The 144,179-nt window shown below is 43.2% G+C and overlaps 4 protein-coding genes across 4 annotated transcripts; all 4 read right to left on the bottom strand.

The window, feature by feature from the left end:
• Nucleotides 1-30,732: 30,732 nt before the first annotated feature.
• Nucleotides 30,733-45,953, bottom strand: RRAGC (Ras related GTP binding C). The gene is made up of 7 exons (XM_030325782.1): nt 45,657-45,953; nt 43,491-43,694; nt 42,297-42,496; nt 39,623-39,737; nt 38,488-38,630; nt 36,647-36,795; nt 30,733-32,267 (listed from the first exon to the last, which is right to left on the bottom strand). The coding sequence occupies exons 1-7, from the start codon at nt 45,891-45,893 to the stop codon at nt 32,116-32,118; spliced, it is 1,200 nt and encodes a 399-aa protein (XP_030181642.1). The 5' UTR covers nt 45,894-45,953; the 3' UTR covers nt 30,733-32,115.
• Nucleotides 45,954-48,111: 2,158 nt separating this feature from the next.
• LOC115520431 (MYC binding protein) lies at nt 48,112-56,992 on the bottom strand. Its single transcript, XM_030324768.1, has 5 exons — nt 56,903-56,992; nt 56,638-56,710; nt 51,981-52,029; nt 51,607-51,736; nt 48,112-50,363 (listed from the first exon to the last, which is right to left on the bottom strand). The coding sequence occupies exons 1-5, from the start codon at nt 56,984-56,986 to the stop codon at nt 50,319-50,321; spliced, it is 381 nt and encodes a 126-aa protein (XP_030180628.1). The 5' UTR covers nt 56,987-56,992; the 3' UTR covers nt 48,112-50,318.
• A 766-nt stretch (nt 56,993-57,758) lies between these two features.
• Nucleotides 57,759-59,795, bottom strand: GJA9 (gap junction protein alpha 9). The gene has a single exon (XM_032594262.1). It carries the CDS (start codon nt 59,773-59,775, stop codon nt 58,237-58,239), a length of 1,539 nt encoding a protein of 512 aa, XP_032450153.1. The 5' UTR covers nt 59,776-59,795; the 3' UTR covers nt 57,759-58,236.
• Nucleotides 59,796-65,855: 6,060 nt separating this feature from the next.
• Nucleotides 65,856-118,659, bottom strand: RHBDL2 (rhomboid like 2). Its single transcript, XM_030324767.2, has 9 exons — nt 118,553-118,659; nt 114,322-114,415; nt 94,934-95,200; nt 91,142-91,290; nt 87,719-87,831; nt 74,148-74,248; nt 71,381-71,441; nt 67,374-67,435; nt 65,856-66,415 (listed from the first exon to the last, which is right to left on the bottom strand). The coding sequence occupies exons 3-9, from the start codon at nt 95,177-95,179 to the stop codon at nt 66,236-66,238; spliced, it is 912 nt and encodes a 303-aa protein (XP_030180627.1). The 5' UTR covers nt 95,180-95,200; nt 114,322-114,415; nt 118,553-118,659; the 3' UTR covers nt 65,856-66,235.
• Between the last annotated feature and the right edge of the window lie 25,520 nt (nt 118,660-144,179).

Genomic DNA, 144,179 nt, shown 5'->3' on the forward strand with positions numbered 1-144,179 from the left:
AAGATTAGTGGTCACCAGGAGTTGGGGAGAGGGCATGCGCTCAGATGGGGACAAGAACAGATAACAGGAAGTAACTGGTAATAGGTGCAAACTTTCTTTGGGGGAGTTGAGGGGGGGTGGTGGTGAAAATGTCCTGGAATTAGACAGTGGGGACAGTTCCACAACCTTGTAAATATATAAAAACTACTAAATGGTAGGCTTTAAAAGGGTGAGTTTTATGGTATGTGAATTATATCTAAATAAAACTATTTTTGAAAAGAGGAGGGATTCGAGCATTACTTGTGCCAGTACAAATCATTTTCAAAGTTAGGCAGGTTGGGGGACAAGGAGGAAGTGAGTTCCAGGCACAGGGAACGGCACGTGTGGATCCAAGATCTGACGGCAAGAGAAGAGCCACACGGTGGAGGGGGGGACATGGAGGAAGTCGGAAGGGCTGGAGAATAGCGGGAGAGGGGGACAGAGGCACGCACTCGCACAGACCCGGACTCACACCCTCCCGTACCTTCTACCGTCTGCAGCTGCCCGTAACCTGGTCTCCCTCAGATCCCTCAACACACTACCCTCTCCTACCTCTACACGTGCTTTTCCTTCTGCCGGGACCTCCCATCATCCTTTCATCCACCTGGCTGATACCTTCCTGTGCCGCCACAGCCTCTGGAAACCAGCCCTCCAACCTCCCCGCTGCCCCACCCACCCCCGGCCTGTTCCATCCTCCTCCAACCTAGGACATCTCCACCTCTGTCCTCCCAGAGCCCCAGAGCCATCGAGTCCCAGGGGCCATCGATGCCTGCCTGGCTTCCCTCTGGGGGCCGTGTGGCTAAGGTGGAGTGTGGCGGATACTCAGTGCAATCTTCAAACTCGAGTGTCCAAGGAGTATATGTCTTTTCTTTAAATAAGTTTAAGCCCAGCTCTGAAGGCCCAGTCCTCTAAGCCATGGGCGATGTTATCACTCACTTTTGGGGTTCTCCTTGCCCCAGGGTTGCTCCGGGGTCTTGGGGTCTTGGGCCTCAGAGAGGCCCCCCAGTCACCAGCAGTCACCTGCCCTACTTGTTCCCAAGGACACGCCGGGGAGGCCCAACCTCACAGCCCCACCAGCTCTGCTATCTCCAGGCCACACAGCCGGCCTTCTGAGGTCATGTTATCTCTCTTGGAAATGGGGCCCTGCAATTCTCTTGGAGGGACCCCCTGCTCTCTCCCTTTCTAGCTCCATGAAGTCTCCATCTTCTCTTGATGATTTCTAATGCAATCCCCACTCTGTGAGACACCATTTATTCAAGGAGCCTTGGCTTTTATTCTTGCTTTGCCCTGTGCAAGAATCCATGAGGCAGAGGAATTCGAAGGGCCAGGCTACTGGAGCACAGAGATCGGGGAATAGAAAAAAAAAAAATAAGCAAGATGCACTCATATGTCAAAAATAGATCATGCCACAAGCATGCACCAAAAAGCCTTAATGGGTTGTGAAGGGCCAAGCCTTGGGTAGAAGTTGGGTACAATGCCAAGGCCAGCCTGTGTGGGGCTTCGCCTACCTCCACGTGCAGATATCACTCGGGAAGTTTCCGCCAAAGCAGGCCATTGACCAATAATAATTTGTGGAATGGATGAACGAACAGAAAGGTCTGACTTCTTCAGTCCCAAACAGCCAGCTTTCCTGATCGGCCAGTGAGCAGGGCTGACAAAATCCAGTATTGGATGCTTAATACCCACCATTGGCTTCTGGCCCTGTCTGGTTTCTGTGTTGTTCTAGATCAAGGGCAGGATCTGCAGCATGGATGTCAGTGCTGACCACCCCCAGTGGGGCTGCTACTGAAGTGAAAACACCTGGTTGAGCCATCTTGGGAACACCCGTGGTAGTACTCGCGTTGAGCGAGTGCTTCCTGAAGCCAGGAACCCCTCCTTGCGTCCACACTGTATTGCATTCAATCTGCACCTGAGTCCTGCTGCATTCTTCCTTTTGCACTGAGACAGCTATAGCACCGAGAGGTGGGTCCAACCTACACCTGTCTGTCTCCAACGTCTGTGCTCCTAACCACCCTTCCACCGACTGCCTCCAGTTGTTTTAAAAAAAGGTCTGGAAATTTACCCATGATGGAAGGAGCAAACTCAGTAGCTTTGCAGGGAGACAATTACTGGCTTCCAGCAGTTTGAGGGAAGGGCCCGCCCCGTCTGCCCGGCATAGGCCCACAGCCAAAACCAGCAGGGCCCTTGAGTAGGTGCCACTGCCCTTGACACCATCCTCACGTCTAAGACTGCCCTGTGGTTCTGGGGCTCAGTATACAAGGTCAAAATGCCCAAGACAGTCCTAACCACATCATCCCTCTGCCAAAACACCTTCAGTGCTCTCCCATCACCCCCATAACAAGACCCTCCACCTTTCCCAACTCCCGTGGAATAAGCACCAGCCTAGAGGCTGGAGACCTGGCTTGGTTTTCCTCCTGGGTCCTCGGCTTCCCCAATGAGAGTCGCATCTCTCAGCCCTTGCTGCTCAGATGGCTTGACTCCGGGCACATCTCTGCAGCCTTATCTCGCATTGAGTGCCCTCATACTCCACCCAAACTGCTTTCCTTCCTTTCCTCCTGCCCTCTCTCCCCTGGGTCTCTGTTCTCATTGTCCCTTCCCATAAAACCTCTTCCCTCTTATCTCTGCCCACCCACATTCTCCTCCCCCTCCCAGCTGTAGCCCAAACATCACTTTCCCCAAGAAGCCTGCTCTGATCCCAAGAGGAGTCATCTCATCCCGTCTGAGCCCTCCCAGCCCAATGTCCACCACCATCCTGAGGAACACAGCTCCCCTACCTTCTTTTTATGGGGCTTTATGCCCATATGAGGCAGGATGTTGTTTGGGTTAAGGGCGAGATTTGGAGTCAAACAAACCTAGGTTCAAGTCCTAGTTCCCTCAAGTGCGATGATCTTGGGCAAGTGACTTAATGGTCCTGAACTTCACTTACCTCATGTGTAACATAGGAATAAAACAGTACCTCCCTTAGAGGGTCGTAGAGAAGGTTAAGTAAGACAATGCGTGTAAGAACTCAGGAAGTAGCTGGTAATACTATCGTCTGGTCTTTCTTTTTCTGCAAGCTCCTTGAGGGCAGACATACCATCTTTCTCATCTCCTTACGGAAGCTGAGCACAGGAGCTTCCTGAACATGGTTAAACATTTTTAGAATAAATGAAACAATCAGAAATAGTTTCAGGCTCTACACCTCTGTTCATAGCAGCATTATTCACAACAACCAAAAGGTGGGAGTAACCCAAGTGTCCATCAGTGAATGAGTAGAAAAACAAAATGTGTCATAGTTATAAAACAGAATAGTAGGCAGCCTTAAAAAGGAAGGAAATTCTGACAGATGGATGGATGAACCCCGAGGACATTATGCTAAGTGAAATAAGCCAGTCACCTAAAAAAAAAAAAAAATATGACTCCACTTATATGAGGTACCTTGAGTAGCCAAATTCATAGACATGAGAAGTGGAATGGTGGTTTCTTTTTTTTTTTTAATATGAAATTCATTGTCAAATTGGTTTCCATGCAACACCCAGTGCTCATCCCAACAGGTGCCCCTCCCCCGCCCCAGTGCCCATCACCTGGGAAAGGGAGGTATGGGGAGCTGTTTAATGAGTACAGAGTTTCAGTTTTGCAAGATGAAAAGCATTCTGGCGATTGGTGGCACCCTGTGAATGTACTCACTGTTGACTGTACACTTACAAATCAGTAAGCGGCATTGGAGGGGGGCACCTGGGTGGCTCAGTCAGTGAAGCATCTGACTTTGGCTTAGGTCATGATCTCACAGCTTGTGAGTTCGAGCCCCGCATTGGGCTCTGTGCTGACAGCTCAGAGCCTAGAGCCTGCTTGGGATTCTGTGTCTCCCTCTCTCTCTGCCCCTCTCCTACTCTCTCTCTCTCTCTCAAAAACAAATAAACATTAAAAAAAATTTTAATGTTTGAGTATAAATATTGTTTTAATATCTGTGAGCCACCCATCTATAGATACGCTCAAAACGAGCTCATTTTTCTTCTCCATTCTGCTCCGAAAGGTGACATAGAGATCATCAGCACATGAGGGACCTGAGCGACCTCCTGATTACAGGATAATATTCATACAATGAGGTTAAAAGCACTGGCTGAAAAGTTCTTTCATAAAACCTGCTTCATGAGAAGAGAAAATAATTTATGAGAACATGAACAATTAGCACTTTGTAAAAAAGAAATAATGCACTTAACTTGATCCCTATATTTAACATCAATTAAAGATTATCCTCATGAATGAAACTCGACCTGGAAATTAACAAGGGATTTAAATTGCATTATGCAAGCGACAGAGAGAGGCGGGTGGGGGGGGGGCGGTACACCAGTTCAGGGTTTCCAATATTCGGCTAAAATGGTATCTACACAATGAGGCCCTGGCCACTTCCCTGCATTTCTGCCAGCTGGAAGATATTGTTGCAACATACAGGAACATTTGTTTCAGCTCCCAAATCCCGTGATAAAAATCCCTAGGTAGCTGCAAGCAAAAGGTTGGCATCCTTCATTTTTAAAAATAACTTCTGGGTCATTTTTTTTTTTTTTAACCGATAAAACTAACCAAGAGATTCCCTTAAAAAAGCATGTCTGCACTGGTCCTAGATTTGAATCTGGATCATTTCCATAGAGCTATCCAAGCGAGTCTATAGGGCAAGGGTAGATCAGAAATTATATTCTGGGTCGCCTGGTTCCAAGTCACAGAGCACTTTATTCCCTAAAATGAGCAGCTCAAAGGGTGTGAAATGGGTCTTAGAAAACAAGTGTGGACTATATTTATGTGTGTGTGTTTTTTTTTAAATAGTTACCATGTATTGAGCCAGACTCCATGCTAAGCAACCCAAAACCCATGAGGCCAGTCCTATTACCTCCATTTTACAATGAGAAGCCTGGGAGGCTCACATGGGCAGACGTGAAACTGAGACCTGGGCGCCTCTGTTTCCAGAGCTGTCTGTTACGGTGGAGGGCAGATAGGGTGACAGAAGCACAGACCTTCAGAGGACAAGCACAGGACCCCTTCCCCAAATGCTCCAGAGCCTGTATCTAGAACCAGAGACTGACTGAGCTCTCTCAGTCACAAAGCATCCTGCTACTTCCCAGGGTTAGGGTTAGGGTGACATGTCAGGACCACAGCTCTGATGCTGATTGCTAAGAATTGCCCCACTGGGACGAAGCAGAGAACTTCTTGCCATCTTCCAGACCCCCTGGAAGAAAGTCTTTTTCACAGCCCAGGAAGTGCCCCTGAGAGATTTGGCTTTGGTTTTGTTTTGGGTTACTGGGGTGTGTGTGTGTGTGTGTGTGTGTGTGTGTGTGTGTGTCCTATCACTGTCACTCTTGCCACATCCAAGTTTTCTGGTTATTGTTTCCAGTGTTGGATCTGGGGACAATTTACCTCTTTGCTGAGAAGGAGAGAGGGAAACTCAGCTCTCACAATCCTGGCTTAGTGTGTGTGCATGCAGAGCACAGGTTTCCCCCATTGTTATCTTGGGAAGAGAAAGCAGATGTTAACCACTACCCCTTGAGAATTCACCTTGCTACGCTGTAAAATTCTGCATTATTAACATTCCAAAATCCTTCCACTCTTGTACGCATCTTAGATGGGAGTGAATTTTTGAGAATTCAAAAATGTGGAAAGAATGGAGGTGGCAAGAGTTTATTAAATTGGCCCAGGGCAGTTTTGAAATTTGAAAGTTTCTCACTCTCCGTGGCTCTGGGCCAACTCTGCTGAGCAGTCCGTGCAGAGCCTCCTCATGGGGTAGCCCTCTGCGTCCTCACAGAAGGTGAAAGGCAGGTACAATGTGGTACCAAGGGAGAAGAGATTTGTCCGGGATCCTGGGGCACGCCAGGAAGAGAGGACGGTGGAAAAGGAAGACACTCCAGGTGACTTCACAGTAAGTGCACTAAGTATTAGTTACATGAACGCATCATTTCTTAAGACAAATACTTCTAGGGCAACTTCTCTTTTATGTAAGCCAGCAGTGAAATGCAGCGGTTTCTTTCTCTAACCTGGCTGACCCATTGGAGAGTGACAGAATGGTTTTGGGTTTGCTTTTCAAACAAAGAGAGAAGCAGCAAAGCCAAATATCCACTCGTTGCAAAACCGTAAAATAATTTTGAAGGGTATTTCCCAACATACAAATGTGCTTTGCAGCAAGATGACTCCAAGTTTCTGCAATAATAGAGGAGAGTAATTAAGTCCAAGGCTTTGAAGTCAGAACTTAGGCGGAGTTCTGCCTCTGTCCCTTTCCAGCTGTGTCACTTGAGGCAAGTTAATTAACCTCTCTGAGCTTCAGTTTCCTCCTCGACCAAGTGGGAAGAATGATAGCACCTACGTGCAAGGGTCTGCTCTGAAGATTAAGGAAGATAATGGAGATTAAATGCACAGTATCTGACACATACTAGGTGCCCAAGAAATGCTGGCTGCCCTGCATTATTATTTGCATCATCGTTGCTGTTAATGCATTTTTTAAAGCACTTTGGGCCCCAGGTGCAGTAGCATCTACCCATCCTGCCCTCAAGCCCCAGCTGGGGTTTGGTTTTGCATCATGAACTGGACCCAAGGATCCCCTGAATGAAGCAAACTGCAAAATAAAGGCCCCTTCCCACAGGAGAGGCTTCTCCCCAATCTACCCCTAAATCCAATCTACCCAAACTCCCCTCCCCACCCCAGGGTTTGATTTCAGAAGTCCCAACTACAGAAGATATACAAAGAACATTTGAGGGAGGGAGAGGAGAAAGACAAAATCGAATCGAAGTCCTACAATTAACTGATTAGCCACAGCCTCCGATTGATGGACTTTTTCGTGTACTCTCTTCTAAAGAAGAGAGGGACAAAAAGCCAGCCTCTGTGATCTGTCTCCCAGGAGGTAAGTTGTTCCCTAACCCAAGCACAAAATGCCACCCAGAGAAAACTCGGCGGAGTCCCGCCACCTCCTCCACGTCGGAGACGTGAGGAAGGAAAACCCACTGTGGGTCTGTTGTAAAAGGTTAGGCCCGAAACCCCGGAGCCCGGAAGACGGGATGGACGTTTGTGCAAGATTGCCACGGATTCGGATGGAACCAAAGACGGGTCTCATTAACGCACAACCACCGACCTGGGTAAGGGACCCCGGGCCCGGCCTCCGCGAGCGTTTGGGGCCGGGAGCCTGCGGCAGCCGCAGCGCCGGGGGTGGGAGGCCGAGCGCGGCTCCCTGCAGAGGAAGCTGTGCAGGCGCTCCCCCGCCTGAGTAGACAGCCATCCATCACTCCAGGAGAGGCAGCGGTGGGGACGTGAACTCGGTCACCTCCTCCCCCTCCCCCTCCCCTGCAGGCGCGGAGCGGCAGAGGCGGTGGCGGCCGCGCGGGGAACGGAACGCGCTGCAAACCGCTTGGCTACCCCCCTTTGCAAGACTGACGCCGCCGCCGACACAAGTTTTGCCATCCCCCCCCCACCCCCCACAGCCTCTCCCGCTGCCAGTAAGGACGGCCGCTCTAGGTGCTTGCGCGCGGTCAAAGGGGGCCCTGCCCGGCGGCCCCGGAGAGGCCCCTCTCCGCCCGAGCGCGCCCCGGGGCCTCGGGGACACTCGCCTTCCCCCCCTCCGTGGCTGGCGGGCTCGCCGCGACCCCGCCGATTGCACGGCTGTGCGGAATAATTACCGAGTAATTTGACGGCGGGCCTGACAGGTGCCAGATCCGAGTCCCCTTCGAAATCGAAATTGGCCGCCTTCTGCGTCCTTGGTACGCAAGGCACGGTTAACGCCTGGGATCCCCTTGGAGTCGCGGGGCTCTCGGTGGCGGGAGTGCTCTGAACCATTGCGGCCTGAGCCGACTTGACAGCCTCCATTAGAGAGCGTCTCCTTCATGGAAATTGTAATCTTAACAGAGGGGCAAGTGGTGGGTACTCCCTCCACCGCCAGGAAGGCCACCTTCCCCGGTGACAGGATCAGTGGACGTTCACACCACCATTCCCTAACTCCGCGGCCGGCCCTCCCTCATCAGACCTGGCCTGCAGGGCCCCACTGGGCCAGCCGTGGCCTAGAGGCCCACAGGAGAGAGGACGCCCATTCAATGCCTGACCCCGCTCCTAGGCCCTAATGGTCTGTTCGCTCTGGGACAAAGACTCCATGCTTCTCAAAATCAATGCAAACTGCAGAACTTGGAGAGGACTAAATAGAAAAGCCTTCTGAGCAAGACTTGCTGGCAGCAAGAATCCCAGACTGAAACACCTGGTTGCCCTGGAGTGACCTTGACAGAGGTGTTCCCCCTCTGGGCCTCAGTGTCCCCATGTCCAAGCCCCAAGGCAAGGCCCCGTGTCCCAGAACCGGAAGCCGTGTCACCGACAGATGCATAAGAACAGCCACTAGGCCAAAACAAGTTCGGGTTGAGCCCCCTTCCTTCCTAGAAAGCACAAAAGTTACCTCCAGAGGAAGAATTTCCCTGGAGAAGGGAGGTGGGAGGTGTTTGCAGACCTCACCTGCCCAGGAGGCAGCTCCCAGCAGAGTAATGGAGGATCCTGGAAGGCAGACACCCTAAGAATTGGAGCCTGAAAGAAAAGGGGCAATAAAATCAATCCATACTTCCTATCATACTCTCTAGGGACAACAGGACTGACCCCAGCCCCCTGGGCCCCACCTTCTCTCTACTCTGGGAAAGGCAGCGTTTGCCCCACTGTCACCACCACCAGCACCAAGGCTGCCTCCTCTGCACAAACGGCCGCCTCTCTCCAGTGGCTGGACCGTGGGGAGGGGCAGGTATGACTCCACCTGCCATTGTGGCTCTTGGGTGGGAGGACTGTCGCTGTGGCTAAGAGGCCCGCCGGTGACTAACCCCAGGTCGCTGCGCAGCTAGTGCGAGACTCCTCACAACCAAGTCTGGGGGAGAGAGCAGGGGGCAGGCTTAACCCCAGGCCACGTCTAAAGGGCCCGATCGGGTTAGGCCAGGTGACCTCCGGCCGCCGATTTCACCCCGCTTGGCCTCGAGGGCCGGCCCAACCAGGCCCTGGACTCGCGTCCCGCATTGCCCAGGGGGTTGCCCCGGGGCTGGAAGCGCCCGCCGCCCCGCAGCGCTCCCAGAGCCCTCGGACCCCGCGCCGGGAAAGCCTGGAACAAGCCCTCGCTCCAGCCCAGGCAGGGGATCCTGGACTGCTTTCCAGCAACTCTCTTCCTTTGGTCGCATGGACCCTGCAACCCCGGGCCTGGGTGCCAACTGAGGCGCCTCCCTTGGAGCAGCCCGCGAAGCCAACCCGTCCGGAGCGTGGCGGCGGCGCCCGCTGAGTCCCCTCGCGGCCCGCGCTGCGCGGCGGAGACCAAGGCTGCCATCTAGCGGGCGCCACGGGCCGGCGCCGCGGGGGGACTGGAGCCAGGCTGGGGTGGAGAGGGCTCGCGGCGTCTGCGGCAGCGAGGCTGGGCTTGGAGGCCAAGGACTCGGCTGCAAATTCAGCACGAGTTGTGTGACCTTGGACAAGTCTCCGGCCGTCTTGGAATCAAACCTCCTTTCCCGGTGATAAGGGAGAGGATAGGGCTTCTCCGCTCGGGGTCGTCGGGAAACGCGAGACCCCCAAAGTGGCACACCTCGAGGCCACCCCCTCGGTGCGTCGGCTCCACACCCCACGCCGGTCCAAAATGAGCCTTGAGCTATACCGCCTTCCCCCAAAGACGAGAGAGGAAGGAGGCGCTGCGGGAAGGCAGCAAAGCAGGAATCCGCACTGAACAGCAGGATCCTTTTCTAGGAATTGTAAACCTAGAATTGTAAATAAAATGCTAATGATTTATTCGTGCTCAAACTCCGGGGGCTGCGTCGCAGCTTTTGAAGACAATTCCAAGAGAGGCTTTCCAGGAAGGCGGGCCTCCCCGCGACGCCTTCCAGGGCTCTCGGGGGCTCCGGGCCGGTGGTTATCTTCTGAGAGCTCTGAGCCTTCCTTCACTGAGGCCTGGATGGGGTCAGAGGAGGACCCATCCTTCTCCTTCAATCCACAACTGAACCAAACCCCTCAACACTCACCCATCATTCATTCAACAAATATTTACCCATCACCAAGTACCTATTAAGCCCTTCGCTGAATACTGGTGATCAAAACAGACCTGAGATTCACATCTGGTGGGGAAGGTTGATTTAGTGAACAATCGCACAAATAAATACATGCAAATCACAGTCAGTGCCTCAAAAAAAAAAAAAAGTACAGATTTTTTTCTAACTTCCAGGATGGATACCGTGAAAGTTCTGAGAGCTTCCATGGGCCCTAAGGATGGCATAGGCATGATCCTGCAATAAGCCTTTAGTGTCCTAAATATTTTAAGGCATTTATTTAAATAATGAGCTTTTAAAAACAAAAATAATTCAAACAATATGCATATGTATCTGCAGCTGCCATGATGTCTGACCTGGCTGGGTAAAGCAGGCTCACTGAGCACCAGCTGGTGGGGATGTAAAGCAAAGAGAAACGAAGAGAAAGGGCAGACCATGCTCCAGCCAGCCCAACCCACCAAAGCAGCAGAGATGGCCTCACTTCCAGCTTCCTCTGCGGACTAAGCAGGAGGTGTGCAAGACCCTCCTAGAGGCTCAGAGCCACCCAGAGAAGCTTCACAGTGGCCACAAATCCTACCCTTCAGAAGGGGAGACCCAGAGGAGCCTCACCCAGCCGTCCAGCAGTAACCTGCAAATGCACATTACATACTGTTTTTAATGAGTATCTCTTCCCACACTCTCTTTCACGTGACTTCTTGAAAACTGGTGAATCTCTGGTCAACGCTGACCTTCTTAAGGTCCTTTTGAATGTAAGACACAAATGTACTAAGGATGATCAGGATTCCTGCCTACACCACTAAGCTGGCTTCTTGCATTTGGGGGATCTCTGTAAGTGCAACAAAATAGTTCCTTGGTCACTGGTCACCCAAGACCATGTTGTTGAGGAAATTCAGCCATCCTGCGAAGGGCCATTCTGAATGACGTTCATTCTTTCGTTATTGGACAAATATTTATTGATCTCCTGCTAGGGACTGACTCTTTACTGGTCTTTGGGGATATAAGAAGGATCAAAGAGCCCCTGCCCCCAGGGGGCTCACAGTCTAAGTGAAGCACCTCAATTTGCAAAGTAAGGAATTCTGGGGTTCCCTCCCCTGCCCAGCAGTGGATCCCAGAACAATCCTGTGAAGCTGAAATTAGTGTATGTTTTGAGGGAATTTATAAAACAAGTCCCGAAAGCTATAAAAAGAGATCGGTATTTGGTCAGGGCAACCAGAACCAAAATATAAATTAAAAAAATCGACCAACCAACCAACCAATCTCCTTGGGGTACCCTTGTCCCAAAACCCACCCCAAAGACTGAACTATATCAAAAATCACACTTTATTTCACAGGGCAGAGTTCCAGTGGTTTCTTTAAAATAATTTTCATGTAAAAAAAATTACTAGTAAAAAAAATGAATAAAATCCAGCTATGGGCAATAACACGGGCAAATGTCATAATGTTAAATCAAAGAAACAAGACAAAAGACCACACACATCACAGGTGGTTCCATTTATATAAAGTTTTAAACTTTTTTTTTTTTTAATTTTTTTTTCAACGTTTATTTATTTTTGGGACAGAGAGAGACAGAGCATGAACGGGGGAGGGGCAGAGAGAGAGGGAGACCAAGAATCGGAAACAGGCTCCAGGCTCCGAGCCATCAGCCCAGAGCCTGACGCGGGGCTCAAACTCACGGACCGCGAGATCGTGACCTGACTGAAGTCGGACGCTTAACCGACTGCGCCACCCAGGCGCCCCTAAACTTTGCTTTTAAAGCAGGAGCTAGCAAGAAACTATTTGGGTTGAAAATTTATGAAGAAAAGCTAGTCAGTGGTCCTCATAGTAGTCAAGATAAGGATTACTTCTACGAAAGAGGGGCTTTGAGATAAAGGAGGGGCACACAGTGGGCTGGGGGTGGGGAGCTCTGAGAATACTCTATTTCTTGAACTGCATGGCGTTTGCAAAGGTATTTCCTCTATAAATGATTTGCCGGATTGTATCTGTGTCTTATAGACTTTTCTATGTCTGTGTGATATAAAAACATAAAAATACATATTAGAAAGCATAGTCACAAGAAAAACATATTCAAGGAAAAGGAAGAAAAGGACTACCTGGCGTAGCTTTTAAATATATTATAATTTTTTCGAACTGAATTCTTCAGTTTGGGTGTCTATACCCTGCCTGAATTCTCTATAACCACTTGTATCAACGCTTTTCAGTCTTTCATGCAGCTGCGACAGATTCCTGACTCAGTCCTACAGACAGAGGGAAGGCAAAGAGCTTGGCCCAGGAGACTTGAATTCTAGTTCTGCAGTGTTTCCAATTCGCTGTGCGACCTTGGGCAAGTCCCTTTCCTCCCAGGGCCTGTTTCTTCTACTGCACAGCGAGGAGGTCCGAGATGATTCCCCAGGCCTGTAATTATGTGAGAGGTGCCCAGTATGTTGGGTGAGGTTTTCTCTGTTCTAGAACCCTCTTCCCACCTCCTGCAGGACCCACCCCCGGAGCCCAGAAAATCCTGCAGGGAGATCACACTGCAGAGCAAGCAAGCATCCCAAAAGCCAGGCCGTCAAACAAACATCCAAGGTGGCAATCTGAAACTGCCTCAAAGGCTGTTCCCAGGGGGTGGGCACCCCACCTCTCACCACCTCCTAGAACCCGTACACAGAATCAGTTCCATCGCTTCGTTCCTCCCCTCTGCAGAGCCAAGAGCTGTCTTTGGGCCTGATGTCCCTTGGGGACGTGAGCGCCGCTAAAATCCCATTGATTAATCGGGTCCCACCCTTGGATCAATGGCTGGCATTAGGCAAGCTTAGCGCTGTTTTATTAGTCTGGCTGCCCTCTTGCAGCTGTTATAGATGAAGAAATAAAATGAGGAGGAGAGGGAAAAAGGACAAAATCATTAGTCTGAAAGGAGCAAAAGAGCATCTTCTCTGTTTTGTATTCAGATTCAGAGCTGCGCTGGGAGCACACACAACAATCCATTTTTATGCTGTTTCCAGAAGTTCAGCTCAGCCTCCCAATTTCCCATTTTGCCAGATATCTGAGATCCCAGGAGCATTCTGTCCGAAGCAGCTACCAGCCCGGCCTCTGAAGCCATTTTCCAGGACCCCAAAAACACCTGAGGTTCCACTCATTGATTCATCTGTTTCTCACAAGGGCAGGAGGCTTCTGCCTGATGCAGGGCAACAGGCCGGACTATCCCCCAGATAATCCGTCTCTCAAGTGTCATATTTGCTCTAAAGGGACTGGCCCTTCACAGGCCCTGCAGAGAAGCCTGCCACACGGTCCCCACCCTGCCAAAGCTTTGGTTCCAACCGAGGAAACCCACAGCCTCTGCTCACTGAGGCTCTCCAGAGAGGCGCTTTGAATTAAGACCAGAAATGCTTTTAAAAGACTTGGGTCTCTGGCCTTCTAATGATGACCTCTTCCTTAATTTTGTGATGGCTTCATCTGCCTCCTTCAATCATCTAGGTAGCTATAAAAAGCTAAACACCTCCTACTAACCCCATTAGGATGAAAGCGGAGGGTTTTATTATTCATTTTTAACAGGAAGAAACTCAAACCCCCCAGGAAGTGTAAAAGGTAGGGTTTTGATGTATCTGGAATGGAGAGGTTGCGACAAAGCGGACCCCCGGACAATGGGAAAGACTAGGGTGACCGGTCTCTGCAGAAGGGAAATGATCTCGGGCAGCCCCGACCCACTCCTCCAAGGCGCCTGAGCTCCGCGGCGTGCACCGATTTCAGACCCTGCCTGGGAATCCAGGAATAACCCAAATCCCCTAGAACACCGTCTCCCGACAATTATCTGTTAAACATTTGCAACTCGCACACAAAGGTAACTAAACGGAATGGTTCCCTCCAGGACCGCACCGTTCGTAACAGTAATAAAGCCCCTGCCACAGACAGCGTCATTATCCAAACGCCATTAACATCAATATTCGTATCAAATGCCATCTGGCAAAAGAGCTTTTGCAGGCCTAAGCTCCTCCTACTTCGGGACTTGAAGTCTGGTGGGTGGGGAGAGGAGGGCAGGGGGCCCCACTCAGCCTGTGCTCAGGGCCTGGCCCGCAGGCTGGTTCCCGGAGGGCACCAAGGTGTATGAGGGGGAGGGGGGCGGACAAGGAGGGCGACAAAACTCCAAGCCTAATTTATTCACTGTCATTGACTTTTCTTCAAGTCTTAATTATGAGGATGCAACCAAGCGCTCCTTCCCATTGTCATAATAGGAAACTGATTGAGTATTTATATAAAACCTCGGAGAGATCATTGTTTTGAAGAGAAACGGAACTTAACCTCCCGCCGGTCCTCAGAGCTGCCTGGCAGACAGCGTCACACACAGAACCCTATACTTAAGTTGAAAGAGATTTCTGCGGGGAGTAATTACCTGACCCCAGAACACTGGTTCTTCCTGGAGAGAGAGGCTGGGGGGCGCGGGGCACAGCTGAGCTCCTCCTCTGGGCCGGATCCTGCTGCCCCAGCCACTGAATCCGTGCCTCCCAGGTGGCCTCCTGAGAACCAGAGGCCGCCTAGCCATGTAGCCCGGCGTCCCTGAGCCTCAGTGTGTGCGAGAGAGAAGACAGAAGCCTTCTAGGGTTGGGGTTTCACAAAGCGGTGCTGGCCACAGGCAGGAAGAAATACAGGAACAGGCTCCAGGGAGATCCTAACAAACAGTGAGCCTTGTCTTGCCCTGTCAGTTTCAGCTGTTACACTTATGAATATCTATAAATAAATATGTGCTGCATGGGGTTATGGTGAGATTCAGATGAAATAATAGTAACGATAGTAACAATAATAATAGCAGCTATCCATTTATTGGGTTCAGGGCACGCCAGGTATGAGCCTGAGGGCTTTGCGTTGTATCTTGTGGAATCCTCCCCACGACCATGTGAAGTTAAAAAGTATTTATCCCCTTTTCATACCAGATGAAACAGAGTTTCAGAGAAGTTAGGTAATCTACCCAAGCCAAGTAAACTAGTAAATGGAAGCTGGAGTTTGAGCCCAAATCTACCCAACCCGGGAGCCCAAGCTCTTGACCACCATCCTGCCCCACTACCAAAAGCATTTTGTAAGTTCTGATCAGCTGAGCACAGGATCTGGAGGTAGAAGGCCAGGGTTCTAGTCCTGGCTCCACTGCCTCCTAGCTGTGTGACCTTAGGTTAGTCACTTTGCCTCTCTGGGTCTCTGTTTATCTGGCTGCCTCCCAGAGAGGCAGTGATGCTCTTATGAGAGGAGGGCTGAGCCTGACTGCTCTTCCTAATGGGTAAAGGCCTGCTCCGATGAAACGAGCTTCCCTGTCAGGAGCAGAGTGGATCAGCCACAAACAGCAGGGAAGTGGCAGCAGCAGAGAGGAGCGGCTTTGGAGAAACCCCAGGGAAGGAGGCTCTGCACAAGCCCAGGGTCTGGGGCAGCCAAAGATCAGAGTGACCATCTCCAGGCACTGGGGCTCTTTATTTTTTTTTTTTTAATTTTTTTTTTTGACGTTTTATTTATTTTTGAGACAGAGAGAGACAGAGCATGAATGGGGGAGGGGCAGAGAGAGAGGGAGACACAGAATCGGAAGCAGGCTCCAGGCTCTGAGCCATCAGCCCAGAGCCCGATGCGGGGCTCGAACTCACGGACCGCGAGATCGTGACCTGAGCCGAAGTCGGACGCTTAACCGACTGAGTCACCCAGGCGCCCCACACTGGGGCTCTTTAGACAGATGCTGCTTGGGCCGGGGGCTAAGGACACGCCTCTGGCCCCACACAAGCCCACTTGGGGGCAACCACACCCTTGGTCAGAACCAGGGACCCGGGCAGTGGTAACAGGATACAATTGCCCTTCACAGCAGCTGCAGTATCTTGCATCCTGAGACGTGATGGGCCACCAGCAGCACTTAGCTACTCTGATTTGCACCCTCTCGGTGAACGTGAGGATGTTAGGAGGCAAGAAGGTCTCTCTACCCTGACTTTAAATCCTGCCAGAAAGGATAAATTCAAAAATTCAATAAATTCAAAAGAAAAATTTTAAGAGAGTTTCCTGGGGCGCCTGGGTGGCTCAGGCAGTTGAGCGTCCAACTTCAGCTCAGGTCATGATCCCGCAGTTCGTGAGTTCGAGCCCCATGTCAGGCTCTGTGCTGACAGCTCGGAGCCTGGAGCCTGCTTTGGATTCTGTATCTCCCTCTCTCTTTGCCCCTCCCCTGCTCGTGCTCTGTCTGTCTCTCTCTGTCTAAGACAAATTAAACATTAAAAAAAAAATTTTTTTTAAGTGAGCTTCCCAACACTGGATGCATCCACACACCCGGCCAGGGATGTCCCAGGGAGGAATTCCAACATCAGGAGGGAGGCCTTCAGTCTTAGGACTTTGGTCCTAGAGCGGCTCTTTGTACTCACCCAGCACAAAGCCTCCTTACAGGAGATGGAGACCTGCTTGGAGAGGGAACAATGCTTTTCTCTGGGAAAATGGAAGTCTTAGACTCCGGTGCAGTACTGTTCACACTCTGTCCCCTATGATAATGTCAAACAGTCCCACACCCCATCCCCCTCCCTGCAGGCCCCCTGGGGCTGACATGGTGGATGGACCCTTGCCAAGGAGCCAGAACAGAGTAGATCCAGAGGTCAGGACAGAGCTGGGGTTCCCTGGTGTGGGAAAGCAGAAGGAAGGCAGAGTCAGAACACAGCTCAAAGAGTCCAGAGCAAGGAGTTGAGTCCAGCAAGGCAGTCCAGGATCTAATGGGAGGTCCGAATGCTTGCATCAAATGGCAGCAGCATTTAGAACTCGCCTTGATGGCCAGTGAGGACATGACTCAGGGCTTGGTCTGCCTTGTTCAAAACACCCCGGGGAGGGTGGGTGCTTGGAGTGACTAAGAGCGGCTCTGGCCACCAAGTACCCTCGACTGCCCACAGAACCCTCTGTAAACCTCGGGCACATCTTCTCTGACTCCCGTCTACTAATAGCACAACCTTGGCAGAGGGAACTTTTTCCTTTTCTACTTTTCCCTAATGCATTCAGGCAAAAGAGCCATTAATACTTAACAAAGACGGAAAAATCAAAGGAGGGAGACAATTTTTTACTGTATTTTTTAAACATTTGGGTAAGAAAAGTCAGATGTCAAAAAAAATCCCCATTTACATCTTTTAAAATGTGAGCAATTAATATTTTCCATGGAGGTTCATGCTCCCTCTCTTCATTCTGTTTGCAGGGTATTGTTAAGCCATGCTTTGTAATTTGTTGCATGTTTAAATATTCAGTCTGTATTTCATTTGGGCTACACGTTTAATTCAGCCAACATGTTCATTTTAAGATCAATACTGTCATAACTATGTTGAAAAATTAAATTATTGTAACTTTATTTACATTTCTTAAAAGTACTGTGAAAATTATTCTTAACCAGGACCTAATCAATGTTAGAGTCTAAAAATATGCCACTCTGCATGAAGCTATAAAAAGATTAATGTACATTTTTTTACAAGAAATTAGTAGCTTAATGAAGTGGATAAAAACGCTGTCACAATTTTTATTGGATCTAAATTGCATAGTAGTGGAGGTACAGTAAGTGCCTTCCACATAATGACATAATGAGTCATGACTGGTGCTGGAAGGCTAATTTGCCCTTAACTGACACAAAACCAGAGAATTAACATCCCAGTCGCTCTACGCCAATAGCAGATGCATTATTTCATTGCACAGCAGGGTTTTTAACTAAACTCTTAACTGTAGAAATATTGATCTATTCTTCTGTGAAATGATGAAATTGAAATTTTTTAAAAGGACGTCTTAAATTATGGCTGCGGCAGTGACATTTGCTTTCAGAGTGCCATGCCTGTCGACAGATGCAACAAGAGAAACTTGGTGAGGCTCATACCTGTGCTTTAGAGGCTTTGATCAGAGCAGAGAGGAAGGGGGAGTTTTGTATCAGAGCAAATGCTGGCATTTGAGAGACTGACCGATCATCTGCAGGTGCCCAGGTTCTGGAGTGAATGCTCTTGGACATTGTCCTAGCCCCTAAATTGGTTTGCTTGGAAGACAAGATTTAGTGCTTGCAAGTTGTTTTGAGTAACACACTCACCAGAACGGTGATACTCAACTCAAGTTCCAAGTAACAATTTCGTGGTGAAGAACAGAATAGGAAGTAGCTGGAGGAGCTAGAAACCCTTCTAAGAGACAAGTCTGAAGTTAAAGACGCTGTACTGCCCTGGTTTCCATTTTGTCATTTACCCATCCATCCATTCATTCATTCATCTTGTATTTATTGGGCACCTACCAAGTGCCAGAGATGGACAGAGTAACCCCCCTTTGGTGACTGCTGATACTATCAAATAGTGCCGTGCAGCTTCTCTGTTTAACCAAATGAATCAAAATTCATCTTGCTTTGAAATTTTCACAGTAAACCTGGGACTAACTGCAGGTGCTTTGAGCTATTACCACCCGGGAATTTAGAATTTAAAAAAATGGTGTACTAACAGATAGACATCTTACACCTCTTGAGTGTCTCTGTTTGACCCCTTGGATTAGCATTAAAAAAGAGAGAGGGAGGGGCACCTGGGTGGCTCAGCCGGTTGAGTGTTCTGACTCTTGGTTTCCACTGGAGTCGTGATCTCGTGGTTTGTGAGTTTGAGCCCCACATCAGGCTCTGCACAGACGGTGTGGAGCCTGCCTGGGATTCTCTCTCTCCCTCTCTCTCTCTCTGCTCCTCCCCACTGTCTCTCTCTTTCTCAAAATAAATCACTAAACATTTTTTTAAAAAGAGAGAGGGAGTTGGGGCGCCTGGGTGGCGCAGTCGGTTAAGCGTCCGACTTCAGCCAGGTCACGATCTCGCGGTCCGGGAGCTCGAGCCCCGCGTCGGGCTCTGGGCTGATGGCTCAGAGCCCGGAGCCTGTTTCCGATTCTGTGTCTCCCTCTCTCTCTGCCCCTCCCCCGTTCATGCTCTGTCTCTCTCTGTCCCAAAAATAAATAAACGTTGAAAAAAAAAATTAAAAAAAAAAAAAAAAGAGAGAGGGAGAAGCAGCAAAATCAGAATTCTTTATGCTGGAGGACCAAGGAAACCAGATCTATTTAACTCCATGCAACAAGCCTGTATCATATCACATGACCTAGGCCCGGGGACACAAACTAGATGTAGTTGGGTCCAGCCTATAGGCCAGTGGTTGGGTCCAGCCTGTAGGCCGGTGGTTCTCAACAATACTAATTAACATTAAATCACCGACAGCCTTATTTAACTGGTTTGGAATGGACCTGGTATCACTATTTCTCAGAATCATTCCAAGTGATTCTGGAGTGTGGCTGGGGTTGAGAACCACCTCGCAGGAAGAGAGCCACAGACTGGGCCAAATGAGGATGCATAAAAGAAGGGCAATTGGTTACATTGGAAACTGCAGACGATAAATTTGCTCCCCTGCTCTGAGGCTAGGACCATGCTCTACTAAGAAACCAATAAAATCTCCTCCTCACCTTCTCTTCAATATTTATAGGATTTTTTAAAATGCATGTATGTATATTGTTAATTATAGAAAAGGATACATATTCATTGTAGAAAAAAATTGGAAAACACTGTTAAAAAGGTAGGGGGAAAAGGGGGCTTTTCAAATCCCTGTTCTTTTAAAGAGGTATAAAAATCAATCAGTTTGAGGGGCTCCTGGGTGGCTCTTGGGCGTCCGACTTCGGCTCAGGTCATGATCTCGCGGTCCATGAGTTCGCAGTCTGTGAGTCTGAGCCCCACGCAGGGCTCTGTGCTGACGGCTCGGAGCCTGGTGCCTGCTTCAGATTCTGTGTCTCCCTCTCTCTCTGCTCCTCCCCTGCTCATGTTCTGTCTCTCTCACTCTCAAAAATGAATTAATTTAAAAAAAAATCAATCGGTTTGAAACACCCTAAATTTGATTCTTACAGCAGGAACGAAAGGTCCTCTTCTTGTACCCCCATCAACATTGAGTATCACCACTTAGAGAAATGTCCATTTGATAAAGAGAAAGGGAAGCCCGTTGCTATTTTAATTTGCATTTCTTCTCGTCCTTGTGGGGTTTTATCATTTTTCATATTTTTGGCTTCTTTGTACATACATGTCACACACTAATATCTTTTCCTTACTTTCTTTTGGAATGTGTTTCTTACTGATTTGTAAAACTGTATTAAAAACGTTAACTTTGGGGCACCAGGGAGGCTCAGTTGGTTAAGCCTCCGACTTCGGCTCAGGTCATGATCTGAGTTCAAGCCTGGAATCTGGCTCCTTGCTGACTATGTGGAGCCTACTTGGGATTCATTCTCTCTCTCTCTCTCTCTCTCTCTCTCTGTCTCTCTCTCCCCCCCTCCCCCACAGTCACACGCATGAGCTCTCACACTCTCTCTCTCAAAATAAATAAATAAACTTAAAAAAAAATGTAACTTTGCGGATGTCTGGCTTATTCGGTTGGAAGAGCACACATGACTCTTAATCTCGGGATCGTGAGTTCAAGCCCCAGGTTGGGTGTAGAGATTACTTAAATAAGTACATAAATAAATAAACTTTAAAAAAAAAAAAGAATGTTGACTTTGTGTATTACACCTCAGCAAACAGGTTTGCCTAGTTTCTCCTGTTTTGTTTATAGTAGTCTATTTTGACATTAAAGAGTTTTCATTCTTTTTTTTTTTTTTTAATGAGTCGAAAAGAATCTTGGATGATTAACTGACTGAGCCACCCAGGCGCCCCAAGAAGTTTTTCATTCTTATGTTAAAAAAAAAAAAAGGAACAATAAACAGAACTCTTCATTAAATTGCCTCTACTATCTTTCCTTTCTCTCTTCCCTACCCTCCTTAAGTGCTGACAAGCCCCTGGGACTTGGAGTCAGAAGATCAAGGTTCACTCTCCTGCTGTGTGATTTAGGGCACGCCCTTCACTTCCGGAGCCTCTCCTTTGCCCACCTGCATGCTAACTTTTGTCAGGATGAAATTCACCACTCTAATGGCGAGAACTTTGCTAGCTTATTCACTGATATATCCCCAGAACCTAGAACAGAGCCTTGCACCCATAGGCACTCAATATTTGTTGAATGAATAAGCATCTGGCTTGGACCCTAGCCCAGAGCAGGCAGGCAGGCAGGCAGTAAATATCGGTCACCAACAGCAATCCCGGACTGCGCTGTTCCCAAGAGGTCCTCAAGGATCGGAAGCTGTATCTCCCAGTCCTGCTGCTTGTACTTTTCCTATGATGCCCCGCCACAGTGAAGTATGGACTGAGTGTGGAGTGCAAGGCCAGGCCTCTCCTGAGCACCCCTGATGGATACAAAAGAGGGCTAACACACAGACCTGGCTCTTCAGCTTGGCAATGGCCCTTGCGGGATTTCATTGTACATATAGAACAATTAAACAAGGGGAGGAGATGGGCCAGGAGATCAAGAAGGGAAAAGCTGGGGCACCTGGGTGGCTCAGTCGGTGAAGCATCCGACTCTTGATTTCGGCTCAGGTCTTCATGATCTCATGATTCGTGAGGTCAGGCTCCAAGCTGACAGTATGGAGCCTGCTCAGGATTCTCTTTCTCTCTCCCTCTGTCTCTCTCTGCCCCTCCCCTACTCGTGCACAAGTACTCGCTCAAAACAAACAAACAAACAAACAAACATAAATAAATAAATAAATAAATAGGCTTAAAAAAAAAGGAAGGGAAAAGTAGGATCAGGGAAGGCGTGTTACAGAAGGAGGTGCCCACCAGGGGATTTGAAGGGCGAAGACCCACAGGGGTCCCCCCTTATCCACGGTTTCTCTTTCCGAAGTTTCGCTTTCTGCAGCGTCCAGTTACAAGGTGTTAGGGGGGAGGGGAGGGATGGGAGGGGAGTGGCGATTGTCAGCCATGGTCCCAAAGCAGATGATCCTCCTTTCCACGAATCCTCGGGTCAATAGTAGCCTATGTCACAACACCTACATCATTTCACCCCTCTTCATCTCCTCACACAGGGATTTTATCATCTCACATCATCACAAGAAGGGTGAGTGTGGAACAGTAAGATATTTTGAGATCTCTACACCACATTCACACTACTTTTATTACACTGTATTTTTATAGTTGTTCTATTTTATCATTAGTTATTGTTACTCTCCTGCTGTGCCTCGTTCGTAAATTAAACTTTCTTATAGGTATGTACAGATAGGAAAAAACATAGTAAGTGTAGAGGTGGGTATTATCTGTAGTTTCAGGCATCCACTGAGAGTCTCCTGTGGATAAGAAAAGCTATTGCTATAGGAGAGAGGAAGCTGGTAGGCCAGATGGTAAACCATGACCTAGGCTTACTTTTATTCCTTCTTGACCACAAGGCAATTATGTTTTATACTCATAATTTCCCTCATCCGGACGATTTAACTTGCTCATTGACACCTGTACCATATGCTAATGTATTGGGTTTAAGAAAATCTCTCCTTTTATACTTTTACATATACCAGGGGGAGAAATGGAAAACCCAGGAAAACGTGTGAAATCCAGAACATTCAGCCAAGTTGGGTTTTTAATTTCTGTTCTAAATAAGACTCCTAAGTGGTTTGTGTTCAGCTTACAACTGGTTCTTCACTGTTTTGAGTGCAGACCGCTTGGGGAATGAGGGGAAGGCCAGTTTCCCTTAGTTGGTACATGTGATTTTGCACACAAATTCAGGACTCTCCAAACACTTCCACTGACTCCCACGGTCATGCAATGAGCTTCCTGCATTAGAAGTTTGCCTTGGGGGCTCCTCCTGGGTGGCTCAGTAGGTTAAACGTCTAATTTTGGCTCAGGTCATGATTTTGCAGTTCGTGGGTTTGAGTCCCACGTCAGGCTCTGTGTTGATAGCTCAGAGCCTGGAGCCTGCTTCGGATTCTGTGTCTCCCTCTCTCTCTGCCGGTTCCCACTTGCACTCTGTCTCTGTCTCTGTCTCTCTCAAAAATAAACACTAAAAAACTTTTTTTTTAAAAAAAGAAGTTTGCCTTGAAGAATATCTAGCAAACCCCAGACTTCAAATTCTGTAATCATTATAATTTCCATGGCCTGAAAAACATTATTCTTTTGGCATTTCACAACTGGCTACAAAAACTGGATCTTTTTTTTTTTTTAAGTTTATTTATTTTTTTGAGAGAGAGAAAATGTGAGCTGGAGGGGGCAGAGAAATAAAAAGAGAGAATCCTAAGCAGGCTTCTCACTGTCAGCACAAAGCCCTATGCAGGGCTTGAACTCACAAACCATGAGATCATGACCTGAGCCAAAACCAGGAGTCAGATGCTTAACCAACTGAGCCACCCAGGAGCCCTGAGACTGGATCTTTCTAGTTCACTTCCTTCCAGACATTATTTGCCTTCTCACTCACTACCAAACTGAGCCCCCGGCCAAGAATCATGACCTACGTAATGCATCGGTGTATATACATCAGGACAACACCAGCGGCTATAACAAACAAAGCTCATAATCCCAAGACCTCACATCAGAGACGTTTATTCACTGCTTATGTAACATCTCCATGCAAGTGCTTCTGGTCATCAGATGGCCCTTCCCAAGAGGGTGATCCAGGGATCCAGGTTCCTTCCGTGTCGAGGCTCTGCATTTGTGACAGCGTTGTACTCATCGGCAGCAATCCGGCGGAAGGAGAAAGCATCGTGTGCGGAGACTCATGCCTGAGAGGATTTTGATGGGCTAGGCCCGGAAGCGGACGTCACTTCCGCTTGCATTGTGTTGGCCAGAGCTTGGCCACCTGACCCTCCCTAGTTGCAAGGGAGGCTGGAAATGTTTAACCGGGGCCCAAGGAGAAGAGACAGCCTGTTTGTTGAACAGGTGTCCTCCCTCTGCCACAAAGGGTGCCTACAGCTACTCTGAAAGAGCTCTGGGGAAAGCTGTTGAGAGTCCTCAAGTAGACGTTTTCCTTCCTCCTTTTGTAGACTCAGCCTCTAAGATGCTCTGCTACTACTAAGAAGGCAGACCTTTGCTCTGGCGTCAGACAGATGGGACTTCAAGCCCAAGCTCTACCGGTAACTAACAATATGTCCCTACAAGTTCCTTAGCCTCCCTGTGCCTCAGTTTTCTCACCTGTGAAACGGACGACAATAGCTCTAACTTCGGGACATCGGGTAGATTATATGAGAAGGCATAAGTAAAGCTCTTAGTACAACGGCTGGTGAGTTGTAAGCACTCAAATATTACAGTGCCAATGCTACTGCTAATAATTATAACAAAAAGAGTACTCTCATTCTTACAGGCTTTGAAAATGAAGAAAAAAATCTGAGAGACAAACACAGATTCCTGTAAGAATTGAGATACAATGTGGCAAGGGTCTGGCCTGGGGTAAAATTAAAAAAAAAAAAAAAAGAAGAAGAATACCAATTAAGCACTTTTATAACCATTCTCTTGAATCTGAAAGAAATCAAGAATAAATAATTTAAGGATCCAATAACACATTGCGAGAGGAGAGTCGAGGACCTACAAAAGCATAAAGTGGCCCAGATCTCCAGTTTGGAGGTTTTTCAAAGTCACCAATACCCCTAAGCAAAATTAAGGTCTCTTTATTCCCATCCTCAGGTATCTGCGCTGCATTTCGCATTTCACAGTCTACCTGGTTTTTTCTTGCTGCAAGGATTATTCTGACTTCTTTCCCAGCCATCCTCCTCCTGCTGATTGACCATGGCTTTCCCCAGGTTCTGCCCCCGCCCCCTCAGTATGCCAGCTCAGTCTTCATTCGGCTCAGCCTTCTTCCCCTCCATCCAGCTCCAGAGAACACTTGCCCTGAGATCCTGGGCCCCCTGACACCTGAATGAGTTCCTTTTTGCCAAATAGCTTGCCTTTCTCAATTACGCCATTTCCATCAATAGACGGCCACTGGGGTCACATAGTGAGGAAACAGAGCCCAAAGAACCTTCGGTCTTAGACACCTAACCAGAAGGAGGTACAGTGCAGCACAAAAGCACCCTCCAAGCACAGAAATGGCAAACAGTTCCATTTCCAAAATCAAGACAGGTGTTAGGGAAATAGCCAGTGGGGCTGTAAGCTTACTTCTCAGTTCATCTTCCAAAGCTGTAAAGCCAATGCCTTTTCTGGGACAAAGCCCCAGAACAGAGAGTTCCAGCACAGCTCTTCAGAATAAGATAAGCCCAGTCTGCTCAAAACAATTAACACTCCCTTCTCAGCTGACTCGTTACCTGGAACACAAAGCTTGCTTGCCTATTTAAATAGAGAGAGGAGAAAGGACATGGAAGGAAAGGGAGGACAATTACCAAAGTGAATGTACCAGCACTTGTCTTTAAAAATAACAAAGAACAGGGGCGCCTGGGTAGTTCAGTCGGTTGGGCGTCAGATTTCGGCTCAGGTCATGATCTCACGGTCCGTGAGTTGGAGCCCCACGTCGGGCTCTGTGCTGACAGCTCAGAGCCTGGAGCCTGTTTCAGATTCTGTGTCTCCCTCTCTCTGACCCTCCCCTGTTCATGCTCTGTCTCTCCCTGTCTCAAAAATAAAAACGTTAAAAATTTTTTTTTAAATAAATAAACCAAATTAATTGTCTGCCGTGTGCCTTCTGATGTTTGGTCACTTTAGCTCAAAAGATGCTTTTCAAAGTGTAAGGGTCTTGGGGCACCTGGGTGGCTCAGTCGGTTGAGCGTCCGACTCTTGATTTCAGCTCAGGTCATGATCCCAGATCAGGGGATGGAGCCCCGAGTCAGGCTCCATGCTGAGTGAGAGCCTGCTTGCGATTTTCCCCCTCCCTCTCTCCCTCTGCCCCTTTCCTCCCACTCACACACACACACACTCTCTCTCTCTCTCAAACAAATAAAAAACAAAGTGTAAATGTCTTAAAGTGGAAGTTATAACACTTGTGTAACAACATATTGGGAGTAACAGGCACTTTGAAGTGGGGTCTGGTGGGGGGGTGGTTTCCTTCCACTATTTTCCTTCAGTTCAGTTCCTCATTATAACTGTCCTTTTGCAATTTTCACAATTATATTCTAAACAGTTCTGAAGATAAATTGATGTATCTAGTTCTTTTTACATTAAAATCTGTCTTTGCAGGGGCGCCTGGGTGGCTCGGTCGGTTAAAGCATCTGACTTTTTGGCTCAGGTCATGACCTCACGGTCCGTGGGTTCAAGCTCTGCGTCGGGCTCTGTGCTGACGGCTCAGAGCCTGGAGCCTGCTTGGGATTCTGTGTCTCCCTCTCTCTCTGCCCCCAACCCCACTTGTGCTCTATCTCTCTCTCAAAAATAAACATTTTTAAAAAGTTTTTTTTTTTTTAATCTGTCTTTGCAGAACAGGGTCACACCTGGGGATCGTAGAGAGATGCTATGGCCCCAGAAGAAAGAAAAACAACGGCTGTGGAAGAATAATGTATTACAGCCTTTTCCCTTGCAGTGTTTTAGCTCTCAAGAGTGAAATAATTACAACAGACCTCATTTGAGGCAAAGGAAACTGATGAAAGCAGGTAATTTAATTCAGATATGTGGCTTTTCCTTCCATGGGAGTTTTTAAGAGCACACACATCCACGACAGATGGCTTAGGAAGCACGTAGTCCTGTCTGCTGTATGTGGAATGTGGAGAAAGCCGCCTTGTTAAAACCCCTTTGTAACTCATAATCCCCAAAGTGAATGATGTTATGACCTCTGGCCTATCCCGCCCCTTGTTAAAAACCTGATGGTAGATACAAAAAGCGAAAATCACAAACTGCTGCCCTTCTAAAATGTCTCAGATCAGTCCTGAATGTTATTTCAGGGGAAATAACTTCAGCAATTCTTTGGATCTCTAAGTTGGATGTACACCTGGGTGATCCAGACAATTTAAACTTTCAGGCAGAGCAAAAATGTAGGAGCAGGAAAGCTAAACGCGGTGTTTAAATAGTACAACACCGCCACCTAGAGGTCAAACCCTTCGGGATTGGACACAAGGGCCAAACCAAGGGAAAAGTTAGGCACGTCGCTACCGGGACCAGAGAGGCAACCCCTCCTTCGCATCAAAGTGGCAATGAAAGGCGATTTAAATGAGCACAGGCTTTTTTTTTTTTTTTTTTTTTTTTTTTTTTTTTTTTTTATGAGATATTGAGGAAGTGCTGCGTAGTAGAAAAATATGCCTCCCCCATCACAACGGACAAGAGCAGGTGCTGAGCAAATCACCAACAAAAGGCCGGGGAGCAGACAAGGTGCAGGGATGGGGGAGTAGATGAAAAGACAGTGGTTAGAGCGCTTTTTACGGAGGATCTGGCATTACAGGTTACGGGAAGCTGATTCCAGGTTGAAAGAACCGCGATTGTGAAAACATACAGGCTTGGGGCGCCTGGGTGGCGCAGTCGGTTAAGCGTCCGACTTCAGCCAGGTCACGATCTCGCGGTCCGTGAGTTCGAGCCCCGCGTCAGGCTCTGGGCTGGTGGCTCAGAGCCTGGAGCCTGTTTCCGATTCTGTGTCTCCCTCTCTCTCTGCTCCTCCCCCGTTCATGCTCCGTCTCTCTCTGTCCCAAAAATAAATAAATGTTGGGGAAAAAAAATTAAAAAAAAAAAGAAAATACACAGACTTTACTCTCTTACACAACCAGGTCACTGAAGGTTGTATTAAGACACTTGGAAATGGACTCCTACTTACAAACCCACCAAAAACTTTTCAGTAAAGTGCCCTTCAGTGTATTCATTACACACTGCTTGAGTAGGCATTCCTTTTTTTTTCTTCCCTTGAGAGAGGGTGAGAGCGAATGAGTGAGCAGGGGAGAGGGGCAGAGGAAGAGAGAGAGAGATAGAGAATCTTAAGCAGGCTCCACACTCAGTGCGGAGCTGATGCAGGACTCGATCCCACAACCCTGAGATCATGACCTGAGCCAAAATCAACAGTTGGATATTCAACTGACCGATCCACCCAGGCACCCCGAGTAGGCATTTTTTTAGAGAGTCACATAAGCTTAAGAACATGGGGTATAAACCAACGTAAAAAGCTTCTCTATTGCAGTGTTCTCAGAACCTTTAATATTTGACTGAAAATAGTCATTCTCCAAAAGACTACAGAATGTTACTTCCAAAATTTGACTATAGGATTCTTTTTCCCCAAAACATTCCCATAGCAAACCCTGCCTCCCTACTTAGGGAAGCAAGGCCAAGTGGTTGTTTAGAGACGCAAGTTCTAGGGGCGCCTGGGTGGCTCAGTCGGTTGAGCATTTGACTTTGGCTTAGGTCATGATCTCGCGTTCCGTGAGTTCGAGCCCTGCGTCGGGCTCTGTGCTGACGGCTCAGAGCCTGGAGCCTGCTTCGGATTCTGTGTCTCCCTCTCTCTCTGACCTTCCCCTGCTCATGCTCTGTCTCTCTCTCTCTCTCTCTCTCTCTCTCTCTCTGTCAAAAATAAACATTAAAAAAAATTAAAGACGCAAGTTCTAGAATCAAGCTGCATGGATTCCAATTCTAACTCCACCACCCACCATGGAGTCCCTCTATGCCTTTTTTTCCACCCTCAAAATAGGCATATAGTACCTCCTTCACAAGGAATATAGTACCTCCACGAAGTAATACACATATACCCCCTAAAATAATTGGTAGGAATGGCTACCCCTTCATGTCTCTCCTGGCGGCTCCTCATGTCCACAGGCTTCCAACTCTGGGCCAGCAGTTCAGGGAAAATGCTATTCACAGAAACACTCCAGCCAGGCCCAACTGCTGCCCAATTCCCTTTAGAAACTATGTTCCTTTGGGGGTCTCTGGGGGACACAGGGGAGTGCTTTAAGTTACTTTACTAGCTTAGATGGAAAATAATGACGTTCACGAATAACCTCTTTTGGATAAACTAGAAAGGCTTTCAGCATTTGCAAAACAGGACAGATAGAGAACCCTAACAAAATCCACAAATCACAGGCATTGCTTTCCCCAACTATAAAGCTTGCAAATATCATAATTCTAGCTTTAAAATCATTTGTTTCTCTGTGAATGCACAGAACTCAAAATGTAGAAGGTAGATTAACTGACAAATACCTTCAGCATCTATATTGGGACTTCATTGTGTGTGTGTGTGTGTGTGTGTGAGAGAGAGAGAGAGAGAGAGAGAGAGAGAGAGGTTGCAGTTCTCTCTGAGGTAGCCTGGAACAGGTAAGCAGGCAACCCCTTCCTAATAGTTTTATAGGATTCTTCCATTTCCTTTCATCCTGCGTTGTTTCCCTCATTCACTGTCTCTATGTCACCCTTTTTCAACTTTTCTCCTTAGTCACTCCTGAATTTATAATTTTCCATAGCAGGGGAAAATTTTTTCTTGGGCACCTGTGTACATCTTGAGGCATTATTTCTGTTTAACCGATAGAAGCCTGAGGCCGGAGACACGGGCAGGCAGCCCTGGGCCGTCACATCCGGAACGCAGGCCCCATGGCACGCTAACGACATCGAGGACTTCGTTGGCCAACCTTGGTTTACCAAGGCAGTGCCAGTTTACACGCATCACTCTGGCGTAATTATTGATGGCATCCCTTCCACTCTCAACCGCATCCTGGGTTGGAGTTTGATTTATATGGTCATCCCATCTGCGATTCCAGACAAGGATTCTTTACTCCTCTGGACTTCAGTTTCCAAAACTTGAAAAAGGATACAGGATGAGGTATTTTAGGAGGTTCTTTTTGTAATGTTTATGTGCTTTCCATTTCAAAGTCTTAAAACTGAATTCTAAAGTCATCTGATCAAGAAAATTAGAAGATCTTTCAACTTCGGGGCGCCTGGGTGGATCAGTTGTTAAGTAGCCAACTTCGGCTCGGGTCATGATCTCACGACTCATGGGTTTGAGCCCCGCGTCGGGCTCTGTGCTGACAGCTCAGGGCCTGGAGCCTGTTTCAGATTCTGTGTCTCCCTCTCTACCCCTCCCGCTCTTGCTGTCTTTCTCAAAAATAAACTTTTTTTTTTTTTAATCTTTCAACTTCTATCCACCTTCCTCCCTTCTATAAATGAATGTATACCCCAATCAGTTTAGATCCTACCTAACTAGATCAACATAACCGACATTTAAGGGTCAATAAGAGTATCCTAGGGGACACCTGGGTGGCTCAGTCAGTTAAGCATCTGACTCTTGATTTCAGCTCAGGTCATGATCTCTCAGTGGTGAGATCAAGCCCCGCGTTGGGCTCAGCATGGAATGTAGAGCCTGCTTAGGATTCTCTCTCTCTCTCCTCTCCCTGCTCCTCCCCCACTCGTGCTTGCACTCTCTCTCTCAAAATCAACAAACACTGAAAAAAATAAAAATTAAAAAATGAGTATCCGGAGCCACCTGGGTGGCTCAGTTGAATGTCCAACTCCTCGTTTCTGCTCAGGTCATGATCCCAGGGTTGTGGGATCAAGTCCCATATCAGGCTCCACGCTGAGTGTGGAGCCCACTTGGGATGCTCTCTCTACTCCCCCATCTCCTGCTTTCCCCCCAACCCCCCATCTCTAAAATTAAAAAAAAAAAAGAAAAAGAAAGAGTATCCCAGTCACTAGAAGAAATGAACCTGGAATTGGCACAAATTTTGTATACGGCGTTGTACTTAATTCATCTCCTTACCCCTTCCTGGCTTTAGATATAACACATCAGTCGTGCCAACCCTGAATACTCCCCACCAGGAGAGAAATTTGTTGGTATGAAACACAACCAAAATACCACGTTCACGGAGGCCTAGACTTCCCCACCCTAAGCAGAAAGGGGCCAGGAGAGAGGTCTGGACACAGGTATGAAATTCCTGCATCAGGACAGAGCTTGAAATCCGAAAACATATGGCATGTCAACCATACGTGGCAGCAAAAGAAATGGGTAAAATGAGACAACCCAACGCTCCATCACCCCACCCTCTTCGTGGCTGAGGCAAAATAAAAAACAGGTTTTGGAGTAAATACATTTATTGATACCCATTTTATATACTTCAGTGAAATAATCTATAAATATAAAAGCGTTTTCTTTTGGATATCGCCATGGTCCATGTAAATACTCAACAGTCAGAATCATCTGCAGGAAGCACTTCAAGTCACACTGTTAGGTTTACAGACCTGAATATACATATTTCATTAAACAGTGGCACTTATGTACTCAAGTGGTCCAGTGGCTTTGGATACAGGACTACTGGGCATGTCGAGTAAAAATAATGTGTAACTTTAAATCAACGGACAGGGTATCAACCATCAACAAAAAGAAACAATTACGAATTAATATCCTAAGTGAAGAAAGTACCACAGTTGACACTTGGTGTCAGAATACTGGAGACAAAGTATGTTTAATGACACATGTTGTGGCGCCATGTGCTCTCTCCGACTCCCAGTGGACGGCCCACCAGTGCCTTAGGGTCATTCATGGTTAACAAAACAACAATTCTTAAAGAATCTAAACAGCTTAGAACAAAAGGTGTGTAGCGGCTGGTACCAAGTTTAAAGAAAAGTGAGCTAAGTATTTCAACGACATGATGAAATTTCTCCCCTGGGAGGAGCTTGTGGGGAAAACAAATTTGTTCAATTCCCATTGTTACACCGACCATGATCACTTATCTAATGGAGGAGAAAGAACCCAGGTATCTGGTACCCAAAACACAGGTGCAGATCTGTCTTCTGTCTTAAAGTTTCTTCCTCAACACTCCCCAGAGAACTAATGCAGCAGCCACTGTGGAGCCTTGCTCTAGAACTGATGCAGCATAAAACCTTCTCATTTCTTCGGTAACAAGTACAGGAATGTCCTTTGCTGCGGTCAGACCATATGTCTTCTGAGTTAGCAAGCAAATGCATTTAAAAAGTCTTAGGTGTGCAACGTCCAAACTTGAAATCTGAGAGGCAGTGTTAGAACTTAAGCAAGGCAGGATTTTTAGAGACTACTCAAATGAAAACCTAAGTGAAGCATATAAAAATTCAGTTCTTTCTATTATTTCCAACTGGTAATTGACAGCAACATTCTCCGGTAAGGATGGGTAAGTGGTGTTATCTCCAGGTCCAAAATATCCCAACTACTTAACACAGGACCCCAAAGAGGAGAATGACACACTTGAGTTCTGGGGTCTTTAGAATTCTTTCTTGCCATTTTTAAAAAAAAGAAATAGTAGCTTCAGCTGCACACCACTGGTTGAAGGGGTTTTCATCCAAATGAGAAACTCGACCCCTCGTCTCTAGTGGGACAGGCACCAGGATTCCCACAAGCGGCAACTCCCATGTCCTGTAGCACGTGGCATCTGACCCTGGAGTGAAGAGTAAGCTGGCACAGAGCCCCGACAGCTGGAATTCAGGCTAGATGGCATTTCGCGGCGTGCCATTGTGTGCCAATGCTTTCAGGCTGGGGGCACTGGTCTGGTGACCACAGCTCCTGTGAGAAGTCACACCCACCTCAAAAACCTCATGAATAGCTTTTCGGAAACAGTGGAAGTTGTAGTCTATTAAACCTGCAAGAGAGAAAAAGAAGATCAGGCCCTCTGAACGTCAATGGTGAAATTATCCATTAGGAAATATTTAGCGACAAAAGAAAATAATTGTTATGTAAAAAAAAAAAAAAAAAAAGCATGGGAATTTTATGAGGAATTTTCTATGCTAAAGCATGTGCCCAAACTGTTAACACTCGTTACCTCTGGGGCCTGGGAATAAAGCAGGTCAATAAATAAAACAACCAGGAAGGTAAATGTGCTAAGAAAGCTTACAATAAAATCTAAAGTGAAAGTAACACATTTTTCAAATTATCAGGCTTTGCCTTTTACAAGTCTCTCGGGTGGCCAACGAAGGGTTGAAGGGGACGGCCCGGCACGGCAACCCGGCACCCTGCTCGGGAGAGGCCTGGGGTCTGGGAGGCACCAGAGAGGCCCGTCAGGCAGAGCCTCAGGCAGCCTCCACCCGCTCCTCAGCAAGACAGCGCCTTCTGCATCTGTTTCCTGAATGGTTTCCAAACAAGATTTTGGTCAAACAGTTCTTTTTGTGACAGAGATGGCCAGTTACCTACCAAAAATCCATTCTTCCTTAGTAAAAGAAACCCAATTTTGGATGAGCACAGTGGTGCTCAGCTAAAACATTACATTTCCCAGCCTTCCCTGTAGTTATGTATGGCCACATGACCAATTCTGGCCACTGAGATAAGTGGAAGCATGTGGGACCTCTGTGAAATCTCCTTAGAAGGAAAAGGATGCATTCTTTCCCCAGCCCTGTTCCTCCTTATTGTGTGGAATACAGAGTTCCAGGAGCCATTCTGGACCATGAGGTGACCTTGAGCTGAGAATAGGAGCCAGTGAGAAGAACAGAGGTCAGAAGAAGCATCAATGCCCTTGAGGACAGTGTGACATACAGACAACCACACAAGAAACCAATCAAAACAACACAGTGTCAGGGGCGCCTGGGTGACTCAGCTGGTTGAGGGTCCAACTCTTGATTTCGTCTCAGGTCACGATCTCATGGTTTGTGGGTTCAAGCCCCGCAGCGGGCTTTGTGCTGACCACGCAGAGCCTGCTTGGGATTCCCTCTCTCGCTACATTTACTACTTCTCTCTCAGTACCTCCCCAACCCTCTCTCAAAATAAACAAACTGCTGAACACACACACACATGATATGGTGTCAAAATGACTATAAATGTCAAAGAAGTCTAAAGGAGGGAGAGCCCAGTGCAGGGCAAAAGCAGCCAATGAAAAAGCCTCAGGGAGGAGGTAGAACTTTGGGGGTACAGGCAAGACTTAATTAAGCAGGAAAGAGGGGCAATATCACCAAAAAACCAGCAGGGAGCTGGCAGTGAGAAGACAGCACAGGTGGAAGACACTGGCATGACTGCAGACAGGGACAGAGAATTCTCACTGGGAAGCAGCTGGAATCAAGTATGAATAAGGAGATTACAGCCAAATCTGGGAGGTCTTTCAGACTCAGGGAAAAAAAAAAAAAAAAACTATAAAAGTTTTTGATAAGTTCAATTACATTAAAATGGACTTCTGTGAAAATGGTAAAAAACTGACAATCAGGGAGACTTGAACACTAGCCAGAGATCTGGTGATATTATGAAACCACCGTTCATTTTTTTTTTTAACGTCTATTAATGTTACTGTTAGGTTCTTTTTTTTTTTTTTAACGTTTTATTTATTTTTGAGACAGAGAGAGACAGAGCATGAACGGGGGAGGGGCAGAGAGAGGGGGAGACACAGAATGGAAGCAGGCTCCAGGCTCTGAGCCATCAGCCCAGAGCCTGACGCGGGGCTCGAACTCACGGACCGCGAGATCGTGACCTGGCTGAAGTCGGATGCTTAACCGACTGCGCCACCCAGGCGCCCCATTGTTAGGTTCTTAAAAGGACACTGTCTCTTAGAGACACCTGCTGAAATCTGTATAGACAAAATTATTTGATCAAGCCAGAGGTTTGTTCCAAAATTATCCAGTAGGGAAAGAAGTACAGAAATGAAGTACAATTGGCTATGATTTTGATAATCATCCAATCTGGGGGATAAATAAAAGGGGTTCATTATGTTATCTTCACTACTTTTTTGACAGTTTCCACAACAAAAGAGTAAAAAATAATAATGATTTGGCTGGTAGGATAAACAGAAAAGCAGGAAGCAGGAAGATGGGCACATGGACATTCACTGTGTTATTCTACTTCTGTATATATTTGAGTTTCCATAACCAAAAAGTGGTTGTTTTTTAACTTTTTTTTTGAAGTTTTATTTAAGTAATCTCTACACCCAATGTGGGCTCCAACTCATGACCCCAAGATCAAGAGTCACACGCTCTTCTGACTGAGCCAGTCAGGCACCCCCTTTTTTCCAAGTTTGGCTGTTTTTTGTTTGGTTTTGTTTTTTAAGATGACAATGGAGAAAAACGAAGAACTTATAAGAACTGGCATAAAAGCTACTTGCCACGAAGAAAATGTCTGCCCTAACTAGTAATTAAGGTAAAAATTAGAACCAAATAAGATACCATTTCACACCTACCAGATTGACAGGCATTATCAAGGACATGAAGTGACAAGAACTCCCACCCACACAGTACTGCCAGGGGTGAAACTAGTAAAGCTACTTCGGAAGGCAATGTTTAATAAAGCTGAGGTTGTATGAACACATCTCTATAAACTCCACTACTAAATACATCCTAAAAGAAATTCTCCACACGTGCAAAGGCAAATGTGGTCATTTGTCACATCTGCGTATTGCAAAACTGTATGTGATTTTAAAAATAAATGTCCAGCAAAAAGAAAATAAACTGTGGTATATTCAATCCATATAGTATGGTGTGGAGAGAAAATGAATGAACTGAACATACATGTTATCGATACAAATAAATCTCAAAAAAGATCTTGAGTGAAAAGAACAAGCAAGTTGCCGAAGACCATTTACATTTTTACATCATTTACACAAAGATACACAATACGAAGCTCTATGTTAAGGAAGATACAAAGTAAAGAGTAAACCATACATAGGAAAACTAAATACTACATTCAACATAGTGCCAAGGAGACTTCAAGCGAGAAATACATAAAAGACAAGTATGTCTCTACCATGTTTTAGTTCTGAAGCTCAACGGTGAATACACACGTTTTTGTTTTACCCCAAAATTTTGTGTATCTGATGTGGTTTAGTAACATTAGTGAAATGATATTCATTCATTCAACACTAAATTACTACTAAAAATGCAGAAGGAGCAGGGACTTGTTACAGTGAACAGCAGAGAGCTATTATAGATCCATGAGGACTCAAACAACATGATGAAAGTCGTTTTCTGAAAGCTAGTCTGCCTTTGGAATAAAAGACAACACATACCAAAGCTCTGAAAACACATGCCAAGTGCATAACCTCAAACAGGACTTTACTGCAGCACCACAGGCCTGGATTGGAGTCACTGACAGTAGAAACAGAAAGGAAACCCAAGAAACAAATAGTAAGATTGGGTGAAAATTCAATGTCAACAGTACAGGAAAATAGAAAAAAGAGAACACAGAATACCTTCTGTGAAATGATGTGCAAGGGCCCCTTCAGCAATGCCACCACACAGTTACCTGACTACAAGATATCTGAGCTTGGACACCAAAAACCGTCATAACTAGTAACAAAAGTAGGTAGCCAAGAGGGTCATGAAACAGAAGTGAAAGTATTCATCAGTTTTGACACCACGTACAATAATAGTCAAATGAAGTGAAAATGTCTTACTGACAGCTCCAAACGTGGAACTGGAATATGGGCCCAAGTCAGAGCTGGAGATGTGAATATCTCAATCAGCTACATAGAGAAAATTAACTGAAGCCACGGCTTGGATGCGCTGGCCAGGAGAGTAAGTGAAGAAGCGAGCAGAAAGACTTGGCTCTGAAGAATGCTCAGGCTGAGAAAAATGGCCGGAAGAAACTTGAGAGGTGGTCAGAGAAACAAATACATAAAATAACCTGGAGAGCTCAGCGTTAGGGAAGCACACAGAGAGGAAAACTTACAGAAAGGAGGGACTGGCAGGGCCATATGCTTCCGAAGGCTGAAGAGGCTACAGAATGAAGAAAGGCCACTGTGCGTAGCAGGAAGGGACCTGGGAACCTGCCAAAGAAACCTCGGTGCACAGACTCGGGTGGAAGCCAAACAACAAGCACTTGGACATGTATTAAAAGGACCCCAAATAAGAAAGGCTGGAATTAAACACTTGATTCAACATCAAAGATCAAAAGAAGGATAAAGTCTGGACTATACATGGAAAGGAAGGGACAAGAGCAGTTTGAGCTGATAATCCTCTAACACTGCAATATTATTTTCCCTTATTTCAAGAGCCTAACAAATGAGGACAAAGAACTTCCAATAAAAACAACCTTTTAAAATGCCATTACCTTTTCGTTCAAAACTTTCTTCCCTAAGAATGCAGACCAGTGCCAAAAATTTAGTCACTTCCTTTAAATAAAGGACAGTTGTATTATTCAGCTTGATAATTGCCATAGATTCTTTGTCATAAGCACTTCCACTTCCATCTTCCTTTAACCTGTTTTTAAAAGAAAATATTCATTACAGGTTTTCCCAGCGAGGTGTTCTGTCACATTTAATTTGCACAATGACGAGTCTTTCTACCCAGTTTCCCAAGTGTCTTTTGAGAAAAATTACTGGCTTAAATATGCTGGAACAGAGGTTCTCATTTAAGAAATACGGTTCTCAGACTAGGATGCAGTATTCCCATGTGTTCCACCATCACCTTGTTTACCTAGGATACATGGAATTCAACAGGTTTCAAATCTTCGTCAGTCATAACTCATCTGCACTGATGCATGAAACTAAAAAAGGCCCCAACATAGAGGGCTGCCATCGGGGAAAAAAGGAGGGAAGTATAAAAACTAAAATGAATAGAGTCTGTCAAAGGCACCATGGAATCCTAATCCTCGCTTACGAAGCGAGCCTTCAGGTCTGAAACCTACTTTATTTTACTAGAATTGTCAGAATTATAGGTAGTTATCCTTCAAAAGATGTAAATCAAGAGTCAAGTAGGAAGCAAATATAATAATAAAACATACCAAAGTGCGTGCATGGATTGTATGAAGAATGATAATGGAGATTTTCTCTTTTATAACATGCCTTATGATGTATAATGTATTTTACAATGTACTTTGAAAAAAAAATTTTGCAACTAAATTTGATTTTTAAATTATAAAAAAAGGGGTTATGAAATTTTATTTTAAAGAAAAAGCAAATGTTCTATTTGTCCATTTTTAAAATTAAGAATGGGAACAAGTAACTTTCCTGAATAATATAATAAACAAAAATCACATTTTTACTATGGGGGAAAAAAAGAACAAAGGAGACCCTGTAAGCACAACAGTGGAAAATAGAAATAGAAGACAGGTAAAGAACAGGTAAGAGAAATGCATTCTCCTCCTCAGAGGCAGCTGGAGAAAGACGCGGATAAATCAGGCTGAGAGACCAAGGTGAAGGGCAGGAACAGAGCAATGAAAAAAGAGTTCAGATCAGGTGGAGAGAGGAACAGATAAAGGACACAGGTACCAGAAAACAAAGGTAATGTCAGAGCGTCAGAAAGTGCCTTGAGAGTGCTGATGTTAATACGTAAGGGGGATCAGGGCTATTATAAGCAACAGAGGCTGTTGGCTTTTGAAATAACAGTAATTCTCCAGAGTTTTCACTCATCCTCTGGACTATTCTATAAAGTCACACACTTTTTTAGACATTTATTTTGGAAACGTAGATGTGTGGGTCAAATTGTTCTATTTGCGAGTCCTTCTGACATCCAAAATTCTGATTTCCTGTTTCTGAGCTCTATGAAAGATTAAGGATCCCTCATTCCCACAAAGCCTGAAGTTAAATTAGGAACCAGGACTTAGTCTGTTATTCCATATGTTTTTAATAAATAAATCTACTTTTTTGATCTAGCTAAGACCCTAAGGGAGAAGATACAGTGCAAAGCCCCCAAATAATGGCAGAAACTTTCAGTGATAATGAAGTCTGGCATTAGCACACCTTTTCGACTGCTCTTATCCATCCTCTCTGAAGGAGTAAGACATAGCAGTCCATCTACAGAGAAATCATGTTCCAAGTTGAAGAACTATGGTCAGAACAATTCCACTCCACACAGTACCTGCTAGAAGCCTCAGAAATTAATCCCTCTGACAAACTGAACAGGTAGTTTTCCATCTGTCTGAGATCTGGCAAAAATATGTACGTAACTTACCCATATATACAAGATACATCAATTACAACATCAATCATGTCACAGCAAAGTTCATAAGATTGCATATCCACAGGTGAACTGTCTGTTGCAATGTAGATTTTGCTGACAACATCGAAGAGAAAAGCTTTTTCAATACCTGAATTCTTGGAAAAACAAAATTGGGCAAGTGTCAGTTTTAAGAATCAAAATTTGTAATTTACCTAATATCCTGAATGACTAACACACAAGGACATTTTTAAATGTACAACCCCATACCAAAAAATCAAAAGGTATTTGGTTCAGAGACACTTCTGTTATCCAAGGAATAAAAGTGGAACTATTTCTCTGCTCTGATTTACTAACTTGATTGCACTAAATCTGTTTCTTCTTCCTCCTTTACTTAAATGGATCATTTGCTAAGACGCCACCAAAAAAATTAACAAAAAAAAAAAACCTCCAAAAATCAAGCCATCCTACATTTTCAATAATCCTTTCTTGTTACAATAATCAATCTCTGATTTGAATGACCTTGCTACCAGAAAGGCTTTCCGTGGCAATTAGCAAAACATAAAAGAATTAATATTATGTCAATATCTAACATACCCCAAAGCCCAAAAGAACTGGGGATCACTACATGCTGAGTCCTTCAAAGTAATGTCTGGGAAATATAAAGGTTGAATGTTAAATTTATTGAAGGAATATCCTGTTTTATCAAGCTGAATCCTCAAAATAAGAAAGGTGAAATATGATACTAAGATTACAGTTAGCAAGGAAAGGAAAAGATCAATTTTTCAATGTGACCTCCAATAAAGCAGAGATTAAGCAGGCGTCAAATTCCCAAAACCCAGTCTTTTCCAGTTACTACTCCTCACGCAGGAAACAGATATTATGATTTTTTTCATGAAGATTTTTTATTAAGAAATCATGAAGAAATTTTTCATTAGTCCATTTTAAGACCAAAAGGGTGAGCACTAAAGTGCTCAGAAAATAACTCAAGCCATTTTTTTAATGTTCTTATGATTTATTTTACATGTTAAGTGTGTCATTAGTATTTCGGCCTGATTCAGACTAATTCAAGCCAGTTTTTGGAGACGTTGATAACACAAATATATTCAAGAAAATGGAATCAGAGACTGTAGTGAATTAGCTCACTTACTGATATAAAGATATTTAATAGGTTTTCCAAAGTCGGCAGTTGTGGGATGAGTTTCTGCACCACCTTACTAAAGGCTTCAAATATTGAATGGTCATAGATACTAGTCAAATAAAAGCTGAAAAACACAACACAGTTTGATTATTTTGGAAAATAAAGTGACAATTATCATAAAATATAAAATTTTAAGTTTATCATTTCATTTCAAGAAGTTGAGACAAAGCCTTTTTACACAAATGCAGCTTCCCCACTTGGCTTGTAACCATCCATCCCGTTACTGCATTTACACAGAGGGCAATTCCCTAGTACCCAGAAAAGCATTTCCAGATGCAGAAACCTGAATATTCACCTAATTCTTTGCAACCTGATCCAAACAGCTTGATTTCTCAAGCTAATAACTGACAAAAACCAAGATAAAAACCAAAAGAGATGACAGAGAAGGGTGACATTTATTAAATAAGAATGTAATTCATGTCTCTACTAAAATGTCATCTCCTCAGAAAGCTCTTTCCTGACACCCCCCCCCCACCTAAAACAGCACCCCTTTCACCTAATTTAATTTTCTTCATAGCACTGTTAAGTACCTAAAATTACACTATACACTTATTTGTAAGTACTTTTGAGCTGTCTTATTCATCAGGATGCGGGCTTCATGAGGACAGAGATTTGACAGTCTTGCTCATAGCTACAACCCCAATGCCCTCAACAGTGCTCATAAATATTTGTTCAATACACAAATGAACACAATTGATGCTTAGAATTTATATAAATAACATATTTAGAAAGATAGGAGCTAGGGCCCTATTGAGAATGGAACAGGAATCTGGTAGCCTAAAAGGACATACAGCGGAGAAGTAATATCTATAGATTTAACAAAACACATGTGAGAAAGAGACGCTTTTTAACATTTTAAACAATACAATTTCACCTGCTTTTTAGGTCAGGAAGTATACTTTTCATTACACAGTTGTTCTATTTATTTACAAGCTTATATTAAAGTCAGAAACACAGAACTGTGGATTTCACACTTTACGGGTAACTTAAAAATACTTTCAAGGAGCTGACCTAGGACCCTAACCCTGCACAAGATGGGGCTTGCCTTTAGATGTTAGAGCAATGAAAGAGAGAGACCAAGATGAGCCCCTAAAGGCACTAAGGACAAAAGAGTATTTTATTGTTTCCTGTAGGCAAGAAGGTTAGCAATGTGAGAAGATCCTGCAAGGTCTGTGACACCTGGAGGTAGATGGGGACATGGAGAACCTGAGACACACAGGGCATTTAGTAAGCTGAGTTTCTAGTAACTGGAAATCAAATGAAGCCTAATCTGCAGGTATGCTAGTAATTAACAAAAGCTAGATGCAAAATTCTACAGAGGTTAACAAGGCCTAAGGCCCTATAAGGAACTAGAGAAAGGGATGGCATGTACCAATGGGGTGGGCTGCCCCAGAAAGGGACACAGAAGTAGTGTAAAGATTAGAATTCCCATGGGCACTAGGGAACACAGGACAATCACGGCCTAAAATCCACTGTTAATAGTAGATTCCCAACAAGTAAGATTGAGGAATTTAATAGGGATGCATTTTCATTTTCTCTTACAAATGTTGAATATTTTTTTAAGTGTGACTTACTAATAAATATTTTAAAATTTTAATCCAGGCAAACTATAGACCAATGAGGTTTTTTTCTACAGGACCTCCTAGAAAAATAACTGAAAGACCTTGGAGCCTGAGACCCTAGGGAATATTAGGGATAGGGATGGGGACTGGCTTGAGCCTATAAGGAAGTCACTGTAACAGACCAGGGATAAGGAAATAGCTACACGTGTGTCTCCCCGCTTCCTCTTTAAGCTTTTACATCATCAAGAGAACATTTTCTTGGGTACTTTTTATCACTCGTATCTACCTATGCCACCAAAAAATTACAAAATATAGAATATTCCTCATATACTTTCAGAAGACAAGCACATAAACCATCAATCCTATCTAGTAGGTGTTTTTTTAAGTAATAATTTTTAATTACATTTAACTATGAATCAGTTCTTTAAACTTAACAGGAGCCCTAAACAGATTTATAGACTAAACTCACCTAACCCAAGCTTTAGAGATTCATAAAAGCATAAACTGGTTTTAAAAACATACAAAAGATACATTAGAGTCCAGATTTGAAACCATATCCTCTTTAAAAGACCCTTCCTACCAGGGAAGGAAAAAAAAAAAAAAAAAAATATATATATATATATATATATATATATATATACATACATACATACTGTGAAGAATCAAGCTACAGAGTTCTACAACAAATGTGACAGAGAGTCTTTGAATGAAGGCAAAAAGAAAGAAAAGAAAAAAAAAGATGAAACCAAGAGAGGGAAGTCCCAAAGCAGATTTATGCCATGAGGAAACAGGCTGATCCCAGTCTCTTGAGATGAATTTCTACAAGCACCAACGAAAACACTTAACATGACTTCAATCTCCAGGAAAATGCAAAAAACCGGGAAAGTAACTTCTCAATAACATCAGGCTCCCAAAACTGAATTTGACATAGAAGAGATCAAGAACATTACAGCTTTGGGAAGGATATACCAGTAACAGAAAACTACGTGTTTGTAATGACAGAGATGGGAATACATTTACACATTTTTCAGGGCTCTCATATCAAACACACATGTTGTTACCTAAGGTGGAGTTTTTCTAGCCCAGCATCTGCAAGGTCATCATTGGCCCTTTGATGAATGTCCCTCTGTGTTTCTATTTTGTGATCATCAGACAGACCATCAACTTTGTGAATAAAAACCTCAAAATTCATGTCTGGGTTAACTTTGTAGGCTTTAGAAACAGTAATGTGAAGTCTTGTTAAAGCCTCCATGTAGTCATCCTGTAAGTCAGAACAAAATATTTTTTTAAAAAGAAATCTTGTAAAAGTCAGTAACGAGTTAAGAAAGCCTCAAACCACCTCTTTCCCCAACCATAGAAAATATATTATCCTAATTATTCAAATACACTAACTCAAAACATTCAAATACACTAACATACTTTAATCTCTCTAAATCTTTAATCTCTCCAGATAAAAAATGTAATTACCAAGTTAAAGCTTGCAATTTTTAAATATTGGTAATATAAGGAAATGGACATGTCTTCCCAAGAGAATTTTTTAAAAGTAATCCCAGCTCTGCCATTTATTAGATGTGTGACTTTAAGCAGGTTGCTTAAACTTGTGATCTGAGTTTTCTTCATAAAAATTGGCCTTACCATACCTATCTCACGGTATCGTGAAGAATAAATTAAACTGGACCAGGTATGTGGAAGCATCCATTACAGAGCCTGTCACTCAGAAAGCATTCCCGACTGATGTTTAAGCTTATATAAAGTAAGCTTCTTAAGGACAGGGACATGTCCCATCCTTCTCAGTGCCTTTCACATGCTAGGCCCTCAATAAATGCTTGTTGAGCTAAACCCAATTTGGACAGCCAAGGAAACCGGTCACTTTAATATTTACTCAGTTCTCCTCGTCCTCCTTATATTAAGGGCAAAGAGGAGATTTTTCCAGCAAGTGGCATCACTATTATAATAGTTAATGAAGTACAGCAATATCCACTACTAGCAAATAAAAGTGGAAACCTGCTCATTAACTGGAACTCAAAGATAATAAATAAGCCACTATCTCCTAGTCATCTCTTATTCTGCACTCGCACAATGGCATGCCTGCTCCCAACACACCTCTGTGGCTGCATCTCTCAGACCGCAAAGACTTCTACAGGCAAAGAAATAAGCAGCAAGAAGCACATGATAAAAGAAGATAAACAACTTTCCTTTGTTTCTACATCTTTTGACAGCAGAAAAAAGAAGTAAACATCATTATTCCTAACTACCTGTGCATCAATGACATATATCAACGCTCCGGTTCCCCTGAAGATCATCTCGTAGTCAAAAGTTGGGTCAAAAAAGTCCATTTGCCCAGGAAAATCCCAGATCTGGAAATTCACAAAGGAGCTATTGGAAATGTCATCTTTATAGATCTTGTTGGTACTTTCCAAAAAGAGGGTCTCGTTGGGTGACATTTTATGAAACACCACCTGTTAAAAGAAAGAAGATAATTTTATAACTATTCAACTTTGTATTTCAAGGTCAAAGTTCCACTCTGAATTCACATATAAAAAACGTGATCCTACAGCAAAAATGTTTAAAGAGATAAAAAAGTGAATGGTGTATCCATCGGTACTCACTACCCTTTGGCTTCTGAGAGATGAGAAGACACCAAATTACTTTCCATCAGGCCTATTTTGGAGCTAAACTTTTCTGCTATTTTCTCTGTGCCATATTCAATCCTAGTTGTAGCCATGTCTCTCGTGTTAATTTTGTTTTCTGTTAAACTTATTAATTCTGCCAAAATCTGCTTTCAACGTTTATTTATTTTTGGGACAGAGAGAGACAGAGCATGAACGGGGGAGGGGCAGAGAGAGAGGGAGACACAGAACCGGAAACAGGCTCCAGGCTCTGAGCCATCAGCCCAGAGCCCGACGCGGGGCTCGAACTCACGGACCGCGAGATCGTGACCTGGCTGAAGTCGGATGCTTAACCGACTGCGCCACCCAGGCGCCCCCAAAATCTGCTTTAAGATTACAAAAACTTACAGCTAAAGTTTAAGAATTTTGTTCATTGAAAACTTACTGGGATGCCTATATCAGGCTCTGGGAAATCATTAGAAACGTAACTGACTAGACTCTGTCTTCACTGAGTTTGCAGTCTTGTGGAAGAAATAAAACAGACAGTAATTATACTAAGTAGAAAGTGATATATGGGGGGAAATAGTGATACATGGGGGGAGGGGAGGTGACAAGGAAAAACAGCTCCCATGAAAGAAGAAATAGTAAAGGTAATGATTGAGAATCAGGATAATCACAATCCATACAATTCTAACATAAAGCTAATTTGTCCCTGTCACTTTCTAGAAAAGGAAAATAGGTGGTTACTCCCAAGGTCTAGTCAATGAGTAACAACTGAGAAGAATGAAATGCAGTTTGCTAAAGCCCTACCATAAATGCACTCAAATTTTGCTACAATAAGTGAGATGATAAATAAAACCCAGCAATCCAGTCAATTGGGAAGTAAACACAACACAGTAATCCAGTAATTTCGGAAGAAGGCTACTTTTTAAAGCCATCACGTTTACAAAATATCACAGATTTATTGTGGACAGACCTTTGCAACAGACTGGAAAGGGCAACAGACAGGGTATCTGGCGTTTTAATACCAGCTCACTTGTGTGTTGTGTGTGTGGGGGGGGGGGGGTGGCTAGGGGAGGTGGTCAATCTTGCCTCAATTTCCCCCTTACTAAGAAGGGTCTAGCCCTCCATCTGTTCCTGGCAGACCCGAAGTGAAAGCAAATGGGCTGACCTAGGTCTGCAAATACTCTCGAGGTCTCAGAAGATTTTTGTAACGGCACACATACGGGAGGACTTCACGAGTAACTACACTCGCCTGGCCACCAGCACTAAAATTGGGGGAATAACAGCCCCCGAGCCCCAGGAAAGTTAAATTCTCCTTCATAGTAGTAAGAAGAGCAAGCATTAAAATGGCCAGTGACTTAGTCACAGCTCTTCCAGACGCTGCTCCCTGGGGCTCACCTGGGAAGCCCTGCAAACTCAGGCCACCTGAAGTGAGAGGAATACACAAAAACCGGGTAGGGGAGGGAGTCGGACAAGTTCTCCAAGTTGGGACCAGAGTGTACGTCCCAGTTTCGGAAAAGCACTCAGGGGCTGGGTCCCAGGGGGCGGAGATCCCGGGTGGTGGCACCTGCCTCCTTACAGCCAGTCTCGCTTTCGGTACCCTCTCCCTCACTGTACTTTGTCTTGTACTCCCAGTCGGGTCCTCCGCGGCCGTGCCTCTGGCCCCTCCCCAGAAGACAGAAAACGCGCGGTGGTAGCCCTACCGGCCAGCCCGGCCGCCGCCCTCCTCGGGGCCCCCCACCCCCCCCGGCGGCCACCCGCCCCCGGAGGGGGAGAGAGGCCTGGGGGACCCGGCGCGGCCCCACTCACCTTCTGGATGGAGGACTTGCCGCTGCGCCGGAGTCCCATGAGCAGAATCCTCGGCTTGGAGCTGTCAGCGCCCCCCGGGCCACAGCCTCCGCCGGCCCCCGCCCCAACCCCACCGGCCGCGGCTGCCGCCTCCTCTTCCTCCTCCTCCACGCCGTAGCCGAAGTCCTTCGGGAACGAATCCGCCGCGCCGTAACTGCCGGCCAGGGGCGTCTCCTCCGCCCCGTACTGCAGGGACATGGTGCTGGAGCCGCCGCCGCCCGCGCCCTGACAGGCCAGGCCAGGCCAAGCCAGGCCGCCGCCTCCCCAGTCCGCCGCCGCCGCCGCCCCCGGCAGCCGCCACCGCCGCGCGGCCCGCCCCCTGGAACCCGGCTCTCATAGGCTCCGCGCCGAGACCCAGCCCCTCATTGGCCGCCCGAGCTGCCACTCGGGAGCAGCAGGGTAGGTGGTGCCCGTCACGTGCCCGGAATCACCTGACTTGGAGCCGTGGAGGGGGGAGGAGGAGTCACGAGGAGGGTGGCCCGGCCGGCCGAGCCCTCTGCCCTCCGCCCTAGCGAGCACCCCGGTCCTGCCCAGCCACGCGCGGTACTCCTCGCCGCTCCCCTGCCTTCTTAGGAGCTCTGGAGGCCATCGCAACGGGAGATGCTCTCTGGGCATTTGGGGGAAGAACTAGTTGTGCTCCTACAATGGTACTCGCCCGACCAGTATTTATTGATGCCCGCGATGCCCTGGGGGGACAAGGGACACAAAACTGAAACCGACTCGGACCCTGCCCGCCCTCAAGTTGCTCGAAGATTGATAGAGATCGGATCTCTGCGTAAGTAGCTTCGGTACGAGGTATGAAATGGAAAGGTCAAAGGTGAAGATAACAATGTTCGGGAGTTGGGAGGGTGAGAAAGTCTGTAAGGAGGTGGTGTCTCAGCAGGTCTAGATGGATGGATCTGGTAGGTAGGGAGGAGGAGCCAGTCTGAGTGAGGGTAAAGCCTCAACCAAAGGCAGAGCCATGGGTGTGATGCAGTTCCTTCTAGCAGGTAGCGGGACCCTGAGAGGAGAGCAAATGCAGCCAAGCTAGAACTGCTTATCCTCCTTCAGCAAAACAGACAGTGGATACCACCACCACTTTAAACTCAATAGGACTCAATTTTCCCTCCTTCCCACCTAGTCAGTCTACTTTTCATGTAATTTACCCCCGCCCCCAATAGAACATTGCATCTTCTATGACCTTCAGTTCACAAACCAAAGGAATGAATAATGAAAGCAAATTAAAGCCAATGCTTTCACCAAATACGTTTGAGATAGCTAGAGGATTTTTCATCCTTGTCAGGAGTTAGAATTGGAAATTTGACGAACCAAGATCCTCTTAAAATGGAGGTGGTGGTGGTGGCACTGAATTTCCAAAGAAACGAACTTCTAGATTGTGAAAGGAAAGCATGTTCTTGTAAGCCTGGGACTTGGCTACGTCTGAATCTGTAAGTGGAAGGTAGGACAGACACATCCTTAGAAGTCATCTAGTCCAATCTCTCGCCTAAAGAGAATCCACCCTATGACACCTGTGGCTGTTGATAATGCAACATGCACCTCAATAGTTCCAAGGGAGGAGAGTTCACTATCTCAAAAGGCAGCCGCTTCCACTGAGGTAGGATTTTGTCTGAAAGTCTCCTATTCAGACCAAAAATCACACTCCTTGGAGCTTAAAATGGATCACAGGAGTAGTCTTCATCTTTTTCATGACAGCCCTTCAAATATTAGATTGCAGTCTTCATTATCCACTAAATCTTCTCTGTCCCACATAAAACGTAATCTGTTCTTTCGACCATCGCTTCTATGGTGATGTCCGATAGAACTTTCTGTGAGGATAGAAATGTTCTGCAACGATGTAGAAGCCAGTGTGGCCTGAGCATTCGAAATGTTGCTACTGTGAAGAACTGAATTTTTTTTTTTTTAACTTTAATTGCCAGATGTGGCTAGCGGCTCCCATACTGGGCAGCACAACCTTATATTTTCAAAAGCCCTCTCTCTATTGATCGCTCACTGTCTTTTACATGCATGTGAGCTTGTCAACATCTACCAAATGTCTGGCACCCACAATGCAAAATGACCAATACAGCCGTCAGGATGACTGTTTAGCATCTGGACAATACTTCTATTATGCTTTACGGAATGGATTTTTTTAATATATGTATCTAGAGTATATGTGGCTCATACTGATAATCACTGGAACTAGTATTTTGTCAGCAATCCTAGTGCCTAGACTTGTATTACTGCATTTTTTTTTTTAACGTAAACATAAGACTTGACATTTCAGCTTGTTGGTGCAGGCCCAGAATTTTGGGTACTCCAAGTTGTTCTTTTCAAGTTTGTTTCAATATAGTCCGCTAACCAGCCAACTTTGTGGCATTTACAGATTTGGTATTACACCATGCAACCCATGTGTAGTCTTTTACAATTTACAAGGCACTTTTCATCCATTATATTTAATTTGAACCTTACAACAACCCTGTGAGGTAGGCAAGATATGAAATCTACATTGTATGGACAAGGCAGCTAAAGTACAGCAGGAACTGAATGGATGAGATCCTTTTTCTACTCCACTGAGCAACTTCTTGTATAGTCTCTTCATCCAGATCCTTGATAGAAATGATGAAGAAGATCTCCAGAGGCCAGGCTGACTCTGAGTTCTTAAATAGCACTGACTGGTACAGCAGTTGAAGCAGGTCAGCTCCCCCCCGCCCTCCGTAAAAGTGCAGTTAACCAACCCACAGGTTGCCATTCTGTCCAAAAGGATAGTACAAGAGACAGTAACCTGAGTTACATAAATATTAATACTAGTCCCATGGGAAAAAAGCAAATGAGGGTTGGCTGCCAGAAAAAAAAAAAAATCCTGCTTGTCTGTATTCCACAAAGGGGCTGTCATACCAGTTGCTTAAAGAAGCCAAGTCTCCCTCCCTTCCAAAATCCCCATGGGGCCATGTTTTATTATTATGATTCTCAGCACTTCCTATCCCACATTGTAATTGCTTATGTATATGTCTTATAACTAATTTCAAGTCATTTATCTTTATAATACCCAGCACTCAGCCCACTGCTGAGCATGTAGGAGGCCCTCAAATTGGTAAAAGATAAACCAATTCCAGTGAATGTTCTTCCAGTAGTGTCTGGCCCCCCTCCAAAAACGAACTTGTGACTAAAAGAGACAGACCATTGCCACATTCTTGCCAACATGACTGATTAAAATGCCCTTACAATTAGCCTGGTCACAGTTTCCAGCAAGTGCTGACGCTCTTGCTAGTTAAATCAGCTGTCATCGGTTCGCTTTGTTTTCTACGTGTGTTTTGACCAAAGCGTAAAGACGAGTTCTCTAACAATAGGGTTAGAATATATGAAACAGGATTCTTAATAATGTCAGTCAGCAATAAGGAAAATAAGTGACCAATAAAATGAAACACCTGATTGTAGGTCTTCTAAAAGAAAGGAAAAAGACTAACAAACAAGAATATAGTGCTTTACCATTTACAGATCTTCACATACATTCCATTTGACCCTCACAACAACCCTGTGAGGTAGGCAGCACAGATACTATTCTCATTTAACATATGAGGAAAGTGAATCTCAGAGCAGTTGACTGATGTGCCCAAGGTTCTACAGTTAGTAAATAATTTGTATTAATATCAGTCTTTGGCCTAAAAATTCAGCACCCAACCTCCCCTCATACTTGCCCTACCTACTTCACAGGGATAATGAAGATAAAATGAATTCAAGGCTAGAAAAATACTTTGAGGGGGAAAAAGCACTGTATAATTATACCCGCAAACTATAATTTTCCACGATATATGGCTCATTCCCCTTCTTATCCCAGCTTGTGCATGAACCCAGAATTTTAGATTGCCTCTGTTCTGTGCTCAGCTAAGCAACAAGTAAGGCAGGGGAACAGTGTGATCCTGCTTTAAGTTATTATAAATTACAGTCAGGATAACTGCTAGTATGGCAAATCGAAAAACAACACAGGCCAATGTGCAGCTAGGACCCACTGAAGCACAGAGCAAAGCAAGGCAACGTTATCAGGTAGGGCATGATTGCATAGAAGGACACGTGGTGTCAGAGTTCACACTGGCACACACACAGTTATCTAAGGCAGAGTGGTGGCAAAGAAGAGTTATTTGTTCCACGTTATATAAACAAGAGCAGAAGATTCATGGGAACCCGTGCAAAAGCATCTTCTGTCACACACATCTTTCCAGCTGCCTACAGAGGATATAAACAACAGTGTCGGCTTCATTTTAAAGAATGAAGGTACCTGTGCTCATATCCTGAACTAAACCAAGGAACAGCTCCATGCTGAACTTCCTTGGCTAAAATACCACCAGTACCATCATTCCTAGTCAGACTAATAAACAGAATGTCTTTTAAGGTAATGAATTAGATGGCTGTGTTTAGATTTTTTTTCAGGATTCACTTTGGATTCTCCTGCTTTTAAGACCCAAAGAAAGTTATATTGAGTTTTTATTGGTGATTCTAAGTATACGTGTTTATAACAGTTAAAGTGTGGTAGGTGAATTCAACATATTAAAAGAGTTCTATAGCATCTGTTCAGAAAAGATTATACTATACAAACTATTCAAGTCATACAAAACCATTTTGTCAGTGTCTTTTCAATTGAGAAGATTCCTATTCAGCACGCTTCTCCTCCTGAGGTGGTTCATACTGAGCAAGCTATAGGGCAAAGACAGAGGAGTTTAGGTGAATCTTATTCTAAATTGGGTAAAAAACTTCATAATAACAAAACAAGTTAACTATTATATTCAACTTAATTACTGAATCAGTAACTTTATAAGAATATTCTACTCTCTTTAAGCCACTTAAAATTAATACACTTTAAGATTTAATGCAATCAGGTCTGAGGAAAACTCTTTTTCGTATAAACCTTTAAAATTACTGGGAACCCAAAACTGAATTCCAGTTCATACCGCACTGCTCAAATACTTGATAGGCAACAACCTATCTGTATCTTCCCAAAGATGTTGTGCCTTCTGATAAGGTACTTTCTTCGTCTTTACCAAAGTTTTACTGAGCTTTCTCTCAAAAAGCAAAAAAAAAAAAAAGAATAATGTAACATATATTAATCTAGCTAGTCAATGAAAAGCAGCTCATGTCTGACTTAAAAGGTCTAACTTAACCAAGAAGTTAACTGGTATTTGTGCTGTGGAATCTTGAATAATTTAAGGTACTGCATTTTCTATTATGCTAAACTGGTTCTCTGCAAGAACACTAGGCTGAGATTGAGATTATTCGAATTAGCTGTCAGATGCGAGAAGAGAGACTTCGCTGTGCTTTAGTTCCCTCACCTACAAAATGGTCTGTGTCCCTATCTCACTTATTTCGCAAGGTTGTTGAGAAGATAAATCACATTATGAGAACTGCCTAATGTAAAATAAGTTATGTGATTCAGAATGTGGTAAAACCTCAAAGGCTCAGAGATGACTAATTTGAAGCTTATGAAGATTCTCACAGGAATTTAAACAAAGAAAAAACTTGAGCAATAGACAAAACTCAGTGCAAACAAATTAACACATTACAGAGCCACCACAATACGACTGTGCACATTGCACACTACACAACTGTAAGAGGTGCCTTTCACAAAGCAGTGACCCTACACTGACCTACTTACATCAACTGCTTATGATTCCCCAAAATTTCCATTTACTCATAAGCAGCATTAACCAATGTTCTCAAGTTTTTCTTGATGCAGGTTCCCAAGAACCTCTTCTTGACTACACTTTGCTTGTCCTATTTACAGTCTGTCTGTGGTTTTCTCGATAGGGCATCAGTTCAGCCTTGCAGTTAATTGAGATTATTTCTCCTCCTCCCTCCCCTACTATCCATTTTAGTGAGGTTCTGATCTTATAATCATTAAAGGTGAAATTATTTTTAACATGAATTCTTTTAAAACATTTACCTTTGTTTTCAGTTTTTTATTTTCTTCTACAATAGCTTCATATTTCTCTTTCATTTCTGCCAATTCTAGGCGAAGCAGCTCTATTTCTGGATTTTCTGGGGTAGCAGCTCCTAAGTGATGCTTTAAAAAACTAATATCAAAGTTAAGAATTTACTTGAGCTGAATGAAACTAATGAAATAGCTCAGAGTAGTATCAATGTCTCTGATCACAGTCACCGCATCTTACCACCAGCATTTACCCAGAGATCATCATCGCAAAACTTAACAGAAAGTAACTTTTTCAATCATCAAAAATATTTTAAATAGTATCTACGTGAAAAAATAAGAGTTCCAAAAATAAGTCCTTTTTCTGACTTGAAAGATGAAAAGGATACTCCAAAGCACTATTAGGTTTCTCTGGTTCTTCATATAAGGCTACCAATACTGCAAATCAAAAAGCAGAAAAAGCAATAATTAAAGTCTTAAATTTGAATGACTGAAATTATATTCCACAGCCCAGTAAGTATTAAGTGCCTATTATACGCCAAGCACATTGGTAGGACTGCCATGCCATGGCACACACAGCAGATAACCTCCCTGTTCTCAACAAATTTATACTCTAGTGCAGAAGATAAGCAAAGGACTAAACCAAAAAAAAAAAAAAGAAGAAGCATCAAGTGTCAATACAGGATGATGGATTATGGGAGCACATTGGAAAAACACCTAACTCAGCCTAGGGCACCAAGGAAGGCATCCTAACAAGGGGAAGTAAGACCAGAGACCTGGGCTATGAGGGTTTCAGATAAAATGGGAAGGTGAGGGGGTGGGGAGAGCAAGAGAACACATATTGAGGAACTGAAAATTCAAGTATGGCTAGATGGAGCTGTGAACAATGTGGCAGGAAAGGAAGCTGGCAAGGTGGTCAGGAGGCCGACCAGGGAAGATCCTGCAAGTTCAGTTGGACTTTGATCCTAAGAACAACAGGCATATAATTAAACAGTTTTAAGCAGGAGAGTGACAGGATCACTCTTGACTGCTGTGTGGAAGATCCAGGGTGGGACAAGGATAAAGGCAGGAGGAGCAGTTTAAGAGGCAGATGTGGTAATTCAGCTGAAAAAGATAGTAACCTGCACTAGAGTGATGGAGGGGTGAAAACAAAGATAAATTTGAGAAAATTTTTGGAGAGAATCAACAGGGCTATGATAATTACTGGAAGAAGCTTTGAATTGAAAATATGCTTCAAGGATAGTTTCATACACAACATGCTAAATAACCACCAACCAAAAACTTCACCAGTAATCAACATGCTTAAATCAACATTAAAATACATACTTCAGTTCATATCCAAAAGCTTACATCAGCACTGACTTGTTCATCTTCTACTGAATAAATTCCTCCTAGGATTTACTGCTCAGATATAAATCTCTCTAAACCAGTGGTTAAGGTTTTTTTGTGTGCAAAGAACCCTCTGAAAAGTGACAAAAGCCAAAAAAATGTAACTACACACAAAAAAATGTGCATCTCTAGACCCCAAGTTAAGAAACTGTTGTAAGACAACACTCTTCCTTTTTAGTTTTTTAGCTCTAATAACTCATCAAAATATAGACAGAAAAAATCAAATGGCAATGACTTAACAACCAGCACTGAGTTCTGATAGTTACTCTTCTAAGTGTACTTACAACACTATTTTTTGAGAAGTCGGTATGTCTACATCACCACCACCCTCTCCTCCCCCCTCCTTTCAGTGTTTCTCTTTACTTTTTCTTTTTTTTCAATATATGAAGTTTATTGTCAAATTGGTTTCCATACAACACCCAGTGCTCATCCCAAAAGGTGCCCTCCTCAATACCCATCACCCACCCTCCCCTCCCTCCCAACCCCCATCAACCCTCAGTTTGTTCTCAGTTTTTAAGAGTCTCTTATGCTTTGGCTCTCTCCCACTCTAACCTCTTTTTTTTTTTCCTTCCCCTCCCCCATGGGTTTCTGTTAAGTTTCTCAGGATCCACATAAGAGTGAAACCATATGGTATCTGTCTTTCTCTGTATGGCTTATTTCACTTAGCATAACACTCTCCAGTTCCATCCGTGTTGCTACAAAGGGCCATATTTCATTCTTTCTCATTGCCACGTAGTACTCCATTATGTATATAAACCACATTTTTTTTATCCATTCATCAGTTGATGGACATTTAGGCTCTTTCCATAATTTGGCTATTGTTGAGAGTGCTGCTATAAACATTGGGGTACAAGTGCCCCTATGCATCAGTACTCCTGTATCCCTTGGGTAAATTCCTAGCAGTGCTATTGCTGGGTCATAGGGTAGGTCTATTTTTAATTTTTTGAGGAATCTCCACACTGTTTTCCAGAGTGGCTGTACCAGTTTGCATTCCCACCAACAGTGCAAGAGGGTTCCCGTTTCTCAGTGTTTTTCTTTATTTTTTTTTTATTTTTTTTTCAACGTTTATTTATTTTGGGGACAGAGAGAGACAGAGCATGAACAGGGGAGAGGCAGAGAGAGAGGGAGACACAGAATCGGAAACAGGCTCCAGGCTCTGAGCCATCAGCCCAGAGCCCGACACGGGGCTTGAACTCACGGACCGCGAGATCGTGACCTGGCTGAAGTCAGACGCTTAACCGACTGCGCCACCCAGGTGCCCCTAAGTGTTTTTCTTTAAATAACATACTCAAACTTGTTTTTTTCTTCCACTGATTTCCACCGATCTGTGCCAACTAACTTTTAAGACATGAATACTCTTACCTTTTCTACCTCTTGTTCCCCACCCCGTTTCTTTCAGCTTCTAAATTGGTCAGTGGTACTACAAGGTTGATAATTACAGAACATAATGTAAATAGCAAGTTTCCTGTGCTTTTCTATAGATGAAATATACTTCCTTTTAATCAGACAAGAAGCATGCCATACCCCGCGTTTCCCTTTTTTGCCTTAGCAGCCGGGATTTTTAGAGGTTGAAATGGTACTCAAAATAGCTCAAATGCCTCTTTTTCCAAATGACTTATCTTTATCTTTAGCCATATAGTGTTTTAATGTTAGAAGCAATTTCAGATCCTCTTGGAAATAAGCCGGATAAAAATTCTAAATTAAATATGTGTAAAGTACATATGTTTGAAGCTGAAAAACATCAGATTTTAAATACGTCACATCAGTAGGTACTATGTTGTCGGGCATTATTTAGGAGACTGGAAATCTGCAGTGGTTGAGGAGTTAGATGCCAGTGGATGTGAGCAAGGGAAAAGAAGCCTTCAGTGGTTTCCAGTCTCATGAAGGAAGATCCATGTATGGCACAAGGCTGTACATCTTCAGTTACCTCCTGCCAAGGTCACTTCTCTACCTTTTCACATTCTTTTACTCTGTCTAGCCACTCCGGCCTCCTTGAACTTCCTGGAACTCTTAACATCACATTTCATTCAGGTCTCTATTCAAATGTTACTTCTTGAGAGAGAAGTAACCACCACCTCTTATGAAATGGCACATCCATAGCTCTTTATCCCCTTTGCTGGTTGGTTGGTTGGTTGGTTGGTTGGTTGGTTGGTTGGTTTGGTGTTTTGTTTAGAGAGAGAATACAGGCAGGAACCGGGGGGTGGGGGTGGGAATCAAGCAGGCTTCACACTCAGCATAGAGCCCAACACAGGGCTCGATCCCACAACCCTGGGATCACAACTTGAGCCATAATCAAGAGTCGGATACTCAACCAACTGAGCCAGCCAAGCGCCCCTCCTTTGCTATGTTTCTTATTCATACTACTTGACACTGGCTGGCACTATGTATTTATTTATTAGGTCTCCCCCAACTAGAATATAAGCTCATTTAGAGCAGGGACATTTTTTTCCACTGCTGTATCCCCAGTGTCTAGAACAGAGACTTGAATAAAATGGTTAAATAAATGAAAGAAATGAACCCACAGAATTTTTTAAAGGGGGGGGGTCAATGAAATTTCAAGCATTTATGACACTTCAAGAGAGGACAGAGCATAGCACTTTCATAGGTACTCCTGTATGTTTGCTGAAGTGTAATTGCAACGAGATAGGGAAACTGGTACCTGAATCTAACGTAGGCAGCAATTCAAAATTACCAGCCCATGCATGGGAATTAAAAGCCCTGCTTTCTGCTAAGACCCAAAGTTGTTATTCTCCCAGAATTGTCTCCTAACCTTTGCTTCTGGCCAAAGAGCAGTTACCAAATTCTTTCTTTCCCAGACACCTCTCGTGTGGACCCACGTCGTTATCCCTGACAGCTCTTCTGTTCTACACCCTTGCAAGTTCTAGCCAATGAGTTGAATGATGCATAGCAGGCATTCACATTATTGCTGAGCTAATGAAATAAGTAGTACCCCCAACCACCTCTTGGAACTCTCTAGTTTCAAGCTCCTTACTCATCTTAGGTCTTGAACCCCCCTCCCAGAAACAGATACAGTGTAATAGCTTCTATTTTAAAAAGTGAAAACAATATAACCATTTTTATGTCCTCAAGCTCTTTAAACTGTAATCCTACTTACGAAATCTGCACAAAGTAGGAATTGGTATAGCCTACGAAACCGGGATTGAAAAACCACAGCCAAATTTACTATGAATCGCCTACTTTGGGGACTGAGTTCATTTAGTTATTTCATAGACAGCTTTGAAATCTGGTTAATTTTCCCACTTGCCCCTTTTTCGAAGGAAAATGCTTCTTTTCGTAATTTGGGGTCCGCAAAAACTGTAAGGAGGGAGGAGTTAGGATCTCAAGGTCTTTATCAAACATACTCGCTGCGGCCACTCGAGGCAAAGCAACGGAAGTTGGAGGGACTTTGCAACAGCTGCAGGAGTTTCACTCCCCGCCCGGAGGGTGGTAGCGTGAGCAAGGCTATCCCACTCGAGCGGCGTCCGACAGCCAGCAGCCAGACGTGCGCCAGTCCCTACTGGACCCCGAGGCCCACCTTGCTGGACCCCAGACAGGTCCCACCTGTTCTCCCTCCTTTCCCACGCCTTGGCCCGACAGGGACGCAGCGCCGAGGAGCACGACGTGGACACGAGGAACCCTCTCCTAGCCCATGCTCACCCTTGGTCAGCGTGTCCAGCACCCCCGACTTCTCCAAGTACCTCCGGAACTGCTCCCGCTTCGAGTCGGCGGCCTGAGGAGACACGGCGGGTCAGTAGCCGAAGCCCAGGGGCCAGAGCAGGAAGAAGGCGCTGGGAGTCCGGCAACCCCGCCTCCGCCTCGCTGCCGCAGGCCCCCAAAACCTGCGCGCGCACCCCCATTCCCACCCGGAGCCGACCAGCGGCTGGCTACCGCCCGCACGCCCCCCCACGCCGCGCCCCCTCACTTTGTAATGGGCCATAGTGACAGCGGCAGCGGCGTAGCTGGCGCCCGAGACCGTGGCTGGCGGGCTCTGAGCAGCACTGCTCATGCGCGGAAGGCCGCGCGCGCCTGCGCACTTGCGAACCACGGTGTGAGCTCGCGGGGGTGTGGCCTGTTTTCATGGCGACCAGGACGCTCTGGATGCCCCATAGTGAGCTAAGCCGAGGGAGGCTGCGTACGCCCGCCTCTCCGCTCCCGGCTCAACACCTCTCCTTCCTCTTCCGGTCCTCGCGGCAATTCGGTTGCCTAGTGAGAGGCGAGGGTTTGGTAACTCCGGGAGGGTGTACAGGTGGGGCCAAGGATGGGCGTGGCGCCCGGGGGCGCGGCCTGCGGAGTCCGGGAGCGCTGGGACTGTAGCTGGGTGGGATCTCCGGGCAGCGGTGTGGGAGCGGACCAGTCTCAACCCGGGCCTCATCATTATTAGGTGTGGTAGCCTATACGTGCTGGCTTCTTGGCTTTCGTCCCGAAAAGGTGCGCACGACCGACGCAGGGCGCCCCTTGGGTTTCCAGTGGCTTGAGAAGAGCGCTTGGAATCGTATGTTTCGGCTCCAGCTTTTACTTTTGCAGTTTGTTTTGTGGCCGGCTTGATGTGGGCCTCTGGAGGGTGAGCAGTAACGTGCTAATAATAGGCCTTTTGAGCTCTTTCTGTGTGCCTGGTACTGTACTAAACACAACGTTTCTTATTTTAATTCTCACACTATCCCTGTAAGGTAGCTACAGTTAGTAAAGTGTCGAGGTTAGAGGACTAGGGAGTGTAGAGATACAACTCCAATCTGGACACTGAATCACGATGTTTTAAAGCCACCAATCTTTTTAAAATTTTATTTACTAGATAGCAACATTTTGATTATACTCAAGAGACATCAGGTTGCAGTCTATAGAAGGAAACGAAATTAAGTCCCAGGGACAAACAATTTAACCATTGTCCAGAAATAAAAGATTAGTAACTAAAAGGGAGACTTATGTAGAATCAGTATAGTCTCCTAAGGCTCTGCTCCCATCAAGGAAAAACGTAGTTCCAAACCATTAAGCCTGGATTCTTAACGTGACGTTCCCGGAATCAGTTTTCACGAATTCTGAAGGGAGCCTGTGAAAAAAGTAATCCTGATCCGGTAGCCCTCCTTGAATTTAAAACTGCCCCATCACCATTTAGAATTAATGTGTTTTTCCTTTTTGAAGTAGGTTTGCAATTGTCTGCCTAAACAGCTCGTCTTTAGAGCTGCCCTTATTTGTTTTGCCTGCTCCACCACCACCACGCTAGGGTCATATAATATGCAGGATGTCTAGAAGTCACAGCTTTCAGATCTGAAGGTCTGTGGGAGCCCGCCTACCGATGAGGTTGTTTGTCAGCAGCGCTAAAGGATTTGGAGGGCAAGCAGTAGAATTATTGCAGCTCCTGATCAAATCAGATTCTAAGGACAACCGTCCCAAAGAATCAGGAGTGTCTGGAATGTCCAGACAGTCTCCCTGGGAAGGAGGAAGGGTTCTGTTTGTGCCCTCTCTGAACTGGCCCTTGAGGTTTCCTTTAGGAGGTGACGGCCGATTTTCACCTTCTGTAGAGGGACCCCATGTAGCACTAAGCCACCTCCGTTTCCAAGCACAGTTAGCTGGCAGAGAGAAAGCTGTTTGAGGCGACTGTCCCACGTGGTCGTCTGGATCTATAGCAACACCTGGAATAGAACCTTGACCTCTAGAGTAGTGGTTCCTTTTGCTGTCTTTGCCATCGATTTCTTTCTTTCCCTTTAATGGGTGACCCACTTCTTTTCTAAATATTTTGCGACTGTCTTCATTATTACATGAGCTGATGTGTTGAAGGTGACTACAGGTTGCGCTAAGTGTGCACATCTCATTAGAAAGTACAGTTTCTTGCCCATCCAAAATGCATTTCTCATCATTTCCATTGTGATGGTCAGGATCTGCCTGAAATGCAGGTGAATTTAAACTAGGGCACACTGCTGTGTGTGTTTGCTTTTCCATCAACAAATAATAATCAGGTGCAGGAGAGAGTCTCTTCAGTGAATTTGCAGATGTGCTCTGATATTTGGCAAGATTTTGTTTTGACTTGTTCACAAAGAATTCATTGTGCTCATCCTTCAGTTTATATCGTCCCCAAAGCCCTCTTTTAATCTTTTTAAAACCTAGGTGGAAAATTTCTAGAATATTTAAGAAAAGTGAAACAGTGGCTATAGACTGCATAAATAACAGGAATATTGTCTTTTCTGTTGGTCTTGAGACAAAACAATCAATTATATTTGGACATGGGTGGCTGTGGCATTTAAATAAAGGCTCTAAATGAAATCCATACAAAAGGTACTGTCCAATCATGAACCCAACCTCTACCACAGAGCGAGTGAAAATGTGTATCACATAAGTGCAAAGCAAGGTCCCCCTGAGTGGGGCTTTGCTTAGTTTCCTTTGTTCCAACTGACAAAGTTCTTGCTCCAGTCTCCTCCTGTCCCAGGGCATTTCACACTCCACCCCCTTCAGTGCCCCTCTCAGCTGAGCTTTCTTCCTCTGCCTCTCTTTCTCCAGAACTTTCAGTCGGTACAAAGCATGGCCCATATAGACCAGGGATGGTGAAGACACAAATATCACCTGCAAGATCCAGTATCTAATGAGGGAGATGGGAAAGGCCTGGTCATAGCATACATTTCTGCAGCCGGGTTGTTCTGTATTACAGATGAAGCCAGACTGCTCGTCGTTCCAGACATCTTCAGCTGCTACACCCAGAACAAGCATTCGAAATATGAACAGGATAGTGAGCCAGATCTTTCCAATTATGGTGGAGTGGATGTGAACTTCCTCCAGGATGCCTCCAAGGAAATTCCAGTTCCCCATGTTTATTTAGTCAGCCATCTTAGCTCTGAACCCCATCAAATAGGAGGCAGATACATTCTTCCATTCTGAAGGGCATGCTATTTCGTAAAGCGAACCTATGGCCAAAACATGAACAAAGCATCACTCTTTTAGTGTGCTGGTTGCTTTAATTTTTTCCTAGAGATCTGTGATAATCTTATGAAGAATATATTTAAGATACCAGGAATTTTAAGTCACTTATGTTTAGACCTCATACTGCAACAAAGAAGGGGAAAAAAGATACCTGGAGGAGGGGTTGTGTATATTCTGTATGAAGAACAGAACTGTAGATGGGGTGCCTGGCTGGCTCAGTCAGAACAGCATGCAACTCTTGATCTGCGGGTCATGAGTTCGGGCCCCACATTGGGTGTACAGATTACTTAAGTAAATAAAAATTAAAAAAATAATAATAATAGAACTGTAGGATTCCCTACAAGAAAGGAGTCTTGTTATTATTAGCTGAAGCTTACTTACTGTTTTACTTTGTTAAACTGAGAACTTCTGAAGAGGTTCCTAAAACTACTGACATGATCTTATAAGCCTATTTATTAAGATTATATAAAAATTATAGCCAGGGCACCTGGGTGGCTGAGTCAGTTGAGTGTCTGATTCCAGCTTAGGTCATGATCTCACTGTTCGTGAGTTCAAGCCCTGCATCGGGCTCTGTGCTGACCACTCAGAGCCTGGAGCCCACTTCAGATCCTATATCTCCCTCCCTCTCTCTCTCTCCTCCTCCCTAGCTCGTATTGTTTCTCTCTTTCTCAAAAATAAATAAACATTAAAAATTTTTTTTAATTATAACCAAAGTCAGTGATTTTTAAATCTCATTTACACACAAAGGAAAATGAACGTGTTTCATTTAACAATTCACTAAGATACAGCATTTAACAAAACCAGAGGAAACGGATCTGGCTCTTGCTATAGGAATTTAGATTTGTTTTTAATCCACATTTAAATGTCTAAATTGCTTTCTGGCAGCTGTTGAGCATTTTCAGAAATCAGAAATTTCAGTAATATTTATGAATATTCATAAAATTCTTAATTATCTATGAAAAATTTTGTACATTTTTATCATCTTAAAATGAACTCCAAAAATTCTCAACTATTTCTGTACTACCAGAATGTTATTAGATAGTTCTTGAAATAAATGGATGGCTGATGTGGTGGTTGTATTATACATACTTTCATTGTAATAATATTTGACATATTTAAGACATATATCTTGCTTTTGAGGAAGGAGCAGGTGGGTAAATCATAATTCAGATGCTTGGATTATCAGATAGTATGTTCCATAGTAAGGTAGATAGATATACTAGGGTATCGAAGAGGAAATATCCCATGGGAAAGATTAAAAAGAGGGAATGGTTTCATCACTTAGGTTTAAAATATCAGTGTGGTGTCTACTCCTGACACATGTTGCACTGTATGTTAACTAAAATTTAAATAAAATTTTGAAAAAGAAATTAAATTGAAAAATATATATATCAATATATATCCTATATCCCTCGTCTAAAGGGAAATGTTACATACGCAAGTAAAATCCTGGGATACTGTAGCTACACGATATGTTCATCATAAAAATCTTATGAGGTAGATACGTTGTTTCCCCATTTTACAGATGAGGAAACTGAGGCACACCTTAAATTACCCAAGGTCACACAGCTGAAACTGGCATTAAAACTCAATCAGTGTAGGGGTGCCTGGGTGGCTCAGTCAGTTAAGCATCCAACTTCGGCTCAGGTCATGATCTCACAGTTTGTGGGTTAGAGTCCCACGTCAGGCTCTGTGCTGACAGCTCAGAGCCTGGAGCCTGCTTCCCATTCTGTGTCTCCCTCTCTCTCTGCCCCTCCCCTTCTCGTGCTCTGTCTCTGTCTCTCTTTCTCAGAAATAAACATTTAAAAAAAAAATCAGTGCAGCTCTAAAATCAGTTCCTATTCTACTAAACTTATTTTTCCTCTTTGCACTGAAACATCAAGAAATCATCTGTTTTCCCTTAAGTTTATTTAAATTAGGTATGTCAAATAGTGGTAGTTGGGCTTTTTAAACAATTAGTTCAAAAGTCTTTATTTAGTTCCTTTTCTAAAAGCTTCATACAGTTGAAAAGATTCAAAACCATCAATGTTCTAAAATTTAGTTGTATTCCTGAGATAGAGAAAATTTCTATTTAACTTTATTATGTTAATAATAGTATATTCTTTGATCCAACAATCCAAAACACTTTCAAGTGTAAGAAATTGGTATTATTCGTGTTGTTTATAATACTCACAAATTGAAAATGTCCAAAATAACTATCAATACAAGAAAGACAGCATTGCACTTAATAAATAACAGTACATCCATGGTATGGTACTATGCAACCAATAAAAATGATAAATATATACTAATATAAAAAGACATTTGATAAATTGTTTCAGTTTATAAAATAGAACAGTATGACCCCATAATTATATATTTTTTATAGGTAGAGATGCGTCCAAAAAAGCCCAGAAGGATATTCATTGAGATATTAACTATGATTATCTCTGGATGGTGTGATTACAATTAACTTAATTTTTTGTAATATGTATTTTAGTTTGTTTTTACCATGAGCACTTTTATAATCACACACACACAAAAATGTTTTTCTTCTCCTTAAGGGACAAGAGCATAATATTTCCTGAAAGAAGGAGCAGTAAATTATTCAGCTACAAATCTTAGGTTCTGAAGCTTTCATAACAAATGACATGAATACTAGTCTACATAGATTCAATCCCATAGAACCCAAAAGCAAAAAATAAAAACATTTCAAACAACTCTTTCTTAATTTGCTAAAACAAAGATTAACACAAACCTGTTTAGATAAATCTGAGAAGCAAATCATGCTTATTCTCTGAATGTGCCCCCCTTTGCAGGTGTAGAGAGGTTCAGTTCAGCGCACTGAGTCAGCCATCAGCTAAGATCCTTTTGTGCTCCTCCTTCTAAGTTGGCTGCATCCAATAGAACTTTTGCAGTGATGTTGAAATTAACTCTGCATTGTCCAATAAGGTAGCCACTAGCTATGTATAGTCACCGGGCACTTGTGCTGTGTCTGTGTAACACGGGAATTGAATTTTTTATCTTATTTAATTTTAACTAAAATTTAAAAGCTTCATGTGCCTAGCAGCTGCTTTATTGGACAGGACAGATAAAGAATATTTCCAATATTTCCAATAACACAGCAGTTTAGAAGACTACAGTTACGAGCCCCAAATTAAGCTGAATAGGTGGTTCCTCTATAATTCAGAGATGCTAAATTTAGAACACCAGATGTTTGGGTGATTTTGTTTTTCTTTACAGTAGTTTTGCCTCCTGGGGAAATTAGATATCACTGTTTTTGGTTATGTGAACGATGTGGCTGGTACCAAAAAGTCTTTCTGACTAAATAGTAACTTCTTAGTCATCAATCTTAATAATCAATGGGTCATGTCCAATTTCATAGTTAAATGAATTCTGTTTCTCTGTCTAGTTTTCTGTTACATACAGTTACATTTCCATTTAGGTCATTAAAGGTCTCTCTTCAGAGCTAGTGACCTGATGGGTTGGCCATGACAAAGGACTAGTTCTTTTGCTGGGCTTTTTTTTTTTTTCGTAAGATTTTTTTTGTTTTTAAGTAACCTCTACTCCCTAGCATGGGGCTCAAACTTACAAGCCCAAGATCAAGTCACATGGTCTACGAACTGAGCAAGCCAGGTGCTCCTTCCCTGGGCTTCTTTGCCAACTAACACATACTTTTCAGATTAAATGCAACTATTTCATAGGGGAAAAAATTATACATATATATTCATATTTGTATTTATGTATTATATAACTTACATATTATGTGTAATACATAAACTATGCATAAATTATTAATAAACTTGAAAAACACTAAGCCTCATTAGTAGTCAAATACAAATTTAAATGAAGTATTTCTTTATCAAAAGTGCAAATTTTTTTAGACATTGGCTGTTTCATCTTAATGTTTTATTTTAGAGAGAGAGAGAGCGAGTGAGAGAGAACATAAGCAGGGTCGGGGCAGAGAGAGAGGAGACACAGGATCCAAAGTGGGCTCTGGGCTGACGTCTTTTTCAAAGACATACCTGCTCTTGGCACAAGTGTAAGGAATCTGTTACTATCATATACTGTCAACAAATGGATGCAGCTACTTAAAAGGCAGTTTTTTGTTGGTTTTTTGTTTGTCGTTGTTAAGTAGGCTCCATGTTAAACGCAGGGCTTGAACTCAACAAACCTAAGATCAAGGCCTGAGCTGAGTTCTCAAAATAAATAAATAAACTTAAAAAAAAAAAAAAGAGACCTGAGCTGAGTTCAAGAGTCGGATGCTCAACCAACTGAGCCACCCAGGTGTCCCCAAAATCTATCAAAATTAACATAGCATTTCTGCTTCTGGATGTTCAAAATATTCACTCAGCAAACATACTCAAAGACACACTGCGTGTACTAGGAAGGTCACATAGCACTGTAGACAATAGTACAAAAGCAGGAACAACTTCAATGTCCAGTAGAGACGTGGTTAAATAGCTACAGTACAACTTTCTCACTCAGCAACTCCGAGAATAGGGTCCCTATGTCACATTGTAAAGCAAGTGACCGAACAATCCATGTAATATAATCTCATTTATCTTGTTAAAGCATACATTTCATATGTATATTTAATTAGCTAAAACAGAGAGATTAACCCAAAGCTTAGTTGAGGTAAATCCGAGAAGCAAATTCTCCTTCGAAGTTCGATCACAGTCATCTTCAACTTGTTTTCTGAACTTGTCCCTTTGGGGGTACAGAGCAGATTCAGTGCCATTCAGCGCAGTGGGTGATTAGGCATCAACGAAATCCTTTCAGCACACTCTGGACAGAAAAAGGTCTGCAAGAATACACACCCAGCTGTTGACATCGGTCACCACCAAGGGAAAAGAGCAGGGTTTGGGACGGGAAGATAAAAGGGACTCTTATCTTTTAAGTTCTTGTTCGAATCTTTGTTTAAGCAAAAACACATGCATATTCTCACGCTCAAAGATATGTTTTTAACAAATCTCAGATCCGTTTTTCTCAAAATGTTGAACTACTTTTCTCAATATATCTAAGTAAGTATGGATGCTCCTTTCAGAATATAGCAACGTGTTTAGCTAGTTGTTTATAAATAAGACATGTTGGGGCACCCAGGTAGCTCGGTCGGTTAAGTGTCCAGCTTCGGCTCAGGTCATGATCTCGCAGTTGGTGGGTTCAAAGGTTCACGGCCCACGTCAGGCTCTGTGCTGACAGCTCGGAGCCTGGAGCCTGCTTCATATTCTGTGTGTCCCTCTCTCTCTGCCCCTCTCCTGCTCACCTCTGTCTCTCAAAAATAAACATTTTTTTTTAATTTTAATAAATAAATAATGGAACAGGTCAATGATGAAAGAAAAAAACATGTATTCCCTGTGTTCAGGTGGCCCCAAACTACCATTTTGGAAAGAGAATGGCCAACAATCCAGGTTCTATAATAGGAAAGGAGACAGGCTACTCAGCTTTCAGACATGACATTTTACCTTTTGTAAATAAATTCTGCCCACTCCCAGGAAAGCCACCAGCCATGGAAAGGATGAAAATATCTTATGGGTGAGAACACCAAAGTCCAGGTACCCAGTGTGCACGAGAAAGCTAGTTCTAGGTCCCTTGGGATCCTAGACATACTTCTAGAATCTTAAACTAGCAGTCCGGGAAATTTTCAGTCTTCTTTTATAAGGTATTTCTACCATTCATGGGGTGCTCTCAGTAATGTTTGTTCGTATACTCCAAGATACTCTCAACTTTAAGTTTTTGGGGAACACAGCATCATTAGACCAGTAAGGAAGGATAGTATGGGCTTTTGAGTCATTACCAACCTTTAAATCCTGCTCCCTCCTAGACAAGTTACTTGATTTTTTTTTTTTTTTTTTAATGAGTTTCCATGTCCTCCTCTCTAGATGCAGAGTAATAGCCACCTTTCTGGGTTGTTGAAAAGATTAGCAATAATGTATATAAAGCACCTCATCCACCCCAAAGGTGATTGAAAGTGATTATCAATAGTCTGGCACAGGTACGAAAAGTTTTTATTATCAGCACAGTACAGTATTTGTGGATTATATCAAGCAGTCTCTACAACATATCCTCCAAGGAGACCAAGTCTCTTTTAGAGGATACATACAATGCACACCGCATGTCTGGAAAGAGCCAACCCCTGCTTTTTCTGTCCCTCCCCTTTTCTCTCTTCCTTTTCCCTCCCTCTGCATTCAGAAGCCCCTACCCTGACCCTGATTCCTTTGTAAACAGTCTTTGCAACTGATGACTTGAATCATGTTTTGACCTCTTTATAAAATTGTTAGCATTTGCAAGGACTTCTCTGTCTCTTCGTAGACTTCAGTTTTTTTTCCCAGATAGCTCTTTTCATTATTTGGCTTAGACTAGAGGCAGGTCAGTTTGCTGGGGACAGGAAAATGTTGAAAAACACAGCAAATAAGACACACGCTGAATAAGCTGCAATTGCTATCCAAAATCTTGGGTCCTTCAGCAGTGCCTTATCAAAGCAGCTAAACACAGTGTAACCTATGGACATTCCAGCGAATCCACCCGCAATGTGGGCTGCAAAAGACACCTTGGGAGGAAGGGGGAAGAAATGGAAATGAGAACATGCTAACTGCATATTTCAATTGCATCTCTAAAAAAACAAGTACCGTCAGAGTCAAACAAGAGCCTTAAAAGCCTGAGGAACAAGGCAGTGAGGCAAAAGAGACACAAAGCTGCATGTGCAAAGAGATGTTCTAAAAACATACAAAGCTAAACATGTTATTTCATCAACTCTCCGAGTACACAAGAGAGCCGTGTTTCTCATTCTCTATCATCATCGCATTGGGGATGGTTCCACATAATCCCGAGAGAATGTGTTGCATTGCCACAAGGGATCTCTGTGGGAGCGCTGTCTGACCCCACATAAATGGAATGTCAGAATGAGAACATAGAGTAATATACACACAAATATGCAAACAAACTACCAAATTCAAAGACTATCACCACGAAACTGGAAATCTTTGTCAGTTTTCTTTGTATTGCAAATCATCCAGACCCAAATTTTCTTTGCTGTTTCAATCTGCTTTTTATTCTCTAGGGACAGTAAAATCCCTTCTCTCCTGTTTTGCTACCAATAGCCACCAGTAGGTCAGGTGCAGGGAAGCAGAGCCGACGTCCGGGCTCTGAGACAGTTAAGTGAAAAGGACAATCCAAAAGTCTTCAGGAATTGCTTAACTTCCAAATGGAAATTTGGCTGCCCTAAGTCATAGACTTGTTGTCCCCATTTGCTGACCCTTTTAAGCTACTGATAAACAATTTTCACTTAAAAAATAATAAGTTGGTGGCGCCTGGGTGGCTCAGCCATTGAGCGTATGACTCCTGATTTCGGCTCAGGTTCATGATCTCACGAGTTCGTGAGATGAAACCCCGAGTCGGGTCTGCGCTGACAACATGGAGCCTGCGTGGGATTCTCTCTCTCTCTCTCTCTCTCTCTCCACCGCTCCTCCCTCTCAAAATAACTTAATAATAATAATAACTGAACTCACCGGTGACCCATTTGCAGGGACAAAGAACCTTCTGTAGAGAGCAAATCCCATATCCGACACAACTAGAAAGAAAAACAACCTGGTGAGCCCCAGAATCGCCACAACAGTGCACCAGATGTTTTGATTCCTTTCTGACAATGGTAGCTGCTAACATTTATGGAGACTTACTCTGTGCCAGGTGCTGTAGTAAGAACCTTATGAGTATTCATTCACTAATCCTCACAACAACGCTAGGAAATAAGTATATCACTATCCCATTTTACAGATGTATTCATCCAACAAGTATTATTGGTTATCTTCTCTGTGCCAGAGAAGTGATAGAGATACTGCAGTGAACGGCCCTGCTTCATGGAGCTGACAGTCTCGCGGGGGAGGCACACAAATAAGTAAAACACACAATACATCAAATGGTGGTAAGGGCTATAGAGAAAATGCAATGAGAGGAAGGAGGGATTAGGAATGCTGGGAGTAGGGTGTAATTTTAATAGAGTCGGGACAATCTCACTGAGATATGACATTTGAGGGAGATAAGAGAGCAGCCGTGCTGACATCTGAAATAAGAGTCTTCCAGGCAGAGGGAAGAGCAGGTGCAAAGTCCCTGAGGCAGGAAATGTGCCTGGGTGCTGGAGGAATCCAAAGCAGAGTTGCTGGCTGGATGGGTGGGTTTCAAAGCATGATTCCCTGCCCCTCCAAGCATTAACATTCACCTGGGAACTTACTAAACATTGAAATTCTCAGGCCCACCCCCATCCTTATTGAACCAGAAACTCTGAAGATGAGGCTCAGAAATCTGTTTGTAACAGACCTCCAGGTGATTCTAGACTACAGTTTGGGATAAAATTATAGGTGAGGGGCGGGGACCAATCATGGAAGGGCTTTAAGGAGCCAGTGTAAGGGCTTTGACTCCAAGTGTCGGAAACCTTTGAAAGCCTTTGAGCACAGGAGTGATATGAATCCGACTTAAACACTTTTAAAAGATCATTCTGGCTGCTATATAGGAAAGAGCGTAAAGGAGCAAGGCCAGGGGCAGGAAGACCACCTAGATTATTGATATTGCTGCAATCCAAGTGAGGAATTACCGTGGCATCTTATACATAAGGAAACAAAACACAGAGGGTAAGTGCTTGTCCAAGGCCACACAGCTCAGGGGCAAGGGCAGGATTTGAACCTTAAGAATCTGTCTATGAGGGGCGCCTGGGTGGCTCAGTCGGTTGAGTGTCCGACTTCAGCTCAGGTCATGATCTCGCGGTTTGTGAGTTTCGAGCCCTGCGTCGGGCTCTGTGCTGACAGCTCAGAGCCTGGAGCCTACTTCGGATTCTGTGTCTGCCCCTCCCCTGCTCATGCTCTGTGTATGTGTGTCTCTCTCTCTCAATAATAATAACGTTAAAAAAAAAAAGAAGTCTGGCTATGGAGGCTTGCCTCTCACCCACCGCACCAACTGCCTCTAAGAACCACCAGGCCAAGAAAGGAAATGAGTCCACATTCTCCAGTGGAACAGTGAGAGCCCAGAACTTAGACATTCTTCAAATAAGTCAGATCCATGATGCAAAAAGAGCTCCTGGGTTTCTGGCCTAGAAGTCCATCCTCCATGTGCCCTGCACTTGGAAACATCTCATGCAGCTGTCACATTCCACACCCCAACTCCTGTGCTCCACTTAGTGAACCACTGTGTCCTCGAGAGTGAAAGACCCAGTCCTTGCCTTTGGGAAAATAGCATCAGGACCATGTGTTCTGCCCAGTTCCCCTTTCAATACCGTATTGATCAGCATTCAAGTGACTAGACAGGAATTGAGGTCGAGGAAGTATTCAATTTAACTATAAATGACTAGTACACATAAATGCTGGTTAAATGTGGCTGTTGTCCTATTTTCAATCATTTGAATTTCTTAATCCATTATAAATACAGAGATAGAACTAGAAAAGTGGAAGAAAACCACTGGAGGAGGAGGTACAACTGGAAACAGTTTCCTCTGGTCTAGTCTTGCACAGTGGGAGGCCTCTTTTCAAAAAGCTTTTGTAACCCTCAGCATGTCAGTTTTCTCCAATCTATTTCTCTCTGATCATGTCCTTCCTGCAGATCTCTGCCTAGCTCTTTCTGCTTCCTAGGGGAGTTTGCTTCTGCCTTGCTGCAGTCTCTACACTGAGACATGTCTTCCCACCTGAAAAGAAGCCCCTATTCCAATAAACCAAGTTATTGTCCTTGCTAAAAAGTTTTGTCGCTAATTTTAAGAGAGTTGCCTTTATGCGGATTTTTTTGAAGAGTGAAAATGTGAGCTTTCTTTTTTCCAAAGGTTAGCTCAGTTGCTTTGTTAGAAGACATATCCAACAAATAATGCTTCAGGAAAGAAGGTCCTCAAGGCCAGGCCAACTGTCCTTCACAGTTAAGAATAATATTTACCATTTTTTAAACATTTGGTTTTAAAACTATACATTTCGCAAGGGAAACAGGTTTAAAATAAAACTGTACTTGTGTGTTGTTAATCTGGCGGGTGTTAACTTTTCTCATCTTTAATAGTAGGCAAACCAGGCGGAAGAATCTTTAGAAATGAAGCGTGCCAGGAGGTAGGGAAGGCTAACATTAGCGGCTCTTACCTCCTCTGTAAGATAAAGAAGCCGCTTTATTACTTCCCTCGGGAATGACAAAATGTTACATAAACTATTTTTGGAGATTCCCTTTGCATGAGGAAAGGGTTTTTACTCCAACATTGAAGAGTATTAAAACCATTTCCCCATCAAGGGTTTGAGGCTCATTTACAAAGTCATTCATAATTACCTAAAAGAAACAGACTGAAACCCAGGTAATCTGTGTGTAGCAACATTTTTTTTTTTTTTTTTGTCACAGGACTTGTCCCTTGGTCCTGATAGTGACGCTCAACAGCTCAGGTGACCGCTCTGCTCCACGGCAACTCTCCTCACTGACCCCAGGCGCTCACTCTCCTTTCTGTGCTCACAACTTTACCTCACATTTTCAGCTTCCCACGGACAAAAATAGTATAGAGAGTATGTATAAGCTATAACAAGTCACTTATCTTCTCCCAGGATGAAATACTGTTTTTACAGCTAAACTGTCCGTAAACTGGATTTAGTCTCTTTCCTCAGAGGTAGTTGGCCCTGTTCCCAGCAATGTGGATAATTGAACTCGATACCAATTAGCAGAACCATTTTTGCTTACCATGGGGACGGCCCAGATCTTGAGTTTTATCAAGCATCACCTCCGTGTTGGCCATCAAGTATGAGCCTACAGTCCGACCCCCGGGTCTGCCTTCTCCCACACCCTCTGTGCGGCTCCGGCTTCAGCTGGAGCAGGTTCAGAGACACAAGGCCCCAGCTCACCTTGGCTCCCTTTGACTTCGACCCAGCGTGTCCCCACCACCACCCAAGATCCCCCCTGACGTTCAGACCCAGCTAAAATTTCAACCTCCACTCCAGACTGAGCACTCTTCCTAAATTTTTTCAGCATGTAATTCTCTACTGTAATTCTTGGAGATTTCCAAAGCCACATCCGCTGTCCTGCTAGTTCCCTGACCTCTCAAATCCTTCACCCCCTGCTCCTGTCTTCAGCCCTCAGCCAGCACCCCATGCTTGGATCCTAGATCTGTTTGGGGTTTTTTGTTTGTTTGTTTTTAATCTGAGAATTTAGAAATTGAAGAAAAAATAGATTAGGTCAGTGGTTTTCAAGCTCAGACAAGATCATATACAGAATCCAATGTACGAATGAGAAAAATCCAGAATATAAAACAGGAAGTTATTGTGGTTGAAGTAGACAAAATATCTGACTCTCTTGACTTCCCCCACTCCAGAAAGAAACAAAAAAGCAAAACCTCATTACCGAGGCACCTCTAAAACCACCCATGAAGCTCTGTGAAAACTCCTCCATTTACCTTTCTGCTTAAGGCTAGGGAGCCACAATTCTTTGTCACTCCTTGCCAGTGTTTAGGAAGCCTGAGGCCTCCTGGAGGGCAAACCAATAAAATGGAAGGTGCGAGGTGTTCACAAAACAAACTTACTTATGAGGATGATGATCAGGAGTCTGACAATTCCAAAGGCAGGGATCATTTCTCGAAAATTCTTGCAAAGAGATAAATAATAACAGTCATAATACGAGCTATCTGTTGGCAAGTGAAACCCCAACTGTGCTCTCTCTTCATCTACTTTTTTTGTTTAAAGTTTCAGTGTCCAGTATTTACAAAATAAAGAAATGCGGCAACAGCCCAGTTTTCAAACGCATTTGGGAGTACAAGGGTGGTGCCCTTTGGAGAACAAAATGAAGCATGATATTTAACTCTGTGATATAAACTACACATAACTGAATTAGCAGGAAATAATCTAAATATAAATAATATGAAATCAACACTTAACATGTCATAGTTAGAGAGATGATTGATAGATGTCAAACTAAGTCTGAGAAAATATGATTTTTTTGTTAATATACATTCGATGCTTTATCCTCTTTCCAATAGGGGCTAGCTAAGGGTCAACTAAACTTTGAGTATTACCTTAATTTTTTAGATAATTTCCCCCAAATTTAAAATATTGGTTAAAAAAAATAAAGTTTAGCTTTGAAAAAATCTCAATCTAGGGGCGCCTGGGTGGCTCAGTCGGTTGAGCGGCCGTCTTCGGCTCAGGTCACGAGCTCACGGTCCGTGAGTTCGAGCCCCGCGTCGGCTCTGTGCTGACAGCTTGGAGCCTGGAGCCTGTTTAGGATTCTGTGTCTCCCTCTTTCTGACCCTCCCCCGTTCATGCTCTGTCTCAAAAATAAATAAACGTTAAAAAAAAATTAAAAAAAAAAAAAGAAAGAAAAAGAAAAATCTCAATCCAGTTTACAGTATCCTCCTGTGTTACCAAAGAACTGCTGAGTCAGAAAGATATCTCCACTTTTGGGGCGCCTGGGTGGCTCAGTCGATTGAGTGACCGACCGCTAAGGTCATGATCTCACAGTTCATGGTTCGAGCCCCGCGTCAGGCTCCGTGCTGACAGCTCAGAGCCTGGAGCCTACTTCTGCTTCTGTGTCTCCCTCTCTCTCTGCCTCTCCCCCACTCATGCTCTGTCTCTCTCTGCCTCAGAAATAAATAAACATTTAAAAACAATTAAAAAAAAAAGATATCTCCACTTTAAAATTTATTGAGTTACATCTCCCTTCCCTTTCAAGTTATTAATTCTCTTCCTGAAGAGTAAAGATAGTGAAATACCCATGTTTATTCTAAATCAATTATTTTCAAACTGTTGGGGTCACAACCTACAGTAGGAAACAATTTGCATAAAAATCCAGGACACATATAAATCAAACAGTATTACATGTGCTATAAACTGAATTTTTTAAATTATTTCATTTACTTTTTTATTTTTTTTTCCAAGTAGGCTCCATCCCCAGCATGAGGCTTGAACTCATGACCCTAAGATTGAGAATTGCACGCTTTACCAACTGAGCCAGCCAGGTGCCCCTCTTTTTGTTTAATTTTTGGTCACAATCCCTGAAACTATGTTCAAACCACTAATGGGATTGCAATCCAAAGTTTGAAAAAACACTTTTCTAAATGACATATTTTTGGAATAGTTTTATAACTGCTTCATATTTTTCCTCCTAGAGTATTTTTAAAGTATACCTATGTGGTTAACGGGTTAACAACTAATCAGGATTTAACACTAGGCTGAGGCTGTTTTGACAAAGTGGTTGGCAGGGCGCCTTGGTCGCTTAGTTGGCTGAGTGTCCGACTCTTGATTTCGGCTCAGGTCATGATCCCAGGGTTGTTGGATAGAGCCCTGGGTTGGGCTCCACATTGAACATGAAGCCTGCTTAAAATTCTCTTTCTGCCTCTCTCTTTGTCCCTCTCTCCTCCCTCCCTGCTCGCTCTCTCTCTCTCTCTCTCTCTCAAAATAAATAAATAAATAAATAAAAGTGGTTGGCATTCACACATACTATACCACGGGAGTATAACATGGTATGCCAACTTTGGAGGGCAAGTTAGCATTTATCTATGAAAATGTAAAGCCTTCATCCAATAAATCCACTTCTAGGAATTTATCCTAAAAAAAAAAATCACAAATACAAAGAGATAAATGTAAGAGAACATTCTTACAGCATTATCTACAAGTGTGAGAAGCTAGTCACCTCAATTTTTTTTTTCGGTGAAGGATTAAATCAGGATACAGCTATACAGTGTGCTTTGGAGCCCTTGAACAGACTGCAATGGATTTCTGTGTACTGATATGGGTAGATGGGGCCAAGATAATTCTACATTAAGATGTACAACAGTATCTTTAAGAGTTGGTCCATTTTGGTAGCCTTAATTTTGGCAGGATTTTGAATACAGACAGAAAAAGGTTTGAGGGGTGGCTGGGTGGCTCAGTCAGTTAAGCATCCAACTTCAGCTCAGGTCATGAGATCAAGCCCCACATGCTGACAGCACAGAGCCCACTTCGGATCCTCTGTCTCCCCATCTCTGCTCTTCTCCCACCCCTCCCTCCAAAATAAACATTAAAAAAAGAAAAGAAAAAGGTCTGAAAGGAGGTATATGAAACCGTTAACAGATACTGTATTAGAGATTTTGACTTTCTATTTTTCAATTAAATTTTTTTTTTTTTTTTTTTTTTTAGTATTCGTCATTTTTGAGATCAGGAAATAAAAATAAAGATGAAAGATGAAAGAAAAATTCTGGTGCCAAGAAGGAAGATAAGTGCTCCGCGAATGTTGATAAATGAAGATACCATGATTCCCAAATACCAGTTATCGTTTAAAAGAAAAAAGTCCATAGATTCCATTCCCAAAGCTCTTACCACTAGAACATTCATAAAATAGCCTCCCATCAGAGCATAGACTCCTCCTGAAGCACCCACAAGATATCTGAGTGGGTCAAAAATGGAGCTGGCAAGGGACCCTAAAGAAAGAAAAACACAAAGGATCAGACATAACCGTAAGAATCATGAAAAACAAATCTATAATGTAGAAGTTGGGACGTTTGGACCATTACCATATTAACAAGCACACATTTATTCTGTTTGTCCCTTCCATACTATAAAGGTATAGACATGTGGGCTAACTACCTCCATTTTTTCTGAAATATTAAACAACATGAAGACAGAATAACAAGAACAAAAAGCACAGACTCTGGCGCTCTGGAGCCAGAATTACCAGCTGTGTGACTTGAGCGAGTTTCTTAACCTCTCTGCGCCTTCGTTTCCCTAAAAAATGGAGATATTAATAGAACTTACCTCAGTGCATTGTTGGGGAAGTAAATTAGTTGATGTAAACACTGCGTGACGTGTTATGTACTTATTACTTATTGTTTCAAAATATTGCACACCTTTAGCCAAAACTATCAAAATACCTGAGACATTCCAACATTTTTTAAAATGTTTGTTTACTTTTGAGAGAGAGAGAGAGAGTGAGAGAGAGAGAAAACAAGAGGAGCAGAGAGAGAAGGGAACAAGCTCTGCCCTGACAGCAGGGAGCCTGGTGCAGGGCCCAAACTCATGACCCCAGAGGTCATGCCATGAGCGGAAGTCGGACACTCAACCAACTGAGCCTCCCAGGCTCCCCGATATTCCAACATTTTGTTATCTAATGGCTAGCTTTCTCATGGAGTCAAGATGTGGCCTCGGAACCCTTCTCAACACAGCATTCAATCAGATCCACCAAGAAAGATGAAACTGTTTACTAACCCAAATAAGACTTTAAAACCACTTTATGCAAACTTTAAGATGTTCTCTCTGTACCACTCGGTTCTACTACTCAATTTTTTGCTTTGAAGACCCTCCTTCATTCCTTAGGATACTATGTAATACCTACTTCGTGCAAGAAAGACAAAGTGGCCTTAGGAATCCTACAAACAGGGGAGTAAACAATTACCATAGGATGCAGAATAAAACAACTACTGTGATTTCTTAAATGTAATGAATTTGCTATAGAAGCACTTAGGAAGGAATGATTTTTTCAGCAGAGGTGTGGAGGCCCTGGCACTCTGAGAAGGAAGAGATAACATTTTGGTTAAACTCTAAAATATCTTTGGGGAGCCTGGGTGGTTCAGTCGGTTAAGCACCGACTTCGGCTCAGGGCATGATGTCACTGTTTGGAAGTTCGAGCCCCACGTCAGGCTCTGTGCTGACAGCTCAGAGCCTGGAGCTTGCTTCAGTTTCTGTGTCTCCCTCTCTCTCTGTCCCTACCCTGCTAGCATTCTGTCCCTCTCTCTCTCTCTCAAAAATGAATAAATGTTAAAAAAATTAAAAAAAAAAAACAACCTAAAATACCTTTAAGATTTGGAAGGAAAACAAAGGAGGAGAAAATATTCAGAACTTAGGGAACTGGAAAAGCAAAGGCATAGAAACAAAGGTATATGGATGACTAAAGATCATTGAGTCCAGTAGGGTTAGGGCAGTGGTCCTCAAATGTTAACCTTCAGACTAGGATTGGAGTGATTGCATCTTAATCACATGAGTAATTTATTTTTAAAATACAGATACAGGGCACCTGGGTGGCTCAGTCGGTTGAGCGTCAGACTTCTGGCATAATCTCGCGGTTAGTGAGTTACAGCCCTGCATCAGGCTCACTGCTGTCAGGGCAGAGCCCACTTCAGATCCTCTGCCCCGCCACCACCACCACCCCCGCTCATGCTCTCTCTCAAAAAATAAAATAAAATAAAATAAAATACAGATACAGGGGTGCCGGGATGGCTCGACTTGTTACACGACCTACTTCAGCTCAAGTCATGATCTTACGGTTCGTGGGTTCGAGCCTCATATTGGGCTCTGGGCTGGTGGCACAGAGCCTGCTTTCTCTCTCTCTCTCTCTCTCTTTCTCTCTCTCTGCCCATCCCCCACTCAGTCACTCTCTCTCTGTCAAAATAAATAAACTTTGAAAAAAAAATAAAATAAAATACAGATACAAATGTCCACTTCTGGCCATGATGGAGTAACAAGGATAAGATTTTCTCTCCTGCTTGAAACAGCTAAAAGCACTGGACAAAATGAAACAGTGATCTCCAAAATATTGGACATCAGATGAGAAAGGACAGTAAACCCTCAGAGGCAAGAAATAAATGAGGTGAATTTTCCGATCGCCCAGCTTACTGCCTTGAGAGAGAGGATTACAGGCTATAATGTGTGAAGGGGGAATCCAGGTAGATCTCAGTGAACTTTAAGTTGATGAGATAGAGTTTGAAGTCCAGATAGTAGGGTGCCTGAGTGGCTCAGTAGGTTGAGTGTCCAACTTTGTCTTAGGTCATGATCTCACAGTTCAAGGGTTCGAGCCCCATGTTGGACTCTGCACTGACACCTTGGAGCCTGCTTCAGATCCTCTGTCTCCCTCTCTCTCTCCCCCTCCCCTGTTTGCATTTTCTCTCTCTTAAAAATAAATAAACATTAAAAATAAATAAATAAGGGGCACCTGGGTGGCTCAGTCAGTTAAGCGTCAGACTTCAGCTCAGGTCATGATCTCATGGTTCATGGGTTCAGACCCCACGTCAGGCTCTGTGCTGACAGCTCCAGCTTGGAGCCTGCTTCAGATTCTGCATCTCCCTCTTTCTCTGCTCCTCCCCTGCCCTCATGTGCTCTCTCTCTCTCTCTCTCTCCCCCTCTCTCAAAAATAAACAGTAAAACAAATATTAAATAACTAAAAAATAAATAAAGTCCAGATAGTGCTAGGCAGCTGGAATTTGCAAGAGAGACCACCAGAGAGGAAAAGAGCTGCACAGAGAGAAGCATGTGAGGAAACTACCTGAGCCAAGGAAAGTTCCACCAGAAAGGAGTAAAGGGAAGAGTAAGTAGCTTTGCTCTCACAGCACCAGAGAGGCTAAGTAACTTTCCAAGCTGGAAAACTGCATAATTCTTGGGGCATTGGTTAAAGTACACAGAAGAGTCCTGCACCAGTAGTGGGTTATAGCACTAAACATGACTCAAAAACACAGTTTCACCTTGCAAATCTTATCAAGGTTTCAAACTACTTCCAAGTAACCGTGTTCCAGAACACATTCAAGGAATATTTATAGGAATACAGTAATATTCACCATCCAAAGGTTAAATGTCTAGCATCCAAACAATAACTATCAGACATGCAAAGAAACAGGAAAATACGACCCATAATGAAGAGAAAAATCAATCAATTCAAACCTCCCCAAACTGACATAACTGTAAGTTTTAGCAGATAATGCTAATAAATAATTATTACAACTGTATGCCATATGTTCAAAAGTTAAGTAGAGACATACAAGATATAAAACACTCAAACTTTTAAAGATGAAAACTACAGTGTCTTGGGGCACCTGGCTGGCTCAGTCAGAAGAGCATGTGACTCTTGATCTCAGGGTCATGAGTTCGAGCCCCACACTGGGTGTAGAGATTAATTATGTACATAAATAAATAAAACTTCCTTTAAAAATAAAGAAAACTGTAATGTCTAAGATGAAAAAAAAAATAAACTGGTTGAGTTTAATTACAGATTAGACATTGCAGAAGAAAAGATTAGTAAACATGAAGATATGGCAGTAAAAGCATCCAACATGAAACACAGAGAATAATATTTTTAAAAAGAAATATAGCATCAATGATCTGTGGGTCGATTTTAAGCAGCCTATTAAATACATAATTAGAGTCCCCAAAGCAGAGGAGAGAAGTCACATACAGAAAAATAATTGAAGAAATTATGGCCAAAATGTTTCCAAAGTTTTATGAAAACTATAAACCCACCAATCCAAGAATCTCAACAAATTCTAAGCACTGGAAACGTGAATAAAACTACACCAGGTCACAACAAAGTCAAATTGTTCAAAAGCAGTGGAAATCTTAAAAGCAGCCAGAGTAAAAAGACATGTTTCATACTGAGGAACAAAGGTAGCAGATTTCTCATTGGAAATAATGCAAATGAGAAAATAGGAGAGCACTGTCTTTAAACTACTGAACAAAAAGTACAGTCAAGCTAGAATTCTATGCCTAGTAAAAATATATTTCAAAATGAAGGCAAAATAAGAACTTTTTTCAGACACACAAAGGCTGAAAGAATGGATAACCAGCAGACCCATAGAAGAAATGTTAAAGGAAATCCTCAGGCAGAAGGAAAAACATCAGATGGAAATACGGAATTACACAAAGGAATGAAGGGCACTGGAAGTGGTAAGAACATGGTCGAACCCACAAGATTTTGACTTATTACTTAAATCCCTGTAGAAGAGGGGCGCCTGGGTGGCTCAGGCGGTTGGGTGTCCGCCTTGGGCTCAGGTCATGATCTCGCCGTTCATGAGTTTGAGCCCCAAGTCGGGCTCTGTACTGACAACTTGGACCCTGGGGCCTGCTTCGGATTCTGTGTCTCCCTCTCTCTCTGCCCCTCCCCCAATCGCACTCTGTGTGTCTCTTTCTCTCAAAAATAAATAAAAACATTAATTAATTAATTAATTAATTAATTACTTTAATAAGGAGCCCTGTAGAAGATACCTGTTTAACAGTTTACCTACTTAACAACTAGAAATAATAAGTGAATTTGTCATCGTTGGAGGATAGAAGATCAATGTACAAAAAAAAAAAAATCAACTTTATTTCTATGTCATAGCAATGAGGAATCAGAAATGGAAAATTTTTTAAATAGTACCATTCACAGCACATCAAAAATATGAAATATGGGGGCGCCTGGGTGGCGCAGTCGGTTAAGCGTCGGACTTCAGCCAGGTCACGATCTCGCGGTCCGTGGGTTCGAGCCCCGCGTCAGGCTCTGGGCTGATGGCTCGGAGCCTGGAGCCTGTTTCGGATTCTGTGTCTCCCTCTCTCTCTGCCCCTCCCCCGTTCATGCTCTGTCTCTCTCTGTCCCAAAAATAAATAAACATTGGAAAAAAAAATTTTTTTTTAAATAAAAATAAAAATAAAAAAAAAAAAAATGAAATATGGAGTTAAATCTGACCCCCCCAAAATGTGCAAGGGCTGACCCTGAAAGCACAGTTCCTAATATTTGAAAAATGATAAATCATACCTCATGAAAACTTTAAAACTCCTATTCTTCAAAAGATACCATTAAAAGCATGACAAGACAAGCAACAGACTAGGAGAAAATATTTGCAAGTCATATATCTGATGAAAGACTTACAATCAGAATATACATTATTATATATAATAAGAAATACAATCCAATTTTAAATGGGGCATAAGATTTTTTTTTAAATATAATTTGAGAGAGAAAGAGAGCACATGCACATGGGGGAGGGCAGAGAGAGAGAGAATCTCAAGCAGGCTCTACATGATCAGCACAGAGTTTGACACTGGCTCAGTCTCACAAGCTGAGATCATGACAGGAGCCGAACTCAAGATTCAGATTGTCAACTGATTGAGCCACCCAGGTGCCTCTAAATGGGCATAAGATTTAAGCAGATACTTTACCAAAGAAGGCATGTGGATAGCAAGCAAGTTCATGAAGATGTTCACCATCATTGTTAGGAAATGCAAATTAAAACCCAGTGAGATCCCATTATATACCCAATAGATTGGCTAAAATTAAAAAGAATGATGATACCAAGTGTTGCTGAGAATGTAGAGGAGCTGGACCTTCTGGTGGAGGTACAAAATGGTACTATAGTTGACCGTTGAAGAACACGGGTTTGAACTGCTCAGGTCCACTCTTATGCAGATTTTTTTTCCATTAAATACAGTACAGTACTGTGAACGTATTTTATCTTCCTTATGATTTTTTTTAAGTTTTATTTATGTGGGGCCCAAACCCACAACCCCAAGATGTTTTCTCTAGTTTACTCTATTGTAAGAACACAGTATATAATACATATACAAAATATGGGCGTGCCTGGGTGGCTCAGTCAGTTAAGCATCCAACTTTTGATTTCGGCTCAGGTCATGATCTCATGGGCTTTGCTCTGAGTGTAGAGCCTGCTTGGGATTCTCTTGCTCCCTCTCTCTCTCTGACTTCCCCTGCTTGTGCACCCACACATTCTGTCTCTCTATCAAAATAAAGACTTAACATATATACATACATATATATGTATGTATATATGCATTATTTGACTGTTATCAATAAGGCTGCAGGTCAACAGTAGGCTATTAGTAGTTAAGTTTGGGGGGAGTCAAATGTTATATGTGGATTTTCAACTGTGTGAGGGGGGTCAGTGCCCCTACCCATCAAGTTGTTCAAGGGTGAACTATACCAGGTATCACATAACCTAACAATATCACTTATAGATATATATCCAAGAAAGCAACACAAAAACTTGTACACAAATGTTCATAACAGTGTTATTCATAATAGCCAAAAGTGAAAACAAACCCAAATGTCCATCAATTGACAAATGAGTAGAACAAAATGTGGTGCAACCACACAACGGAATATTGTTCAATAATAAAAAGGAATGAGGCACTGATATATGCTACAACATTGGTGAACAATGAAAATATTATGCTAAGTGAAAAATGCCAATCACAAAGGGCCGTATATGGCATGATTCTATTTATATGTAATATCCAGAATGGGCAAATCTAAAGAGATAGAAAGTAGATGAATGGTTGCCTAAGGCTGGGGAAGGGGGTATGGTACAGGGTTTCTTTGGCAGACAAAAATGTTGTAAAATTCAATTGTGATGATGGGTATATAACCTTGTGAATTAAAAAAAAAAAAAACCCACATTGAATTATATACTTTTTAAGTTTATTTATTTATTTATTTTGAGAGAGACAGAGACAGCACAAGTGGGGGAGGGGCAGAGAGAGGGAGAGAGAGAGACTCCCAAGCAGGCTCTGTGCTGGCATCCCAGAGCCTAATGTGGGGCTGGAACCCACAAAACCGTGAGATCATGACCTGAGCTGAAACCAAGCGTTGGACACTTAACTGAGTGAGCCACCCAGGCATCCCTGAATTATAGATTTTAAATGAATGAATTGTATGATACATGACTTACATCTCAGTAAATCTACTTTAAAATGTTACCAGTCTCTTAAAAGTTAAACATATCCTCTGATAGGATCCAGCCATTCCATTCCTAGGTATTTACCCAAGAAACCCAAAAATATTTGATTACACAAATACTTTCGTTACCCCCCCCCAAAAAAACTATCTGATACACACAAATGTTCTAAGTAGCTTCATTTGCAATAGCCCCAAACTGAAAACAACCTAAATGTCCATCAGCAGGAGAATGGACAAACTGTGGTATATCCCTGGCAATAAAAAGGAATCAACTACTTAAAAAAATTTTTTTAATGTTTGTTTATTTTTGAAAGAGAGACACACAGAGTGTGAGCGGGAAGGGGCAGAGAGAGAAGGAGACACAGAATCCAAAGCAGACTCCAGGGTCCGAGCTGTCAGCACAGAGCCTGACATGGGGCTCAAACCCACCAACAATGAGATCATGATCTGAGCCAAAGCTGGACGCTCGACTGACTGAGCCACACAGGTGCCCCAAAAAGGAATCGACTATTGATACAAGGAATAACATGCGCAAATCTCAAAATAATTATGACAATGGACCGAAGCCAGACAAAAATAGAGTACATACTCTATGATTGCATTTATATAAAATTCTAGAAAATACAAATTAATCTATAATGATCAGTAACTGCCAGGGAAGGGACAAGGAGGGGCAATAGAGAGAGATTCCCAAGGGTCATAAAGAGCAATGGATATGTCTATTATCTTGACTGTGGTGATAGTTTCCTGATTGTATACACATATCAAAACTTACCATATTATATACTTTAAATGTGTGCAGCTTATTATATGTTAATTATGCCTCACTAAATAGAAAACAAGACAAAAACACAGATCCCAGGGCCATATGCCCAGAGATTCTGATTCAGTAGCTCTGGGTAGGATCTGGGTCGCTTTAGCTAGGACAAGCTCTCTAGGTGATGTGATGATCAGTCAGCCTGGGGAACACGGGCGGGACTGCAGAACAGCACTTCTCAGTCTTAAATGTGAATACAAATCACCTGTGGATGTGTTCGAATGCAGATTCTGTTAGTGGGTCTGGTGTGGGGCCCAATAGTCTGCATTTTTAACGAGCTCCCAGGTGATACCAATGCTGCTGCTCCGTGGACCACCTTTGCCAGGAGCAAGGATGGGGAAACGAAAGTTATTTGACATATTAAGGAATCTAGAAAAAAAGCAACGGTGTGTACTTATCTCCAAACTCATCAAGTTGTGTACATTAAATATGTACCGATTTTTGTCTGTTCATTATACCTCAAAAAAACTATTTAAAAAAAAAAAAAAAAACATTTTACATCAAGTTCCCCCTAACCTCTTCATGTATAATTTCTTTTTTGGAATATTAATAAAGATTATGCTTTCCAAGAAAAGGGAAGAAGTGAAAGGCAATGGGACCACATAGTGGAGGGTAACAAGCAATCTTGGATGTTTTGACTTTCTTCTGGGCACTGGCAATGTTTTAGGAAGCAAATAATACCATCTAATCTATGCTTGAGGAAGGTGACCCAGCCAACAGTGTGAAGGGTAGACTGGAATGGCAAAGAGATACCTGCCAAAAAGCTGTTGCAAAAATAGGCAGAGGATGTGAACAGGTTATTCACCTTCTCTCTTCTCTCCCTCCTCTGAAACCGAGGAAAGGCTGAGTCCACACGTTGAAATCAAGCTGCAGGGGAAACGGGCACTGATGCTAGAGCCAGGCAGGACCCCATCAGCACAAAGGTTTTCAAGGATGTACACAGGAATGGAAAAACAGGTGTGCGCAGCAATGGAAACAGAAGGTCGAAAAACAGGATCCACAAAAGTAGGAGGGAAGCAGGATGGTGAGCTGTATCACTAAGCATTTGCCAGTTCTATGCCTTTAACACATCTCATGAATGCTTCCTGCTCTGTGGCCCCACTCCTCTGGGACATATGAAGGGAGAACTCCACGTGACAGTGGAGGCAAAGATCACACTCCTGCATCTGCAAGCCAAGGGGTGCCAAGGACTGATGGCCACGGCCAGAAGCCAGGGGGAAGACAGGAAGGATTCTCCCCCACAGTATCAGAGGAGAGCATGGCCCTAATGACATCTTGATTTCAGACTCCTAGCCTCCAGAACTGTGAGGCAGTGTGGTTCTGTTGCTTAAACCATGCAGTGTGTGATTCTTTGTTATAGGAGCCCCAGGAAACTTATACAAGCACCCACTGCAGTAGAAGTATCTGAACTTATTTATGGATTTAGTACGTGTATATACGTACTACTATACTAATGCAGGCTTGTTAATGGTGGGTACATTTTACTGGTTTTCTTTCATAGAATAGTATTTTTTTTATATAAAAATAGAATTTTTAAAGGATGAAACATTGACTACATGATATTTTGAAATCATTTTCTACTTTATTAATGGTACAAAAATGTGTATCAAGCCATGAAGAGACAAGGAAGAGACGTAAATGCATATTGCTCAGTGAAAGAAGCCAATCTGAAAAGGCTGCATGCTGTACGATTCCAACTATCTGACATTCTGGAAAAGGCAAAACTATGGAGACAGTAAAAGGATCAGTGGTTGCCAGGGGTTGGAAATGGGGGGTGAATAGTGGAGAACAGAGGATTTTTAGGACAGGTAAAATACTCTGTATGATACTAAAATGATGGACACATGCCTTTACACATTTATCCCAAACCATAGAATGTACAATGCCAAGAGTAAACTTTTTTCTGGATTTTGGGTGATTATGATGTGTCCATGGAGGTTCATCAATTGTAACACATGCCCACTCTGTCGGGGGATGTTGCTGATGGGGGGCTATGTGGGGGGGGAGGGGGGGGGGAAGGGGTGTAGGGGAAATCCTTATGCCTTCCTCTCAATTTCTCTATGAACCTAAAACCACTCTAAAAAATCAAAATAACTTATAAAATCTTTCAATGAGCAGATTTTTAAAATAAGCCTCATTCTTTTTTAAAAATTCTCATTAAAGGGGCGCCTGGGTGGCGCAGTCGGTTGAGCGTCCGACTTCAGCCGGGTCACGATCTCGCGGTCCGTGAGTTTGAGCCCCGCGTCGGGCTCTGGGCTGATGGCTCGGAGCCTGGAGCCTGTTTCCGATTCTGTGTCTCCCTCTCTCTCTGCCCCTCCCCCGTTCATGCTCTGTCTCTCTCTGTCCCAAAAATAAATAAACGTTGAAAAAAAAAATTTTTTTTTAAAATTCTCATTAAATATCACAACCCTGAAGTACAAAGGTATACTTCTTTTTATTTATTTATTTATTTATTTATTTATTTATTTATTTATTTACAGATACAGCCAACTGATTTTTTTAAAAAAAATTTTTTTTTCAACGTTTTTTATTTATTTTTGGGACAGAGAGAGACAGAGCATGAACGGGGGAGGGGCAGAGAGAGAGGGAGACACAGAATCGGAAACAGGCTCCAGGCTCTGAGCCATCAGCCCAGAGCCCGACGCGGGGCTCGAACTCACGGACCGCGAGATCGTGACCCGGCTGAAGTCGGACGCTCAACCGACTGCGCCACCCAGGCGCCCCAGCCAACTGATTTTTGACAAAGGCCCAAAAAATTCAATGAAGGAAGTAGAATTTTCAATAAATTGTTGTGAAGTAATTGGATATCAAAAAAAAAAAAAAAAAGAATCTCAATCTAAACCTCACATCTTATACAAAAATTAGCCAATTCAAAAAGGGGTCACATATTTCAATATAAAGTGTAAAACTACAACTTTAGAAGATAACGGAAAATCTTCAGGACTTAGGGCCCAGTGAAGAATTCTTAGATATGACCAAAAGCATGACTCATAAAGGAAAAATTGATAAATCAGAGTTAATCAAAATTAAAAACTTCTGCTCCATGAGAGATTATTAAAACAATGCAAGGACAAATACACACTGAGAAAAATGTACCTGTAAACTACATATTCAGTAAAAGGCTAGGATCTAGAGTATGTAAAGAACTCTTAGGATTCAATGGTTTAAAAAAATCTAATTAGGAAATGGACAAAAGACATGAACAGGTGTTTCACTAAAGAGGTTATACAGATAACAAGGAAGCACACAAAAAGGTGTTCAACATCATTAGTCATTGGAGAAAAGCAAATTAAGATCATGATATCACTACACAGAGCACAGCTAAAAATAAGAAAGGTGACAACACCAAATGCTGATGAGGATGTGGAGAACGGAATTACTTATACAATATTGGGAGGAATGCAAAATGGAACAGCCATTCTGGAAAACATTTTGGCTGGTTCTTAAAAAACTAAATATGCAACTACCATACAACCTAAAAACTGTGCTCTTGGGCATTTATCCCAGAGAAATGAAAACCTATGTTCACGAAACTCTGTACTTCTGTTCACAAAAACCTGTACACAAAGGTTTCTAACAGGTTTATTTGTAATAGCCCCAAACCAGAAACAACCCAGGTAGTCTCCAACGAATGAAGGGTTAAACAAATGGTGGTACATCCATGCCATGGAATACCCCTCAGCAATCAACATGAATGAACTGTTGGGGCACCGGGGTCGCTTGGTCGGTTAAGCCTCTGACTCCTGATCTTGGCTCAGGTCATGATCTCACAGTTTATGCGTTCAAGCCACATGTTCGGCTCTGCACTATCAGCACGGAGCCTGCTTGGGATTCTGTCTCTCCCTCTCTCTGCCTTTCCCCTCTTTGTTCTCTCTCTCTCTCTCTCTCTCTCAAAATAAATAAATAAACTTAAAAAAAATTTTTTAATTGTTCAAAAAAAAAAATGAATGAACTAATGCTATATGCAACAACCCACATGAATCTCCAGAGAATTATGCTGTGTGAAGACAGCCAATCCCAAAGGTGATATATATATATACACATATATATATAGACACACACATACATACATATATATGGAATATATATATATATACACATGTATGTATATATATGTATATATACATATATATTCCATTCATACAACATTCTTAAAGTGAGAAAATTACAGAAATAGAGAACAGATTAGTGGTTGTCAGGGGTGAAAGAGAGTGTGGGGTGGGAAAGCAGAGAGTATGGCTGTAAAAATGCAACGTGAGGAATCCGTTGTTTTGCACCGTGGCTGTATCAATGTGGATCTCCTGGTTGTGATACTGTACTATAATTTGCGAGCTGTTACCATTGGGAGTAACTGGTTAAAGGATACATGAGATCCCTAGGTATTATTTCTTACAACTGTGATGTAAAAAGTGTAACTAAAAAAAAAAAAAAAAGTTTACAATAAATAAATAAGTGGATGGATGGAAATTCTAATATTTTCTGCTCAGACCAGAGTGGGTCATCTTAAGGCACACCCAGTTTCAGAGATAACAGGCATATGCTGCTAGCTCCTACTGAGGTTTTGGGCCCCTCCAGCTCTTCTCTACATTCTATTCAAGCTTTCTTTCTTAAATGGAAATTTGCTCATGTTACTTCCCATGATCACTAGTCTGACACATTGGGCCTTCATGATCTGGCTGTAGGTCTCTCCCCAATATATGTGCCCGGACACCAAACTACACATGACTTCCAACTGTACAAAACCCTGTCTGACTATGACATACCTGAGGACAGGCACAACGACTTCTATCTGCTTATCTGTTTTGTTTTGTTTTGTTTTGTTTTGTTTTGTTTTGTTGAGAGAGCTCATGAGCAGAACAGAGGCAGAGAAAGAGGGAGAGAGAGAATCTTAAGAGAGAATCTGCAACCCAGCATGGAGCCTGATGCTGGGTTCAATCTCAAAACCATGAGATGATGATCTGAGCCAAAATCAAGAGTTGGACACTTAGCCGACTGAGCCACCCATGTGCCCCTCTATCTGCTTTTTTTTTTTTTAATCTTTATTTACATTTGAGAGAGAGAGAGACAGAGTGCAAGTGGGGGCGGAACAGAGAGAGAGAGGGAGACACAGAATCCAAAGTAGGCTCCCAGTTCTGAGCTGTCATCACAGAGCCCGACGTGGGGCTCGAACCCAGGAACCACGAGATCATGACCTGAGCCAAAGTCGGACACCCAACCAACTGAGCTACCCAGGCGCCCCTCTATCTACTTACCTTACCTCAAATATTTTAATTCTAATCAACTTATTTCTTTTTTTTTTTTTTTGAGTTTATTTTACTCACCATCTTGAGATCAAGAGTCACATGCTCTTCTGACTGAGCCAGCCAGGCAACCCTCGAACTTATTTTTTTCTTTTTTAAAGCTTTATTTATTTAAGTAATCTCTACACCCAACATGGGGCTCAAACTCATGACCCTGAGATCAAGAGTCACATTCTCTTTTGACTGAGCCAGCCAGGCGCCCCTAATTAATTTATTTCTAACGCTTATCAAGTTCCCTAGCACAGACTAGGAGTGCAATAAATCTTGACTGAAATGTTTATTACTTTTTGCTTTGTTTATTGCTTCCTAAGAGACACGGATTCTGTATTACCCTCAGAACACTAACCTGCAATCACTCCAGCCAGGTACACCAGCCCTACTCGGAGGCCTTTGTGGACCATTTCCAAGGGAATACCCAACATGAGCTGCATAACAAGATTCCCCAGGATGTGCTGAACTCTGTGGAGACAAACACATTATGAGTAACCCACATAGTTATTTCTTTGGGACATTAACAGGGTAGTTACAGACTTGCTTAACTCAAATTCCATTCTCTAATTTTTTTAGGTGACTTTTTAAAAATAAAATCTCAACACAGAGCTTCAATATGTAAGATTAAAGGACATTTTAGAAGTATACATTTATAGGTTCTATTTTATAACAGTAACTGACAATGTCAAACAGAGAGTGATGAGGCTAGCTTAGGGAACATAAACTTGAATTTAGGTTTAGATGACAATTGCCATCTTACGTCAGCCCCAGCATCTGATTTTGTTTCAGTTGCATGGTATTGAGAAAATCCTAATTCACTCATATTGAGTTTAAATTTCAATAGTTTGTTTTGTTTTGTTTTTGTTTTTGTTTTTTTAAAGTAGGCTCCACACCCAAAATGGGGCTTAAAGTCACAACCTCAAGATCAAGAGTCACATGCTCTACAGACTGAGCCAGCCAGGCTCAGGTTTTTAAACAACAGTCTTGCAATCTTAGGCTATTCTTTAATAAAATAGAGATGGCAAGAGAAACCCCTATTCCCACTTCTACATTAAAAAGTCGAAAAACAAAGCTTACCAAAATGAAAAAGAAAGTTTACCCAGTAATATTAGCTAAATTTAGTATCTCCCATTACTACAGTTTGCATAGAACATAACTGACTATACAGGTGGTTTTTATTATAGTTTTTAAATAGGTAAAAATATTTTTTTAAAAAATTCGTATTCTTTTGCTTGTCAAACTCCACAAGTATCTCTGGAGAATCTCTGAATGTATTTTGGTACATTCCCATATTACAGTAATCCTTAATTTAGTTGCTATGTAGCACAAGACTTTTTTTTTTTTAAAGGAGATTTCAGGTTAAACCAAAAAGGTTAGGGGGCGCCTGGGTGGCTCAGACAGTTAAGCATCTGACTTTGGATCAGGTCATGATCTCACGGTTTATGGGTTCGAGCCCCGCATCAGGCTCTGTGCTGCCGGCTGGGAGCCTGGAGCCTGCTCTGGAGTCTGTGTCTCCCTCTCTCTCTGCCCCTCCCCTGCTCACCCTCTGTCTCCCTCTGTATCTCAAAAATAAATAAATGTAAAAAAAAAAAAAATTTTTTTTAACAAAATAGGTGTTGGATCTTCCACAAAGTGCAAGAGCTTTCATATTTGTTTTAGGGATTGTGTTTTTGGGTTATAATTTACTTAACAAATTACCCAGCAGAGGTTCTCAGGGCACACCCTGCAGAACAGATTACTTACCTCCATGGCCACATGTGCACCCAGCCACAACTATCACTGTCCAAGTCATCTCCAAAGATATCCAAGAAGTAACATGTAATTCAGCACAAAATAGTCTAGCAAGGACAGTTACACTAGTCTTAAGGAGACCTCAGAAAGAGCATTTGGAAATACGTGCAGTTTGTGAATTTGAGCAAAGTCACAGGAAGCCATCTCATCTTATCCTTTGGGAACAGCTTGAGGATAAAGTGACCAACAGCAACCAAAAAAACCCAAAAACAAAAAACAAAGAATCACCCTCAGCATTCTTTCTGCGGCTCAATAGCAAGAGTAGAAGTGGCATAAAGATGAGATCCTGCCATATACTCGGAATAGAAATCCCAACTTTTCTCAGCCAAATTTTATCTACCCTTCCAGGTACAACTTGAATACATGTCATCTGTGAGACCCTCCCCATCCCAATCTTTCCATCTTTCTGTTTATGTTACAGTAGCTAATCCCATATCCATTTCCTTACCACTTGTCTGCCTCCCGTAGTGATGCCAGAAGAACTAATGTTGACTTTGCCAACCTCTCTTAGCGAGGGGTAGCTGTGTCTCATGGTTCTGGCTAATGAGATGCAGGTAAGAGTGGCGCTGACGGGGGACTGGTAAGAGAGCTTCTTTCCTGACAAAAGGGATTGATGTCACCAGCACCTGGTACTACCTTTCCCCTTCCTGCTTTTAATACCAAGCTACAGCTGCCGACTGGCAACCATGAGAGAAAGGTCAAGGGAAAAGCAGAGATGCCAGCACAGAACCAAGAGTCTTGGCTTCATTAAACTGACGAATTAGCCACATACCTCTGGGCTTCTTATACGGTAAAGAATTAACCTCCATTTGTTCGGGCCCCCATTCGATTTTTGATTACTTCCATCCAAAAGCATTCCTAACTTATACAACCCCATATGTGACCTGTCCTACGCCTCCTTGAGAAGTCTTTCTGAGGGTCTTATTATGTATCAGGCACTGCAAAAATGACATTATAACCGTTGTCTCATTTAATCACAGCAATGTTGTGAGGTCGGTACTTACTACCCCACTTCACAGATGTGGAAACTGAGGCAGCAAGATGTTAAGTAACTACTCTGTAATACTATGCGGCCTTGCATTACTATTTAACTGACTGTCCCCCTCATAATAAAATTTAAATGTGGTACAGGAACCACATTTGTTCAGAACGTGGTAGATGGAAGACCAAACTGAAAGTATCCATAGAAACTGAGCAATTAGCAATTTTGTCCTTGACTCGTCAAGCCTCTGAGCCCTGTGTCCTGCCATGGATACCTATTTAGCCATTGGCCAGAGTCATCCTTCAAGGTCCAGGGCTGGGTAGGTCACATAGGTGAAGTTGGCCTCATCTGAAGCCCCAGGCGTTCAGTGGGGAGGGTGGGGGCCAGCAGCAAGCTGTTCACTGTCTGCAGTGGGTTCTGAGTCGTGGGTTCTGAGTGAGGTCATAAAAAGACTACTAGCGTGGAAGAAGCTATAAACAAAAACCAATGCCCATTGCTTGTATTATTCCAGATGGAATAAAACAGTACTATACACTCAGCAAAATGCTCGTGAATTAATTCTTTTTAAGTGTGTGGCAGGGGTGGGTTGGGAGGGACTGATGATTCATGTCCTAAAGGGAACATTTTAACAACATCAAACAACATACGTGTGGGAACATACGTGTGGTTGAGTAATGATCGGGTCTCTTCTCATTACTGTTCCTATATAATTACCAGTATTAGGCAGCCATACGCAACACTAAGTACACTGGACTGGGGGTTAGCACCAATGGGTTGAGGTTCCAGCGCTGCCACGTGGCCACGTGACCTGGCGCGAGCAATACATCCCCTAAGCCTCAGACACACGCAGCCGTAATAACACCTGCCTCCTAGGGTTCCTGTGAGGATCCGGCTAGATTATGGACATGTAAGTGTCTTATCAATAATAAAGCACCAACCAAATGTTGGGGGTGACGAGTACTCACAGTCAACCTCCTCCGTCAGCGACTTAATAGCATTCCTTACCCAGCATGCACCAGCATATAGGAGATAAACCTCCAGGCTTCCTCCCTCTTCTCAGGACTGTAGATAAAGGGACTCTCCAGGATGCCTGTGTCCAGGGTGATCCACTGTTTCTGAGGCTTCCACACAGCATAGTAAATAAACACTGCCAGCTGACCGGGAGGGGCAGACAGGAATGTTAACCACCTTCTGCAGAGAGTGGCCCCATTAAAGCCCACGGGCACTACCTTGGTTCCAAATGATTAGCTCTCAAGGGGGCCATTCCGTAGCAAGTGCTCAAAAGATGACAGGAATTAAATTTCCCTGCTGCATATCTGCCCCCGTAACCGTGGCCATAGCCTACTTCCTCCAGTGAGTAGGAGCAGCCCCACACCAAATATGAAGAAAATGCTTTCTGAGCCCCCTACCCCCCTTAAATACCCTCTGCCCTCATCTTTCCATTCCCATTTGGTCTCTCATTTACACGGTAATATTAAGTCATTGCTGGCTTCCAAAGAATAGGGAAAGGGAACAATAGTAACTTTACAGCCGAGAAGCCTGGCAAACAAGACCTTAACCAAGTGATGAAGGCTCACGTCACCAGGGACGTCATGTGGAGGTCCCCTACTCCCTGATGTGATAGGATGAGAAAGGCACTTCACCTCTGCGTGTTCCTCCCTAAAACCCGTAACTCCAGTCTAATCATGAGAAAAACATCAGACAAGCCCACATTGGGGGATAATCTACAGAATACCTGGCCCATACTCCTCAAGATTATCAGAGTCATGAAAACAAAGCCTGAGAAACTGTCACAGATTAGAGGACACTGGGGGAACATGACAACTGAATGTGATAACTCTGGGTTGCAGGATACAGAAGGGATAGAAAGAGGACATTAATGGAAAAGCTAGTAAAAATTGATATTAAGGGGCGCCTGAGTGGCTCAGCCAGTTAAGCGTCCAACTTAGACTCAAGTAATGATCTCATGGTTTGTGAGTTCAAACCCCGCATCCAGCTATCTGCTCTTAGCTCAGAGCCTGCTTTGGATCCTCTGTCTTCTCTCTCTCTCTCTCTCTCTCTCTCTCTCTCTCTCTCCCCCCCCCCCTCTCTCTGCCCCTCCCCTGCTAACATTCTCTCTCTCTCTCTCTCAAAAAATAAACATTAAAACAAGAAAGATTTAAAAATACATACATACTGGGGCGCCTGGGTGGCTCAGTTGGTTGAGCGACTAACTTCGGCTCGGGTCATGATCTCACGGTTCGTGGGTTCGAGCCCCGTGTCAGGCTCTGTGCTGACAGCTTGGAGCTTGAAACCTGCTTTGGATTCTGTGTCTCCCTCTCTCTGACCCTCCCCCACTCATGCTCTGTCTCTCAAAAATAAATTAAAATGTTCAAAAAAAAATTTTTTTTAATACATACATACATAAAAACTTTTATTTAAGGGGCACCTAGGTGGCTCAGTAGGTTGAACATCCAACTCTTAATTTCAGCTCAGGTCATGATACCAAGGTTGTGGGATTGAGCCCCACATCAGCATGGAGCCTACTTGAAATTCTCTCTCTCCCTCTGCCCATCTCCCCTGCTCATGCTCTCTCTCTCTAAAATAAAAAAATTTGGGGCGCCTGGGTGGCTCAGTCGGTTAAGCATCCAACTTCGGCTCAGGTCACGATCTCATGGTTCGTGGGTTTGAGCCCCGCATCAGGCTCTGTGCTGACAGCTCAGAGCCTGGAGCCTGTTTCAGATTCTGTGTCTCCCTCTCTCTCTGCCCCTCCCCCACTCGTGCTCTGTCTCCCTCTGTCTCAAAAATAAATAAACATTAAAAAAAATTAAAAAATAAAAAAAATAAAATAATTAAAATTAAAAAAAAATAAAGCTTTTATTTTAAAAACTGATTTTGGAGCACTTGTGTGCCTCAGTCAGTTGAGCGCCCAACTCTTGATTTCAGCTCAGGTCATGATCTTATGGTTGTGGGATCAAGTCCCATGCAGGGTGCTGCACCGACAGCTCAGGGCCTATTTGGGATTCTCCTCCTCTCTCACCATCCCTCCTCCACTTGCTCTCTGTCTCTCTGTCTCTTTCTCACTCGCTCTCACTCTCAAAATAAATAAATAAACATTAAAAAAAAAACCACCCTGATCTTTCAGGGTGCCTGGCTGGTTCAGTCAGTAGAGTATGTGACTCGATCTCAGGGTTCTAAGTTTGAGCCCCATATTGGGTATAGAGATTACTTATAAATAAATAAATAAATAAATAAATAAATAGTTTTTAAAAAGACACTGATCTTTCTGTGAGAGACAAATACCCACAATGGTTGTACAGATTACTTGAAAATCAATCAATCAATCAATGATTTTTAAAAAAGAAACTGATCTTTCTGTGAGAGACAGATATCTTAGCACCCACTCTACGACCCTTCCTGGGAAAACTGCCCTTTCCACAGCACTGACTACAACAGTCATGTTTCGTATCACGTGACCTTATCCTATTATGCCCCAATTCCCCCAGACCCCCAGCACTCACACACCTGATTGGACCATGGGCAGGCCAGCCAATCCATAGGCTGGAAGGATAACCTGATAGAGTGTGCCAGGAGTGTTTACTCATTACCCTTTTCTTTATCTGAACCATAAGAAGCTAGGTCCCTATGACGGTTCATTTTATGTGTCAATTTGGCTAGACCATGATACCCAGATATTTGATCAAAATCATTCTGGATGTTTCTGTGAAGATATTTTTTAGATGAGATCAATGTTAAAATCAATAGACTCTGAGTAAAGCAGATTACCCTCCATAACGTGGTGTCTCAACAAATCAGTTTAAAGCCTTAATAGAACAGACTGACCTCCTCTGAGGGAAAGGGAATTCTGCCTTTGAGGGAAAGTATGACTGCCTTTGAACTACAACTACAACTCTTATCCCCCTAGATCTCCAGCCTGCTGGCCTACGCTCAATTTTGGATTTGCCAAGCTTCCACAATTACATGAGCCAATTCCTTAAAATCAGTCAAGTTCTCTCTCCATATCTATGTAGAGGTGGACGGATGGATGGATGGATGGATAATGTGTGTGTGTTTGTGTGTGTACACACTCGATTACTTCTATTTCTCTAAAGAACCCTGACTAATACCATTCTTGATAAGGAAGTGGAGACATCAGTGGGAATGATCAGAGACTTCCTAATGTCCCTGAAGTCACACCCCACACACACGCATCTTCTGCCAATTTCTTTATGAGACATCATGGTGTAGGAGAAAAAGGTAGGTAAGATGAGGCTCAGGAAAAGCCCAGTGCTGGCCCAGTCATACATATGTGACCTTGGGCAATTCATTCCACCTCTCTGAGCCTTGTACTCTTTTCTGGAAAATAAAAGGGCTTACTTGATCAGAGTCTGAAAACACACTACATGCTACCACAGTAGACATCATTAGAGGATTCCATTCTTTTTTTCCCTACTGAAATGTGGCGGCAGCCTATACTCTATAGAACCAATCAGTTCATGAGATCAAACCAATCTGTGACCCCAAGATTATTTGGTTTCTAAAGGCCCAACATCTAAAATGAAATGAAGCCACAGAAATAGTAGTCACAGCTGGGAAGGGGACTTGCTTGAAAAATAAAACTCACCCTTGGCTAAAAGTGGCTGGGAACATAGGAAGGACCTAAGGAAGGAGACTTCAGAGAGGGTGAAGTTGAGTTCCGTGTGGGCTGTGCCTGCCACCACCAAGCTCTCTTCTCTTCTCTAGATGTGATCGAAGCCCCCGTGTGTTTGCAACTCCCTGGGGGTACTTGCACTAGTGCCCACCACCCACCTCACTCACCTCAGCAATGCTGATGGAGATGATGAACACAGGGGGTGGGAGGCAGTTAGCTCTCTCCAAGTATGTTCTTCGAACCTTTTCAGGAAGCATCCATTTTGAGACAACCCTGTGGACCTTTTTATTCTTGAAGGGATCTTTACCTCCCCCATCCTCTCGCATTTCCTTCTCTTCTTCCAGCTCTCCTTTCATGTCTCCATCCAAATGCAGAGTCACATCCTCTATCTCCAAATCGCGATCAGCAGCCATTGTCCTGGGTCTTCCCTCCACCTAAAAGGGACATGAATGTCAAGGAAAAACAGATGACTCTATAGTCCTTGGGCCACAGATCTTTCCTGAGCTGTCTGGTACAACCACTGGTTTGTTTCCTCGGCCTTTCCTGGATATTAATAGAAGGCAGTTGAAGATCTGGTGCCCACATACTCACAATATCCATACCCTCATCCCTAGCATGTAATTGTGACAAAGCAATAGGGTCTCCCCAAATGAGGGAGAGGGCTCCCAGGGGTCACTTCTATCGCCACCACCCAAAGAATGGACTAGAGCCTTGGAATAGAAACCCTACCTTGTATGTCCCTTCCTTCCCCTCTGCCACTGACTGTCAAGTCAACCATCAGTGTAAGAGATGCCTTGGCCATGAAGTGATGCATCTCAGAGCCCAAACCATGCACACCGCATAACTGAACCCAGTCTCGTCCAGCTAAAGTGAATGGTCTCCTTTCCCATTTTAGTTTCATCTCGCTTCTACTCCCAGGCCAAACACAGGTCTCAGATTTCTGACTCAGAATCAAAAATAGTTTACTGAGCATCTACTGTGTATCAGGCACTATGCTGGAGCCTTTCACATCTATTGACTCATTGGACTTCCACAATAACCCCAGGAGGTGGGGATTTGTAGTCCCATTTATGGATAAAAAAACTGAGTTGCCCATTCTGCTCCCCAAAAAAGAATCAAACCTACATCTTACCAGCTCTCTTCCTAAACCAGCACTGCCCGTTCGGTAGCACACTCGAGTTAGGAAGGCCATTCCTTGCTGGTCCTCCAGGCACAAGGTCAATACCCTTGCTGAAACACATCTCCCCAACGATGCTCTGACATCCAAAGCTCTTGGCTGAGTTCTTCCTAATTTCCACATCAGGTATTCCCTTGAATTCAATCCTCAACACTCAATTATTCAAGTATCTATTCAGTAAACATCTATGGAACACCTACTAGGTATCAGGCCACCATCCCTAGTCCAAAGGGTTGACAATGTAATGGAGGAAACAGAGGTCAATAAAAATCATACAAATAATTGTATCATTACACTGTGACAGGGGACACCAAGCAGGTGTATAAGATACCAAGGCAGCATGTCTGTAACAGAGACGGCTGATCCACATACGTTCTTATCCCTATGCCATGTACTGTCCTTTCCCTGTTGGTCTGGTTCTGTTATTTTTTTTTAATGCTTATTTATTTATTTATTTTTTTTTTATTATTTTTTTAAATTTTTTTTTTCAACGTTTATTTATTTTTGGGACAGAGAGAGACAGAGCATGAACGGGGGAGGGGCAGAGAGAGAGAGGGAGACACAGAACCGGAAACAGGCTCCAGGCTCTGAGCCATCAGCCCAGAGCCCGACGCGGGGCTCGAACTCACGGGCCGCGAGATCGTGACCTGGCTGAAGTCGGACGCTTAACCGACTGCGCCACCCAGGCGCCCCATAATGCTTATTTATTTATTTAGAGAGAGAGAGAGAGAGCACAAGCAGAGGGAGGGCAGAAAGGGAGGGAGAGAGAGAATCCCAAGCAGGCTCCACACTGTCAGCTCAGAGCCCAATGCGGGGCTTGAACTCACAAAACGTGAGATCATGACCTGAGCCGAAAACAGGAGTTGGGCACTTAACCAACTGAGCCACCCTGGTTAACCAGGCCCTCCTAGTTGTTATTTTTTACTCCTGGTTAAACTACTTAAATCATTCAAATATTTCTGTGGTCAAAAGTGGGGGGAAGGGCTGGAATAGTGAGGGAAAAAATGTTGCAAAATAGTTGTAGAGTACAATCCAATTTTTGTAAAAAGTAACATACTGTTAAGACACAGAACAGATGAACAGGAGGGAAGGGAAGCAAAAATAATATAAAAACAGGGAGGGAGACAAAACATAAGAAACTCTTTAAAAATAGAGAACAAACAGAGGGTTACTGGAAGGGTTGTGGGAAGGGGGATGGGCTAAATGGGTAAGGGGCATTAAGGAATCTACTCCTGAAATCATTATTGCACTATATGCTAACTTGGATGTAAATTAAAAAGTAATAATAAAATAAAGTAACAAAAATAAATAAATAAAGTCAACCTCACACACACACAAAAAGTAACATACTGATACACAGGAAGAAATCTGGAAAATTAACCATGATTATATCTGCACGGTGGGTGGGATTTCACGAGATTTTTGCCTCCTGTGCAGGGGTGGGCCCAGATTTTGTGGAGCCTAAAGTGTAAACAATTTGGGGGGTTTTCCTTGGAAAAAATAATATAAAATTAAAGTTACAAAATATAAAAATTGCAAAAGTAGATACTGGCCTTTGAAGGAGCCCATGCAAATGAAAGAGACTTGAAGTTTAAGCTTTTATTAGCTTCAGAGGCAGTCTCTGTTTATATTTGACTTTTAAAGGTTTTATTACTATTTTAATTAAAAAACAAAAAACAAATAAAGGTGTGCCTGGGTGGCTCTGCCAGTTAAGCGTCCAACCAGCTCAAGTCATGATCTCACAGTTCATGAGTTCCAGTCCTGCATCAGGCTCTGTGCTGGCAGCGTGGAGCCTCCTTGGGATTCTCGCTCTCTCCTCTCTGCCCTTCCCCTACTCAAGCTTTCTCTATGTTTCAAAATAAATAAATAAATAACTTAAAAAAATAATAATAATAAATTAGAAAAGAAATAAATAAAGCCATATCTATGACACCTTGACTTGATCCTAAAGTCTCAACTACTGTACTATTTCTCCCCTCCCCTTTGTGGCCTAATATCTTGAAGGAGGAGTCTGTACCCTTAACCAGATGGTCATCTGCATCCTCCATTGGAATGATCTCCTGAGTTACACCCTTCAAACAAATCCACTTCAAGGGCGCCTGGGTGGCTCAGTTGGTTAAACGCTCGACTTCCGCTCAGGTCATGATCTCAGGGTTCATAAGTTTGAGCCCCGAATCGGGCTCTGTGCTGACAGCTCAGAGCCCAGATGGAGCCTGCTTCAGATTCTAGGTCTCCCTCTCTCTCTCTCTGCCCCTGCCCCACTCACATTCTGTCTGTCTCGCTCTCTAATTTATTAAATTTAATAAATTTTAAACATTTACTAATGTTTAAAATAAATAAACATTAAAAAAAAGTTAATTAAAAAAAATCCACTTAAGGAGTGATGTGAGTCCCAATCACGCAGGCAGAGCACCGCTGGCATTTCAAAGCACATACCCACGCAAAATCTCACATACTCCTCAGAATAAGCTGAAGTAAAAAGAAGGCAAGGGTTGTGTTCCCAATTCTCCTCATCTTCAACCTTCCTAACAGACCTTCTTTCATCCATCTCTCATCTCAACCATATTTCATTCACTGACTTCCTTCTCCCGCCCCCAAGCCACAGGCATCCCCTCTGCATGCTTCAACAACACTCTTGTCCTGCAATTGGACTTCTCTAACTCGGTGAAGAGGAGCTAGTGGCAAGGTCACTAGAGGACAGGAACACAGGCTTTGACGCTAGACAGACTGGGGAATGGCTCTGTCTTATTTCTCTTTGCAACCCCAGGCAATGGCCGCAGGCCTGGTACCATAAACCTTAGCATGGTGGTTGCGAGGGCATGGGGGGAAGGGAGAAAATGGGGAGTTGTCTGATTTAATGGGTGCAAAGTTTCAGTGTAGGAAGATAAAGTTCTGGAGATGGATGGTGTTAAGAGTTTCACAACAATGTAAAAGTACTTAATGCCAATGAACTGTATACTTAAAAATGGCTAAAATGGTAAATTTTAAGTTATGTATGTTCTACCCACCACCCCCAACACACACACACACACACACACACACACACACACACACACTAAACAATAATGCAAAACTTTCAAGGTCATTGCAAAGATTAGATACAGTGTATCACCCATATGTGCTTCATCAATGAGATATATATATATATATATATATACGTATATATACGTATATATATATATATATATTTTTTTTTTTTTTTTAATATGACCCACGGAGCCAGATGACTGGGATTAAAACACAGCTCTACTACATTATCAACTTTAAACTTAGGTAAATCACTTAAATTCTCTGGGCCTCAGATTACATTTTTTTAAGTTGTGGTAATATACACGTAACGTAAAAATTTACCACTTTAGGGGCGCCTGGATGACTCAGTTGTTAGGGCATCCAGCTCTTGATTTCAGCTCAGGTCATGATGTCATGGGTTTGCGAGTTCAAGCCCTGCATTGGGTTCCACGCTGACAGTGCAAGCTTGCTTGGAATTCTCTCTGTCCCTCTCCAACTCGCTCTCTCTCTCTCTCAATCTCTCTCAAAATAAACAAGTAAACTTAAAAAAAAATTACCACTTTAACCATTTTAAAGTATACAATTCAGTGGCATTAAGTACATTTACAATGTTATGTAACCATCACCACTATCTAGTTCAGGAACTTTTTCATTACCCCAGACAAAAACTCCAAACCCATTAAGCAATCTCTCCATTGCCATCTCCCTCCAGCCCATGGCAACCACTTTTCTGTCTCTATGGATTTACTTATTTGGGGGACTTCATGAAAATGGAATCATACAATATGTGGCCTTTTGAGTCTGGCTTCTCTTAGAAGAAAGTCTTCAAGGTTCATTCCTTCTTTTTTTTTTTTTTTTTTTTTAAAGTAGGTACCACACCCAATGTGGGGCTTGAACTCACAACCGAGATCAAGAGTCATAGGTGGAGATGATGGGTTAAATAGGTGATGGGTATTAAGGAGGGCACTTGTTGTGATGAGCACTGGGTGTTGTATTTAAGTGATGAATCACTAAATTCTACACCTGAAACTAATATTACACTGCACATTAACTAACTGGAATTTAATAAATTTGAAGAAGGAAAAAAAAGAGTCACATGCTCCACCTACTGAGCCAGGCAGGTGCCCCAGGACTTCATTCCTTTAGTATAGTAATTAATTAAGTATAGTAATAATAACTATAATTAATATAAGTATATAAGTATAATAATTAATATAGTAATTCCATATTTAACTTATTGGGAAACTCTCAGATTCCATTTTAAAGTGGGGATAATGATAGAACTTACCTTGCAGCATTGTTGGAAAGATTGTTGGAGGTAATGGGGGCTCCTGAGTCAGTTAAGCCTCAACTCTTGATTTTGGCTCAAGTCATGATCTCACTCATTCTCTCTCTCTCTCTCAAATAAATAAATAAATAAATAAATAAATAAATAAATAAATAAACAAGCATTTTGAAAAACCGTAAGAAAAGATTGTTTGAGGTAATGCATGTAAAGCACTTAGAATAGTATCTGGCACATGGGAAACACTCCATAATTTTATTATTAGCTATGGACGGATGGGTGGGTGCATGGATGGATGGATGGATGGATGGATGGTTGGCTGGCTGGAAAGATGAAAGGGATGGGCTGAGCCTAGGGCCTATTTTCATACTGCAAGTTACTGGAAATCAACTCATACTGCAAGTTACTGGAAATCAACTCATACTGAATTTATTCTTAAAAATACTTCATTAGGCAGTTCCCACATTACAATAGGTTATATTCAGAAAATTTAGGGAAGAAGAGAATTCCCCTTCCATGTGACTTTTCCCCCAGCAACTTTTCTGAAAAGAAAGTCTTCCTCCCTCCCCTACATCTTCCACCTTCCCACTCACCCAGCCTCCCAGGGACAGACACTAAGTCTGGAGACCTAATTATTGCATTAATTTTCCTTGAATGCTGTTGACTATTTCCAGTTTTGTGACTTCTCACGATTGGCAAAACACAGTGTGGGTTGGAGACTCACAGTGTTTAACTGCAAATATTAAAGCATTTAAAAAAAATTTTAATATTTATTTATTTTTGAGAGACAGAGACAGAGCGCAAGCAGGGGAGACGCACAGGAGAGAGGGAGACACAGAATCCAAAGCAGGCTCCAGGCTCCGAGCTGTCAGCACAGAGCCTGACGCAGGCCTCAAACTCACAAACTGTGAGATCATACCTGAACTGAAGTCGGACATTCAACCGATTGAGCCACCCAGGCGCCCCTAAAGCATTTTAAAAGTAAGTTCAACTAGTGATGATTAACATTGTGTTAATAAGCTCTACTGTAAATTGAAATACCATACACGATCACTTTATGAGGAAATAAAATTTTACAATGTTAATATAACTTGATAGCTATAAAAGGAACTAGAAAACTAAGGCTTACATTTCCTCAAAATTTTCTCTTTTCTCCAGACTTCAAACTTTCCAGAAATTTTACAAAGTCAAGCCCACCACTTTAGGTATTTTAATGAAATGTATTTCCTGTGCTGCAAAGATATCTGCCCCATTCGGTTTAGGCAAGACTCACTGTGGGTGTGCTTTCTTCCTTGGCAGGGAGAGTAGACAGATCCGACATGTAGTTCTAGCTACATCAGCCTCTTGCAACAGATGAAAACGTTGGTGGCCACTGCAGGGTTTGGGGTTTACCTCTCTTCTCAATGACGGTCACACTCTGACTTCCCTCCCCGTCTGTGTGCCCTGTTGCTTGGAGACAGGGGCCTCTCTCTGATTCATCCATCTCTCCAACATCTGCTGCTCAATACTTCCAGTCTCTGACATTCCCTGTCCCTCCCACTCCTGTTTATCTTCTGCTCCCACACCTGAATTTCTGAGCACAGCTCACCACCCTGGAAACATTACTAATCAAACAATGAAAAGACTATCCATACTTTTGGGGCTGTGGGAAACAGGTGCAGCCTTTTGGGAAGGCAACTGGGTAGTAATTGCCCAAAATAGAAAAGCATATAACTTTCAACAGAACCACCCTCCTCCTAGAAATCTATCCTGCAAATGTATCTGAGCAAGTATACAAAGCTATATTTCAAAGATGTTCAGTGCAGAACTATTTACAGCAGTGAAAAATCACAAAGAACTAGAATGTACTTCAGTTGGGTTGTTGCATTTCCTGCCCATTCCAATCCTTAGGTAGTTAATTCTTCCTTACACTGTGCTGAAATCTGCTCACCAGCACGTTTGCTCCCGGGTCCAATGTTTTCCTCCCTAGGCTAATCTAAGGTTATGGCGTTAATTTTGTCCCTGCATGGGCGTGGCCTGGATATTCCATGGGCTCTACAGGTCAAAGTTGGGGTAGGGTCTCTGGAAGCATACTTTAGATTACCGGAATTTTTGGAGGCCCAATTAAATAAAGCAGGAGTCTCAAAACAAGTCAGCAATGAATACAACACATCATAGTCTTAAAGAGATATAAATGCATCTGCAGCTATCAAATTATTCACTTTGTCACTCTCATCACAGTGTGATATATTGAGAGGCATTATTTATTGCACTGATTGTGTTTCTTACTAAGCAAAAATCATCCAGGTTTCTTGAGCTTTCTTTAATGTTGGCTTGATGTTGTGCCTCACCTCCTTCCTTTTATCTTTAGCAGGTGGCTGTCAACTCTGTTGAAATCTCTCTCTCTCTCTCCTTCTCTGCCCCACCCCCCCACCCAGATCAAAATCAGGTGGCGCTGCTGTGAAAAGTCCTCATCCTACCAGTATGGAACAACGAAGGTGGACTGTTAAAAAGAATGTTGGAGGAGTAGAAAAGACTCATGTTCTTCAAGTTAAAATGAAGATATTCCCCCTGTGCATCAAAGACTTTCTCTTCATGGTTGCCAAGTATTCCTTTTTTTAAAGTTGGCTCCATGTCCCATGTGGCCCTCAAACTCACAACCCTGAGATCAAGAGTCAAATGCTCTACCAACTGAGCCAGCCAGGTACCCCAGCAAGGATTCTCAAGAAAAGGAAAAGTGGGGAGGCTCAACCGGCTAAGCGTCTGACTCTTGGTTTCCGCTCAGGTCATGATCTCACAGTTTGAGTTTGAGCCCTGCATCGGACTTCACACTGTCAGTGCAGAGCCTACTTGGGATTCTCTCTCTCTCTCCCTCCCTCTCTGCCCTGCCCCTCCCCTCCCCCGCCTCTCTCTCATTCTCTCAAAATAAATAAATAAATAAATAAATAAATAAATAAATAAATAAATAAACAAACTTAAAAAGGAAATTAGAGGAAAACTGGAAAGAACTTCCTTACATCCTGTCTTTGTGTGGAATAAGCATTGCTCATGATATGAATCATGGAGCCATTGTGTTGGCCAAGGATTGGAAAGGGTGGGGCAATGCTCATTTACCCAGAACACTCTTCTGCCTTAAAAAAAAAAAAAAAAAGTAGAGGGCGCCTGGGTGGTTCAGTGGATTAAGCGTCCAACTTTGGCTCAGGTCATGATCTAGCATGATCTAGCGGTTTGTGAGTTTGAGCCTCACATCAGGCTCTGTGCTGACAGCTCAGAGCCTGGAGCCTGCTTCAGATTCTGTGTCTCCAGCTCTCTGCCCCTCCCCCACTCACGCTCTGTCTCTCTTTTCTCTCAAAAATAAATAAACATGAAAAAAAATTTTTTTAATGTAGAGAGAGATTTCCATAAGGAGATTTACACAGGAGACCCTTGACAATGGCAAGAGATTTTTCCAAAGACCTTTCAAGAGCTGGGGTACCTGGGTGGCTCAGTGGGTTAGGTGTCTGACTTTGGCTCAGGTCATGATCTTGCCGTTCACGAGTTCGAGTCCGCATCAGGCTCTGTGCTGACAGCTCGAAGCCTGGAGCCTGCTTCGGATTCTGTGTCTCCCTCCCTCTCTGCCCCTCTCCCGTTCACACTCTGTCTCTGTCTCTCAAAAAATGAATAAACATTAAAAAAAAATTTTTTTAAAGACCTTTCAAGAGCCTTAGTAAACCATATAGTATCTCCCAAAATTATGTTAAAAATTATGGCCAGAAAATTTTAAGCGATTGCATTTCAGACCTAAATAATTCTACAATTGCAGGTGTAAGGTTATTTATAAAGTTGGTTATGTGAGAAATATCAATTAACTATGTTCAACACTCTGCACCCAAGGTCCCAAAGAAGAAAAGAAAATAGAACCTTGGTTCATTAATTGTGCCTCTTTCATCTTTATGTAAACTTTAACCTCTCTCTTGAAGACCAGTTTCTTCACTGGCTGAAGCACTCATTAAAACAACTTGCCAAAGCACTTTTCCTTGTATCTATGTGACGCACATCATACATCTCTTGGTGTCAGGGATCCTAGACACCGCTGAACCTGACATTCCATGCCAATGTACCCAAGACTTCTACCTGTGGCAAAACATAAAAAATAAAAGTCACTTTCTCAAACCTCTTCACTTTCTTCTCATTTCTATTTCTGGCACTACCAAGTGATTTATTTTTAGGAGTCTTTTCTACTCCAACAAGAAACAAAGACTTTAGTCACTACATGCAGGTTACATAAAGGCTGTAACTAGTAGAGAAGAGTGAAGTCATGTGAGATGTCAAAGTGGAATGATGGGCCTGGCTCACTAACTAAATGACTAGCAAAATCATTCAGTTCACATTCATTCACAACGGGCCTTTGAGGGTAGCTAATGAAATACGAAAACTGTTAAGTGTTGAATCTGCACATGTCAAGGACTCCCAGTACATTCTTTTGATAATGCTTATATAATGGTCATTTGTCAGGGTTCTTGGAGAATTCCCAATCTCATGAATCCCGCTGGGCAGCAGGGACCATTTCCCACTACGGAAGGTAAAAATTCCCAATCCTAACTGTTCCAGGTCCCTAAGCAACTGGGGTTCAGGTATGTAACTTGGGCTTGACCCATTAGCTGCATATGCTTAGGATTTTTGAGGCTGGAGCTTCAAGACTGGTTAAGTTCTTTCCAGTGGTGACGATAAAGCAGTGGCAACAGTGTCCACTGTCCAGCCTCGCCATTGGGTCAGTTTGACATCCAGCATCCAAGGCCAGCTGTATCTTGGATACAGGCTGCAACAATGAACATGGAGCTGCAGAAGCAATAGGGCCATTTTCACCTACCTGGCTCTGTGATGATTTTGGTGTAGTTCTCTGCCACAGGGAGTCAAGATGGAAATAGGCACCCAGGAAAGGAAAGGGATTTGCCTCTCTGAAAACCCAGAGGACTAAGTCAGGCCCACTTCCCTTCTTCATCTCACCCAGGAGAGCACAGGCACAGCCACCCACCTTAGGACAACTCTTAGGTCTCCCTTTGTCTCGGCTTATTTCCCAAACCTTGTTTCTGCAGCCTTCCAGTAATTTTGTAACGTACCTGTGATACTGTGAAATACTAAAAAACAAATATTTTCCCACCCAGTTCCTGGCACAGAGCTTCTAAAACCTCTGGAATTTCCTGAGTAACAGGGGTGGGAGGAGCATCTTCTATTATTTGTAATAAGCCCCTTTCAACCACACGTGAGTTTATGCTAATGAAGTGACTCTTGGAGGATAGGACTGGTTGCCTAAGGAAATGACCACAGGATTAGAGGTTAGAGGGTTGGAACTTGCAGGCCCACCTCTGGGAATGGAAGAAGGGCTAGAGATGGAGCTTCATCACCAACAGTCAATAACCAATCATGCCTATGTAATGGAACCTCCATAAAAACTCTAAGCAAAAGGTTCATAGAGCTTCCGGGCTGGTAACCACAGTGAGGCGCTGGGAGAACAAAACACCCAGAGAGGGCATGGAAGTTCTACATCCTTTCCTGTATACCCTGCTCTATGCATCTCTTTCATTTGGTTGCTCTTGACTTGTATCCTTTATGATAAGCCAGTACTAATAAGTAAAGCCCTCTCCTAAGTTCTGTGAGCTGTTCTAGCAAATTATTAAGCCCAAGGAAGTGGGGCGGGGGGGAGGGGTGACAGAAACCCCAAATTATAGCCAGTTGATCAAAAGTACTGGAAGTCCAGACTTGCAACTGGGGTTTGAAGTGGGGAGCAGTCATATGAAACTGAGCCCTTAGCCAGTGGGGAAGTTAGTGGCAGAATTGCTTGGCGTGAAAAACCCACATATTTGGTGTCAGAAGTGTGAATAGGAGTCGAGAAATAGTTTTTATTTTCCCACCCAATGTGCTTTCAATAAAATGTATTTACTGGTGTAGTCAACCTGAATCACTCTCTGCCCTTGCAACCAAGAACCTAACAACACCTGAATAGCCAAGAAACTCTTCTACCTGCGGTCTTCCTGTTATAAGTTAAACTCATTTCTTGTTCTGTGTGAGGGAGACACAGTGCAAGGAGAGCACAGAACCAGGAGACCTGTTTTTTGGTCTAGACTCTGCCACTTCCTGGCTGTGTGAGCTGGAGCCTGTCCCTTCCATGCTCTGAACCATGGCTCTCTCTCACGTGCACAGTGAATTGGACAGTCTGCCCCCCAGACCAGTAGTTCTCTAAACTGGCTATGCCTTAGAATCTCCTTGAGCATTTGTTTTTCAACATCAGTTTCCATACAGCTTCCTGGGCCCCACTCCTGAAAACACTAATTGGATAGATTTAGCAGATCTCTGACAAGTGATGTAGAGACAGCAGCACCTTGGAGACCACAAAGTAAGGACTCCAGGGTCCAGTCCTCTGACAAACTCTGTGATCATCCAACAGAGAGTTCCTGGCACACAGGAGGTGTTTGGAAAATACTTACACCTGTGTAAAGGGTAAACAAACTCTCTGCAACTTTTCTGTAAATCTAAAATTATTCCAAAATAAAAGGTTTATTTGAAAGAATACTGGAAGGAGGGGAGCCTGGGCAGCTCAGTCAGTTAAGCGCCCGACTTCAGCTCAGGTCATGATCTCACCTGAGTTCAAGCTCTGCATCAGGCTCTGCGCTGACAGCACAGAGCCTGCTTCAGATCCTGTGTCTCCCTCTCTCTCTCTGTCCCTCCCCTGCTTGCTCTCTCTCAAAAATAAATAAACATTGAAAACAAACAAACAAACAAAAAACGGATACTGGAAGGAAGGAGAGGGGAATCTATCCAGACCACATTAACCAAAACTCTTACATCACTTTTTGTTGAAAAGCGCCTCCCACTACCCTTTTCCTCTACATTCCATCCTATTATCATTCCCATCGCTGACCTGTCAGAGGAGACCCATAGAGCCACCACACCCTCATGGCTACAAAAGGACTTGTCAGCTGACTTTTTGCTCGGCACTGTGAAGATCCGAGTTCTGCTCCCAGCATAGTCCTTCATTTCTCTGTGCCTCAGTGTCCTCAGCTGTCAAACAGACCCCCTTTCTCTCCTTAGTATCTCACAGAATTATTGTAAGAAGCAAATGAAATAAGAGTTGCCATAAGAGTGGGCACTTTACTGCCTGCCAGATTCTATGCTAAGCACTCAATGAGCATTCTCTTCATTAATTTTCACGACCTTATAAAATAGGATAATAACAAAAAAAATTGTTTTTAATAAAACAGGATAATAACACCCCCATTTTATAGATAAGGAAACTCAGGCTCCAAAGTAACTTGATCAAGGTAACGCAGCCAGTGAGGGGAGAGCTGGGAGAGGAACCCAGGGTGTCTGACCCACAGACCCTGTGTGCTCCTCGGCCCTGTGATTTCTGTGCACCAAGTGTTAAAGAAGCGTACATCTTTATGTTGATTATGTTCATCCCGTCTTTCCCTCTACCCTAATCTCCCTCTTCTTCCCCCAGCTCCCCAAACAGATCCACACCAGAGCCTGGGGGTTTCCAAGTGGCAGGCCATCAGCCCAGAGGATGGGGCTGGGAATCCCCACCATTCCCACTGCTGCCACAGGGAGTCAAGATGGAAATAGGCACCCAGGAAAGGGATGGGATTTGCCTCTCTGAAAACCCAGAGGACTAAGTCAGGCTCACCTTCCCTTCTTCATCTCACCCAGGAGAGCACAGGCACAGCCACCCGCCTTAGGACAACTCCTCTTTGGCAGAAAGAGACTTTCGATCATTAGTTTGTGCTGTTTTGCTAGTTGCATTCAAATGAGTAGGTTTTAAATATCTGAATTGTTTCTTTAAACAGCTGGCCCCACCCATTCATTGGTACCAGGCCGGCCCTTGCCAAGGCTGAGTCCTGCCTTGATGTGGCCTGGGAGCCCAGGAGGCTGGGCGGCAGGCTGTGCTGGGTGTACCCAATTTTTGCCCAGCCGGACCTGGCGGGGAGGCTTTTGGTGGCGTTGCTAGGCAACCTGGGTAATTGGAGAGGCCACAGATTGGGCTTCTGGGCCACAGAGATTAACAGCCTCCTTCATCACACTGCAAACCATCATTATGCCCAGTTCCAGGGGCCTGCAGCAATCTCTGTGGTTTAGCCTGAAAGAGCGCTTTTTTAGCTACAGAAATTAAGAACCAGCCTTTCAATATTATGGGTTTGTGGCTGTGGTTGTTTTCTTTTTGCTACATCTCTGAGGATACACTTGGAACAAATAAGCAAAAGATTTAAAAACAAAAAATGCTTTCACAAACCCCCTTTTCCAGAAGTTTTTCTTACTCCTAAAGCAAAGCAAACTTGCACTCAACTTTGAGGGTAACTAAGGCAGAGACACTCTGCCTCCCGAGGTCTCTGCACACCCACTATGTGTTAAAAGCTTCTCCCTTGGAATCCCACACAACCGTGGCTGTGATTCGGGGTGGGGAACCGGGGCCTTTGTCACGGGCAAGGCCTCTCAATAGGAAAATGTCTTTTTGTGTCTCTCCCATTAGCAGCAATTGTAATATCTCCCCCTTCCTAGTCTACAGAACCACTTTTACTTATACCATTTCAGTGGATCCTCCTAGCTGCCCTGTGAAGATGACATCATTATTATTCCCATTTTACAGATGAGCAATGAAAGCAAGAGAGGCAACTGTGATCATATACCTACCCAGTCACACGAAAGCTGGGACATAAGGCCATTTTTCTGAGGCGATCCTGAGCTCTCCACTATACTATACTACTTTCCCCAGAGCTATCTAAGATATGACATATATATTTGTACCTTATTGTAATATAAGTAATAGTAACAATAATACACACTGGTGTAGAGACACAAGAACCTCATCCTGTACCTCATACTGTCCTCAACACATCATCCTTGTTGATTGTGGTCAGGCTTTCGAAGCTGCCTCGTGTACACTAAGGAATATGGAAGAATTCCCAGAGATGGACACCCTATTTAGCTACTTTAACAGACCTAGCATACCAGAGTGCAGGGCTCAAGAGAGACATTGACCCTGAGCCACCTCTTCCTTAATTCAAGGAGAGGACTCTGTTTGATAGCATTATGACACTACTACGTTAGTGCCTTAAGTAAGGAGGCAGAATCATTGCTTTCATTAGATATTTGTAGGTACTTTTCAAAAGGTCTTTTAGTACTTCATTGGCAATGTTTCTTGAACAGTGGTCTTTTGATAATGAACAACTGTGCTAGTGTGCACGGGACTAGGGATTTCTTGGGATGTAGAACTTGGGACGCTAAAACCAGGACAGTGCTGGGCAAACTGAGGACAGTCACCTGTCATAGACCACCTACATCAGAATCATCCGGGGAGGTCAGGTGAAAGTGGCTGGTTCTAATCCTATGGCAGTGGTTCTTAACCTTGGCCACACATCAGAATTATCTGAGAAGATTATAAAAAAAATATTGATGTTTGGGCTCACCCCAGAACAATGGCATCAGAGCCTCTGGAGCGAGGGCCTGGATACTGTATATTTTAATGTGCAACCCAGACTGAAAGCTCATACCCTAGAGATTTGGATTCAGAGGGTCTGGGCTGGGGTCTTGCCCAGGAATCGGCATGCCTTTTTGACAGCTCCCCAGGGGATTCTTATGTACACCGTGGTTTAATGACCAATGAAGTTTTACATGATGTATGCATTCACTGGACAAGCATTCTCTGAATGCCTTCTGTATGTTGGGCTCTGGAAACACAAAGAAAAAAAACAAAACAAAACAAAACAAAATACTTCCTGTTTCCAGGCCCTCCCTACCCAGCAAGGAATAAAATTCTACACATTGTTCCAACATGGTATACTGTGATTTAGATTTATAAAGTGAGTCAGCACCAGCAGGGTGATTACAGTTAATCTGTTCACAGAAACCTAGTGTGATACACAGATATAGAGATAGATAGATAGATAGATAGATAGATAGATAGATAGAGTGGGATTTGTTTCTCCCGTCCTTGAATCTGGGCTAGCCCTGTGACAGGCTTTGACCAATAATACGTGGTAGAAGTAGCACCTCCCAAGGCCAAGCCTTAAGCCTGCAGCCCCCACTCTTGTTCCTCTTAGAAACCTGATTCCATATAAGAAAGTTGGCTACTGGGGCACTTGGCTGTAAAGCATGCAGCTCTTGACCTCGGGGTCCTGAGTTTAAGCCCCATGTTGGGCATAGAGCTTACTTTTAAAAAATAAATAAATAATAATAACAGAAGATAAAGGAGCACGTGGGGTGGCCCAGTCAATTAAACATCCAACTTCTGCTCAGGCCATGATCTCTCAGTTCGTGAGTCTGAGCCCCGCACCAGCGGGCTCTCTGCTGTCAACACAGAGCCTGCTTCAGACCTGCTGTCTCCTTCTCTCTCTGCTCCTCCCCAGCCTACTCTCTCTCTCTCTCTCTCTCTCTCTCAAAAATGAGTAAACATTTTTTTTAAAGTAAAAACTAATAATAATAAGGCTGACTACCCTGAAGCCACCATGTTATGAGGAAGTCCAAGCTACTCATATGGAGAGAGAGACCATGTAGAAGAGCACCAAGGTGCCAGACCTATGAGTGAGTGAAGCCTTCTTAGACCTTATAGCCCAGCTCATCCACCAACTGAATATAGCCAAGTCAGTGACGCCAGCCAATACCATACAGGGCAGAAGAACAGCTCAGCTGGACCCCGCCCAAATTCCAGACCCACAAAATCATGACAAAATAAAATGATTGTTGTTTTAAGCCACCACATTTTGGGGTGATTTGTTAACACAGCAATAGTTACCAACATACGTCACCAGAACTAGAAGACAGAATGGCGTCCCATACCATTCTGCCTTCCCATTAGCATTGTCCATCTTGGTATCCCTCCAGAGAGTAGACTGCTGATGTCTTACCTGAAATAGTCTCCATCTCAGTTTCCACTCCTGCCCCCGCCCTCCAAAACAAACACAACTATAAATCAGAGTCTAGCAGAATATAGCAACTCTCTCCTTAAAACCTCTTAAAGGGGAGCACTTGGGTGGCTCATATGGTTGAGCGACCAACTCTTAATTGCGGCTCAGGGCTTGATCTCGCAGTTCGTGGGATCAAGCCCCATGTTGGGCTGCAGCGCAGAGCCTGCTTGGGATTTTCTCTCCCTCTCTCTCTGCCCCTCCCCCCTCACACTCTCATACTCTCACTCTCTCAAAATAAATAAACATTAAGAAAACACCTCTCAATGGTTTCCCACTGTCTTCCAGATAAATACAAGATCCTTATCAAGGCTGGTAAGGTCCTGCACAACCTAACTTCTGCCTTCTTTGTAGAATTTTACCACTCTCCCCCAACCTCTATTTTTTCTTTTATACACTGTTTCCCTTTTATATATATGTATTTTTATTGAAATATTATTTTTGGGGCGCCTGGGTGGCTCCGTCGGTTGAGCGTCCGACTTCGGCTCAGGTCATGATCTCACAGCTGGTGAGTTCGAGCCCCGCGTCGGGCTCTGTGCTGACAGCTCAGAGCCTGGAGCCTGCTTCTGCTTCTGTTTCTGTGTCTCCCTCTCTCTCTGCCCCTAACCCCCTCGCATTCTGTCTCTGTCAAAAATAAACATTAAAAAAAATTTTTTTAATGAAATATTATTTTTATTGAAGTATTATTAGTTTCAGGCATACAAAATAATGATTCAACAATTATATACGTTACAAAATGCTCACCACAATAGGTGTAGTTACCACCTGTCACCATATAACATTACTGTAGTACTATTGACTATATTCCTATGCTGTACTTTTCATCCCCATGACTTATTTTGTAAGTGGAAATTTGTACCCCTTTATCCCCTCCACTTATTTCACCTATCCCACCTCCACCTGCTTTTGGCAACCACCAGTTTATTCTCTGTTTATCCATTTGCTTTGTTTTTTAGATTCCACAAATAAGTAAAGTAGTTGTCTTTCTGTCTGATTTATTTCACTTAGCACAATACCCTCTAGGTCCATCTATGTTGTTACGAATGGCAAGATTTCATTCTTTTTTATGGCTGAATAGCATTCCATTATATATATCACATCTCCTTTACCCATTCATCTACTGGTGGACCCTGAGGTTACTTCCCTATCATGGCTATTGTAAATAATGCTACAATAAACATAGGGGTGCGGGCATCTTTTTGAATGAGTGTTTTCAGGGTGCCTGGGTGGTTCAGTCGCTTCTCTTAAGCATCCGACTCTTGATTTCGCCTCAGGTCATGATCTCATGGTTCATGAGTTCAAGCCCCATGTCAGGCTCTACCCCAACAGCTTGGAGCCTGCTTGGGATTCTCTCTCTCCCTCTCTCTCTCTTTCTCTCTCTCTCTCTCTCTGCTCCTCTCTTTCTCAAAATAAAAAAAATAAACATTAAAAAAATGAATTAGTGTTTTCATTTTCTTCAGGTAAATACCCAGAATAAGAATTTCTGGATCACATGCCATTTCAATTTTTAATTTTTTTTAGGAAATTCCATAATGTTTCCCACAAGTTCTTCTTTCTATCCCAGGAACACCCCAAGCTTTCTCCTGCCTCAGGGTCTTTGCACTTGCCGTTCCCTTGACCTAAACCTTTCTCCCTCACCCCTTCACCCCTCCCACACACCCTAATGTATATACACACGGCTACCTCCTTCATAACAAAGAGCACCTCCCTAGGAAGTCTTCCTTGACCCACCCCTGTGCTCACCCCAGATATTCTATCACATTCCTCAGCTTATTTGCTCCCAGCACTTGTCACCATCTAAAAATATCTGATGTGTTTATTCATTGTCTGTCTTTTCTACTCGAATATGAACTGCAGAAAAAATAGAGAATGTGTATTTTTGACTCCAACTGTAGGTGCTCAGTAAAAGTTTGCTAAATAAGCCATCGAGAAATGGAGAAGGAAGGAAGTATGGAGTAATAGAAATCACAGCAATCAGAAAACCCTGATCTTACTTCACTTCTGCCTCTGCTTACCTGCGGACAAGCCACTTCAGCTCCTGAGTCCTGACCACAAACCTCATCACCACCATGATGCACATGGCCAGTGATGTGTATGTATACCATATGCCAGAAGTCTTCACATTGTTTTGCTCACGAATCCCCATTAGATTTTTTTTTATGTTTATTTAGTTTTGAGAGAGAGAGAGAGAGAATGAGTGAGTATGCGTGAGCGGGAGAGGGGCAGGGAGAGAGGGAAACAGAGGATCTGAAGCAGGCTCTGGGCAGACAGCAGAGAGCCTGATGCGGGGCTCAGGCTCACAAACCATGAGATGTGACTTGAGCCGAAGGGAGAGGTTCAACTGACTGAGCCACCCAGGTGCCCCCCCCCATCAGATTTTGAAAAAGCTATGACCCTTTCACACATTTTTATGATAATGACTAAAATTATTTTTCACAAGTTAAAATAGTTTCCAAGATAGAATTTTCTGGAGAGTGCCTGGCTGGCTCAGTTGGTAGAGCAAATTAACTCTTGATCTTGGGGTTGTGAGTTCGAGCCCCACATTGGGTGTGGAGATTACTTAAAAATAAAAATCTTTTAAAAACACCAAAAGAGAGAATTTCTGGCATAGTCTTATTAGAAACATGCATCTAAACCTTGAAGCTATAGATTTAGCTGATTCAATTTATGAAAAATGTCTGCCATGTAATCCAGTTGTTAAAGTCAGGCCTTACTGTCAAACCAATCTGCCAAACCAGAATAATTCTCTATCTGTAAGAAAATCCACCTTCATTTTTAAAATTTCTACAAATGAGTTTATCTATATCCCCATGACAATTAACTCAGGTCCCAATTAACTCTACGATACAATAGAAAAAGAGCTAAGGCACATACATTTAAAGTAGAGTAGCATAATGGTTAAAAGCACGAATTCTAGAGGGGAGGTTCTGGAGTTCAAGTCCTGATTCTGCCACTTAATAGCTCTGTGACCTTGGGTGACTTATTAAATCTGTGGTTGCTGGGGTCCCTGGCTGGCTCAGTCAGTAAAGCACACAATTCTCAATCTCAAACTCTCAAACTCAGGAGTTCAAGCCCCAAGTTGGTGTAGAGCTTACTTAAAAAATAATAATAAAACAAATGAAAAGTAAATTCTAAGAGTCTGTAGTAAGGCACCACCCCTTCAGTTTATCTTACCTAATCTCTCAGGAACAAAGCATTCTCCAATTGTCCTGGTTTTTAAATCCCCAAACAATGCGCCATAGAATGATTCAGGACAAATCTAGTAAAGCTAGAGAAGGGAAACAACAAAAGCAGAAGTTAGGGTCTCCTGGCTGGCTCAGTTGGTAGAGCATGTGACTCTCAATATCAGGGTCTTGAGTCTAAGCCCCACATTGGACATGAAGCGGGAAGGGAAGGGAAGGGAAGGGAAGGGAAGGGAAGGGAAGCCAGAAGGGAAAGGAAGGGAAAGAAGGGAAGGGAAGGGAAGGGAAGGGAAGGGAAGGGAAGGGAAGGGAAGGGAAGGGAAGGGAAGGGAAGGGAAAGGAAGGGAAGCCAGAAGGGAAAGGAAGGGAAAGAAGGGAAGGGAAGGGAAGGGAAGGGAAGGGAAGGGAAAGGAAGGGAAAGGAAGGGAAGCCAGAAGGGAAAGGAAGGGAAAGAAGGGAAGGGAAGGGAAGGGAAGGGAAGGGAAGGGAAGAGAAGGGAAGGGAAGCCAGAAGGGAAAGGAAGGGAAAGAAGGGAAGGGAAGGGAAGCCAGAAGGGAAAGGGAGGGAAGGAAGGGAAGAAGCAGGGAAGGAAGGAAGGAAGGAAGGAAGGAAGGAAGGAAGGAAGGAAGGAAGGAAGGAAGAGAGTTCACAAGGATAACTTAAAAGAATCCAGTCAAGCAGATTGCTGTTAGGAAATACCTATAGAATCTGAAGGTCTGGAAACTGATTCTCTGAAAGCTATCCATGCCCACGTACCCCCAGTTCCATATTTAACACAAACTCCAGGGCATATTCAGAGCCTAATATAATTCCTGGTGTCCCGCCTACAACTCCTTCTCTCTCCTTTACGTAAGAAAGCACAAATTAGCAAGCAGTATACCCCAAAATTTGCTCCCAATTATGCAAATGTAAATCATTTGTATATTTCAATACTTTTATTAGAAAGAATAGATCAGGGGCACCTGGGTGGCTCAGTTAGTTAAGCATCTCTTGAATCTGGCTCCGGTCATGATCTCACGGTTCATATGTTCGAGCCTCGCATCAGGCTCTGCGCTGACAGTGCAGAGCCTGCTTGGATTCTCTCTCTGTCCCTCTCTCGCTGCCCTCCCCCATTCATTCTCTCTCTTTCTCCCCCCCCCCCCGCCCTGTCTCTCTCTCAAAATAAATAAATAAACTTTAAAAAAAAAAAAAAAAGAATGGATTGGCTGTAACCCAGCAAACAGCTGAGGACAAAGCACCAGTAGAGATCAGGACACAAGGCAAGTTAGGAGGCCCTTCATGAACCATTATGAAGCCCAAAAAAGGAAGTCCTAACCCAGATCCTAAAAAGAAAGGTTCATTTGCTCAGACAGGTAGGAACTCTGTTAGGCCTAGAGATCTTGGTGCCATTTCCGTGACTCCCATGCATCAGCCACACTTCTGAAATACAAATCAGATGGTGTCCTCCTTTTGCTAAATCCCTTCAATAGTTACCCAATACCCTTGGGATAAAATCTAGTGTCCTTGACAAGGCTCATGACCTGAGCCCTGCCTATTTACCCATCCTCATTTCTTGCCATTCTTCCATATATACTCTCCGCTTCAGCCATGCACTAGGCCTTTTCATGAGCATCTCTCTCTGCCAGAATCTTCCCTCCCCAATTTGTTCACCTGGTGAAGTTCTAACAAACCCCTTCAAGACCCTGTCCTAAACACCTCCTCTGCAAAGCCTTACTGAACATCGACCATGAGCCTGCCATTGGCTAGGCCCTGGATACAGTAGAGAACAAAGCCAACATGGTAGAATTAAATGCCCCTCATAGTTCCCTCTCCAGGCTCTGCTCCTGTCTAGGGTACCATGTCTTCTTTGTGTTATCACCATCCTCCTCCACAAGGCTGTGAGTGCCTTGAGGATAAGACTTCAGTTTTATTCATCTTTGAATCCCTATCAGGGAGCCCACAGAATGTATCAAAAAATGTTTCTTGGAGCCATTTAGCCACAAAGGACTCATGCAATATTTCTTTTTTTTTTTTAATTTTTTTAAAAGTATATTTATTTATTTTGAGAGAGAGAGAGAGAGTACAAGCAGGTCAGGGGCAGAAAGAAAGAGAATATCCCAAGCAAGCTCTGCGCTGTCAGATCATGACCTGAACTGAAGTAGGAGGCTTAACCGACTGAGCCACCCAGGCAACCCCAAACACTTCTGTATTAGGGATATACAAAGTGCTGGTTACACAAACTGTGAACAAACAGACATGGTCCCTGCCTTCTTGGGACCAATAGAGCACTTGACTGAATGAATGATGGATGAATAAGTGAATGAATTCATGAATCAGGAAGAGGTGTGCTCCTCCCCGCTGGGACGAAGCAGCCCAGAGCAGGAGATGTCCAGGAATTAAGAAACTGGTGTCTAGGAAGTTGGGGAGAATGATCATGTCCTTTTGTTCTTTCCCATACAGAGGAACTTGAAAGACAAGGAGTTGAACAAAGAGCATGGAGTCTAGAGTCTGACCTAGTCTTGAATTCTGGATCCATTAGTTACTAGCCATGTGACCTTAGACAATCCCTTAGCCTGTAGTATCTTCATTTCTTCATCTGTAAAATGGTGATAATAATAATATCATAACAGGGTTATGATTCAATGAGATAATGCATTTAAAAGCCCTTAGGGGTGTCTGGGTGGCTCAGTGTGGACTGAGCATCAGATCTCAGCCCAGGTCATGATCTCACAGTCCCTGGGTTCAAGCGGCATTGGTCTGTCAGCACAGAGCCTGGAGCCTGCTTCAGATTCTGTCTCCATCTCTCTCTGCCCCTCCCCTACTCACTCTCTCTACTCCTCCTCCCTTAAAAATAAATAAACATTTTAAAAATGTTTATTTATTTATTTTTAATTTAAAAGCCCTTAGCCTGAGGCCAGGCAGAGTTGGTTTTAGGAATTGGTAGTTCCCATCACTTGCTCAATGTGAGTGCAAATTCAGAAACTGCAGGAGAGCCTGCTGGGAACATCTTTTCCCTCCACTGCAGTCCCAGCCCTGGTCCAGTTCTTCCCTACCCAGTCCCCCCCTACCGCTTTTGAGCCTCCCTCTCCCATCTCCACCTTCCCCTTCGCTACCCATTCTAGGTTTACAAGTCTGGCCTAAGTGCTTTCAAGGCCAGGGGTTGTCTCACAGATCTTTACAACCCTACAGAGAGGGGAGGTGGCGGTAGGGAGGAGCAGGGCAGGGAGGGGAGCCAAAGAAGGAAAGAGCACAGGTGTTTATTGAGGCCCCCACTACGTCCCTGGGCACCCAGCTGGGTGCCTGATATGCGTTGTCCTCCTGCGGTCATAACAACACCACTTTAGGGATGAGGAAGCTGGGGCTCAGGAAGTGAACAGGAGAGCTGGAATATGAATCCAAGTGTCTGAGCAACCCCAAAATAATCTTCCACTCTGCCAGGCTGCCCACCAGCTTATAATTATAAATGCGTGTGAAATACATACAGTTTCCTATTCCCCAGAGGTTGTGTGCCCCCCCCCCCAGAATCCAGGTATATGCTCAAACAATGATGAATAAACAAATGAATAATAACAAATGAATGAGCAAAATCCCTCAGATACCGGTACCAGGAAGGAGGAAACAAATAACGTTGGGGAGGCGCCTAGCAGGAAGAAGCTGGAGAGGCTGTTTCCCATGGCTGTGGTCTCTAATGTGGGGAAGGAGGTCTAGCAACTGGCTTGGTTGGAGGGAGAAAAAGTTGGGGGACAGACGTGGGGAGGGAGGTTGCTTCCTGGGGGAAACGTGAAGAAGGAGAGAAAGCCAGTGATCGACCAGAACCTTGAAGGAGAGTGGCGTGACCTGGTCCCGCCAACCGTGTCCCTGGGGGAGAAGCCAGACACAGCCCCCCCACTCATGACTCAACACGCTACTTTTATTTATTATTTTTTAAGCTTATTTATTTACTTAAGGAATCTCTACACCCAAGGTGGGGCTCGAACTCACCACCTGAGATCAAGAGTCGCATGCTCCCCGGACTGAGCCAGCTGGGCGCCCCTCAACATGTTACTTTTAAATGAAAGTTGCAGGATCCCAAGCGGCCATCCTGAAGGTACTCCCGGAGGGAGGTTGCCCAGAGAGTACCCCACGCGGCTCCTTCCCGCAAGAGCCCCGCGGCCTCCGCCTTTTTGACCCCCTGACGCTTCCTGCCCCGCGGCCTCCTCCCCACCGCGGGCCTCCCTCCACCCGTCCCAGCTCCCGCTGCTTACCTCGGGAGGGCCGACGGCGGTCCCAGCCGGGACAGGCTGCAACCCCCGCGGTTCCCGGGCGCCTGGGCCAAGGGGCTGCCTCCCCTGCCCTGAAGTTCCCGCCCTGCCAGGAAGCTCCGTGGTCCCTCCCCCAAACTAAAATCGTCCCAACAGGTTCCCAGCCGCCCAGCCCAGGGGGAGGGAGGCTGAGGAAATCCCCTCCCCGCCTTGACACCCGGCCTGGGCCGGGCCAGCCAGCTCTGCAGTCTCACTCCTGGCGGGCCCTGGATGAATGAGTCCTCCCCTCCGCCTGCCTGGGACTGAGCCAGGGAGCCTGTGACAGGCTCTGCTCTTTCTCTGTGGCCCTGGCATTGAACTCCGTTTCCTCCTCGAGTCCCTACCGTCCTGGCTAGGTCTGCATCTGTTTCCTTCCCTACTCGGCCCCACGGGGAAGACTCAGCAGTGGTGGTCTTTGGTTGTGCTGTGGCCGGAAGCCAGATTGGTACTGGACACCAGAGTGCAGTGACTCGTTGACCCTCAGCAGGGATTTAGTGACAAGCCCCCTGGGTTCCATCTGGCAAACGCATTCTGGGCTCCTGGGTGGCTCATTAGGTTGAGTTTCAGACTTGGGCTCAGGTCAAGATCTCACTGAGTTCAGCCCTACAGCGGGCTCTGCGTTGACACGGCAGAGCCTGCTTTGGATCCTGTCTCCGTCTCTCTGTGCCCCTCCCCAGCTTCTCTCTCTCTCTCTCTCTCTCTCTCTCTCTCCTCTCTCTCTCTCTCAAAATCAAATTAAAATTAAATTAAACATTTTTTTAATTACAAAAAAAAAAAAAACTAGTTCTATCTTGGCCCCTGGTGAAATAGGTTTACCAGTTTCTGATTATTCATTCAATGCATTTTGGGAATAACTCTCATTGTATAATAAAGATAGGATAAAACAGGCAGAGAGGGAATGTTGGGACCTGAGGTCCCTGGGTGGGAAAAACGTACTTTGAAACAATGCTGGGAGCTTCTGACTACAGCAAACCCCCTCCGGCTTAAGGTTCCCCTTAAGAATATAACAGACTGGGGCGCCATGGTGGCGCAGTCGGTTAAGCGTCCGACTTCAGCCAGGTCACGATCTCGCGGTCCGTGAGTTCGAGCCCCGCGTCGGGCTCTGGGCTGATGGCTCGGAGCCTGGAGCCTGTTTCCGATTCTGTGTCTCCCTCTCTCTCTGCCCATCCCCTGTTCATGCTCTGTCTCTCTCTGTCCCGAAAATAAATAACGTTTGGAAAAAAAAAATTTAATAAAAAAAAAAAAGAATATAACAGACACCACCTACTCCCCCCTCAGGTTTCCCTCAGGAATTTGACTAAAGACCTAACTAAAATAAGTAGTAGGCCATAGATGTATGACCCACAAGGAACGATGAGGCCATAGACCACCCCTCCTACAATGGAAACCAGCCAATCAGGAATGGACAACCCAGCACCTAAGCTATCTAGCCAATAAGGATAGAACCTGAGAAGTAAGGGGAGGGGGATGTGGGGGGGCATGTGGGGGGGGAGGGATGTGGAGGGGGGGGAGCACCAGAGCCTTATAAATCGAGGAACCTTTCCTATAGTCTGCAGGCATTCACTTTCCAATGACCCCTCTCTGTAAAGAGAGCTTTCCTACTATTCTTTCTTTCTAATCGTATATTGTAACAAACTTTTGCCTGCTGCTCATTTGGGTCCACCTCTTCATTCTTCCAAGTGGTGAGACAACGAATCTCAGGTATTGTGGTAAAAAATCCTGCAACAATTGTACTAGGCGCTGGGGAAAGTATATGCCCTTAAATATTCTTTGTAAATTAATAAATTCTCATTTAGGATTTGTATATCAGTTGCTTGTGACCCTCGTTAATGTGAATCAGTACCTACAAACCTCATTCGAGATGTTATGCTCATGTTTCTAAGCTTGCAAAATTCAGAGCCTGACCCTGAACTTGTTGAATTCACCAAGATCATGTCCCTTTGGAGCCATCAAATCAGTCTTTTCAATGCTACCCCAGCTAGCACCATCCCTCCCCACCCAACCACCATCATGGACCTTTTCCTAGTTTGGAGGTTCCGTTTGAAGTTTCTACAAATGTTTGTGTGGCTTTTTTTCCTCCAGCAGCTCTTAGCTGCTTATGCAAAGAAGGTGGTAGGATTGATTCAGGTTTAGGTGGTACAGAAAGACAAGGGCCAAGTACCCTACCACCAGGGTCCCAGCACCAAATCTCTGAGGAACTGCTGTTACCCACACCATCCCTTGGGACTGGCTGTCGTATATGTATTTTGCGACCAACATTGGTCATAGTGATTGGACCAGAAAAGGATATTTGACCATCAGGGGATGGCCAACTCATTTCCCTTTCCTAAAAATTTGCATTGGAGGCAGAAAGACTCTACTCTTGTAGTTAAAATGAAAAGCAGTAAATCTGGGAGCTATAGAGAGTTCCTCATGTGGAGATACACGGTAAACTAATCTCCGTGCACTCTGAGCTTACCATATCATCTGGGGAGAAAAGTCTTTCCTTCCTGTGTGTCTCCTTTACTACTCACACACGATGCTTCACTTCTGACACTTCTGGTCACCAGCTATGTGGTCTTCCCCCACCAAGCAATTCTCTGAGACACCAGCTGGGTGCCTGACACTGTCTACCTGGAGATAGCATCAGATCCCACAGGTTAAGGGCTCAGTCCCACAAGACTGTCCACTTCAGATGCCCATCACCAGTACCCATGTTTACCCACAACTTCTTTTTTTAACTTTTTGTTTAAATTTAATTTTAGGAGGGAGGGGAGAGGGCAGAGGGAGAGAGAGAAAAAGGTGTAGGGGGAGGAAGAGAATGTTTAAGTAGGATCCATGCTCAGTGTGGAGCCCTAAGAGGGGCTCAATCCCAGACCCTAGGATCATGACCTGAGCTGAAATCAAGAGTGCTCAACTGGGGCGCCTGGGTGGCTCAGTCGGTTAAGCATCCGACTTCGGCTCAGGTCATGATCTCACAGTTTGTGAGTTCAAGCCCCACATTGGGCTCTGTGCTGACAGCTCGGAGCCTGGAGCCTGCTTCGGGTTCTGTGTCTCCTTCTCTCTCTGCCCCTCCCCCACTTGTGCTCTATCTTTCTCTATCAAAAATAATAAATGTAAAAAAAAAATTAAAAAAAAAAAAAAAGAGTGCTCAACCGACTGAGCCACCCAGGTGCCCACCCACAACTTCTGTTCTACTTGGCTGCAAATCAGAGGTTCCCATACTCTTCTCCTCTGGTTTGATTAGTTTTGTTAGAGTGGGTCATCCTGGAATACTTACCATTACCAGTTATGAAAGGATATGATAAAGGATGCAGATGAATAACCAGATGAAGAGATACATGAAGCCAGAGTTGAGAGAGTCCTAAGCACAGGAGCTCTGTCCTCATGGAAACAGAAGGGGTGTTACCCTCCCAAATTCATGGTTGGTTTCACCGACCTGGAAGTCCAACTCCCCTCCCCTCTCTACAGAAAGGGAGGGGCAAGGCTGAAAATTCCAAGCTTCAAAAGGCTTGTTCTTCTGGTGGCCAGCCCCATCCAGGAGCCATCCAGGCTCCCACCCAGGGTCGCCTCAATAGAACAAAAGATATTCCTAGTGTCCTTATCACTTAGGAATTTACAAGGGTTTTAGGAGCTTTGTGCCAGGAACTTGGAGAGACCAGTATATATTTTTTATTATCTTACACACATTGTAACACCTACCACAATGTATTTAAATTATCTGTGTATATGTCTTTCTCTTTCCCTGCTAAAGGGCATGTCCTGAGATGATGAATTCTTCAAGAGCAGATCACCTACTCTGTTTCACTTTGTATCCATGCAATGACACCAAAGTATGAAACAGTAAGTGCTTGTTTAACTTTTGAACTCAAGAGCATCAACAGTTCCCCCCTGTAGCAAGTGAAGGCTCCCTCAGCCACCAGCAGGTGTCAGGACATATCTCTGTAGCTTCTGGCCATCAAGCTCTTCATCTGAATATGTGATCCATAGTGGGTGGTAAAACTGCAGGTGGTTCCCTAGAGGTGTGCAGAGTCTGTGGGATAGTTCAAGGCCCCAGAGTATCAAGCCACTCAACAGGAAGCAAGTATCATCTAGGCTGCATAAAGTTTACCTTCATTATGTTTCTTCCAGATTCCCTGGAGCACAGTTTCCCAAATGCTGAATTCCTCTCCTAAATATGTTAGATAAACTACAAATATGAATATCCCATTAAGTTAGAGCTTTCCTTCTCGGTTTTAGCATTATATGTCTAAAGGAATATAAATTTTTAAAAAGGTATTCTGTTTATGAAACAAAGACCTATAAGCCATTCACAGAGGGACACCTGGGTGGGCTCAGTCGCTTGAGAGTCTTACTTTGATTTCAGCTAAGGTCATGATCCCAGGGTCAGGGAATCAAGCCCTGTATCGGCCTTCCCATTGGGCTCCACACAGAGTGTGGAGCCTACTTAAGATTCTCTTTTTCAGGGCTCCTGGGTGGCTCATGTGGTTAAGCGTCCAACTTCAGCTTAGGTCATGATCTCACAGTGTGGAGTTCAAACCCCATGTTGGGCTCTGTGATGATAGCTCAGAGCCTGGAGCCTGCTTCAGATTCTGTGTCTCCCCTCTCTGCTTCTCCCCTACTCACAATCTGTCTGTCTGTCTCTCTCAAAAATAAATAACATTAAAAAAAAAAATTCTCTCTCTCTCTCCTCTGCCCCCTCTCCCCACTAGCTCTCTCTCTTAAAACAAAAATTTTTGTTGCAGAATACTCAGTACAGCAGAACTAAAACACTAGACAAAATGTAAAGAAAATCTTATTTAGTGCATGACTGACCTTGACGGGTATCTAAGGAATCCCTAGGAGAAAACAGGAGTAAACCAAGGCTAAATGAACTAATCTATTTAAAGAAGACACACCCCAAATTAAGAAACTGGGAAAAATTGGGGGTTTTTATTATTGAAATATAGGGGTGCCTGGGTGACTCAGTCGGTTGAGCGTCTGACTTCGGCTCGGGTCATGATCTCACAGTTGATGAGTTCGAGTCCCGTGTCAGGCTCTGTGCTGACAGCTCAGAGCCTGGAGCCTGCTTCAGATTCCGTGTCTCCCTCTCTCTCGTCCCTTCCCTACTCATAATCTGTCTCTCTCTGTCTCAAAAGTAAATAAACATTAAAAAACTTTTTTTAATTAAGTATACAAAAGATTTTTTTAAAGCATCTAAAAGCATATCGTCAAACTAACCAAAAGAAAGTTCATATAGTTATGTTAATGTCACACAAAATAGAATTTAAGTTAACAAAATTATCAGAGATAAAGAGGGCTACTATAAATTGAAGAGTTTTGATTTACCAAGAATCTACTATAATTCCAAATGTATGATTCATAGATGGATACCTAGAGACATATAGGAAAACTTTGTTATTAGGATCTTATAAAAGAAAAACCTAGTATAGTATAAAGAATATAGTCAATGGTATTGTAATAGCGTTGTATAGTAACAGAAGGTAACTATACTGTGATGAGCATTAACATAAGGAATAGACCTAGCATAGAATAGACTTATCCAATCACTATATAACTAGTGTAACATGTGTGTGTGTGTCAACTATACTTCAATTTAAAAATTATCACAGGGTCCTCTGGGTGGCTCGGGCTTAAGCGTACAACTTCGGCTCAGGTCATGATCTCACAGTTCTTGAGTTCAAGCCCCATGTTGGGTGGGCTCTGTGCTGACAGCTCGGAGCCTGGAGCCTGCTTCGGATTCTGTGTCTCCCTCTCTCTGCCCTTCCCCTGCTCACACACTCTCTCTCTCTCTTATCTCTCTCTCAAGAATAAGTAAACATTAAAAAATCATATGTGTTTGTCTGTATCTGGAATGCCCTAATACAAGATATCTGATAGCACCAAGGCATCCATTCTATCACTTATCGCCATACTCTGTCAGCGCAGAGGGTGTTCCTTAAACTGAAAATCTTGCTCAAAAGCCCTACGCAAGAGGGAGAATTTGTCTTCTTTATCTGCATCCATCAGGATTCTAAACTGAAAGCAACCCAAACCAACTCTGGGTATTTTAAGCAGAAAAGCAATTTATTAAAAGAACATTAAGTAGCTAGTAGAATTAATGAGAGGACTGAAGAGAAGAATCACATTCTGGGCTACACAATGAGAAACAACCAAAGTCAACTTGCAGAATGGAACTGGTGGTAAGGACACCTGCTGTGGTTGTGGAGCTCTGGACACGTGGCTGTGCCAGTGGTACCCTTGGCATTGAATACTGGCTGTTCGTTACCCCTGTAGCACTGCTTGGCCGGGAACCGATCTTTGTAAATACACACTGCATTATTCCCTAATGCAGCAGAATCTTGTTTTCATTGTCCCAGATTGCTCTTAGGCTCCTCTTTCCTGATCACAGACCTGGGAAACAGGATGGGAGTATAACCCAAGACAAGGTTAATCAGCATTTTCCCTGAGATTCTTCAAAGCAAAGTTGGGAGGAATATGCTCTTTTCCTTTCTGGAAGAAAAAAAAAAATTGTGGCTACAGGAGTCTGGAACTGCTGGCAGCCACAGATCTACCTTCATGGTGAAGTCAGATTTATCTTCCATAGCAATTTACCGTGCATTAATAAATTTTTCTAACAGCTTGTTGAGACACAATTGGCATAACAGAGACAAATGCCGATCAATTTTATCATTTGTTTAAATCTAGGCTCTATGCCCAATGTAGGGCTTGAACTCATGCCCCTGAGTGATATGTTCCTCTGACTGAGACAGCCAGGCACCCCAAAATTCTTCATTATATGACAGGTAATATTCACCCTTTTGCCATGCACAAGGTTCTGGGGATTAGGAAGTGGATATCTTTGGGGGGCATTATTTAGCCTACCACACAGGTTAATAATGGGACATACCTCATACAGCTGTTTTGAGCCATATCTGAGTTTGTACATACATAGCTCCCAAAGAATGTTGGCTATTGTATTTATTATTATTCATTTCGGTAATGTACCTTATTGGTTTTTAGCCATCTCATGTCTGAACACCCTTCTAATTTTGAGAAATGGTTTCGTTTATTGGTCTCAGTAGAAGGGAGAAGCCCAACTTGTGTTACAAAAGTTTGAAGGGAGGTGCACCTGGGTGGCTCAGTCAGTTAAGCGTCCGACTTCAGCTCAGGTCATGATCTCGTGGTCCGTTGGTTCAAGTCCCACGTCAGGCTCTGTCCTAACACCTCAGAGCCTGGAGCCTGCTTCTGATTGTATGCCTCCCTCTCTCTCTGCCCCTCCCCTGCTTGCTCTCTGTCTCTCAAAAATAAATAAACGTTAAAAAAAATTTTTTTTAAAGTTTGAAGGGAGACAAATATTTGCCCTTCCTATCTCCTATCCAGGCCATGGGCTAATAACCAGGGTTTGGCCAATAAGATGCTCATACCTGTGACACTGGAGTCTTGTAAAGACTCAATTTGAAACCATTAAGGGCTGCAACAATGATGTCAAGAGTCTGGAAGCAACAAATGTCCAGTGGTGGTGTTGTAGTCAGACTCTACTGTAGAGAGAGAAATGATCAATGCTGTCTAGCTTTTTTTTTTTTTTTAGCTGTTCCTTTTCCAAGCCTACTTCTTTTATTTTCCCTTCTTTTCTATAAGCTATGTAATATTCTTCTAATAAATTCATTTCTGCCTAAGTTAGCCACTTTTGGCTTCTATTGTTGCAACTGACAACCCCGATTAATATTTATTGGAATTCTACTGGTCTGCTGTTTGTGACACTTAATTAACTGTGCTTATTAGACTTCCTGACGATGTGCCCCCTGACGTTAGGCACTGAGGACATGATTAGAACAATTTCATGAAGTTGGAAAATGTAACAAAGAGATAATTGATTATGTTACCTACAGCGAGACAGGGAAAATTTTGGTTTAAATTTCCCAGATCAGAGCAAATTTTAAAATTCAGAACCATCAAAAAAAATCAAAAAATTAAAATAAAATTCAGAACCATCATGAAATGTGGCAGGAATCCTTTCTTCCTGTATCCAGCACTCTGGAACTGTTCAAAACTGGCTCAAAAACGTAGTAATTTTTAATAAGTAGTACAAAGACAACTGGATATCCACATGCAAAAAAATAAAGTTTGCCCTATAGCTCACACTATACACAAAATGAACTCAAATGGATCATAGACTTAAGTATAAGAATTAAAATTATAGAACTCCTAGGAGAAAAATAGGAGTAAAGTCCTTGTGACCTTGGGTTAAGCAACAGTTTCCTGGATGTGACAGCAAAAGCACAATTGACAAAAGGATAAATAGGTAAGTTGGGCTACCTCAAAATTTATGTTTGTGCTGCAAACAATACCACCAAAAAAGAAAAATGAGAGAAAATACTCGCAAAATGGGAGGAAAATATTTCCAAAGTCATATATCTGATAAGGGGTTTGTCCAGAATATATAAAGGACTCTTAGAACTCAAGAATTAAAAAGACAGAAAGCTCAATCAAAAATTGAGCAAAGAGGGGTACCTGGATGGCTCAGTCAGTTAAGCGTCCAACTTTGACTCTGGTCATGATCTCACAGTTCATGGGTTCGAGCCCCACGCTGGGTTTTGTGCTCACAGCACGGAGCCTGCTTCAGATCCTTTGTCTCCCTCTCTCACTCTGCCCCTCCGCCTCAGATCCTCACTTCTCTCTCTCAAAAATAAATGTTTAAAAAAAATTTTTTTGATCGAGCAAAGAACAGTTCAGCCTCCAACATCGGCTCAGGCCATGATCTCACAGTTCATGAGTTGGAGCCCTATGTCAGGCTCTGTGCTGATAGTTCAGAGACTGGGGCCCACTTTGAGTTCTGTCTCTCCCTCTTCTCTGCCTCTCTCCTGCGTGCACTCTCTCTCTCTCTCTCTCTTTCTCTCTCTCAAAAATAAACAAACATTATAAAAAAATTTTTAATTGAGCAAAGAATTAGAATAGATACTTCTCCAAATAATATATACAAATGACATAAGCACATGAAAATATGTTCAACATCATCATTGGTCACCAGAGAAATGCAAATAAAAACCCCAGTGAGATACCCACCTGACATCAGTCTGACCTCTAGGGAAGCAAAAGAGGAAAGGACATTGAGTTCAACCAATGGCTGATGGACAACCAGTGGTTCATGATTTAATCAATCTGCTTATATAATGAAGCTCCAGTAAAAACTCTGGACTCTGAAGCTTGGTAGACCTCCCTGGTTGGCAAACATTGATGTGTCAGGAAGTGATACGCCCTGACTTCTCAGGTAGAGGGCATGAAAGTTCTCCATTCGAGGCCATCCTGACTTCTGAATCTCTTCTTTTGGCTGGTCCTGACTTGTATTGTTTATAATAAAAATTTAATTTTAAGTATAGAACTTTCCTAAATTATTTGAGTCATTCTACCAAATTTTCAAACTGGAGGGGGCTGTGGGAACCCTCACATTTGTAACCAGTTCATACTAATTGGGGGTGGCCTGGGGATGACTGAAGTTTGGGTGGCATCTGAAGTGAAAGCAGTTGGGGACCATGCCTTTTAATCATGGGTTCTGTGCTAACCTGAGGGGTAGTGCCAGAATTTTATTTTAGTGCACGAATTGGTGTCAGAATATTAGCTTATATGGCAAAAGATGTAATTAAATTAAAGCTATCTTGAGATAAGGATAATCCACCTGGATCATCCAAGTGGACCTTAAAGTCAATCACATGTATCCTTGTAAGAGGGAGGCAGAGGGAGGCAGAGGAAGATTTGCCACAGGCAGAAGAAGAAAAGGCAATGTGACCACAGATGCAGAGTAGGTTAGTGTAGCCACAAGCTGAGAAATGCTAGCAGCCAGCAGAAACTGGGAGAGGCGATGAACAGATTCTACCCTTGGAGTGTTTAGATGGAGAAGATCCTGGCCAAGGCCTTGATTCTTGATTTTGACCTAGTGAAACCTATTTCCAACATCTGACCTCTAGAATTATGTGAGAATAAATTCCTGCTGTCTCAAGCCACCAAGTTTGCGACAATTTGCTATAGCGGCCATCGGAAACCAACATATCTCATTTAAAGATACAACTGAGGCCCAGAACTGTCCCCAAATCCTGCAACAAGGACAAAGTCACATTTAGGCTACCTGGCTCCAGAGCCTATGCTCCTAATGGCTACACTGTCCTATAGTTAACAGAAAGAAGATTCTCACAGCTCACCAACGTGCTGCGCTTGCCACATTCACTTCTTCACAGCACCCTCCTGGGGGTGCTGATTTCTGCATTAACTTCTTCTAGGCTACAGGAAACAAAGGCATCCCTAGCTAACCACAGGAAATGGGAAATTGGTGTTAAGATTCACAGATAAGAAGCACAAAAACCATCCTGGGCTGTACATTCAGGCATTGTGCAACTGAACCAGGGTTCTTTGCCATTTAAGAGACAGTAACAGCTTGGGGCGCCTGGGTGGCGCAGTCGGTTAAGCGTCCGACTTCAGCCAGGTCACGATCTCGCGGTCTGTGAGTTCGAGCCCTGTGTCGGGCTCTGGGCTGATGGCTCAGAGCCTGGAGCCTGTTTCCGATTCTGTGTCTCCCTCTCTCTCTGCCCCTCCCCCGTTCATGCTCTGTCTCTCTCTGTCCCAAAAATAAATAAACGTTGAAAAAAAAAATTAAAAAAAAAAAAAAGAGACAGTAACAGCTCTAGCGCAAAACACGACTCCAGTGGTCGCTCCCTTCCCCCATCCACAGGAGGTCCTCTATGTATTGCTTCCTACCCAAGTCACTCTCCATTCTGTGAACACAGTTGATCTTTGTCCTTGCCCCTGCTTCTTCTGCTGCTTCTACAGATTTCTTCTGACCCTGTTCTTCCATCTTTGCTTGATTTCTTCTTTCTCATGGATGCTACTATCTTATGGTTTCTCCTTAGAACTTTTTCCTTCTGTGTCTCAACTACTGTTTCACACATAGTCAAATGTCCCCAAAAGGGATATGGTGAGGTTGGTCAAGCACTATCTGATCTGGTACCCTTATTGGTTAGAGCTCTCTTTCTAGGCCACTTTATAGTGTTAGATTGCACTCAATATATCAAAAAACAGCTACATAATGTTTTTAATTTTCAAATGCTGTTATTTGCAAAATGCTGGAAATCCTCTCCTTTGCAATATCAATCTTAGAATGAAAAAATTTAAATGTCAATTAAAACGTATGTACAGGAGTACACAATTTTTCAAGACTGTTTCAGACTTTATAAGCAAAACAGGTGGTTCTATGCCCAGCTTCTCTCTTTGTTGGGGTCCCACAGCAATAATGGAAAGAAAGAAAAGGAGAGCTGAGTTGAAAAGTAAAGGAAAAGCTGAATATAAGTGGCTGAGAGATACTTTCTGACTTTATCAGTAAGAGCTGTGCTTGGCATTTGAGACGCATTATCTCAGTTAATTCTGGTAATTCACCAGTGATACAAGTTCATTTGACGGGTGAGCAAACTGGGTTCAGAGAGGCGGCAAGTGGCCTAGGCTTACCCAACATGGTCAAAACCAGAGCTGGGATTTGAACCCACATCTGCTGGATCCTCAGATCTGTGTTTTAACCACATCATGCCGCTCTTGGCCAGGAGAAGAGAGGCCTCTGCTGCATCCACGTCTAGGAACAGCTGCCAGCAGCAATGGCATTTAGGGCCACCCAGCAGAGAGGAGACTCAGTCTCAGCTCAGGGAGGGATGGCAAGAAGACGCAAAGTATTGCGGTACCTGTGGCTAATAAACCTGTTGCTAAAATTGCTATGCGGTACCTGTTGCTAAACCTGTTGCTAAAATTGCTAATACCTGCTAATACAGGTTCTACATCTCAGCAAAGGAAGCCGGAATGTCTTCTGGTGGCCTAAGAAAAGTCACCATTCCCATACCGTATTGCAAGTTAGGGAGGGTGGCCTCTGCTGTCCCATCCTGTCTTGGGGGATGGGGAACAAACATTTGTCACCAGATGATTATTCCCCTTTTGTTCTATGCTCCTTTGACGTTTGTGGTATTTAGCTTATCTTTCTTTTTCTCCCTTTTATTTGTCATCCTCCCAACTTTCTGTTTACTTCCCCTCAGAAATAACATAGTACAGTGGCTAAGGTCATGGACTCTGGACCCAGACCTTTGGAGTTCAGGCCCTACTCCTTACTAGTGTGCGATCTTGGACAAATTACATACACTCCCATATCTTAGTTGCCTTTTTAAAATCTTACCGTGTAAATATGCGTACTTCCGATCCATTCTTTTTTTTATTTATTTATTTTTTTTTTAATTTTTTTTTTTCAACGTTTTTATTTTTGGGACAGAGAGAGACAGAGCATGAATGGGGAGGGGCGAGAGAGAGGGAGACACAACGGAAACAGGCTCCAGGCTCCGAGCCATCAGCCCAGAGCCCGACGCGGGGCTCGAACTCACAGACCGCGAGATCGTGACCTGGCTGAAGTCGGACGCTTAACCGACTCAGCCACCCAGGCGCCCTCGATCCATTCTTTTTAATAGCTACATTAGATGTAGCATACTTTCTCCAATCACTGCTTGAAAGATAAACATTCTCTTTAATCTCAGTGTTTGGCCATTGTACACAATGCTGCAATAAACATCCTTATAGATATAGCCAGTGCTTTTCTACCCAGAAGGGGGATTTGTAGATGAAAGGGTATGATTTTATTTTATTTTATTTTATTTGTAGAGAAAGAGTGCACAAGTGGGGGAGAAGGGTAGGGGGGAGAGAGAGAGAATCCTAAGCAGTTTCCACACTCTGCACGGAGCCCAGCGTGGACTGGATCACATGACCCTGGGGTCATGACCTGAGCTGAAATAAGAGTCGGCCACTCAACCAACTGAGCCACCCACACCCCTGTTTTTTATTTTAATATGTGTTGCTGGCATGCTTTCCAAAAAATCTATAGCAGGAGCACCTGGCTGGATCAGTTGGTAGAACATGTGACTCTTGATCTCAGGGTCATGAGTTTGAGCCCCACATTGGGCATAGAGATTACCTAATTTTAAAAAGGCCATACTACTTTACAGCGATACATAATAATGCCTCTTTTTTAGTAATCCCATCAGCAATAAATATGACCTGAATTTTTGAATTTTCAGAATCTGGTAAGATAAAGTGAAATCTTACTGTTACTTTAATTTGCATTTCCCTGGTTATTGTGAGTCTGAAAACTCTTCTATGCTTCTTGTGCATTCAGATTTGTGAATTACTTCTCCATGTCCTTTGTCCATTTTTCTATTCAGTTTTAGTCCCCTTCTTGCCCATTTGCAAGAATTCCTCTTATGTTGTAAATATTAACTGTCTGTTCACTCTTTGCATTTCCCCCCAAATTTGTTGCCTGTTTTATAAATTCATTCAAAAGCTTCATTTAGCCAAGTAGTTCCTACTTTTTTTTCTTTTTAAAAAAATTTTTTTAACGTATATTTATTTTTGAGACAGAGAGAGACAGAGCATGAACGGGGGAGGGTCAGAGAGAGGGAGACACAGAATCTGAAACAGACTCCAGGCTCCGAGCTGTCAGCACAGAGCCCGACGCGGGGCTTGAACTCATGGACCGTGAGATCATGACCTGAGCCGAAGTCGGATGCTTAACGACCAAGCCACCCAGGCGCCCCTTTTTTTTTTTTTCTTTTTAAGTAGGTTCTACACCAACCATGGGGCTTGACCTCACAACCAGAGATCAAGAGTTGCATGTTCTGCAGACTGAGCCAGCTAGGCGCCCCTACTTTCTAACAGCTGAGTTTGCTGCCTTGGTCTACCTCATACCTAGGTTATACATATGGTCTCCTACATTTTCTTTTCTTGTTTTTTTTTTAATTTTTTAATGTTTATTTATTTTTGAGAGAGAGAGTGCGAGTGGTGGAGGGGCAGAGAGAGAGGGAGTCAGAATCCAAAGCAGGGTCTAGGCTCTGAGCTGTCAGCACAGAGCCCGATGCAGAGCTTGAACCACAAACCATGAGATCATGACCTGAGCCAAAGTTGGACGCTTAACCAACTGAGCTACCCAGGCACCCCTTTCTTTTTTAATGTTATTTATTACTTACTTATTTTTGAGAGAGAGAGAGAGAGGAGAGGGCATGCGTGCATGTGATTGGGGAGGGGCAGAGAGAGAGAGAGAGAAGAGAGAGAGAAGGAGAGAATCCCAAGCAGGCTCTGCACTGTCAGCACAGAGCCCTACATGGGGCTCAATCTCATGACCATGAGATCCTGACCTTAGCTAAAATCAAGAGTGAGTCACTCAACCGACTGAGTCACCCAGGTGCCCCCAAATAGTTGCTTTTTAAAAAATATTTTCTGGGGCACCTGGGTGGCTCAGTTGGTTAAGCATACAACTCGATTTCGGCTCATGTCATGATCTCACTGTTCCTGGATTCGAATCCCACATAGGACTCTGTGCTGAGAGCAAGGCTTAGGATCTCTCTCTCTCTCTCTCTCTCTCTCTCTGTCCCCCCCCCCCAAATAAATAAACATTTAAAAATAAATAAAATAAATAAATATTTTCCTCTTTAAATTATGTAACATATCCAAATTTTATCAAAATGTTTGAGCATCTGCAGTTTATGCAGGTACTTATCAGGGAAGGTGATTTTTTTCCTCAGCTTTCCTGAAGTATGATTGACATACACATTTGTATCTTTAGGTTGTACAATACAATTTTTAAAAGTGTATAAAGTGATGATTTAATATATGTATACATTTTGAAATGATTACCACTGAGGTAATTAATACATCCATCACTTCGCATAGTCATGGTGTGTGGTGAGAACGCTTTAAAGTCTACTCTAAGCAGGGTACTCGGGGGGCTCAGTCGGTTGAGTGTCTCACTTTGGTTCAGGTCATGATCTCACACACAGTTCGTGAGTTCAAGCCCTACACTGGGCTTTGTGCTGAGAGTGGGAAGCCTGCTTCAGAGTCTCTGTCCCCATCTCTCTCTGCCCCTCCCTGCTCGTGCTCTCTCTCTCTCAAAAATAAATAGAAATGAGACTGTGTGGCTCAGTCGGTTGAGTGTCCAACTTTGGCTCAGGTCATGACCTCATGGTTAGTGGGTTCGAGCCCGCGTAGGACTGTGTGCTGACAGCTTGCTCAGAACCTGGAGCTTGCTTTGGATTCTGTGTCCTCTCTCTGCCCCTCCTCTGATTATGCTCTGTCTCTCTCTCCCTCTCAAAAATAAGTAAACACAGGGGCGCCTGGGTGGCTCAGTCGGTTAAGTGTCCGACCTCGGCTCAGGTCATGATCTCACAGTTTGTGAGTTTGAGTCCCGCGTCAGGCTCTATGCTGTCAGCTCAAAGCCTGAAGCCTGTTTCAGATTCTGTGTCTCCTTTCTCTCTGCCGCTCCCCACTTGGTCTCTCTCTGTCTCTCAAAAATAAATAAATGTAAAAAAATTTTTTTAAATAAGTAAATGTAAAAAATATATAATAATTTTAAATAAATAAATATTTTTTTAAAAAATAGGCAAACCATAAGAGACTCTTAAATACAGAGAACGGGGTACCTGGGTACTTCAGTCAGTTCAACATCCCACTCTTGATTTCGGCTCAGGTCATGATCTCACAGTTCCGTGGGTTTGAGCCCCACATCAGGCTCTGTGCTGACAGTGCGGAGCCTGCTTGGGATTCTGTCACCCTCTCTCTCTGTTCCTCCCAGCTCGCTCTCTCTCAAAAATAAATAAATAAGGTTTAAAAAAGTCTTGTTGAGTACAGAGAACAAACTGAAGGTTGCTGTAGCAGAGGCGGGTGGAAGGATGCGTTAAATGGGTGATGGGCATTAAGGAGGGCACTTTTTGGGATGAGCACTGGGTGTCATATGTAAATGATGAAACACTGGGTTCTACTCCTGAAGCCAAGACTACACTGTATGTTAACTAACTTGAATTTAAATTTTAAAAAGTATTCAATAGTTGAAAAAAAGTTTTTAAATGCTTTAAAACCGACTCTAAGCAAACCTCAAGTATACATGACAGAAATACTAACTATAATCACCATGCTGTACATTAGATCCCTTCCTACATTTTCTTCTAAGACTTTTATTATTTTATATTTATACTTAATTGTAAATATTTAAGTCATCTTTCAAAATTGTACAAGATAGGGGTCAAATTATTTTCTTCCATATACAGAGCTAGCTCAATAGCACCATTTACTAAAGGAACCATGTTTCTCCCTCTATGACAAATGATACCATTGTCACATGCTGAACTGTCTAATACACTAAGATCTAGTTCTAGATTTCTATTATTTTCCACCGAACTAGTCCTATACCAACATTAATTAATTTGATTACAGCAGTTTTATGAATACTCTGACATCTGGTAAAGCAACTAGTCCCCCTTCACTGTACTTTGTCATACTTTCTTTGGTTATTCTAAGGCCTATATTCTTCCATATGGATTTAAGATTATGTTAACAATTCAATTCAATATATTTCCCAAATGGGGACTCCTGGATGGCTCAGTGGGTTAGGCGTCAACCCTTGGTTTCGGCTCAGATCATGATCTCGTTTTGTGGGTCTGAGCCCTGCATCGGGCTCTGTGCTGACAGCATTCTCTTTCCCTTTCTCTCTGCACCTCCCCAGCTCTCTTCTCTCTCTTTTCTCTCTCAAAAATAAATAAATAAACTTTAAAAAATAAAAATATTCTTTGTTTTCATAACATTGTTACCCAAGAACAAAAACTTTCTTTTTTGTCTAGCTACAATTTTGTGTTGTTCAATAATATTTCACCATGTTCTTCATATGACCTGTGACTTTGTTCAACTATTTTTATTTTTTTATTATTATTTTAATGTTTATTTATTTTTGAGAGAGAGAGAGAGAGAACCAGAGACAGAGCATGAGTGGGGGAGGGGCTGAGAGAGAGAGGGACACAATCTGAAGCAGGCTCCAGGCTCTGAGCTGTCAGCACAGAGCCTGTCGTGGGGCTCAAACTCAAGAACCACAAGACCATGGCCTGGGCCAAAGTCGGACGCTCAACCAACTGAGCCACCCAGGCCCCCTGACTTTGTTCAACTTAATTTTAGGTGGTTTTTTGTTTGTTTGTTATTGTGGCGAAATACACATAAAAGTTACCATCTTAGCTAATATTACACTGTATGTTAATATACTGGAATTTAAAAAATAAAAAATTGAAGAACTAAAATTATCGTCTTAACCATTTTTAAGTACATAGTTCAATGGCATTAAGTACATTCACATGGCTGTGCAACCATCATTACCACCCCTCTCCAGGACTATTTTCATCTTATAAAACTGAAACTCCATGCCTATTAAACAATAATTCCTCAATCTCCTCCCCTCCACCTCTGGCAACCACCATTACACTTTCTGTCTTTACGACTTAGACTATTCTAAGTACCTGCTGTAAATGGAATCATGCAGTAGTTATCTTTCTGTGATTTATTTCATTTAGCCTGATATCCTCAAACGTCATCCATGTTGTAACATATTGCAGAATTTCCTTCCTTTTTAAAAGAATTTTTCTTGTTTTTTTTATTTATTTTTATTTGTTAGAATTTGTGTTCTTTTTAAGGATGAAAATATTCAGCCTTGTTGTTTGTATATACCACATTTTGCTTATCCATTCATCGGTCAATGGACACTTTCATTGCTTCCATGTTTTAGCTGTGGTGAAATAATGCTGCTACAAACATGAGTGTATAAATATCTCTTCGAGACTCTGCTTTCAAGTATTTGGGTATATACCCAGAAGTGGAATTGCTGGATCATGTGGTAATTCCATTTTTAATTTTGTGAGCAACCACCATACTATTTTCTTCAGTGGCTATGCTATTTTACATTCCCATCAACAGTACACAAGGGTTCCAATTTCTCTATACCCTCACCAACATTTGATATTTCTGTTTTTCTATTAGCTGTCCTAATGGGTATGAGGTGGTATTACAGTTGTAGTTGCTGTTTTTTGAAAGAAAGAGGGCGCAAGTGAGCAAGGGGCAGAGAGAGGGTGAGAGAGAGAGAGAGAAACGGGGCTCACCAGATGCAGGTGATTATTTTTCAGAGAAAGAATGGGAGCAGGGGAGGAGCTGAGAGCGAAAGAGACAGAGGATCAGAAGCAGGCTCTGTGCTGAGAGCCCGATGCCGGGCTCAGACTCTCAAACTTTGAGATCATGACCTTAGCTGAAGTCAGATGCTTAACCAACTGAGCCACCCAGGCACCCCTGGTATTATAGTTTTGATTCACATTTCCTTAATCATTAGTGATATTGACCTTCTTTTCATATGTCTTGGCCATTCGTATATCTTCTTTGGAGAAATGTCTTTTCCAATCCTTTGTCCATTTTGAATCACATTTTTTTGTTGTTGTAGAGTTTTAGAAATTCTCTATGTATTCTGCATATTAATCCCTTACAAGATAGATGGTTTGCAAATATTTTCTCCTGTTTTGTGAGTTGCGTTTTTACTCTATGGATAGTGTTTTTTGATGCACAAACTTTGAAATTTTTATGAAGTCCTATTTTTTTCTTTTGTTATTAGTGCCTTTGGTGTCATATCCAAGAAGACATTGCCAAATCCAAGGTCATGAAGTTTTTGTTCTATGTTTTCATCTTTTTTTTTTTTTTAAGTTTATTCATTTATTTTGAGAGAGAGTGAGAGACAGCTGCAAAGAGGAGGGCCAAGGATCTGAAGCAGGCTCTGAGCTGACAGCAGGGAGCCTGACACAGGGCTCGAACCTGTGAACCACGAGGCCATGACCTGAGCCAAAGTCGGACCCTCAACCAACTGAGCCACCCAGGCACCCCCCAAAGTTTTCTTCTAAGAATTTTATATTTTATGTCCTATATTTAGGCCATGGATCCATTTGGAGTTAATTTTACATATGGTGTTAGGTAAAGGTCCAACTTCACTCTTTTACATGTGGATACCCAGTTTTCCCATAAGCATTTGTTGAAAAGATGTTTTTTTTTTTTTCTTTATTGAATGGTCTTGGCACCCTTTTCAAAAATCATTTGACCATATATGTGTGTATGGGTTTTAATCTGAAATATGCTCTTTTTATTGCTTTCTGGTTTATAATTTCAATTTTTATTTCCTATTTGATTTCAGTGTTATCTAGGAATATGCAGGCATCCAAAGGTATTCCTATCACCTTTTTTAAAAAGTTTATTTTATTTTAGTTTTTTAGTAATCTCACCCAATGGGAGTTCAAACTCCTAACCCCGAGATCAAGAGTTTCATGTTCTACCGACTAAGCCAGCCAGGTGCCTGCCATTACCTTTTTATTATATATTTCTTTTATTGGGTTATAATTAAAGTGTGCTCTATAAACTTGCTTTTTAAAAAAAGGCCTTAATTTTCTTTTGACCCACGTATATGGTCTAATTTTGTAAATGATTCATGTGCATATTTAAAAAATGATATTCAGGGGATGGTAGGTTCCATAAATGAATATTAAATCACATTTGTTTATTCAATTATTCAGTTCCTTTATGTTCTTGCCTGTTTTTTCAGTATGATCACAACATGATTGTATTTCTTTTTTTTTTTTATTTTCATTTATTTTTGAGAGACAGAGCGCGAACGGGGAGGGGCAGAGAGAGAAGACACAGAATCTGAAGAGCTGTGAGACCATGACCTGAGCTGAAGTTGGATGCTTAACCGGCTGAGCCATCCAGGCCCCCAATTGTATTTCTGTCAGTTCTCTTTGCCTTTCTAATAGTTTTTTTTTTTTTTTAATATGTTCTCTATGCCCAACGTGGGCCTTGAACACCCCAAGATCAAGAGTCACATGCTACTGACTGAGCAAGCCAGCCAGGTTCTCTCTAATAGTTTTTGCTTCATATAGTTAGCTGCCATGTTATTTAATTTATAAGTGTTAAAACTTCTTAAGTTATGCTTTCTACTATTATATCATACCATTGAGTGCAGGGTTTTTTTTGTTTGTTTTGTTTTGTTTTGTTTGTTTTGTTTTAGATTCCTCCTGATATTAACATTGCTTCTTCTACATTCTGTTTATTTAGGATGTGCTGGATTTGCCTTGCCCACTCCTTACTTTCAACTTTTCTTTATTACTGCATTTTAAATGTTTCTTATATACAGGGCATCTGGGTGGCTCAGTCAGTTGAGTGTCCAACTTCAACTTCGCCTCAGGCCATGATCTCATGGCTCAAGAGTTTGAGCTTTGCAATGGTTCTGTGCTGACAGTTTGGAGCCTGGAGCCTGCTTCAGATTCTGTGTCTCCCTCTCTCTCTGCCACTTCCCTGCTCACAGTCTCTCTCTTTCAAAAAATAAATAAACATTAAAAAAAATACATGTTTCTTATATACAGTACTTACCTGGGTTCATTTTTAACTCAATCTGATGATCTCTGTCTTTCAGGGGATAGTTCTATTTGTTTACATTTAATGGCAGTTGATAACACTCAGTTCTTGGTCAATAGTATGCTTATTTATTTTACCTTGCTGATCCTTCTGGTTTTATCAAACTATCATTTGTTCCCCCTTTTTCTTTTTTGTTAATTTTTGAGTTCTCCATAATTTTCCATTTTATTTGTGATTTTCTTTCCCTATGCTTATATTACCCATATATTTTTCTAATATAAAAATACCGACTATTTGCCTTACAGAGATACTTTCTCGCCCCTTCGTTTCCTTCCCTTCTCCCAAAAGATAAGATCTTTTAGAATACTTTTATTTCCCCATTCTCCACTCACATGAAAACTTTAGATGGATTTTACCACTTCTTTCCTGACTCCCACTCCACTTCCTAGGTCTTGCTCAGATAATTTGGTATTTTTTTTTTCAGGCTATTATTAGAATTTCCTGGGGTGCCTGGCTGACCCAGTTGGTAGAGCATGTGACTCAATCTCAGGGTTGTGAGTTCGAGTCTCATAGTGGGTGTAGAGATTACTTAACAATTAAAAAAAAAGAGTGATAGGCATTGAGGAGGGCACTTGTAGGGATGAGCACTGGGTGTTGTATGTAACCGATGAACCACAGGAATCTACCCCAAAATCCAAGAGCACACTTTACACACTGTATGTTTGCCAATTTAACAATAAATTATATTTTATAATTTTAATAAAAAAAGAGGTCACTTAAAAACAAAACAAAACAAAAAAAAGAGGTCACTTTGCAGTATGTTTCTTCAATCTTAATAATGTTTTTAGCCTTTATATTACACAGTTCCTGATAGTTTATTAATAGCCAGTGGATATATTATATTTCCAGGTAGTCTATTAGTATCCAATGGATCACCAATGGATACTGTTAGACGAGGGAGTTCATGGCACACAAAACATGGCTAAGAGGAGCTCAGTCAGCAAAGCATGTGACTCTTGATCACAGGGGTTGTAAGTTTGAGCCCCACAATGAGCATAGAAATTACTTAAAAATAAAATCTTGGGGTGCCTGGGTAGCTCAATCAGTTAAGCATGTGACTTGGGCTCAGGTCATGATCTCATGGTGAGTGTGAGCCCCTGAGTCAGGTTCTCTGCTGTCATTGCAGAGCCTGATTCCAATCCTCTGTCTCCCTCTCTCTGCCCCTCCCCCTCCCTCATGTATGTGTGTGTGTGTGTGTGCGCGCTCTCTCTCTCTCAAAAAATAAATAAACATTAAAAAATAAATAAATAGGGTGCCTGGGTGGCTCAGTCAGTTGACTGCCTGGCTCTTGATTTCAGCCAGGTCATGATCTCACGGTTGGTAGGTTCAAGCCCCGTATGAGTCTCTGCCCTTACAATGCAGAGCCTACTTGGAATTCTCTCTCTCTCTCTCTCTCTCTCTCTCTCTCTTTGCTCCTCCCCTTCTCTGTCTCTCTCAAATAAATAAACTTTATTTTAAAAAGTAAATAAATATTTTACATGTATTTATTTATTTATTTTGAGAGAGAGTGTGTGTGTGCACGCACACGTGCAATGAGGGAGGGAGAGGGGCAGAGAGAGAAAGCGAGAGAGAGAATCCCAAGTTGAACATGGAGCCTGATCTCATGATATCATGACTGTGAGATCATGACTTGAGCTGAAATCAAGACCCAGTCACTCAACCAACTGAGACATCCAGGCACCCCTAAAAATAAAATCTTTTTAAAAATGGCCAAGAAAAAAAAATGGCCAAGAATTCCTACCCTAGAGAATCCCAGCTGCCCTTGTAACTTCAATTATCATTTTGACACTAATGACTCTAATTTTTCTCTGGCCCAGACTTCTGAATCCCAGACCCACAGATTTATACACACACTTCACTTGAGAATCACACGTGATGCTTTCAAGGAAACTCTAACTCAACATATCCCAAACTACACATTTCTTCCCCTATACTTACCTGATAAAACTTTCCCAGAAAATGGCACTGGGAAAGCTAGAAGCTTAGGAGTCATACCTGAGTCCTCATCTCGGTCACCTCCGTGCCTAATCCTCACCAAGATCTGTTCATTTTACCGTTATTTTTATTATTTTTATTTTTCTAAGTTTATTTATTTATTTTGAAAGAGAGAGCACAAGCAGGGGAGGAAGAGAGAGAGGGAGGGAGAGAGATAGAGAGAGAGAGAGAGAGAGAGAGAATCCCAAGCATGCCCCACTCTGTCAGCACAGAGCCTGAGGCAGGGCTAGATTCCAGACTGTGAGATCCTGACCTGAGCTGAAATCAGGAGTCGGTCACTTAACTGACTGAGCCACCCAGGTACCCTTATTTTTAATATTTTTTAAAGTTCATTTATTTTCTTAGGGATCTCTGCAACATAGGATTTGAACTCATGACCCTAAGATCAAGAGTTGCATACTCTTCTGACCTAGCCAGCGAGGCATCCCTATTTTATTTTTCTTAAGTAGGCTCTGTGCCTGATATGGGGCTTGAACTCAGGACCCTGAGATCAAGAGTCTCCTGTTCTACCTACTGAACCAGCCAGGTGCCCTTGTTCATTTTATCTTCTGAACTTTGCTCAAATCAGTCCACTTCTCTCCATAGCTTGGAGATCATTGGTGACTTTACCTGTTTTAGTGGAATGGGAGGGGCAGAAATCAGACTGATGTGGGTTGGTGCTTGGTGGGTAGGAAGCATGTAAAAGAAGACAGCAAATATAGACAACTCTTGAAAACTTTAGGCAAAGAATTCTGGAAGATTTTGGAAGATGGTATCCTTCTTTCCTTTCACTCCCATCCCCAACTTTAGTCCAGCCATGCTCCTGGGTCAGACAATTACTGGCACCAGTAAACAGAGCCCAAAACCTATTACTGAGCGTTCACAGGGTGAATTAGCAAAGAAATACCCGCAGGTGGGGATATGAAAGAATTTGCCGGGACGTAAAAGATTCCTTGTAATATTATAAAACTAATACTGCAAGGCATGAAAATGGACAGATAAAATAACCTTTTTACTGATTTCCATCCACCCTGCTCTCCTTCAACCGGTTCTCAATACAGCTGCTAGGAATCTTTTCAAATGTAAATCTGATATTTAAACTCTTTTGTTCCCACCACAACCCCTGAAGTGGCTTCTCACTGCTCTTAAGATAAAGGTAAACATCTCTGGGCCGCCAATGGGGCATTAAATGATCAGGCTCCTGTCTTCCTCATCAGTTTTTTATTCCCTGACTCTCTGCATTCAGGCTCTGTACCACAGCCACTTGAGTCTTCTTTTGGTTCTTCAAATAATACATCATGGTCTTTTTTATAACAAGATATTGGATATGCTGTTCCTTCAGCTTTGGATGTTCCCAACCTGTCTTTGCTTAGTTAATTCCTAGCTCAAATATCCCTTCTTCAGGGAAGTCTTCATTACTCTCCAAGATTGGTTAAGATGTCCGATGTACTCTCTCATGATTCTCTCCTTTTCCTTCATAATCCTTGTCACACTTTGTGATTATATTTTGTTGTTGTGATGATTTGAGTAATGTCTGCCATCTCCAACAGGCTGGAAACCCTAGGAACCGTGTCTCTTTTCATATCATAGAAGCCTCCACCATGATAGCATAGTGCTGGTAATTAGTAATGTGTGTGTATGTGTGTGCATGTGTATGACTGGTCAAGTGACTGGATATGCAAAGCAATGTAGACCTGGACTGTGGTGACCTCATGAGACACCACACTGGGTGGCCGTCAGAGTACCCATCTGCTTCCCTCAAGGATATCTCTCTGTTTGGGCCACTGTCAACTGCAACTTATAATAGGATATACCACCTACTTGTTTGGTTTCTGAATCATCTGAATCCACCCTCATTCAGCAATGTGGACTATCAACTTTCAGGGACAGACAGAACAGCCCCGAAATAATTACCATTTATTCATTCGACCAATATTTATTCTGTGCCTACCCCTACTGTATTTAAACACTGTGCTGGGGGGGGAACACAGATGAATGAGGCCTGCTTATTATTCTCAAGGATTTATAGTTTTGATGCACAAATATGTAAACAAATTATAACTTCCTGTTTTAAAACACTAATCTTACAAGGCACGCTCAAAGTTTAAAGGATCACAGAGAAGAGACTGATTATCAAAGCATTCAGCAAAACCCTAGCTAGAAAAAGTGCTGTTAATGATGACTCAGGGGACACACTTTTTAAACATTCTAAGCTCTAACTTTGGACCAGTTTAGACCACAGAAAACAATTTACTGGGACACATTAGACAAGCCCCTTAAAAAATAACCATCACTAGGTTGCTTTTATGTCCTTGGCTTTTATTTGGCATAACAAGAAATGTCTGTTTGAATCTTGCTTTTGCATTTATTGTTCAAATCTTGATTACTTTATTATATCATTCACTGGTTCCCAATAAGGTCGAATGAGCAACTACCTTCAGAATTAGAATTTTTAGGGGTGCCTGGGTGGCTGTTGTTTGAACGTCTAGCTCTGGATCTCAGCTCAGATCTTGATCTCAGGGTGGTGAGCTTGAGCCCCGCAAGGGGCTTCACACTGGAGGTGAAGTTGACTTTAAAAAAAAAAAAAAGAATAGCTATGGCAAAAAAATCTATGGTCTGTCTTCTCTGATGCACTAATTCCTTTTAGATGCCATGTACTATGTTTTCATTTTTGCCCTGGCAGGCAGGAAGCTCAGAACTAAGTTTCAAATTCAGTCACAGACATGTTTAACTTCAGGCTGATTGCGATCTCTTTTTAGTTTGGCCCTAATGTTTTATTTCTAGTTTTCTAGCCTATGGTAAACCTTCCTTATGTCTTTAGAAAAAGAGATGGGATAAAATATAACATCTGTTATGCTCAGTCATCTTAGAATTATTTCTGCTATTTGTCAAAGATAAATTAAACAAAAAAACACTTAGCCTATGTTTGGATCTTGAGAAAAGCAACAGAATAAGGACAAAGAATAGGACTGAGGTAGCATGCCCATATTTTCCAACTCAAATCTTGGGGCACATTGATCTGGCATCTGGCTGGCCTGTTAGAAAAGAGTATCTGAAACTTGGGACCGTTTTCTGGAAAACCCCAGGCTATGTTGAAGCAGACAGATCCCAGGAGGTATGGCCATTATTTAATGTATATGAATATTTATAGGAAGGTTTTAACCTTTTTTGGATCAGAGCTTCTTTGGTGAACAGTTGAAAGCATTTGACCTGCTTCCCAGTAATACATAAGCATATTCAGTTTCTGAAAGCGAAACCCTCTTGTTATCTATGTGCCTTTCCAGAATTTATCAAAAGCACTTTACAGCTGCCACTGCTGTAAAGAATTCTCATGGCC

This window comes from Lynx canadensis, chromosome C1, assembly GCF_007474595.2.
Source record: "Lynx canadensis isolate LIC74 chromosome C1, mLynCan4.pri.v2, whole genome shotgun sequence".
In the NCBI taxonomy this organism is placed as follows: Eukaryota; Metazoa; Chordata; class Mammalia; order Carnivora; family Felidae; genus Lynx; species Lynx canadensis.

Excerpts from the sequence above, each read along its gene's own strand:
- RRAGC (XM_030325782.1), bottom strand. The coding sequence starts at position 45,893 with ATGTCCCTGCAGTACGGGGCGGAGGAGACGCCCCTGGCCGGCAGTTAC. Across the intron at positions 42,497-43,490 it reads TATATGTCATTGATGCACAG|GATGACTACATGGAGGCTTT; the intron begins GTAGTTAGGAAT and ends TCTGACTTACAG. Across the intron at positions 38,631-39,622 it reads TATTAAATATCTTTATATCA|AATTCAGGTATTGAAAAAGC; the intron begins GTAAGTGAGCTA and ends TGTTTTTCCAAG.
- LOC115520431 (XM_030324768.1), bottom strand. The coding sequence starts at position 56,986 with ATGAGCAGTGCTGCTCAGAGCCCGCCAGCCACGGTCTCGGGCGCCAGC. Across the intron at positions 56,711-56,902 it reads TCACTATGGCCCATTACAAA|GCCGCCGACTCGAAGCGGGA; the intron begins GTGAGGGGGCGC and ends GTGTCTCCTCAG. Across the intron at positions 50,364-51,606 it reads ATAAAAAACTGAAAACAAAG|CTTGCTCAGTATGAACCACC; the intron begins GTAAATGTTTTA and ends TTTGCCCTATAG.
- GJA9 (XM_032594262.1), bottom strand. The coding sequence starts at position 59,775 with ATGGGGAACTGGAATTTCCTTGGAGGCATCCTGGAGGAAGTTCACATC.
- RHBDL2 (XM_030324767.2), bottom strand. The coding sequence starts at position 95,179 with ATGGCTGCTGATCGCGATTTGGAGATAGAGGATGTGACTCTGCATTTG. Across the intron at positions 74,249-87,718 it reads CCTGGCTGGAGTGATTGCAG|GGTCCCTTGCCAGCTCCATT; the intron begins GTTAGTGTTCTG and ends TTCTTTCTTTAG. Across the intron at positions 71,442-74,147 it reads ATTTTATGAATGTTCTAGTG|AATTTTCGAGAAATGATCCC; the intron begins GTAAGAGCTTTG and ends TCTCTTTGCAAG.